The following is a 144,179-nucleotide window of genomic DNA, read 5'->3' as shown; positions in this document are numbered from 1 at the left end:
TCTTCAAGGTCTGATGCCACCTTTCTAAAGCTCCCTGGTATTCATGATGATATGCACTTGATTTCAAGTGCTGTACACCTAAGCTATCCATAACCTCCTTAAACAGCCTAAATTTGACCCTTGGTCGGACTGAATCTCTCTGGGTAGCCCATACTGCATGAAGAAAGCTACCAATTCCTCTCCAACCCTTTTTGCCTTGAGATTCCATAATGGAATTGTTTCGGGAAATCTAGAAGACATATCCATTACGGTTAACAAGTACAAGTTCCCACTTTTAGTTCTTGGGAGGGGACCTACACAATCAATTATAACCCAGGTGAAAGGTTCTCCATATGCAGGAATTAGCAACAAAGGTGCTGGTTTTATTACTGCCTGTGACTTATCTAACATTTGGCATGTATGACATGTATGGCAATAGTTAACCACATTCTTGAGCATTTCAGGCCAATAGAAATGTTTTTGTACCTTAGCCTGAGTCTTTCATACCCCTAGGTGACCTCCTACAGGTTGTTCATGTGCTACATAACACTTCCTGTCTGTATGCTACCGGCAACACAATCTGGTACATTTCTACCCATTTCTCCACTGCACTTACCTGCCATGGTCTCCCTTTTCATCTTAGAATTCTATCTTTTAGATAATAACTCTCAGGAATATTCTCTGCCTCCTTTCGGAGTACTCATCCACATTTTTATCTTTTATCGTCTTGTCTTTCTATTGTAAGTCCATTAGCCTTTCAGGATTAAACACCTCTGCCTGATCCTCTGCCTGTTCAGTTTTTCCTGCACCATTATGTCAAACAGGGTGTCCACTAACTGAAACTCAACTCCTTCATCTTTCTCTTTAGTTTTTGCTTCATGCTGTGAATTCTGATAGTGGGATTTTGTTACTACACAGTCTGGGAAAATACCAGGATATTTTTCTTTTAATTCCTAAGTTTCTTTGTCTTCCTTGGGCTCCTTCATAACAAGGGGTGTCACTCCCACCTTGGACCCTGCTGAATCATTCCCAAGAACAAACTGGATTCCTGGAACTGAAACTCTGTCAATCACTCCCACTGTTACTTCCCCAGTCTTGAGTTGGCACTCCAACCTGATCTTACATAGGGTAATGCTAAATTTCTGTCCATCTATTCCACAAATTATCACAGTCTCGGGTAACAGATCAGAAAGAGTGCAAACTTGCTCATCTCATTATTAGAGCTGAAAATGTGTTGCTGGAAAAGCGCAGCAGGTCAGGCAGCATCCAAGGAGCAGGAGAATCGACGTTTTGGGCATGAGCCCTTCTTCAGGAATGAGTCCTCATTCTCTCCTCTGATCTCCAGCATCTGCAGTCCTCACTTTCTCCTGCCTCCTTCCTGAAGAAGGGCTCATGCCCGAAATGTCGATTCTCCTGCTCCTTGGATGCTGCCTGACCTGCTGCGCTTTTCCAGCAACACATTTTCAGCTTTGATCTCCAGCATCTGCAGTCCTCACTTCCATCTCATTATTAGAGACTGGTTAGATCTTATACCTCTCAAAATTATAACTTCTTTCCTTTCTCCCTCTGTTCTTTCTGAGTAAACTTTACCCACAGAGGCAAATTCTTTGTGGAGATCAGGTACTAACTCCATACCCAGCCCCTGCCTATGCTGTGCACTCTCCAGTGGCTCCTTGACTTTTCTTGGGGTTTCCTTTACTACCTTCACTAATGCCACTGGCTTAGCTTCTTTTACCACATCTTTTCGCACAGTGCCTTTCTTTAATAACCAGCACTGTGACTTTACACATCCCACTTTACCACAGTGGAAACACCTGAGACATTTCATTTCCTTTCCACCCTCTTGGGATTCTTTTTTAACCTGTGGTAAACACTTACCGGTGTGCTCAACTCTTGGTTTTGTAGTGTAGGATCTCCCCGTCTCCGAACTTCTATCCCTGACAGGATGAAATTCTGGCCAGAAGCTTGTCTTATGCCCCAACATGTACTCATCTGCTTATACTGCTGCCCTTCTCACTTCCTGAACTTTCTGTTCATTCACATGAATTTTTACCATCTCTGGAAGTGAGTTTTTAAACTCTTCCAACAGAATCATCTCTTTTTCGAGCCTCATTGGTCTTATCTATTTTTAAGGCCCGCACTTATCTGTCAAAATTATTCTATTTAATTTTTTTGAAATTCAATATAAATCTGACCTGGTTCCTTCTTTATGTTTCTAAACTGCTGTCTATACGCTTCTGGTACCAAGGAACTTAAAATAGTCTGTTTAACCTCTTCATAATCTCTTGACCCCTTATCTGACAGCACGGCAAATGGCTCACTAGCTCTGCCTACTGGTTTCGTCTTAACTCGCAATACCCATAAATCTCGGACCACTTCATCTGCCCAGCCAATTTTTCAAATGAAATAAAGAAGGCTTCAACATCTTTCTCATCAAAATGTGGCAGAGTTTTGACATATTTTTATGTATCACTACCTTCTCTCTTCTGTTAACTTGACTTTACTGACTAAGTCACAACTTCTCAAGATCAAATTCTCTCTCTTTTTTCTCAGGTAAGAACCTTCTCTCTGTTTCTTGTTCCTCTCTCTCTCTTTCTTTCTCCCTTACTTCTCTCTCTCTTTCTCTTTCCCTCTCCCTTTCTTCTCTCTCTCTTTTTCCTCTCTCTCTTTCTCTCTGCCTTTGTTTATCTTCTAACTCCATTTTCCTCAATTATAATATTAGTTTTAACTCTACTGCACTTGTCTGTTTCTCTTACACACCTAACTGTTTGAGTAATTCCCTTACAATTTCAGCTTTGCTTTGTCCTTGGTTCAACCCAATTCTAACCTCTATGCTAATTCTAAGGATATGGTCTTTTCTTTTCTTTCTAAACTTTATTGGCAAATTTGGGGCTCACCTTCAAACCCCAGAACCACTTTAGCAACTTTAAGGGCCATTTCTCTCACTTTTAATTTAACCAACCACAAGTAACCGAAATTAAACAAACTATCTCCTATGTTTTATTTAAAGATCTAGGACATTAACTGGCAAGTGTTTAAATCAACTGGGCTTTTCTCGTACCACAAATCTATTCAAACCTGTTCAAATCTCAGACTGGATCTGTCTAAACCTGCCCAAATCACAAATCTGAGACCCAAACTGTTCAAATTCCAGCGACGAGCTCCCAAACTGCTACTACACAGGATAAACCCCTCTGCGAATATAAATCAGTCACACAGAAAAACTCACCTTGCGCCGTAATCTGTGAAATTTTGAATGGCAAAGAACTATCCCAAATATCACTATTTAAAGAAAAAGTTAACAATATTTTTCTTTAAGTCCAAAAGACAACATTAGATAACAACTACAGAGGAACCTCAATTATCCAGCATTCCATTATCCGAATATCAGATTATCCAGCAAGATTGCAGGGTCCCAATGCTTGGCTAAACTATGTTATCCGGCATTTGGTTATCTGGAATTCGATTAACCAAGCAAAATACTCCCTGTCCATGTCCTTTGGATAATCGAGGTTCCTCTGTATTTACAACTCATTTCTCTTAAACCTATCTTTTACCTCCTACTCTACGATACTGGTCTGATAAAATCCCAATTAAGATTTGCAAAAAAATCATGTTTCAAAACCAGTCAGCTGTGTCGATTCTCCTTTGTAGACTTTCGTTTGTAGATTTTTCTGGGTCGCCTTTTCTTTGGTCTTCTGCTGCACAAATCCTATGGACAGGTCCCTTTCAGAGAGCTATTTTGTTAGCAGTCTGTTGGTACTTGGCTGCTCTTTGCCATTCTCCCCTATTATTCAAAATACCTGATTTTATATACCACAAAATATTGGACCATCCCGTTGGTGTGATGTCAAAATAATAAAATTCAAATTCGACTGGATTTTGTCATCTTGGGGCATAATTTAAACTGATTGGCCGAATTCAAATTTGTTGTGTACCATGGCAACACAGCTCTCGCTATTTGTTTCACAACCAATTGTTACATTTTTAATTGTTCAGCATGCTCTGTGCTTTCAGTCAGTCCCTGCCAGCTTTCAATCTCTCTTAAAGGTACAGTACACACTTACACCTTCATAACACCTGGGATCAATCTTGGATACCTCCTCTGGAACCCTTCCAATGCCAGAACATTCTTCTTTAGATACAGGGCCCAAAACTGCTCACAATATTCCAAATGCAGTCTGACCAAAGCCTTATATGGTCTTACAGGACATCCTTGAACCTGCATGTTAACCTCAAAAGAATCCTCAACTAGAACTCCCAAGTCCCATTGTGTTTCAGATTTCTGAAGCCTTTCCCTATTTAGAAAACAGTCTGCACATCTATTTTTCTGACCAAAGTGCATAACCTCATACCTTCCCACATTTTATTACATCTGTCATTTCTTTGCCCACTCTCCTAGTCTGTCCAAGTCCATCTGAAGTTTTCTCCACTTCCTCAACACTACCCTTCTTTCCACCTATCTTTGTATCACCTACAATTTAACAACAATGCCCTCAGTTCCTTCTGGATCATTAAAGTCATAGAGGCATAGTGTCATGATACACAGTAACAGACCTTTCAGTCCAATTAGTCTATACCAACCAGAATTCCTAAACTGAACTAGTCCCATTTGTTTACATTGGGTCCATATCCCTCTAATATGTTCCTGTCTATAAACCTCTCCAACTGTCGTTTAAATGTTATAAATGCATTCACCTCTACCACTTCCTCTGGCAGCTCATTCTATATGCTTACCATCTCCTGTCTGAAAAAGATGCCCCTCAGGTCTCTTTTAAATCTTTCCCATCTTACTTTAAACCTATGCCCTCTGGATTTGAACACCCCAACCCTGGGAGAGAAAAAAACCTTAGCTATTTGTCATATCTACGCCCCTCATAACTTTTTAAACCTTTATAAGGTCACCCCCTCAGCTTCCTATGCCACAGGGAAACAAGTCCCAGCCAATCCAACCTCCCCTTATAACTCAAACCCTCCAGTGCCAGCAACATCCTTGTCAAATGTTTGGATGCTTTCCAGTTTAATGACATCCTTCCAACAGCAGGGCAACCAGAATTATATGCAGTACTCCAAATGTGGCTTTATCAATCTTTTGTACAGCTGTAACATGACATCCCAACTCCGTACTCAATGCTCTGACCGATGAAGGTAAGCATGCTGTAACATGAATAGTTGTAATACTGACCCCCGCAGAACTCTCTAGTCACTGGCTGCCATCCTGAAAAAGACACCATTATCCGTCCTGTCTGCCTTCTGCCCATCAGTCAATCCTCTATCCTTGCAAGTGCTTTGCCCCTAACAGCATGGGCTCTTGCCCTATTTAGCAGCTTCTCATGTGGCACCTTGTCAAAGGCCTTCTAGAAATCCAAATAGATCAGGCCCACTCGCTCTCCTTTGTCTAATTGGTTAAATACCTCCTCAAAGAATTCTAACAGATTTGTCAGCCATGACCTCCTTTTGATGAAGCTGTGCTGATTCAGCCCTATTTTACCATGCACATCTGAGAACACTCCATGTAATAGTGCAATAGAGACAGTTATCGTCCATGAGCCTAGAAACATGATGTTAGCAGTGGCAGAGTCAGAGTGATTAGTCCTTGCCCTGTGCATAAGATAGAAGAGAAAAAAAATGATTACGCTTAACTTTGCAGAGTATAGAAGAAAGTTATTAACAGCCGAGTGTCACATTTCACCTGGGACACTGCACTGACTGAGGCTGCTGTCCATGTCCTGGTTGGCTATGTCTGCGGACATTGCCAATTTGACAGTCTCGAGAAAACAGCACTGCCATCCCATCCATCATGGCTTCCATCTTCCCTTATTGCACTATTTTCTAGTTTCCAATGGTGCAAAGACCACAGTGTTAGAACAGTTCCTGGCTTTCCAGCTCTCAAATGCTGTGGAACTGGGTCTTAACCTATTTTTCTAATCAACCTGTTCAGAGATGTTATTACCCACTTATGGGATAGATGGGATGTGAACCCAGGTCTCTCCCGGTTCAGGGGTAAAGGCACCAACGTTGTGAATATCACAAAGTCCAGTAGTACCAAATGCTTCCACCTCTCCTTCTACATGATTCCATGAGCCAGGCACCGTTGAGGCCTGTTGCATAATTAATTAGCTAAAGAGTGAACAAAGGTGACTTGGACGAACACAGACCACCCACAATGAATCACGCCAAAAACAACTTTGCCAAAATAAATGCAAAATTCAACCCTTCTCATCTAAACCTTACAGGCCGGAATGCCGTGAATAACAGCAAGTTAAACAATTGCTTTTTCAAGTGAATTCAGGTGAACTGCAGCTATAAAATATCATACTTTCAATGTGTATACTGTATATTTTACACACTAATGGTTTTTAAGGCACAGTTTATACAAAGTGTTTTCTAATTATTTTTACTGGACTAGGAAATTGCATAAAAAGTAGTTGTATTGCCAATTTACCAGACATCTGAAACTCCTAAGTTGATGTTTTCCCATCCAGAGTTAATCACAACATTTTGGGTTACATTCCACTCCTACCTGCAGGTTAGCAGTGGAGAGGCATTACTACCTGCCCATGTGGATCTGATACTAACCCATTAATCTTAATTTCCATGGTCCTTATTTGCTACATAGACCAGGTTTGGAGCAGTAGCACTGCTGTTGATAGGATTACTACTGCTGGGAGGGAAGAAATTTCAATGCTGACACAGCCTTTAAAACACAATAGCCAAATAAAAGTGCCAATAACCTTTCAGCAGTATAAAGTGCAAGATATCAAAATGAAAAGGTCTCAATGAGGGAAACCGTGTTACAAATCATCTGATGTACCTCTGGATTGAATTCAATGCAGGAATAACTTGACCATTGGGCATTGAGGAGAGGCAACCTCGTGAGAAAACAATCAGATTGTTTGAAAGGATTTTGCAAAAGCTGACAATTCAACTTCAAGGAGAAAAAAGTGAGGACTGCAGATGCTGGGGATCAGAGCTTAAAAATGTGTTGCTGGAAAAGCGCAGCAGGTCAGGCAGCATCAAAGGAGAAGGAGAATCGACGTTTCAGGCATAAACCCTTCTTCAGGAATGAGGAGGGTGTGCCAAGCAGGCTAAGATAAAAGGTAGGGAGGAGGGACTTGGGGGGGGGGGGGGCGTTGGAAGGAGGTTAAGGTGAGGGTGATAGGCCGGAGAGGGGGTGGAAGTGGAGAGGTCGGGATGAAGATTGCAGGTCAAGAAGGCGGTGCTGAATCTGAGGGTTGGGACTGAGAAAAGGTGGGGGGAGGGGAAATGAGGAAGCTGGAGAAATCTGCATTCATCCCTTGTGGTTGGAGGGTTCCTAGGCGGAAGATGAATCGCTCTTCCTCCAGGCATCGTGTTGCCATGGTCTTGGCGATGGAGGAGGCCAAGGACCTGCATGCCTTTGGCGGAGTGGGAGGGGGAGTTAAAGTGTTCAGCCACGGGGCGGTTGGGTTGGTTGGTGCGGGTGTCCCAGAGGTGTTCTCTGAAACGTTCCGCAAGTAGGCGGCCTGTCTCCCCAATGTATAGGAGGCCGCATCGGGTGCAGCGGATGCAGTAAATGATGTGTGTGGAGGTGCAGGTGAATTCCCATCAGAAATTCACCTGCACCTCCACACACATCATTTACTGCATCCGCTGCACCCAATGTGGCCTCCTATATATTGGGGAGACAGGCTGCCTACTTGCGGAACATTTCAGAGAACACCTCTGGGACACCCGCACCAACCAACCCAACTGCCCCATGGCTGAACACTTTAACTCCCCCTCCCACTCCGCCAATGACATGCAGGTCCTTGGCCTCCTCCATCGCCAAGACCATGGCAACATGATGCCTGGAGGAAGAGCCATTCATCTTCCGTCTAGGAACCCTCCAACCAGAAGGGATGAATGCAGATTTCTCCAGCTTCCTCATTTCCCCTATTCCCACCTTTTCTCAGTCCCAACCCTCAGACTCAGCACCGCCTTCTTGACCTGCAATCTTCTTCCCGACCTCTCCGCCCCCACCCCCTCTCCGGCCTATCACCCTCACCTTAACCTCCTTCCACCTATCGCATTTCCAATGCCCCTCCCCCAAGTCCCTCCTCCCTACCTTTTATCTTAGCCTGCTTGGCACACCCTCCTCATTCCTGAAGAAGGGTTATGCCCGAAATGTCGATTCTCTTTCTCCTTTGATGCTGCCTGACGTGCTGCACTTTTCCAGCAACACATTTTAAAATCCAACCTCAAGCGCTTCTGAGCACAATCATCCAGTTCTGCAAGACATGGCAAGGCATTAGTGCGAAGCAACATCCTGCATGACAGGATGAAAAATTCACTCACTTCCTTGCCTCTTGTAATCTTTCCTTGTCAGAGACTCAGAGAGACTCACCAAGAAAATGGAAGCCTCTACCAGTATGCAAACACCACCAAGGGCAGAGAGCAGCTGTCTTCAGCTAAGGACCTAAGGGACTGAAGTTTCATGGACCCAATCTTTATGTCATGTGCAAGCTAAGGAGATGTTTTGCATGTATATTGCTGAGATAGTAAGGGAGTGGGATATGTCAATGACTCACATCTTGAAAAACATTACCGAGTTTCAATGAAATGTAGAACATCCTGGGAAGAGTGACCATCCAAGAGTTTTCTGCAGCAGTATATGCCAAGAGCACACATAATGTCACAGAGTCATAGAGATGTACAGCATGGAAACAGACCCTTCGGTCCAACCTGTCCATGCTGACCAGATATCCCGACCCAATCTAGTCCCACCTGCCAGCACCCGACCCATATCGTTCCAAATCCTTCCTATTCATATTCCCATCCAAATGCCTCTTAAATATTGCAATTGTACCAGCCTCCACCACTTCCTCTGGCAGCTTATTCCATACACGTACCACCCTTTGTATGAAAACGTTGCCCCGTAGGTCTCTTTTATCTCTTTCCCCTCTCACCCTAAACCTATGCCCTCTAGTTCTGGACTCCCTGACCCCAGGGAAAAGACTTTGCCTCTTTACCCTATTCATGCCCCTCATAATTTTGTAAACCTCTTTAAGGTCACCCCTCAGCCTCCGACACTCCAGGGAAAACAGCCCCAGCCTGTTCAGCCTCTCCCTATAGCTCAAATCCTCCAACCCTGGCAACATCCTTGTAAATCTTTTCTGAACCCTTTCAAGTTTCACAACACCTTTCCAATAGGAAGGAGACCAGAATTGCACACAATATTCCAACAGTGGCCTCACCAATGACTGTACAGCTGCAACATGACGTCCCAACTCCTGTACTCAATACTCTGACCAATAAAGGAAAGCATACCAAACGCCTTCTTCACTATCCTATCTACCTGCGACTCCACTTTCAAGGAGCTATGAACCTGCTCTCCAAGGTCTCTTTGTTTAGCAACACTCCCTAGGACCTTACCATTAAGTGTATAAGTCTTGCTAAGATTTGCTTTCCCAAAATGCAGCACCTTGCATTTATCTGAATTAAACTCCATCTGCCACTTCTCACCCCATTGGCCCATTTGGTCAAGGTCCTGTTGTAACCTGAGGTAACCCTCTTCGCTGTCCACTGCATCTCCAATTTTGGTGTCATCTGCAAACTTACTAAATGTACCTCTTATGCTCACATTCAAATCATTTATGTAAATGACAAAAAGTAGAGGACCCAGCACCGATCCTTGTGGCACTCCACTGGTCACAGGCCTCCAGTCTGAAAAACAACCCTCCACCACCACCCTCTGTCTTCTATCTTTGAGCCAGTTCTGTATTCAAATGGCTAGTACTCCCTGTCTTCCATGAGATCTAACCTTGCTAATCAGTCTCCCATGGGGAACCTTGTCGAACGCCTTACTGAAGTCCATATAGATCATATCTACTGCTGCCCTCATCAATCCTCTTTGTTACTTCCTCAAAAAACTCAATCAAATTTGTAAGACATGATTTCCCATGCACAAAGCCATGCTGACTATCCCTAATCAGTCCTTGCCTTTCCAAATACATGTACATTCCTGTCCCTCAGGATTCCCTCCAACAACTTGCCCACCACCGACGTCAGGCTCACTGGTCTATAGTTCCCTGGCTTGTCCTTACCACCCTTCTTAAACAGTAGCACCACGTTTGCCAACCTCCAGTCTTCCGGCACCTCACCTGTGACTATCGATGATATAAATATCTCAGCAAGAGGCCCAGCAATCACTTCTCTTAGCTTCCCACAGAGTTCTAGAGTACACCTGATCAGGTCCTGGGGATTTATCCACCTTTATGTGTTTCAAGACATCCAGCACTTCCTCTGGAATCTAAGCTGTCATTGCTTCAATAGGATACTGTCCGGAAGCTTCAAAAACCTCAATGGAATGAGACCAACCAGCAGCATGAGTAAACCCATTCACTACCTATTGGACTGCACTAGCTGTCACCTTTCTCACTTAGGTCTCCCACTAAGGAGCTAGAGTATAAGAGTATGGAAACTCTTACTGCGATTGTACAAGGTGCTGGTAAGACCACACCTGGACCTCTTATTCAATGAAAGTGAGCAGTTCTGGTTCTCTTATTCAATGAAAGTGAGCAGTTCTGGTCCTCTTATTCAATGAAAGCTACCATTGCATTGGAGACAAGCAGAGGGCTGGAAGAAAAAGCAAGCTGGGCAGTATCCGGAGGTGAAGAAATCAATGCATCGGGTATAATCCTTCTTCAGGAATGGAGGTGGGGGTAGGGGGAGCTACAGATATAGAGAGGGGGGAGTGATAGGTGAATAAAGGTGGTGGGTACACCCTGATTGATTGATGGGAGGCATGAATCCAGTTAGTAGCTGGAAGGAAGGGTTGGTTGGAGGGATGGAAGGGAAGAAGAGGAAATCTTTGAAATTCATGCCCTATCCATTATCAGAACATCCCACTTCCACACAAGTGATATTAACACCTGACACTCACTTCTTATTCTGGTCTCAAAACATGGTCTCTCCTCTGCATGCTGCTGAAGTCAAGCTCTTGTACGCTGCTACCCTGTCTCAAATCCAGATGCTCATATTCAATTACCCAATCGATAAGAGTCTTTTATTGACTTCCTCTCCTCATCCAAACAGGCAGATATTGCAAAGACTAAATTTGGAAGGCCTACACTCTAACAATGTGAATTTTGCATTGTTTTGCATCACTGCATCCATGTTCTTAAGTTCAGGAAATATTCAGCTGTTGCCTTATGCCTTGGAAGCTTTTTCTTCTCGAATCTCTGGCTTTCTGTCTCTCTGCCACTTTTTAACTACCTATTCAAATCATATTTTAGTCACACAGTGCCCTGGTTAGCAAGTGTACTCCAATTACTGCACCTTAGGAAGGAGAGAATGACCTTGCAGAAAATCCAGTGGCACAGTGGTAAGTGTCCTACCCTCTGGCCAAGAAGGTACAGGTTCAAATCTCACCTGTTCCACATATGTGTCATGACACATCTAAACAAATTGATTTGAAGCAAAATACCTACTCTGGCGTATGATCATGTGGTTAAGGTGACCTACTAATCTATAGTGCTCTGTATACAGGAAATTGAAAGCCATTCTTGTTGGTACATTGTTAATTATTTCTTGGGCAATTGTAGCACAGTGGTAGTGTCCCTACCTCTGAGAAAGCATATCAGCTTGGTCTTTTCATTAGACTTGAATGCAAATTGAATCGTGGAAATTTGATTCTCATCCCAAAAATCCTTTGAATGTTGACTTCTTTTTGTTGAAAAAAGGACATTTTTCTCTCTTTTTCTTTCATTAGATTTTGGTGCACCACATGTAGGTAAGAATGGTAGTTCCCTACCCTAAGTTTTTCGATATATAATTCCAGTTTTTTTTAATTGAAAACAGATGTCACCATTTGCCATGGTGGGATTACTAGTCCAAAATCAATAGGTTCCTCACCTTCACCTGATTTGTTGTAAAAGCCCTTTTTCCTTCTTCCCTAGGGTTGGGGATTTTGAAACAAGAGAAATTTTAAGATGAGAGGAAAAAGATTTAAAAGGGACCTGATGGGCATCTTTTCCACACACAGGGTGGTGTATATATGGAATGAACTGCCAAAGGAAGTGGTCGATGCAGATACAGGTACAACATTTAAAAGATAATTTGACATGTACATGATTAGGAAAGGTTTGGAATGATATGGGTCAAATGGAGGCAAATGGGACTAGTTAGCATGGGAAATTTGGTCAGCATGGATAAATTGGACCAAAGGGTCTGCTTTCGTGCTGTATGACTCCATGACTCTATTGTTCCCCCACACGGGAGAGACAAGGAGCAGGCAGTATGGTCTCAGGATAACGGGGTATCAATTCAAGGCTGAGATGAAGAGGAATTTCTTCTCTGGAGGGTTGTGAGTCTTTGGAACTCCTTGCCATGGAGAACTGTGGGGGCAGAGTTCTTGTTTATATTTAAAGCTGTGATCGGTAGATCCTTGATCAGTAGGGGAATCAAGGGTTTCGGGGAAGAGGCAGGAAAGTTGATGTTGGATCAGTCATTATCCAACTAAGTGACAAAAAAGGCTTGAGGGGTCAAATAGCCCACTGCTGTTCCTATTTCCCACACTCTTATGTTTTGGGAAAATGTCCATATGGCCCACTCTAAAAACTAATGTCAGGTATAGATCAGTGTCTCCTGATATTGGAAAAGAAAGGCTGTTGGAAACTGCTCCCTAAATAACAACTGCTTCCCTGAGATTGGGCATCACCCCAGGGCTGAAAGACTCCATTGGAAATTTCCTAACCACCGACCTTGAAACATGTATAATTCAGGGAATACTTCAGAAAAGTAGTAGATTCGCAGCTTCTGCTGCACAGTGGTGATCACATAGAATTATAAATGTACTTATGTGAAGGCTTGCAAACTGTTAGAAAATGTCAGAAAAAAAGTCTTCTGTACTTTGTGCTTTTTGGCCTCTTCCCAGAGCTACTCCTGAATCCCAAGCAAGCTATTTTAAATAAATTAAAAGGTGAGAGGCAGTCCCATTGGGACTAGTGTTTCCTGCATTATTATTCACACAGCACTGGAACTATGTTCAACTCAGAATTATAAAATATTCTTGTTACCAAGATCAGCTGAGGCAGACAGATTTGAAAGCCTGAAGAGCGTAGAGAACTTCAGTGTTTGAAGACATGAGTAAGTTTTTGTTGTTGATATTCTGACAACACAGTCCTGGATTTGTGTTGTGCTGTTTTTATAAGTGTGGGTTTACAGAGGAATGTTACCCGTCACTCCACACTCTTCACCAACAACGAGTGCATCTTAATAACAGGTATGGCACTTCTTATGCATGTAATACCCCTTGCACACAATTACCATGGAGAAGAAGGAATATTGGTGGAGCATGGAGCAAAGGCAAGTCAGACAGCTGATATAAACGATGAGTCCAACTAACCATTTTTACCACCACCAAGGAGAAGGCAGGAGAACTTATATGAGGTCCTCAATGGACAGGTACCTACTTTACAAAGACCCGCAACCATTATCACTTGCCCATGTAATCACTAGCAATGCACTGATACCCAACTTTTATTATACATTTCATGAGAAGTCACTTAAAGTCAGTCAGGCTGCAACACTGAAATGAAGTCATCAGGGAAATCATGTCAATTTTATGAATAATTTTACTCCTCCAGTCTTTCCCTCTGATTTTCTCTTTGCCCTTACTCTGCTCACAGTAGCCAGTTTAACAGGCATCACTATCTGTTATGTGTGTCAGCCTGAGCATTGACTTGCTCAGTGAGCTATTTAATCCAAAGAAAATCTAATTTTCCACAAACTTTATTCACTATCTTCCTCCCCGATTGGACTAAATTTCAGCAATTAAGGGGATTCCATTCTAAAAGCTGTGTCCTTACTCTCACAATGAAAAAGTCTCTTGGCAAAAATTCTATGTTCAAGGTTGCATTCAAAAGTATCCATGCAATTATATTTTTAAACAAAATAAATTGGGATTGAAGGAAACAATATGACAAAACATTGTCCTAATCCATGGAAAGTATTTCACATGAAAATTGATAACTTTATATGAAAAGAATTACATTGCAGTATTGATTGGAACCAAAATTGCAAGCGGGTACCATCTTGGACTCTTAATTTTAAAGTATTATCCAAACCAGCTGGAGAAAATGGTCAAGGCTCACAACTCGATATTCCTTGGTAGTCTTTTAACTGTTTATTGCACCACCGATAACTTGCAAACATCAATACTCTGCTTCATTCCAGTTTAATCAATACACACAAATAATAATGCTTCAATTTATGAACTGCAATCACTCAACCAATCCTTCAATTTACATTCTTGTGTGTATGAGACAGATTCCCTACAGTGTGGAAACAGGCCCTTCGGCCCAACAAATCCATACCGACTCTCCAAAGAGCAACCCACCCAGAGCCATTCCCCTATCCTATATTTACCCCTGGCTATTGTACCTAGCCTACACAACCCTGAACACTATGGGCAATTTAGCATGGCCAACTCATCTAACCTACATACCTTTGGATTGTGGGAGGAAACCCGAGCACCTTGAGGAACCCACACAGACACGGGGAGAATATACAGACTCCACACAGACACTTGCCCAAGGTTGGAATCGAACCTAGATCCCTGGCGCTGTGAGGCAGCAGCCCTAACCACTGAGCCACCATGGCACCCTTAATACCTTGCAGATCACTGCCATGTCCATAACAACAAGTTTCTTACAGTAGAAAGATTGCACTCACGACAACAATTGCCAAAAAAACCCTTCTGTTTTTGATTCTACATCTTTCACAATCCCACATCTTGGATTCTTAAATAATCCATTAAATATCATGATGTTTTGATGGAGAAGATTCTGGATTATTAGCTTCATCAATAGGTAACTGAATTTCACTTTAGTGAAACAGTTTTTCGGAAGGAATATTCCAAAGAATATGTTTGCACACCCAGACCATCTGGAACTCACACCTGGTTCACTTGTAAATACTATTTATAGTTCGACAATTTGGTCATGAAATTCAGTGGTTGAGCTAAGTTACTTAAATCTTGAATGGACACATATCATTGCATGGTCTGTTTGCCCCTCCATTTCTTGATGTATATATTTAAGAAATCACCTCACTATGTCTATGTTGCATTAGAAGGATTGTTTTTTAAATCTAATTTCAAAGTTCTGTCGAATATTGGGAGATGAAATTTTGTTAATTTCGGGTGACTGCCTTCAGAAATGACATTTTTCTCACAAATATCATAACTTAACTTTTAACTTTGGTTCCTTTGAAGTCAAATGTGTTTTTGCTGAAGGAATGGCCGCCATGTGTCTATTTAGTTCATTGCTAGGTTGATAAATTCCTCAGAACTGTTCCCACTGCTCCTGTGAGAAGTGAAGCAGAAAGCCTGGTTAAATCATAAATCAGAGTGGATACAACTCTGAGGAATTTTTGACCTTAGAGTTAAAATTTACAATTAACTTTTGTTTTTTTATAAAAATGTAGAATGTACAGCACATAAATATGCAATTTAGCCCAACAAATCTATTCTAGCTTTTACTTTCCACAAGCCTCCTTTCAACATTTTTCATAAACCCTGTCAATATAATCTTCTATTCATGTACTTATTTAAATGCTTCTATGCTATCCACCTTAACTACTCCTTGTGGCAGCAAGTTCCACATTCTAACCACACTGGATAAAGAGGTTTATCCTGAGTTCCCAATTGAATCTACTAGTAGTTGAGTTAATTCATTCTGAATACAAATGGTGAAGTAAGAATCCAGATGTCAATTTCTTTACTTATTTCTAGATTCCTTGACAGAATCCAACATTACAACTTTCTGCCTTTTCTCTAACCAACAATCAGGATCTCGAAAATCTCCCTTCATATGAGCTCAAGGCACTTAATCAATCAATGTCCTTCATCTGTGTGTCCTTAACCTTAATAATGCAATGAACAGACCATTAATGTTTATTTTGTATTTATAACCACTACTTTTGAATAGCACAGACCAACATTCCTGCTAATATCTTTTCTCCTGCATGATCTATACATGTAAGAATTTAAAGGGTGCAGACCCTTTAATTTTTTTTTAAATGGTCAAGCATAGGTGATTATTTAGGAAACCTGCATGAAACATTCTGAGTGGGTGCATAGTTACAGTTCTGTGGTTGTGTGTAGGAGACTACCATCCTACTTAGTCTGGATCGCAACCAAACCTAAGAAGGAAAGGTGAAGGCACAGTGTGCAATGCACGGCAGTTGCAAATCCCTTGGCAAAAGAGAGAGAACTCAGTCATTGAGAGCCTCCAGTCTTTTCCACCATTCAATTAGTTCTTGGCTGATCTGTATTTCACCTTCATTTGCCTGTTCCCTTTGGAGTACATAAAAGGGAATAAGTTTTAGTCAGGCACCTTGAGTCCTGATATCAATATCATGAAGCACTGAACTGTACAAATTCATACTTAATTTGAGATATAAATAAAATATGCAAGTGAAGTAATGGAATACAATGTATATTACATCTCTGTGAATTAAAGCTTATTTGCGATTCCAGTCATAGCTTTTGGGATATAAATACTATTCTACATCTCTTCATCATGTATTTTCAGGGTCAGTGTTGCGTACAATGAAAAGTAAAGTTAATGCATTGTAATGGCAGCTGTGGATGTCAAGCAAAATGCAAAATTACTTCACTGCTATCTGTAAAAATGTCTCTGGCTTCCAAACTACCGTAAGACAGAATAATTTATCGATGTGTGCTAATGTGTTTTACTTCCATTTTGCTTTCCACAAAATGCAATTGGGAATAATTGCTTGATGACCACAAGTGGTTTCTTCAGTAACATTATCAAGTTAATTATTGCCAGCAATTGCTGCATTCCAAAACAGAACGTAGCACTTGACCTAAATGAAATTAGCAGATGTTCTAGACTGAAATATATGTATCACTTGCATTATGGCTTGTGAATAATTTTATTTATTTTGTATATCGATCAACTTGACAATTGTAAAATCTGAATTTGGGCAGAAAGCCTGGAGATGGAGCTGGGTAATTTGCAATTGGAATGGATGATAAATAGTGTGGTAAGTGAGAAATAGGTGATGGTAGTCAGGAGGAACGGGGTCCCTTCAACCTAACTCAAAAGTAGTGAAACCGCAATACCTGAGGATTTTGCGATAATTATATAAAGTATGCAACTAGCCAATATTTAGTTTCTTTGCATTTAATGTATCTACAGTTCCTACCAAATTTAAGTAAACAATTAATCTTTGATAGTTTTCTTTAAGGAGGGACTAGAAAAGTAATAACTTACTTTAGACCTTGCTAACACCTATTACATAAATAATTAGCATATATCTCAGATTTTTTTTTAAATTTGTAACTATAATGGAGGAACATCTGTGTCCCATAGACAGCAATTTGCCAAGCAATGACAATCTCTAACAAGAGAGGATCTAATTATTGCCCCTTGACATTCAAAGATTTTACCAAAGACTATCAACATCCTCAGGTTACCATTGACCAGAAGCTCAACTAGACTAGCCATTTATATCCAAGTGTAGGTCAGAGCCTGGGAATTCTGTGGGAACTCATTTCCCAACTCTCCAATGACTGACCACTACTTACAAGGCATGAGTCAGGAGTGTGATGGAATATTTTCCACTTGCCTGGATGAGTGCAGCTCCAACAGCACTCAAGAAGCACAATACTATCTTGGACAATGCTGCCTACTTGATTGACACTCAATCTATCATTTTCAACATTCACTGCCTTTACCACTCATACACAGTGGCAGCAGTGTATACCATCTACAAGATGCACTGCAGTAACTCACCACGACTCCTTCAACAGGACCTTCCAAACCCGTGATCTCTGTCATTGAGAAAGACAGTATAGTAGGTACATGGGAACATCACCACTGCAAGTCCCCCTCCCAGTCATGCACATCTGGACTTGACAATAACTCACTATTCCTTCATCATCACTGGGTCAAATTCCTGTAACCCACATCCTAACAGCACTGTGGGTATACCTACAGCTGGTAGACTGCAACAGTTCAAGGAGGTATCTCAACCCCAGCTTCTCAAGGGCAGTTAGTGACAATCAATAAATGTTGTCCACAATTTGCAACTGAATAATAAAGAAAAAATATGCAGCTTCAAATAGGTACTTCAAGAAGCTTCAAGTGTCCCAGAAATGTGCAGGAAGTGCTTCCAACTGCTCAAATTCATGCTGAAGGCACCTCGGCTTGATTGGCAACTGAAGTCACTGCAGGTAGTACAGGTGACTGAATATCTCCTGACTGGATCAAGTTTCCTGGTGGTGGTCATCCAGCAGGCAGATCAGTTGAGAATAATAAGTGGGCAGCCAGTGGAAAGGCTAGAAAAAGGAAAACAGTGCAGGAATCCTCTCAGAGTGTAGGACTCTCAAACCAACAATCAGCTTTGAATATGTTAATTGTGGCAATGTCTTAAAGGAATGCAGTCTCAAGGGTGGCAAGGAAATGCACCAAAGGTTACAGCAAAGTGCACTGAGTGAGGAAGTAATGGTCAGAGGGCTAGGCAAGCAATTCTGCTGCTGTCAATGTGAAACCTTGATGATATGTCACTTCTCGAGATGCCAAGGCAAGGGAGATCATGAAGAAGGTTCAGAACAGTCTATGGGGTAAAAATAGAAGTACAAATGTGTCTCAACTTGGTTGCTGCTGATTTTTGTTTTTTATTCACTTGTGGGACATGGGTGTCACTGGCTGGAACAACATTTATTGCCCGTTCCTAGTTGCTCTTGAGAAGGTGGTGGTGAGCTGCCTTCTTGAACTACTGCAGTCCACATTGTATACATTCACCCTTATGGAGGGAATTACCATCAAGCATACATAGTCAAGTTGAGACAAAAGAACCCAGAACTGTTAGTACTCAATAGGATATTCCCTGTTTCCCTCTTCCATCCAGGTAAATCAGAACCTTTCCTGACTGGGTGAATATTTCTGCATATATTTACAAATTCTTATGAATGTGTTCAAACATTGACCTCCATGGTGGATAAAGAACAAAGTTAGGGTCTGTCAAGCCAGGTTTTACTCTCGGAAGTGACAAATCCAGAGTCAAAATCAGCTGGGATCATACACTTGGCATATACATCTTCCTGAATAGTTTATTTTTTATTCAGTTCATGTCAGTTGTCAGGCTGGGTGACTTGGTGAAGTGAAGGATTAGCCAACTGATGCATAATTTTTATGACACAGATGTAAAACAATGGAAAGTACACCATAATTCCAAATAGTATCGTTTCTGAATAGCATCAGCAAGCATAATTTTCTAACTGTGTGAGATCTGCTGTGCTTGCTGGTTCTGATCATTGCAATTTCCTATTACACTTCATTTGACAAAGTTGACCATGTCCAGCAGCTGGACTTTCAGTCCAATTGCTAGGGAGTTCCAAGATCAAAGTAAAAAGAGTTGCTTATTCACAGCAGCAGGTATTTTGTGAAAATCATGCTTCAGTTCTCTGGGACAAGGATTTGCATAAAGAAGTAATCCTTTGCACAGAGCAAGAGAAAATACATGTATTGAGTGCCAAAATTATAATAATGAACAAATCATAAGATTTGGGCTGTTATTCTATGACTGAGATGGAGGGGGATGCAGTGCCTATCTCTGTCTACTCCTTCGGACATTATTTTATTTAAACTTAACAGATCTATTGTTATGAACACCCCAATATGGATTACAGTCTTCATATTAGCCTAATTTTTTGTCTTCCCCATTGAGTATAAAGCAAATGGCATACAAAATTCACATAATCAGTGTGATGGGAATTTCTCCTTTCCTTACTGTCAGATCAAAGCATACCAGCAGTGATGACTGCAAACAGGTAGGCAGCCAGCCTAGCTAAACTTTTGACACATCAAAAGCAGTGTGTTAAATGCACTTGAATTCCTTCACTTTTAGATGAAATTTAGGTGACTAAATAAGTGCAGGCACAAAGAACTGGAGGGACTGACTTCCTTGATTGTGTATCCTATAGGATATAGCAGATAGGCTGAGGATGATTTTCCAATCCCAACTAGAGTCAGGCAAGGTACCAGAGGACCAGAGTTCTACAAATGGTGTACCATTATTCAACAATGTGCTATAGGTCAAATAATTGTAGGCCAGTCAGTTGACCTCAGTGGTCATCGAATTACTACAATCAATACTAAGAAACTGTTACTTAGAAAGGCATAGATTTATCAGTGAAATAACTGCACTGAAGCCAGTATCCCATCACCATTATTTACCTGTGCACAGTATACTGGGTGTGACCAGCCAGCTCTGAGTCAGTCCCCTGAACTGAGGAGAACCTAAATCCCCTGGTTATATTGTTTTTTCTTTATGCATTCACAGGATGAGGACATTACTGGTTAGATAGTAGTTATTGCCCAAAACTAATTGCCCAGAGGGCAGTTGAGTCAACTTTATTGTTGTGGGTCTGGAGTCACATGTAGGCCATACCAGGTAAGGATGACATGCAGGAGGCTGGAAGAACACAGCAAGGCAGGCAGCATCAGGAGGTGAAGAAGTCAACATTCCTGATATTGGCTGGCTTGCTGTGTTCTCCTCCCTCCTGCTCATCTACCTTGGATTCCAGCATCTGCTTTTTTTTGTCTCAGACCAGATAAAGATGTCAGTTTTCTTCCCTAAAGGACATTAGTGAACCAGATGGGTTTTTCCAATAATCGGCACATGGTTGTCAGTATGATTCTTAATTCCAGATATTTATTGAATTCAAATTTCACTATTTGCCACGGCAGGATTGAGCAGGTCCCCAGAACATTATCTGAATCTCTGGATTAACAGCCCAGTGATATCCCCTGTTTATTTTCTTTTTTCTGTTCAGAAGTTACTCTCCTCTCCTCTCTCCTATACAGAAAAATGAAGAGTCTTTCACTCACACTGATCCAGCTCCCTCAGAGCCAGCTCTCAGAGTGCACAGAACCTCTGACACTCCTGTTTTTCTTTTCTTCTCTACTCTACCATCAGAGTCCCCTGTTTATATTTTTTTTAATTTTTTTTTGTTAGTGCTTATTTTTTCCCCAGCACCCATGGTGTGTGTGTGAGTCCCCTGTTTATTTCTTATTTTTTCTTTTTTTTTTCTTTTTTTTATATATTTAACCCCCACACTACCGCCTAAGTGCGGTAGTGCTTATTTTTTTCCCCAGCACCCATGGTGTGTGTGTGAGTCCCCTGTTTATTTCTTTTTTTTTTCTTTTTTTTTCTTTCTTTTTCTTTTTTTCTTTTTTTTTCTATTTTTTTTTTATATTTAACCCCCACACTACCGCCTAAGTGCGGTAGTGCTTATTTTTTTCCCCAGCACCCATGGTGTGTGTGTGAGTCCCCTGTTTATATTGGTCAGGGAGGACTTTCTGATTGGCCCATGTTAACAACCCCAATTAAGGATCTCATAGTCACCAAGATCCACCTGGTTACAATCATTCCAATCAGGAATAGTTGGCATAGTTTTGATAAGAGGAGGTCATATCTCACTAACCTATTTGAAGTTTTTCAGAATGTAACTTGGAGGATTGTTGAGGGTAATAATTTGGATGTTGTCAACATGGATTTTAGTAAGACACTTGACAAGGTCTCACATGGCAGACTGGTCATAAAAAACTAAAGCTCTTGCGATATCAGGAATGTGCCAAATTTGATTCAAAATTGAATCAGTGACAGGAAGGAAAGGGCAATGATAAATTAACGTTTTTGCAACTGGAAATTAGTTTAAGTTCCACAGGGCTCAAGGTTGGGTCAATTTATGGTATATATTAATGATTTAGATTTAAACATAGAAGAAATGATTTGATAATTTGCAGATGGCACAAAGATTGGCTGGGTAGTTGTTAGTGAAGAGGATGGCTGCAAGATGATATCAAGACAATGCTTGAGTAGGCAGAAAAGCAGTGGATAAAAATGAATCCAAACAAGATTTACAAATAAGGTTTCACATCTGGGAGGACAACACACATTCAACTCTATCCAGTAGCAATTATACAGATGTATTAAGATGTCACTCAAAGATATGTTTAAGAAAGATATTCTTTGAAGGAGTACATGAATGAATTTCTATGGTGTTAAGTGTTGGGTTGTTTCAATGGTTGCATCTCTGTCACTGAGCTTCTCCCTGGTCTTAGTCCTATCCCTTCATATAACATATATTGAACACTTTCTGAAGTGCCAAAGTAGTACTTGCATGTTGGAAATATTGTTGTTTGGATGAGATGATAAAATGGAACTCCCATACATTTATTCAGGAAGACATATTAGATCCCTTACCATCACTTAAGGAGCAGAACATTTCTGATATCTGGGTCACCTATGCCTTTTGACCATCATCACAAAAACCCAGTGAGCTGGTTGATGATGCCATTTTTTTCTGGTACCTTGTCCTATTGTGGCTATTACATTTGCCTATTTAATTTGTGTACTACCTTTCAAAGCTAACCAATTGGCTGTGAAGCACTTTGACATCTTGACAATGTGAAAAACGGTCTATAAATGCAATCCTATAAATGCAATCACCCAATAGACAGTATTTAAACAGTCATGTCAAAATGACAAAGGCAATTTACTCTATTAATATGGGTTATTTCCAAAGTGATATAAGCTCCATTATTACATACAACAGATGACTACTTTGTTCTTGACCAGGTTTGGCTTGTTTCTACAACAATGACATGAAGAAATCCTAAGTTGCCACCCAGACTCCAGTAATTCAGATCAAGGTGTCTGGTTGGTTCCTTTGAAACAATGTGAATGCTTGTCTCCTGTGGTTTCCACATGCCTGCAACATCTGCAGTGGGGTGTTATGCTGGTGTCTATACTATAATGGAAAATATTTATGGAGCTATAACTAAAGGAACTTCTTCCTCCCTTTAGTTGAAACATTTCAGCAATACAGCTATTGTGAGCTCAATCCAATTGGTAGGAGATCCCTCCAGAGTCACAGAAACAATCCCAGGCAAGGAAAGTCCTTTAGGATATGGGGTGGGGCTATCAAAACAACAAAACTGTCCTTCTGAGACTAGGAAGAAGAAAAAGGATTTCCATTTTCATCACACTTTCCACCAGGTGTCAAAGCACTTTACAACCACAACATATTTTTGATTGTATTTACTTGTAAAATAGGAATTGCAGCTGTCAGTTTGTATAAATCCCTCAGAAAAAGCAACAAGATCATGACCAGATCGTACATTTGTCTGGTGTTGATTGAGGGGTATACATTGGACAGAGATAACTGCAATGCGTTTCTTTGAAGTAACAGCATAGGATCCTCTACATCACCTTTGAGGACAAATAATTTAAAACATGACCCTTCCAACAGCACAACACTTCTTCAATACTCCACTGGAGTGCCCTCAACCTTTGGGCTTGTGTCTTGGAGTGGAGTTTGAACCCAGACTAATTTAACTCAGAGGCGAGACTGCTCTGACCCTAAGCATGGTTAGCACTGACTTGCCTACAAAGCATCTTTAAAATGCAAAAAAGAAAATACCGATCACAGCACCTAACAAAGATTTGTGATAAAGATCAATAAGTGTTTCTGCTCTTGTCAATTTTACACTGGAACTGTGAGAGTTACAAACTTCTGGTGCTTACCTTAGCATAAACTGTTAAAATGAGAGAAAGATTCCATTGTCGTACATGCTATGCCTCTACCACCGCTGAATATTTGTTTTAGCTCACTCACTGGGAACTACTCAAAGACTCGCGCCAAACAGGAGACCATTTTGGTCAACTAGGCATTGATATTGGCAACTTTACCGAACACTCTGGTCACCCGCCTTCCAGTTTCCTGTAGTGTTGCCAACTTTTCCTTCTCTCATCCATCAAGTTCTTTTCAGTATGAAGTGCTTTGCCAGTTGTTGCAGTTCATTTACTGCAAAATGCGAACACTGAGGCTATTTGAAAATGTTGCTCCATGCGACTTGAATTACTAGAAAACCCTAAAACGATCTAGGCCTGCATTGTTTTCTTCAACTTTCCAGATCAAACAATACACCTGAAGGTAAGTGGAGCTAAATAAATGAGCAACAAAGAAATAAATAATTACTCAGAGAGAAGAAAAATGTTTCCACCCATTAAATTTGCTAAGCACAGATTGTAGCATTAGAGGATTTCAAATGTTTCATTATATGAAAATCAGACATATGGATAATAAAAGTTAGATAAAATATTTTAGTTAACATACCTATGACTTTAGCTAGATTTTAAAAATACTGAAAGTTAAATACATTCAAAATGCAAGCCTAGAACCCAGATGGAAGAGATCTTGAATGTTAGGGAGGGGGATTTAAAAACCACATCAAGTGATGTCAGCAGAATGAAGGAGTTGATTAATTAGCTACGGTTTCTGTTGATGCTTTATTCAAGTTTACTTCTGTTACATTAGTCAATAGTCTAATAAATGGAAGTACGGCAAAGCACCTCAATCAAGTGCAGTGCACATCCTGGACAACAAACTGTACAGAAAGTACCAACAGTTGGTGGATCTTGAACCCTGCATTTTGGAGCTGGAGAAGCTGTTGGTATCACGGTGGTGTATCTGAGAACTATGAGGATAATCTTCCATTTGCTCCGTTTTCAAAACACTTTAAAACTATGCCCTCTAATTCTCAACCCTTTTACGAGTGGAAGCAGTTTCTCCCTTTCTACTCACGGTTTTGAAACATCCATCAAATCTCCCATCAGCCTTCTCCCCTCGAAGAAAAACAGTGCTGAAAATTCTCTGATCTTTCCTCATTTCTGACATTTCTCATCCCTACAGCCACTCCTGGTAAATCTCTTCTGCACTTCTCCAATGCATTCACATCCTTCCCAGATAATGAAGTCCAGAACTGTCCAAAATTCACCAGCTGAGGCCTAACCAGTGCCCAAATAGATTCAGCCCAACCTCTTTGCCCTTTCACTCTATACCTGACTCATTGAGGTGTAGATTCTGTATGTTTTTTAAAAGTTCTCTTTACCTTTCCTGCCACCTTAAATGACTTATGTATATATATATATATATATATATATATGGACCAGGACTCTCTGCTCCTGCAGAACCGTTAGAATGGTACCCTTTCTTTTACACTGTCTCTCCATCTTCTCTGTACCAAGACGCAATATCTCACATTTCCATGCATTCAACTTCATCTGCCACCTAACTGCCCTCTCCACCAACTTTTCAATGTCTTTTTAAAAATCTACAAAGTCTTCCTTGCACTTTATGATTCTTCCAAGTTTTCTACCATCCACAAACTCTGAAATTGTCCCCTTCACACCAAGATCCAAATCATTTACACACATGAGGGAAAGAAAGAGTCCCAAAATCCACTGTACACATAGAACATAGAACATAGAAGAATACAGTGCAGTACAGGCCCTTTGGCCCTTGATGTTGCGCCGATCCAAGCCCACCTAACCTACACTAGCCCACTATCCTCCATATCCTTCCTCTAACCAAAAGAAAATTAACAATTATTCTCTGTTTAACATGTCTCAGCCAATTTTACATCCACATTGCCATTGTCCCTTTTATTCCATGACATATCACTTTCCTCATAAGTCTGTTATGTGTACTATATTGAACGCCTATGGTTCCAAATCTCATACGTCTAATGCACATTCCTCTCAACATGAACTGTATTTTGAATAACCTAAAAGGAAAGTTTCCAACTGGCAATAATGCTTGCATCAATTTCCAGCAAGTGCTAATTTGAGACAGGTGTTAGTATATTTTAATGTCATTGTAATTTCTGCTCGTATATTCTGTGACATCATAAAAATAAGAAAATTTCAGGATGTGAAAAAAATTTTGTCTATCAAAGTTCATTCTTGTAATATGTTACATCTTCATTGAGGCATTGACTTGTGCTTGAATAAAGCCAATGTTTTCACCTGGATTATCTTCTGTATGGCAAATATTTTTAATCTCTCAGGAACATCTCATTTGATATCAATTTTAAATTACATTTCAAGACTTGTTCTTCATGTTCTCTGGTCTTACTTTCTTGATATATTTTAAGATGATATAGCTTAGGTACTCTCATGATGTTTTCTTTAATCTCAATGGTATAATGGCAATTTTAAGGATGTGTAATCTACAGATCAGTTTGATCAAGATCCAAACATTCCCTCCTCCTTAGAAATATTGAATTTTGACATGATATGTAGTGTATTTTCCCAACATTTCAGATTTTTTTTTCATATATACTTAACTATTTTCTACTGTTGCATATGAGAGTTCACAATTATATTTGGTTGCTGCATTATGGAATAGGGCCTAAGGAAAATTGCAGGGATCTAATGGAAGCACAGTGTTAAGAGTATGTTAACTGGGTGAACTTTAAGCATCAACATATTATTGTAATAAATCATTCAATGAATGACTATTCATGCTTTGAAAGAGAACAATCACATGCAGGAATCACAATAGACTGAGAAAGGGAATTCCACACTGTCATGGCTTTATAAGAACAGCTAAATTGAAAATCTTTGCTTTTGCTGCATATGTTCACAATGAGGGATAGCTCATGTGCATTCAGCTGTTCATTGTGAACTCTGAGTGTATCTGACTGTAGCAGTAACACTATTCGAGGGAAGTTGAGTGTCAAAGTGAGATGCCTTCTATGGAGAAACATCGGCCATGATCATATTGAATGGTAGTGCAAAGGGCCAAATGGCCTACTCCTGCATCTATTTTCTACGTTTCTAAAAGCAAACAGCATTTACCCAAACACTACTGGTCAATCTTGATACCTGCAAAAATGTGCACTCATCAAATATTTTTGCATTCCCTCAAAGCAAAACAAAAAATGTTTTTGGTAATTCTGCCGTGAGGATAGTCTGCATTAATTAATATTCACACAAATGGGAACCTTCTGGCCCAGAGATCTTGCCATCCTACTTTTATCAAGTAATTCCACAACAACTTCAGAATGCTGGGGTCTTCCTCCATAAAGCCTTAACATATTTGGACCTTTATTAGGCTCAGAATGGATTCTCAATTCCAAATTGGCATTGGATCCATTGAATTAACAATGCTACCTCCTTTGTCAGTTTAACATTTATACATTTGATTCTGTATTTCTCTTTTTATTCCTTTATTCAACCATTTTCAATAATCTCTAATGTTAAAGTGCCAGCTGTTGGGAAAGTGGACAATCAGTTTGACACAGCATAGTTTTATTCCTGCTACTTGTTTACCACATGCATAAGAGGCTGTCAATGTAACTTAACAAAAGAACAACAAAATTATTATCCACAAAAATAAAAAAACATATAAACTATGTTACACTTTACCATAACTATTGATGATTTGGAAGTGCTAGTGTTGGACAAAGTTAAAAATCACACAACACCAGGTTATAGTCTAACAGGTTTATTTGGAAGCACTAGCTTTGAAATAGCTATTTGAAACAATCTTACAACAAATATCAGAAATAAAGATTCAACACATAACTCTCAGTGGCAAGCTTACAGGCATTCAAATCCTAGTGAAGGATCACCCTGCTTCCACTGTGAAATTTCTTGTTCGGTTGGCATGACTGTAATTGGTTACTGGACTTATTGACTTTAAAGCACACTCAGAGAAAATGTGTGAGATTTGTATACGTCTAGCTTCCAGCAGCTTTCTGCTTCTAGAGTTTTGTTCTAAGCCACTGAGGACTGTTTCCCCAGACTTGACTTCATTGGAGACAGTTGAATTATAGTATTTTTTTTCTTCAACTGAACCTGCAACACTGCCTGCCCTTCTGAACAATCTGTCTTTCTGTGAGACAGATCCTTGCTGCTCAGCAACAGCAGGATTTTTTCCCATAGCCCTGTTTCTAATGCACCGAACCATTCTCCTCAAGTTCCATTCCAAGATCATAAACCCTCTGTAAAAATGGTTGTATCATCAAACTTTCAGGCAATCACTTACTCAAGAATTAAACTAAAACTATGCCCCTCTCTTCTAAACACACACAAACACGCAAAGAATATAGATTTATAAAAGCAATTCATCATTTCTTCACTTTAGGACTCATCTCCCCAAAACATAATAAATTATGAACCATATTATAGAAGTTACCTTCTACATACTTTATTCAGATATGCACTTATATGGATGTTAGTTTGCTCGCTGAGCTGGAAGATTCATTTTCAGATGTTTTGTCACCATACTAGGTAATGTCTTCAATGAGCCTCCAGTGAAGCACTGGTGTTAGTGCCCACTTTCCATTTATTTGTTTAGGTTTCCTTGGGTTGGTGAAGTTATTTGCTGTGACGATATCATTTCCTGTTCTTTTTGTCAGAGGGTGGTAAATGGGGCCCAGTTGGTGTTTGTGAAAGAGTTTCAGTTGGAATGCCATGCTTCCAGGAATTCCCGTGTGTGTCTTTGTTAGGCTTGTCCTAGGATGGATGTGTTATCCCAGTCGAAGTGGTGTCCTTCCTCATCTGTATGTAAGGATACTAGTGAGAGTGGGTCATGTCATTTTGTGGCTAGTTGATGTTCATGTATCCTGGTGGCTAGTTTTCTGTCTGCTTGTCAAATGTAGTGTTTGTTACAGTTCTTGCAAGGTATTTTGTAAATGATATTAGTTTTGATTGTTGATGGTATGGGGTCTTTTAAGTTCATTAGCTGCTGTTTTAGTGTGTTGGTGTGTTTGTGGGTTACCATGATGCCAAGAGGTCTGAGTAGTCTGGCAGTCATTTCTGAGATGTCTTTGATGTAGGAGAGAGTGGCTAGGGTTTCTGGACATATTTTGAAATACATGACCCACTCTCACTAGTATCCTTACATATAGATGAGGAAGGACAAAACTTCCACACTAGGACAAGCCAAACAGAGACACACACCAGAATTCTGAGGAGCATGCAAACACATCAACTTGGACCCCATTTACCGTGCTCTAAGAGAACAACAGGAAATGGCATCACTACATCAAATGACATCGCCACAGGAAATGATATCACCAACCCAAGGAAACCTAAACACATAAATAGAAAACAGGTCACTAACACCAGTGTTTCACTGGAGGCTCACTGATGATGTTACCTAGTGTGTTGCCTAAACATCTGAAAATGAACCTTCCAGCTCAGTGAGCAAACTTACATCCAGAACCTCAACCTGAACTACAAATCTTCTCAAAACTTGCCATTCACTTACATATTTCACATGTTCAATATTATTGCTTAAAACTGTAAATGTCATACCTTCTAACCACAAAGATTCGCCATGGTGACAAAGGTAGACAAGCAATCTTTAAAATCTCATCAACTGACACTGACATAACTGAACCTAGGCCTCTTGACATTGCACATCTATATTCCTTTGTTCTGATAGTGATGTTTTTTCAATTGCTCAAGCAAACATTGTTAATTGGCTCCTTATTGCTCATGGTGAAACACAGTGGAAACAATGTTTTTAATTGAGGAAAGAAGTATAGCCTCATGCAAAAAGAACTCAATTTTTTACAGTGCCCAACCAAGGAGGTGAATAGCAGAAAACCAGTTAATTCTTCTCATTTGGTCATAATATTTTTTTGTCACCTATTGGTCACTAAAATTGTCTCTTATCTTTCAGATTCAACTTTTCTAATGCACAAAATTTAATTTTACTTCACTACCTTTCTGATACTCATTAAATATACGAGACAGAATTGTCACTGGCACTTCCATTTGACATTAGAACTATGAGCTATGGTAATGCAAGAACAAAATCATTTGTCTCATTGTTGCCACTAGATGGAAGTCTATAACTTTATGTGAAATTATAGCAAAACTAATATATTTTAGGTAAATAACAATTGCTGTGTTAAAATTCAGTCCTGGGAATGCTATGTTTTTTGTAGGTTATTAGACTTTGCATTACCTATGCTCTTCCAGGTCATTAATTTCCACCATGCATTCTCAGTCATACATTTTCTTTTTTTCTTTATAATATGTTCAAACATTGACTTTCAACACCTCTTCTTCCAAGACCAAGCCTTCTGACTTGATCTATTAAACTAAACATTGCCATATTTTGATAAAAGCAAGATTCGTTTATTATCCTTCTGTTTGATTCCAAAAACAAGAGTCCTTTGTCACTCATAAACATCAAACCATTGAAAATAATGAGGGGCTTTCTTTCAGTAAAAGAACAGTGACATTCAGAGATTTCTATGTTTCATGAGACAAATGAAACATAGAAAGTTTCACCAAATGATGACGTGGAATCAGAGCAGGACTTATACACTTAATGGTAAGGTCCTAGGGAGTTTGGGGAACAAAGACATCTTGGAGTGTAGGTTCATAGCTCCTTGAAAGTAGTCGCAGGTAGATAGGATAGTGAAGGCGGCGTTTGGTTTGCTTTCCTTATTGGTCAGAGCATTGAGCATAAGAGTTGGGAGGCCGTGTTGGAGCTGTACAGGACATTGGTTGGGCCACTTTTGGAATATTTCGTGTAATTCTGGTCTCTTTTCTATTGGAAGGATGTTGTGAAACTTGAAAGGGTTCAGAAAAGATTTACAAGGATATTGCCAGAGTTGGAGGATTTGAGCTATAGGGAGAGGCTGAATAGGCTAAAACTGTTTTCCCTGGAGCATCGAGGCTGAGGGGTGATCTTATAGAGGTTTATAAAATCACGAGGGACAACCTTTTCATGCAGAGGGCCATACGTGTATGGAATGAACTACAAATGGAAGTGATAGAAGCCGGTACAATTACAGCATTTAAAAGGCATCTGGATGGGTATATGAATAGGAAGGGTTTAGGGGGACATGGGCCTAGAGCTGGCAAATGGGACTAGATCAGGTTGGGATATCTGGTCGGCATGGATGAGTTAGACCGAAGGATCTGTTTCCGTTCTGTTCATCTCTATGGCTATGACTCTATGTATGACTGCATGTTGGGAAGGGGAAACATAGGAACAGAAAACCATTCAGCCCTTCGAGCCTGCTCTGCCATAAATAATATCATGGATGAACTGTGACATAACTCCTGTCTTGGGCCTATATCCCTTGATACCCTTGCTTAAATTAAAAAAGTCTATCCCAGATTTAAATTTCCCAACTAAATTAGCATCCACCACTCTCTTAGGAAGTGTGTCAAACCTTCATAAATCCTTTGTGGGTAGAAGTGCTTTCTAACATCTCTCCTGAATGGCCTGGCTCTAATTTTGAGACTTAATTCTAGAATCTTCATCCAGTGGATTTAGTTTATCTTTATCTAATCTGTCTTTCCCTGTTTATCCCCTGAAAACCTCGAATAGATCACTCCTTAACCTTCCAAATGCTGGCAAACAACAGTCACTAATTAAATCAGGCTCTAGATCCAATATTGCTTGTTGCATCCAAAATATATTACCCTAGGAAACTATCCCAAACACATTCTAGAAACAAACGTTTCTGGCAGTATTTGTATGTGTTAAGATTAACTCTTAATCCATACTACTCTACCTTTACCCCATCATTGTCTTATACAATATAGCATTTCTGAGCTGCTACTATCTCTCCATCCTTCAGGCACTCTGCCTGTATTCCTGATGAAGGGCTTTTGCCCGAAACATCGATTTCACCGTTCCTCGGATGCTGCCTGAACTGCTGTGCTTTTCCAGCATCACTAATCCAGAATCTGGTCTATATATGACACCTATTGTGGTTTTAGATTCTTTGTGGTTCCTCAATTCCACCCATAAGGTTTCCACTGGGTGCTTTCTTTACATTGTATCCTCCCTCACCTTCGAAGTGATTGTGTTTTTTTTATCAGTAATGCTACTCCACCTCTCTGTTGCTTTTGTCTACCCCTGCTATTAACCTTATAACATGGTACCTTTCGTTCCCAACCCTGCACATCCTGTAGCCATGTCTCTGTAATGGTTACCATATCACAGTTTCCAATTTGAATCTGTCCGTGCAGCTCATTTAATGTGTTCCTTCCACTCGGTGCACTGATAGAAAGAATACTAATTTTGGCTATACACCTCATCCTGTCCTTCAACATTTTTTTTAATTATTTCAGTCAGTTGCACAGTTACCCAGGGGTTAGACATAACTTTTGTTTCCCCAAGTCTCCAACTCCGGCGAGAGTCGGAGACATATGCCCAGTGAATTGCCCATTGGAAGTTTAAACTGACTATTCGTAGGAACGGACCTTTGAGGGGTCCGGATGCATGTGTTTGGCGGTACGTGCGGACACCGGATATTTATTTATCTGTTTGTTTTTTAAAAATTCATTGCTTGCCTTAGACACGTGAGCAAAACTTTTCCCGGAGTAAATGCCCACACGCTGTGCTCATATTCCGTGTTGTTTTTGGCTCCCGAAGTCTATGAACAGCGCAAACTGAGGCCGTTAGCAGAGCTGCATGCCTGCCCGGACTCTCTTACAACGTCTTGAAAACTTGTCCAGTCACTGTAGCATCATTGTATTATTCTAGGAAGTAATTATAAGGCGCATGTTTGTATGCTCAGTAAACTGCCTTGTGAGTTTATCTTTTCATGTATTCTAGTTTGAATCAAAGTTTTTTTTTAAAAAAACCCACACATTGCAATTTTTTGCTGTTTGTTTCATAGTAACTGTGCATGATGAAATCTTCAGATCTGAAGGAATATTTTACTTCGCAATCAGCTGATCCTTTCCTGAACAACCCGCTCGTATGTAACTGTTAGATACAATCTTACTTGGCTGTCGCATGACTGAGTCCCGCCTGTAGGACTGCAGAGCAACTATACAACCTGGCAGTGCTGCAGTTGTGGTGACACCCCTCTGCACTGGTCTTCAAGTTGTTTGTTATTTGCTCTTCCTCTATTAAGTCGGGGCTGGTGATTAGCCTGTGAGCCTGTAGAGGGAGCAACACAACTGCCGCTGAACCTCCTCACAACTTCTTCACAATTACTACAACTCACACACTCAACACTGCTCTTCCAGCAAGTGATATAAAAAAAAGTCAAAGTTGACCAGGAGATTTGTGAAGACCTATTTTCTTTAAAGGTAACGTCATTTTATTTATGTACATGCCGCTTCTATAAAGAAAGAGATAAACAAATATTGAATTCTGAGTTACAATTTTGTACCTCATCATTTAAAACTGCTTTATTCATGTTCATTGTAGGATATTTACCAGCCTCTCATTTATGACGTACTTGAACTGTTGCAATGGCTTTTTATACATATAGGGTTAAGTGAATAAGGTAACAAAGATAGGTGGGAATTTAAATGTTCAGAGATGGAGAGAATTTCCTTTTAGGTGAAGTAGCCATCAAGTCATTAAGTATTTTCAGAGTCAATGTAATGTAAATTAATAGATTTAATTGAAAACATGTGTAGAAGAATCTATAACTGCATAAATACTTTATTTCTCCTCATAATGCACTGTTGCCTGTCAAGACTTGTAAAAATGTTTTACTTTAAACTTGAACTCATTCCAGTACACCAGTGCAAAACACCTCTTTATGTTCAGTTGTTGAATGATAAATGTAAATGAATTGAAAAGCACATTAGAACTTGCTTTTATTAACAATAATAGATATTGCATATTATTATTGTCCAGATACAAGATGTTGCAATGGTGCCTGCTGGTTGCATTTATTTTCCATACCATAAGGTCACAGGAGATCGATGAAACCATCACCTATACGGTAAGATGCCACCAAGAACTGAGCAGGCTGATAGTTCAGCACTGCATAAGATTCCATTATAATTTGGTTTATGAGCATTCATTATTAACAATAATAAATTCAACCCTAAATACTGTTGTTTTAGTGTGTTAATCTACAATGATATTTATTTAGTTGCTTGTAATTGAAGAAACAACATCATTTTTAATGATAGCAGTTGCTTCTTACTGAATTAGATGGTGGCAGTCACTTATGTTTTTCTACTCTGTTGCACAATATTATTTTCCTCTTAATAAAGAAACTATGCTGCACTTTGAAATCCCTCCTTGTCCTTATGTTCTTACAGCAGTGTACAGATGGTTATCAATGGGATCCTGAAAGACAGCAGTGCAGAGGTGAGACCATGAACTTGGAAATTGGGTATATATATTTCTGTCTACACTTGGTAAATTATGACAAATAAATAACCATGTATTTTCTTCAGGATGTTCTATGTTTATTTTGATAGTAACAACTTCAGAATGGTTTCAACATTCTCTGACATAAAATGTCGATTAGATTTCAGTACTAGCAGTTGTAACCCATTTTAATAAATGCACAGAATAGAGCAATAATTGGAGCAGTATATTCAGTATACTTTTTGAAAATAATCATTGTTCTCAAGCAGAAATGACAATGGGTCAGATTTTGTTGAAATAATAGCACAATCTGAATGGAGCATTTTATGATTAATGCATAAATTAGCCAGCAATTTAAAGTAAGATATACAGGAATTGCAAATTGTCAGAAATTGCTAGCCAATGTAAGTCACTCTGCTGTTAGTTCCATGTTTACAAGAGTTTGCAACTAACATCTGGACAACTCTCATGAAGTCACTGTAGTTGCTTATAAGTTGTCCACTTAACAGTGCAACAGAAAGTCAAGTTGGTGTGCAACAACATAAATATCCTTTTAGTGACTTCATGATTGCTAATTAACTTCTCTTACCCAGAATGAAAATAATTGTATGGAGTCTCATCCCTTTTCAGGTGGAAATTGCATTATAAGATTTTAAAAGTACCACTTTTTCAAATTAATAAAAAGATAGAAATAGACACATACCCTCACTATTCCAGACACCAGGAATGTTGAGCTTTCATTCCTACATTTCTTTAAAGTAAGAAAGATATTTGCATTTGTATAGCAATTTTCCTGACCATGAGATGTATCAAAGCTCTCTAAAGAAAACAATGCACTGAAATCAAAAGTTCCCAACAATTTGTCGCCAGTTCATAGTCAGTTCAACAGAGAAGTAGCATTGCAAAATCAATATTAAGAAATGAAACTGTTAGGTGAGTATATCTGTAGGAATGCACTTTAGTGGCAAGAGTTAATAATTCCACTATATTGAGTATTATAGAAAGTAGCAAAGATAAGTCAAGAACTTGACTTTTAAATCAGGGAAACTGCAATTTTACCAAGCTGGATGTACTTTTGACAAATGTGTGGAAGCAGTTACCTGAAAGTAAATCAGCGCCAAACCAGTGGAAAGCATTTGAGTCGGAGGTAGATACAAATCTGAACAAATATGTTTCTACAAAGAAAATGGTTGGACATTGGGACCAGAATTGTGAGATATGAGAACTGTATATGTCAAACAGGTTGTAGCTAAGCTGAGCCAGGACCAATTTCCTAGTGCATTTTGCTAGTGCTTTTGAGGAGGATTTAAATTAACTTGACCATAGCATGAGAATCAGGAAATAATATTAGAGGAGTCCCAAGCTGCATAGAATATTGGGAGAAACAGTGGAGTAGCAAACAGTAAAGTATTAGTGATTACAGCATAAAGAGAATGTAATAATTTCTAAAGTAGTAATATTGTACAGGTTCTTGAATGCGTAGTGTGGTGAATTGCAGGTGTAGATAATCTTGTGGGAATATGGTGTTGAGTGATAATGGAAATCTAGTTCAAGAAATGGTAGACTGTATATTAAAAATACCTTGTACTCAGGAACGATGGGGAAGGAATGCCAGAGAATGTTTTATCTCTGGGAAAAGTAGATATCCTAGTGGGATTAAAGACAGAAATTACTTGGCTAGAACTAGGGAGCACTAAAGTTCCGATTACATTGCTCTCTGTATAGGCCACCAACAAATTGGAAAGATGTAAGAGAACAAAAAGAAAGAGATTTTCAAAGAAATTAGGGAGAGTACAGGGCAAATATGTTCCCAGACAGACAAGGAATGGGACCAAGATTAGAGTGCCTTGGATGGCAAGGGGTATAAAGTTTAGAATGAAGAAAATAAGAGAAGCTTAAGGGAGTTACTGAGGGTAGAATAACGCAGGCCCCATAAAAGTTTAAAAAATGTATGTGGAAACTTAAAAAAGAAAATTTAGAAAAATAGAGAGAGTGCACTAGAAAGCAATGTTTCTAAATATGTAAAGAGATATGAATAAATTGGGAAGGGGTAGGACTCATTAGAGTCCATAGAGCTAATCTTTGTGTAAATTTGGAAGACACAGCCACAGTCCTGACTGAATACTTTGCATCAGTCTTCCGAATGGAAATGGAGATGCAGGTACAGATGTTAGGGTGGAGGTCTATGAAATATTTGAATAATTTAGCAGAGAGAGAGAGACGATTTTACCATGTTTAGTAGTCTTAAAAGTGGATAAAACTGCAGAGCCAGATTAGATGTAATCCAGACTGTTGAGGGAGGCAAGGGAGAAGACATTAAGGACCCTGGCAGTAATTTTCAGATCATCTCAGGCTATAGATGAGTTGTCAGAGGACTCTATCACTGCTAACATTGCCCAATTGTTAGACAAGGGAGAAGGGGATTGACCAGAAAATTACAGGCCAGTCAGTTTAATCTTAGTACTGGGGAAGCTTTCAGAAATAATTCTTAAAGTACAGAATATGTCAGCACTTGGAGAGGGACAGATTAATCATCATGGATAGCCAGCGTGGAGTTGTTAAGTGAGGATCATGTTTGAAAAATTTGATTGACTATTTTGAGACGGCAACCAAGAATGATGATGAAGGTAATACATTTGATGTGGCCAACGTGGACTTTAACAAGGCAGTTGGTAAGGTAGTTCATGCCAGGCTTGTCACACATTAAGATGTATCATTGGATCCAAATTGACTGACAGGCAGGAAGGAAGGGATGTTTCTGTGAGTATTCACAGCACTGCAGCCCTTGCTGTTTGTGGTGTATATTCATGGCTTAGACTTAAATGTAGGGGGTATGATGAAGAGTTTCATAGATGACACAAAAAATAGGTAGGATGGTAAATAGAGAGAAGGCTAGCTGTAATCTCTTGAAGGATATCAACAGACTGGGCAGAGGAATGGCAAGTTGAAATCAACCCAAGAAAGTGTGAGGTAATGAACTCGGAAGGGCTACAGCCAGGTATTACTCAAAAATGGTGTAAAATACTGAAGATCAGGGACCGGTGTATGCATTTTCGCAGATCCCTGAAGGCAACACAGCAGACATATAAGGTGGTCAAGAGGACTGATGGGATACTTGTCTTTATTAGCTGAGGTGTAGAATAAAAGAGTAGGGAGGTTATGATGGAACCATATAAAATACTAATTAGGCCACAACTGGAATACTGCTTGCACTTCTGGTTATCGCATTATAGAAAGGATATGATTGCACTGGAGAGGATGCAGAGATTTGCCAGGATGCTGCTTGGGCTGGAGGATCTGAGCTATGAGGAAAGATCAGCTAGGCTAGGGTTGTTTTACTTGGAGCAGCAAAGGTTGAGAGAGGATCTGATAGAAATGCACAAGATTATGAGGGGCATACATAGGATGCATAGGAAGGCAAGCTTTCCAATAGTAAATAAAGGAGGAATCAAGATGTAAACAGGTATTAAAGAGAGAAAATGGGTCTGCCTTGTTGAAAACAAGCCAAAATGAAGGACAGCAATCATGCTGTGAAGTTGCTGAATTCAATCTTGAGCTGTAGGGGCTGTAAAGTATTTACATGGAAATGAGTTGTTCCTCCTGATGGTACTGAACTTCATTGAAACACCACTGGAGGCCTAGGATGGAAATGTTAGCGTGAGAGCAGGATGGTTTATTGAAATGTCAAGTAACTGGAAAGCTGGGGTCATTGTTATGACAGAGCAGAGATGTTTCACAGAACAGTCATCAGTCTGTGCTTAGCCTCGCCAGTGTAAGCAAGGCCACATTGTGAGTGGCAAATGCTGTAGACTAAATTAGAAAAAATATAAGTAAAATGCTTTTTCACCTGGAAGGTATGTTCCGGCCTTGGGCATAGAGGAGGGAGAAAATAAAAGAGCAAGTGTTACATCCTCTGTGATTGCATTCAAAGGTGCATAGGGAGTGAGGAAATGTTAGGAGTGGAAAAAGGTGTCACAGAGGGATCAGTTCCTGTGGAATATTGACAGTGGAGTGGAGGGGATGATGTGGTTGGTAATGATATCCTGATGGGGGTATCAGAAATGGCAGAGGACGATCCTTTGAATGCGGATGCAGCTGGGGTTGAAAGTGAGGATAAGGGGATCCCTATCATTGTTCTAGTGGAGTGGAAGGGATGAAGCAGAAGACTGGAAGGTGAGGGCCCTGTGAAGCACAGTGAGGGGAATCCTTGGTTGGAGAAAAAGGATGACTTGTTGGAGGCACCAGAGTAGAATGTGATATCTAAACAGTTCAAAATTGATGAGTTGTTGTTGGATGGTCCATCTCTGCTTCAAGTTGATAAAGTGACAGAGACCGCATGAGACGCATCCAAAGATATTAAAAGAAACAAGAGTATAAAATTGCAAAGCCACAAGCCATCATTTTTCAATCTTCCTTAGGTACCAGCATGATGCCAGAGTTCTGCAGTATTACAAATGTTTGCACTCTTCTTCAGAAAATAATTTTATATATTTTATATATATTTTATATATATTATATATATTATGTATATGTGTATATATAAGCCCAGAAACTGCAGGTCACTCAGTTTAAACTTGGAGTTAGGGAAACTTTTTGAAATGAAAATTTGGGACACAATTAATGGTCACTTGGACAAAAACAGGCTAATTAAATAAAACCAGCATTGACAAATCATATTTAACCAATATGCTTGAGATTTTTGAGGTAGTAGAGAGGGAGGGCAGATGAGGGAAAATGCTGCTGATGTGGTGAACATAGACTTCCAGAAGGCATTTTAAAAAGTGCACAGACTGGTGGGCCAAGTTAGAGCTTATGGAATAACAGAGGTCGTGACAACATTGTTATAAAATTGGCTGTGAGACAGGAAATTGAGAACAGTGGTTAAAGGTGTAGTGCGCATAATTTCAAAATTCGTGGATCATGTAAAATGTGGAAGCATTGTGAACTGTGGGGTGCTTTTGTAGAACTTCCAAAGAACTTGGCTTAGTGGAATGGTGAAGAAGTGGCAATGAAATTTAATGCAAAGAAGTGTGAAATAGTTCATATGGATAGGAAGAAGGCAGAGAGATAATATGAACAAAGGGTAAAGTTCTAAAGGAGGTGCAGGAGCAGAAGGATATGGGTCTATATGTACAGAAATTATTAAACATGGCAGGACAAGTTGAGGGTATGGTTAATAGAGCTACAGCCTCGCTTCCACCTATCTCCCAATAAAACCATTCATGTCTCTTTGACTAATCCCCCATGTATGGACCTGGTGTCTGCCCATTTAAGTCCAAACGGACAGATTTGAAAGGCAAGCAGGTGGGTAAGCCATTCATTGAGAGATCTGGCTGGACACTTAAACACTACCTGGTCTTGCTGTCACATGTTAAACTGCTCAGTGTTCCACCTCCCGTTTCTTTTTGTGACTGCTAGCTGTCTTCTTAAACCCTTCTCCCCTGTCCTTCGCTCTCACCTTAAAAGATATATGTGAGGAGCTCACGGATCTCCTTGCTGCTAAGATTAAGACCATCCGATCTTGGCCAGGTCCCTTCATCCCACAGCTAACTTGACAAATCTCTTGGCAAAATGCAGTCATTTCTTTGCTATTTTAGCCCTGAACTTGCATCTTTCTTTAGATTCTTTCCTCTGTCCTCCTTCTTTGAGTTTATCTTGAGCATGAGATCTACTTCCTTCCACTGAACTGATATCCACCTAATATATGCCCTCCTGAATCCCATGTTAGCTGCTCCCATTCACGCTTTTCTCTCTCTCTCTCAAATGTTGTCCATCTTTTCAAATTTAACATTGTCAAATACTGTCCACAAAACCAAACCAACACAGGGTCCCCAATCCAAAGAGAGAAAATGCTGGAAAATCTCAGAAGGTCTGGCAGCATCTGTAAGGAGAGAAAAGAGCTGACGTTTTGAGTCTAACTGACCCTTTGTCAAAGCTTTGACAAAGAGTCAGTTAGACTCAAAACGTCAGTTCTTTTCTTTCCTTACAGATGCTGCCAGACCTGCTGAGATTTTGGAACATTTTCTCTTTTGGTTTCAGATATCCAGCATCTGCAGAAATTTGCTTTTATTTCAGCACAGGGTCCCACTATCCTTGCAAACTACTGCCCTATTTCCAATCTCCCTTTCCTCAGAAGTCCTTGAGCATGTTGTCTGAAATTTGTCCCAAGTCCTCCCAAATCTTAACCATCTTTCCCATGTCAGTATCCTTTTATATAGGCTTTGGCCACAGTACTGAATCAGCGCTGATCAAAATCACAAATGATGTACTGAGTAAGTGTAGAGTAACAGAAGGATCTTAGAATGTAGGCCCACAGATTGCTGATGATAACTGAGCAGGTTAAATTGGATAAAATAGTTGAAAAAAAAAGTGTACTTCCAATTTTTACTTATGGCATAGAATATATGAATAGGGAGGCTATGCTGTAGGACACTATTTATGTTACTGCCAGCGAATTGTGTATAGCTCTGGTCACCATGGATATTGCCAGGACTGGAGAATCTTAGCTATGAAGTGAGGTTGGATAGTTTGAATTTGTTCTCTTTTGAACAAAGGAGGCTAAAGGAAAATAGAGTTGAAGTTATGAGGGGCCTAGGAGCTAGTTCCATAGCAGAGAGACCTATAACCAAGATGCCTAAGCTTAAAATAATGGGCAGAAGGATTAGAGTGGATGTGAGGAAAAAAATTCACCGGACGCTAGGATGGCCTGGAACTCTCTGCTTGAAAGCCACATCATGTAGGAACTCTTAATACATAAAACAATCTTGGATGTGCAGTCGGAACTCTGTACTGTTCTGGGATACAGATCAAAAGTGGCAAAGTGGGACTGCGCTGGTTACTTTTCTTTTCAGACAGAACAGACCCCCTTGGTTGAATGGCCTCCTTCTCTATTGTACATTTTTCATGTTGCAATAGTTCTTGTACTCTTTCTGTACCCAATTTGATGGAACAGCAAACCTCTTTCTGAGTCCTTCCTCTGTTTCTTCCTTAATTGTCTGATCCCATTGGCTATGGAGACACATTGTTAGTCCTGTTACACACTCAGGCCCGAGATGACCTGTTGGTTCTGCTATACTGTCATCAGCTCATATTTCAAACAAATTTGTAGGGTAAAATACGACTAAAGTCTAATCTTGATGAAACAAATCTGTTGAACAGGACATGCCAACAAAATCTGACCCATTAGTGACTGCTCTGTCCACTTCTCTCTGTTAAGTAAACATTTTGTTGGTTATCAGATATTGATGAATGTGAGACCATCCCAGATGCTTGCAAGGGAGAAATGAAATGTATAAATCATTATGGAGGATACTTGTGCCTGCCTAAAACAGCTGTTGTTTTCCTGAACAATGTGACGACGGCTCCTCCTGCTGTTCCTGGTCGTGCTCCTGTTCCCACTCAACAGTCGTATGCAATTTTCCCTCACTTCCAGCCGCGTCGATGTCCATATGGGTTTGCACTTAATGAACAAAATCAATGTAAAGGTAAGACAGCAGCTCAGTAACTTGATCTTAATTGTTCCTGGGATACAAACATTAACAGTGGTATTTGCATTTTCTTGCATAATACTCAGTGGACATGTATAATTATTTATATGTTTTCCCTCTGTTGCAAAAACAAAAGATTTGTAATTAGAGTACAAACTGGTTTATTTGTATTCCAGTCAGTAGACTGATTTATTTTTACTGAGGTTTATCTTTTTGTTCTGTTTCACACTGGTTTGGAAGCTCTTTTAATGCTTCATGTTCTCTCGCCACTTGGAAAACTCAGAGTACTTGATCCGTGAGTCTCCAGCAGAATATAGAGTTCAAGCAGGGAAGTCAGCCAGTGTCACGTCTGATGTCTTTCTCAATGTTCCCTGTGTTTTCCAAACAATATTGTACATGTTAATACAGTGAAGAGTTCTATGCAAGTAAAAATAGTGCAGTGGATCAGTAAGAAATGTCAGATGATGGTTATGTACTGGAATATGGTTTGAACTCATAGCCTCTCTCAAACTAATTTCCAATCCTGTGAATGCCGCTGTTGCAAAGAGTTCAGCCAGAGTTGTAAGGGAGGAGAATCATTTGAGAGAACCACTCAGTTCCAAAACAGCTCATCACATGCTGCATTGAAGGAGGCCTGGAAGCTGGTCACTCATACTCTTGGCTACAATAGTTCCTTGGCCTGAATCATGAAAAAGAGAGGGGAGATCACTTTTATGAATAGACTGGACCTGACAGAAAATCTACCTTAACGAGATGAGTTGCTTTGAAATTTTCTGAATCATAATTGACTTTACCTTTTGCTGATCATGAAAAAAAATCAGAGGCAAAAAAAAGGGAAGTAAAGAGATAAAAAGTACTTTTGAAAAGCAGAAACATGAGAGAAATGAAGTGCCAAAAAACTGAAGGAGGACTTTTTTTTCCCCAAAAGAATGCTGAAGCAGTGTTGAACCATGTGCACTGTACATCAGGATTTAGTTGCACTGGCATAATTACTTGAAAGTACAAAATACTCTGTTTCTATATAATTAGGTGCAAAAGTCTTAGAAGGTAGCAAGACAGTTTGAGAGGACTGTTAAAGCATATGGAATTCTTGGTTTTATAAATAGTGTCAGAGTAAAATGCAAAGAGGTTGAATATAATCTTTACAGGAACGGATCAGATTCCAACTGGATTAGTGTCTGGAGTGACCGTCCAAAATATCAAATGGCTTCTGTGCATGTGCAGATGTGCGCCTGACATCAGCTAGCTGTAGATGTTAGTGAGTGTGCACATTGACATCCGCATTCCAGGATGCATCTGTACATGCACATCAGATGACCACATGTTCCTTGCTCAGTGACCTCCGGAGCAGCGTATTCAAGGACAGTCCCAATGGGGCCATCGGGATTGCACATGAGCTGCTAATGTTGCTCCCTTTTACATTGGTTAAAGTTGAGGAGGAGGCTGGGAGTGATGGGGAAGAAGAGGCTGTGACTGAGGTGGACGTTGGGGCTCACTAACAGGGACTTCCCTTCCTCGGTAGTATCTGCTCATTGCACAGCTGTCCCTAGTCACTATGATGTTCAGGGAGGGGGCTTTCCCCAAACCAGGAGGGCTGTGCTTGGATACTGGAACTGGACAAGAGGGTTGTGAGAGAGTTCAGGAGGAACAGGGGAACCAGAGCATTTATAGTACCAGCTCCTGTCCACATTCTCTCAGCTCCAGAAAAGGCTCTTACTCAGGCAGGGAGACCATTGACCATTGTAAGGCATGTGTAACAAATGGCCAGCAGCCAAGGAAGCTTTTCGTCACTAACTCCTGTATGACACTTCCAATGGACATTTCCAGCAGATTTCAGAGACTGGCTCAGTTGCCTAACCCTAGCATTAAACCATCACTTCGTAATTAAGTTGAAGGTCACTTCGTGCATGCATGCTCTTTGTGCCAACTAGAACTGGCATTCATTGCATTTGCAACCTCTTCTGTCCAGCTCTGGGCACCACACTGTCGGAAAATTATAAAGGCCTTCAGCAAAAATGACTTTCATTTGTATGACACCTTTTCACATACACAAGATATTCCAAAGTGCTTTACAACCAATGAAACATTTTCACAGCATTGGGAGTACAGTCAACAAATCAAAGCCAGATCTTTCCAGAGTGAAATTTGGAAATATTTCTTCATGTAAAGGGTGGGAGAAGCTTGGAACTCTCTTCAACAAATGTCAACTGATGCTGGATTGGTCATTAATTAGTTTTTTTTAATAAAAGGTACAGGTTGTTCCTCTTTAACACATTTATCATTAACACAAATTCACTGTAACGTGATTGACAAAGTGGGGACATTGTTTCTAAAATGTAAAAACTTAAAATGTGTGCCAATACTTTAAGTGCTATTTCTAAACCGTGATTTTTCTGTTACGTGGTGTTGCACAAGAACACAACCACTGTGTTAAAGTGACTGTATGGAATATTGACAAAGGCAGGTATGTGGAATTATAGCATAGGTGAGTATTGATCTCACTGAATGCAAAAACAGGTTCAAGGGACTGAACAGCTTTTTGAAAATATTTCCATGGGGTGTAAGCATCACTTCAAAGCCAGCATTTATTGCTCGGCTCTAATTTTCCTTGAGTTAGTGAGCCACAATCTTGTATTGCTGCTGTTTTCTCTGATATAGACCACCCACAGTGCTGTTAGGAAGTTCTAAGCTTTGACCCAGTATCAGTGAAGAAACCATGATGTCGTTCCAAGGAAGGGTGGTTTGCGACTTGGAGGGGAACTGGGTGGTAGTGTTCCCATTGTCCTTCTAGATGGTAGTAATTATGTTTTTGGAAGGTGCTGTAGTGAGATGCTGCAGTGCATATTATAGATGGTAGATCATACTGCCAATGTGCATTGGTGATGGAGAGAGTGAATTTTGAAGGTGTTGGATGGGGTGCTGATCAAGTGGATTGCCTTGACTTAGATGGTGTCAAGCCTCTTGGGTTTTGTGGATCAGCACTCGTCCAGTCAAATGAAGAGTACCCTATCACATTCCTAACTTTTGTAAGTGGTGAGGCATTGGAGAATCAGATGGATTATACCCCACAGAATTCCCAGTCTCTGAATTACTCTAGTAGCCACAGGGTTTATATTGTGTATCTGGTCAATGCTAATACTTGGAATGTTGATGGTGACTCTGTTCAATGTCAAGGGGAGTTGATTAGATTCTCTCACAGCTTCCAGTAATTAGTTGGTCACTTCAGACTGAATAATTGCTGCAGCTAAATTGCATTCACTAGCATGAACTCCTCCCAAACAGAAACAACTCCCACTTCAATAGAAACATGAGCCTGGCCACAACATTCAGACCATTAATACTGTGGCTATGAGTTGCTGGGAATTCTGGAGACAGCAACTCCACTCCTGTCTCCCCAAAGCCAATCCAATATTAATAAGGCACAAGGCAAGAGTGTGATGGAAAACTCTCCATTTCCCTAAAAAAAACCCAATAACATTCAAAAAACTCTGACACCATCCAGGACAAAGAAGCCCACTTGATGGCCGCATACCCACCATGTGATACACTCCCTCAATATCCAGCACATGGTGGTAGCAGCGTGTGCCATTACAAGATCCACTGCGGCAACTCAACAACAGTTTTTCATAGCGCCTTCTGAACTTACAAACACTACCACTTAGAAGGACAAAGGTAAAGGAATAGACACAAGACAACACATTACCTGCACGTTCTTCTCCAAGACGTATACCATACTAACGTGGCTATTCCTTTGTCAAAATTCTGGAACTTGGTCCCAAACCACACTATGGCTGTACCTTCACCATGTAGGTTGCCATGGTTCCAAAAGGTAACTCTATCAAGTTGGCAAAGGAGGTTGTTCCTGCTGGGAGTACCATTTAATGGCAATGGATATAAAAATTAAAGTGTAACAGCAGAATGTCCGTAATGAATTTTTCACTTTCTCGTTTTAACTTCAGTGGAAGAGGAAAAATTGCAGCACATTCAAACCTTTGTTCCTGTGTCTGTGATACAACTGTGTTGAAGTCAATAGAGAAAACAAATTGAGCAGTATGCAAAAGAGTCTGTCGCTTTCAATACCACTTTCTTTGCGAGTGCATAAGACCAATTACATTAACAGTTTGAATCTGCAGATCTTGCTATTCTTATTCCACTGCCATTGGGATAAACTGGAAAGATTTGCAGGTTCCATCTTTTTGGCCACATTATGGACACCTTTCTTGGCCAGCAAATTCTAGGGTAAGCCTTGAATCCACAGTTCTAACTCAGAAACAGGAACAGTAGGACAAGACCTCACAGATAGTATATTACAGCTTCTCTTCCGAAATATCTTGCCAATCCTCCTCAAAATTCCCTTTTTAGCTCTGAAAACCCCTTAACTAATTCTCCATATCACTGTTCAACTCTCTAAAGGCCTTACAGTGGATAACTGCAGAAATAAGATGTTTATTTCCACAGTTCTGAGTCATGAGCCCTGTAAGTATTACAGAGCACCTTTCGCTGAACTGGAAGTTGTAGAATGGAATAACTTCACAAAATTGTACTAAGTGAAATTTAGTTTACCTGTTGTGAGTGCTGTTTAAAAATTATTTTATGGGAAGTTGTAGGAAATGTTCTATGATTGCCTGATGTGCATTTCTAGTGAATGTATTTGTCATTATAAATTCATCCCCATGTTTTTATTCATTGTTTCTTTGTACTGGATTCAATGCAGAACAACCTTTTGTCTGTTTGGAAGACACTTGTGAAGTATCTTTGAATGTTACATGAATACCATCCCAAATTTACTCCAAAATGTCAAAAATAGGGTTGAGATCAGCTAAAGTACATAATGCAGGTACGCCTGGATGAACAGTTTGAGAGAAAAAGTGCACACTACATGTAGTGATAAACGGCTCCGTTTCGGAATGGCAGGTAGTGACCAATGGGGTACCGCAGGGATCAGTGCTGGGACCGCAGCTTTTTACAATATATATTAATGATATAGAAGATGGTATTCGTAATAACATTAGCAAATTTGCTGATGATACTAAGCTGGGTGGCAGGGTGAAATGTGAGGAGGATGTTAGGAGATTACAGGGTGATTTGGACAGGTTAGGTGAGTGGTCAGATGCATGGCAGATGCAGTTTAATGTGGATAAATGTATGGTTATCCACTTTGGTGGCAAGAACAGGAATGCAGATTACTACCTCAATGGACTCAATTTAGGTAAAAGGGCAGTGCAAAGAGATCTGGGTGTTCTTGTACACCAGTCAATGAACGTAAGCATGCAGGTACAGCAGGTAGTGAAGAAGACTAATAGCATACTGGCCTTCATAACAAGAGGAATTGAGTATAAAAGCAAAGAGGTTCTTCTGCAGCTGTACAGGGCCCTGGTGAGACCACACCTGGAGTATTGTGTGCAGTTCTGGTCTCCAAATTTGAGGAAAGACATTCTAGCTATGGAGGGAGTGCAGCGTAGGTTCACGAGGTCAATTCCTGGAATAGCAGGACTACCTTACACTGAAAGACTGGAGTGACTGGGCTTGTATACCCTTGAGTTTAGAAGACTGAGAGGGGATATGATTGAGACATATAAGATTATTAAAGGATTGGACACTCTGGAGGCAGGAAACATGTTTCCACTGATGGGTGAGTGCCAAAACAGAGGACACAGCTTAAAAATATGGGGTAGACCATTTAGGACAGAGATGAGGAGAAATTTCTTCATCCAGAGAGTGGTGGCTGTGTGGAATGCTCTGCCCCAGAGGGCAGTGGAGGCCCAGTCTCTGGATTCATTTAAGAAAGAGTTGGATAGAGCTCTCAAGGATAGTGGAAGCAAGGGTTCTAGAGATAAGGCAGGAACAGGATACTGATTAAGAATGATCAGCCATGATCATATTGAATGGTGGTGCAGGCTCGAAGGGCAGAATGGCCTACTCCTGCACCTATTGTCTATTGTCTACTGTTATTAATGATACCTGTATTACATGAAATAGCATAACCAAAGGTGCAAAGTTGTGTAAGTAGATAAAAGGTAATATCAACTTTATATATAGTAATACATTCTGAAACAGTATAGGAGTAACTTATGTCACAAAATCAAGGTGTTTACAATAGACATGAATTTGTAACAAATAAGAATATTTAGAAACAGAGGACAATGGGAAGGGCAGGGCAACTGGTTTCAAAACAGACAACTCTAGCTCAAGAGCTAGCACTAACATTAGTTTGATAGCTTAAATTCCCTTATTCTGAACTGTATTTTCAATGATTCTATATATAGGATTAAAATGGGATTGGAGCACTAGGGGATCCTTGTATTAATGGAAAAAAATAGTCATAGAATCAGCTGTCAACCCACCTCAAATAGAGTGAATTGGAAAAAATTTGGCTTGTCATCGTTCTTCTGTTGGAAGCCATTTACTGGCAACTTGTTTCAAAGAGTCCAGTTCCAGATCCAGTCAAATACATTGAAGCAATGCCAAACAACTCACCAAAATGTGGAAAATGCAAACTCTGGAACTACTTCACAAAGTGAACAGAATCCCCAAATGCAAATAGCCAGGCCAAAACCATATAGGTGATAATAGGATTATACGAGAGTATTTTGGGCATAAATAATTTGTAGTTAATATTAACTTTCTGAAGATATTATATACTAAAATACCCTTGTTTTTAAACCGAGTACAAGTCCAAACTTTTAGTGGGAGCTTCACTTCAATTAACCATACTCTGTGAAACCCTCACTATTGGTTACTAACTCCCCATGATTGTTTACCTAATTCACACATACTTAACCTTTAATATTAATTCCATTTGATTTCAGGTATCCCTTCAAACCATATTAGATGATTATGTTAGTTAAAAGGATAAAAGTGATAGGGTGAACTTGAATGAGTAGCTGAGATCGAAATTTCAAAGAGCTAAATTGTCTTCAGTACAAATTCATTTATTAATCTGGATGCTTTAGTATCAACTTGTTGTGCTAACTCAGTGCTTTCCCATGGCCAAGTTGAACAGCTTTTCATCTTGTGGATGTTAGCGGTGTGCACCAATTGAACAAAAGTATGTTCATACTTCACTTGAATGAATATCAAAAAAAACCTCAAAATTATTCTTAATTATTTGTAACTGCTTGATTTTAATAGTGGTTTTTACTGGTGAGACTTACACTTTAGTGCACCACAAAATAGCTGATGTTCAGACAATGTTACACTGTGTGGAATAAAATTATCATTGTTAATGTTCTAATAGGCATGCAAGACAATGGAAATCATTTGAAATAGGTATTGAAGTTTCAAAATATAATAATATATATTGTTAAAGTATTTTATGTTCCTGACAATAATTGTTCATGGCAGGGTAGATCAATGGACTGGAAATTGAACTTCTGTTCATATTAAATTAAAACGGTCAGGTTAAAACTAACTAAAATGTATAGATTTCCATTTGTTTTCTAAATTTATAAAATGACAATCAGTTAATTAATAATTTCCTGCAGATGCTTGCTGTTTCTTTTCTAATCTAGAGCTTGGATTCTTTAGCTTGATGTTTTTGAAATTTTTTTATGCAAGAATTGTAGTTGAAGAACAATTGCGTGATCAACATTGGGCCCTAAGGACACTTTAATGCTGACATCATTGAGAAATCTGGAGATATTTTATACAGAGATTAATGGAAGCTCCCATGTGTATTACACAGTCAGAACTTGTTTGTATGACCACATTAATCACAGTCAAATTAGCCAGATAAATAGGGTCACTGGAGTATGAGTCACATATACAATAATTATTATATGTTTCAACATCACACTTGTTAAAATAATTAGAATCCTTATGGAACAGGACTAGATTTTGGCACATGACTGTGTACATAACCACCTCAGTTATCCAAATGTCGATTATCCAAATTTCGGATTATCCAAACAAGATCTCAAGGTCCCATAAGAGCATTATCCTTATCCGAACAATCAGTTATCCAGATGAAATACTCCCCACCCTTCTGGTTTGGATAATCAAGGTTGTTCTGTACTCAGTTTTCTTACCTTTTTGAGACATTATCACAGGTAAGTTATTTGATTTTCTTCAAGGATGAACAGATATTTATTTTAATATTTAACTTTCATTCTCCATATATTTCATCTGCTAAAGGAGAGCAGCAATGTGCATTCTTAAAACATTCTGAGATAATATGTTACAAATGTATTTTATGAAACCCTTTCTATCCCTTTCTGATTCCCACAGGTATATACACAAGGTCATAGTGCACAAACTGTCAAATCAAATCTATATATTCTTCATCTGTATTCATATCTTCTATATACTGAAGAATAGATTTGCTGTCTTAACTTACTAGGACAAAACACAAGATTAGATGCAATAATACTCTTTCACTTTCAGTATGAACCTTGTAAAATAGGTGTTGCATAAATGGATTGTCCCAGAAAACAAGAGTGTCAATCTGACAAAAATCTATTTAATTAGTCAACAGTAAAATTAAAGACCGTGAAACATCCATTCTTGAGGTAACTCATATGAACACAAAGACTAACTGCGGACACCAGCAGGCAAAGGTGAAATTTGAAATAGATTCACAATGTTCTCTGGTGTCTACATTGAATTTATGAACAGCTGTCTACTAAATCTGGATGGTGATCTGGTGCTAAATAACATGGTAATAATTTAAATTGACATTCATTAAAAAAAATGATTGTGGTGCAAGGTTTTGCGTCTGTACATTTAGCCCCACAAGGATACGAGTGATGGTGGCACAATACTAACGTCCCTGGATGAGTGCTTTAGTGACATTGGTTCAAATCCGCCTATGTAAAATTGTGAAACTTAAATTCTTTGAAAGAAAATCCAAAATTGAAATGATCATTAATTGCTGTAAACTCCCATTGGGAAGGAAATCTGCCATCTTTAAGTTCTACCTGTTAAAGATAGGAAACATCCCATGAAAAAATGTGAAACAAAATTATTGAATAGTACAAAATATAGCAGAAGAAAATACAGTCAATGTAATGCTGTTATATAGGGAAATGAAGCATTTCAAAATGAATAAACAAGATTGAACCAAATACTTCAATAAATAATTATGAAAGAAGATAAGAAACATGGCAGCAGGTGAGTAGAGAATTTCGGGAGGCTAGTCTTTCTGTCAGCTCTCTGCCAAGAGCAACATTTTGCTGTAAATGCCCAGCACATTCAATCTTTGAGTCAGTGTGGGCAGTAAGATTGGAATGCAAATTACAGAAATATGTCAGATCTTGTTTTCATATTGTCTGTACCTTAACAGCACTGCACAACATTCCTGGAGAATAACACTGCTATGGAATAAATACTAGAATTTGAATTTTAAAAACCCAAGCAAGTGTACGTTTGTAAAGACTTTTAAATTTTTAAAAAATGTCTTCAGCCTATGAAGCATGCTATGCTATTGATTGCTATGGTCCCCAATGTAGTAATTTTCTTCTTTATATCAAGACTGCTGCTTGACAGAATTATTACAGGGTTCCAACCTGCACATGAGGCTTGAATTTACTCAAAGCCTCAGCCAATGTATTGGTTCATCTACAGTGTACGCTGTTATTAAAGTACAGTAATTTCAGGAAATTATGATTTGAGTTATGCTATTACCTGACCCATGCATAATTGCTGCTAATTTCTGCTACTTAGTGGAGATCCTCACCAAAAATACTGAACAGCTAAGTATCGTAGCTCACCTCCCTTCAGTTAAAACAGTGGTGAAATAACATTTGCTGAAATTAATGCCAATTTGCCTCCATAGTAATATTGACCATTGCACAATGGCACTGCGGGGCTCAGAATCGAAAAAAAAAATGTCAATCACAAATTTTCAGCTCATATGCTAAGCATGGGTTACAACCAGTTAAATATGACCAGGGAGCATAGAAATGCATATGACTTGACTTTTATATTTCAGCTATAGTTTCAATACAAATTCAAAATCTAGTTCTGACCAACATGACAATTCTGCAATCTTAGAATCACTACAGTGTGGAAGCAGGCTACTCAGCCTATTGAGTCCACATCGACCCTCCGAAGAGCATCCCATCCAGATCCATTCCCCCATCCTATCTCTGTAAGCCTGCATTCCACCTAGCCTGCACATCCCATGACACCCTGGGAAATTTAGCATGGCCAATCCATCTAACTTGTACATCTTTGGGCTGTGGGAGAAAACTGGAGCACCCAGACAAGACCCATGCAGCCAGGGGGAGAATGTGCAAACTGCACACAGTCACCTGAGGCTGGAATGGAATTCTGGTGCTGTGAGGCAGCAGTGCTAATCACTGAGCCACTGCCCCACTCATTCATGTGTTATCTAACTAAGAGTGGGAGCTCTACCGCTAACCTAATGGTTGCAGCACCCCATTGAGTATCTTCCTAGGGATCATGTCAGCATTTAAAGAAGCAATGAGTACTTGGGATTTTGTCTTCATACATCACATTAAGTGCGCATCACAGATCTCTGGCAACTATTTATAGAACTGAAATTCACGTTTCTGATGCTATGCATATCTTGGGATTTCTCTACATATGAAGAAGCTGTGATCAGAATGGATCTTTAAACCCTCATTTGCAATAACTGACTACTTCCACATCTATAATATCAGCTGCCTCTCTGTTTCTTCCCCTATCCAGCTGAAAACATCATGCATGTCTACCATTCACAACCCTCTGTAAAACCTCAACTCGGACAGAGCACTGTTATCTGAATCCTGTCTTATAGTACCTTTACCCTTGACCCCTTTGTTGACCCATATTAGTTCCTGTCTTTCAGTGACTCCAATTTAAAATGGTCTTCATTATATTTAACTCTCCTCATTGTTTTACACCTCCTCTGACTCTTTCCTCTTGTGTATTCTCTCTGACTTTATACCATCATGTTTTCAACTACCTGGGCTTTAGGATCTGGAATTCCCATCCTAGATTTCTTCATCTCTGTAGTTTTCTCTCTTTTAATACAATGCTTAAAATTCAATTTTTTGACCAAGGTATTAGTCACTCTCCCGTATATGTCCTTCTTCAGCTGATATCTATTTTTTATGAATAAAATTCTGTGAAGTAATCTATTAAATGTATTATTTCAAGTAAATCAGTGTTTACAAACTTGCAGATGCATAAAATTCAATAATGATAAATGGCTGGACAAGAAATATAAATATTAAATAATTGACAATGACACAAGAGCCAGATTTTCACAGCACATATTGGCTCTAGACTAGATCTTGGATACCCCTGGGCGCAGCAATAGCACATTCAGAAGTTGCCAAATAATAAGTTATGCAGAAACTGGAAGTATAAAGTATCCACAGAGCTTCTGCGGCCACACTGGATACATGTTAAAGTCATTTATATAAAAAGCAGGAAATTAATGATGCTTTGATATTTTGCAGAGCTCCTCAAAAACTGGAGTAGTACCTGAAAATTAGAGAAAGCAAAGGTAGTCCTTGTATTTAATAAGCAGCAAAACATGGATACAAAACATTAATTCTGCTTTCTCTGCACAGATACTGCCAGATCTGGTTTTCACTGTTTTTCCAGTGATTTTTGTATTTGCGTCTGATTTCCAGCATCTGCAGTTCTTTGGTTCTTTTTTTAAACTTAACATCTACATGGAAAATGTTTAGGGCATTTATGGCTGCTATACATTATTAGCTAAAGTACACAATGTATTTTTATAACTCTTTTCACAACTTGAGGACTTTACAGCCATTTCATACTTTTCAAGTGTAATCACTGTTGTAATGTAAATAATAGAATCGTTAACTTCTTCCAAACTCCAGCCCTAATCATTTACAGAATAACATGGGACACAGCATCATCTGGGTAGTAATGTGGTGTAGAAAACTCCCACCACCTTATCAAATCACTCCGTTGTTATCCAAATAACTTACTGCTCAGGCATCAAAGTTGGAAATTGACACTAATTTAATTACAAATGGAGAGAATGGCCTGAATTTGACTAAATACTGGCAAAGTGACAACTTCAGGGATTTTAATTAAGGGTGTCTCTCCGTGACCTCTGGCAAGTTACTTCACACAACCCTCTGTTGCTCACCGCATTATGTGTGCATCACACCTGTATCACCCAGGCACTCAGTAAATTGTCAATGGTAGACATATTTGTCGTTGCCGTGACATTGAGATTCCTGCCACTGGCTCGTATTTAAAACCCAGTTCTGAACCAAGTTAATTGCTGCCAACTGTGAATAGTCCTTCACAATACTTGCAATTGGAGAGAAACAAGAAGGAAACTGCATCTGAGGGCATATAGGTGGCTCAGTATTGGAAACAGAATCTCATTTCATAAATATCTGCTGCTTTAATAAATGCAGCTACAAGAAATAAAAATACACAGACTACTCCAACTTTGTACCATACCATGTTAAAACCCTGTTACAGGAACTACTACTCTTTTCCCTAATGCCCATCTCAGCATAAACATCTCCTGTATTGTGGGAGATCAGATATTGGAAAGCCTTCAAAATAGTTTTAAACATTAAGTTTCATTGATCAACAAGTAAAGCAAAGAAGAAACAAACAAAAATAAAACTGTACTTCCTTCTGGGAATAAATAGGAGCTTTCATGTAACAAAACATTTATAGTCAAAAAAACAACAAACTCACCAAATCTTTGTCCTTTGGAACTGGCTGACAATTAAGTCCTCGGACTCCTTCCAATCGCTCTTACTGCCTAAAGGTGTTGTTCCTCTTGCTCCAAGTCCTCGTCTTCCTCTTCAGTTTGCTGCCATGCTCTCAGTTCTTCAGTATCCATCACATCCCCTCTTTGGCTGCTAAAGCGTGCAGAGCACAACCTGCATGGGTTATGTGTCATATTGTGACAGAGCTGTACTGTAAGACCACCTCAGACAGATCCAAGTGTAAGAACCTCATCTCCATGAGGCCTGTTGTCTGCTGCACCATGGCCCTGGTGGAAGAACGGATTCTGCTGTATCTGTGCTCAGCCTCCGTCAGGGGATTGTGCAATGGAGTCATCAGCCATGGTTACAAAGGGTAGCCCTCTTCATCAGCAGCTTTCCTCATAGGCATCCAGGTCTTGAAAGGAAAAAGGAGTTTGAGAGTTATCAAGGACATAGACATCAAGGTAGATTCCAGGGTATTCCACAAGGCAGGCGTAGCATGGGTTCATGAAAAGCAGGTCTTGCTTAACTAATTTACTGGAATTCTTTGAGGACATGGTGAGTGTGGTGGACAGTGGGGAACCAGAGGAACAGGTGTACCTGGATTATCAGAAGGAACTTAACAAGGTGCCGTGCAAAAGATTTACTGTATAAGATAAAGATGGACATCATTATAGATAATGTATTAGCATGAATAGAGGATTGGTTAACTAACAGAAAGCAGAGTGGAGAGAAACGGGTGTTTTTCTGGTTGGCGATCAGTGGGTAGTGGTGTGCCTCAGGGATCAGTATTGGGACCACAACTGTTTACAATTTACATAGATGATTTGGAGTTGGGGACCAAGTGAATGTGTCAAAGTTTGCAGATGACCGTAAAATAAGTGGTAGAGCAAAGTGTGCAGAGGACACTGAAAGTCTACGGAGGGATATAGTTAAGTGAGTGGGCAAGCATCTGGCAGATAGAGTACAATGTTGATAAATGTGAGGTCATCCATTTTGGCAGGAATAACATCATAATGGGCCATTATTTAAATAGTGAAAAATTGCACCAAGCTGCTATGCTTGGTGTTCTTGTGCATGAATCACTAAAAGTTGGTTTGCAGGTGCAGTAGGTAATTAAAGGAGATGGAATATTATCTTTCATTACTAAAGGGATGGCGTTTAAAAACAGGGAAGTTACACTACAGCTGTATAAGGTGATTGGGAGACCGCACATAGAGTACTGTGTACAGTTTTGGCCTCCTTACTTGAGAAAGGATGTACTGGCCCTGGAGAGGGTGCAGAGGAGGGTCACTAGGTTGATTTGAGAATTGAGAAGGTTGCCTTATCAGGAAAGATTAAGTACACTGGGACTGTACTCACTGAAATTTAGAATGGCAAGGATGGGTGCGGGGGTGTCATTTTGGAAGAGAATAAATGGGATAGAAGCAGGGAGATTGTTTCCACTGGCGGGTGAAACTAGAAGTAGGGGGCATGGCTTCAAAGTAAGAGGAAGCAGGTTTAGGACTGAGTTGAGGAGGAATCTCTTCAGGATTGTGAATCTGTGAAATTCCCTGCCCAATGAAGTAGTTGAGGCTATCTCATTGAATGTTTTTAAGGCAAAGATAGATTTTTGAACAGGAAAGGAATCAAGGGTAAGGGTGAGCAAGTGGGTAAGTGGAGCTGAGTCCAAGAAAAGATCAGCCATGATCTTATTGAATGGCGGAGCAGGCTCAATGGGCCAGCTGGCCTACTCCTGCTCTGAGTTCTTATGTTCTTATTTGGTGCAACCCTCTAATATGATCAGAAATGACTTGTGCATTTACTGGATGAAGCCTTTTCTATTGATAAATTCTGCCAAGTTATGATACGATGCTCTCAACTCAATGTGTGTACAAGGTATAGCACCTGGTGAAAGCTTTCCCTGTTCGGAAGGCTTACTGTCTGAGCTGTAGCACTGACCTCATCATGGGAAGACTAGATGAAGTGGTGTAATCTGACACAAATTGCTTCAATAAAAGCCTTGATACATTTGTGGTTTGATAGATCCCAAATAGTATTGCCAGTTGGAATCCTTGTAAATGGTCAGTTGCATAAAAATGGAGCGCACTCTCACCTTGGCCATGAGGGCAAGATAGCTGCCATTCCCTTCAGTCTGACAGTCCTGCTCCAGCAGGTAACATAGTTTGCTGACAGTGTCACAGGGGATTCTCAGTCTGTAGTAGTAAGGTGTCTGTCATTTGAAAGAAATGGCATTGAGATGCCTTTGAGATGGGGGGAGCCTTCAGCTGCAACACCTTCGTGTGGAGCCTCTTTGGCAATCTCTCGTCTTGGACTTGTGCATTTCTTGCCCCTCCGTTTCTCTGCACCTTTGTTGTGCTGTGACCACAGTAACAATAGCCCCTGCTGTGGATAGATATTGAATCTGTGTGGGGAATATCAGAAATGGAGCAGGTTCTTAGTAATGTTAGTAATCAGTATTCACATCACCACAAATGACAACTTTATCATCATCCTTGAAACAGTGAGACATGGAGGACTCTGACAAGGAGAACTACGGAATGCTTCTATATAGATATTTGACATAGTGGACCTTATTATGATGAATGCAACTTTATCATGTCACATTGGTATGGTAGGAGATTCTAAGTGCAGTAGGATTACTGAAACATGGTCGTCCAACATCAACCAAGAACGAACCATTACAAATAAAAGTACATTGTTAAATACTTACAGTTCACAGTAAGAGGAAATCAGCTCCAATTCCTTGTGCAGTGTCATACCTTGGATTGTCTTTGTGAATTGTGGCCCACAAATGACACTTTAAATGTTGCCTGTGATTATTTCCTCACAGAGATGAATGTGATCAATCTGTAATGTTCAGGGTTGTTTGTGACCAGGATTTACATTCAACATAGTTATTAACTGCATATGTTTCCATAAGACCAGGGAGTGGAAGTAAGGCCATTCGACCCATCGAGTCCACTCCACCATTCAATCATGGCTGATGGGCATTTCAACTCCACTTATCCACATTCTCCCCGTAGCCCTTAATTCCTTGTGACATCAAGAATTTATCAATCTCTGCCTTGAAGACATTTGGCATCCCGGCCCCCACTGCACTCTGCGGCAATGAATTCCACAGGCCCACCACTCTCTGGCTGAAGAAATGTCTCCACATTTCTGTTCTGAATTTACCCCCTCTAACTCTAAGGCTGTGTCCACGGGTGCTAGTCTCCTCGCCTAACGGAAACAATTTCCTAGCGTCCACCCTTTCCAAGCCATGTATTATCTTGTAAGTTTCTATTAGATCTCCCTTTAATCTTCTAAACTCCAATGAATACAATCCCAGGTCCTCAGCCGTTCCTCGTATATTAGAGCTACCATTCCAAGGATCATCCGTGTGAATCTCCGCTGGACACGCTCCAGTGCCAGTATGTCCTTCCTGAGGTGTGGGGACCAAAACTGGACACAGTACTCCAAATGGGGCCTAACCAGAGCTTTATAAAGTCTCAGTAGCACAACGATGCTTTTATATTCCAACCCCCTTGAGATAAATGACAACATTGCATTTGCTTTCTTAATCACAGACTCAACCTGCATGTTTACCTTTAGAGAATCCTTGATTAGCACTCCCAGATCCCTTTGTACTTCGGCTTTATGAATTTTCTCACCATTTAGAAAGTAGTCCATGCTTGTATTCTTTTTTCCAAAGTGCAAGACCTCGCATTTGCTCATATTGAATTCCATCAGCCATCTCCTGGACCACTCTCCCAAACTGTCTAGATCCTTCAGCAGCCTCCCCACTTCCTCAGTACTACCTGCCTGTCCACCTAACTTCGTATCATCGGCAAACTTCACTAGAATGCTCCCAATCCCTTCATCCAGATCATTAATATTTAACGTGAACAGCTGTGGCCCCAACACTGAACCCTGCAGGACACCGCTTTTCACCGGTGGCCATTCCGAAAAAGAACCTCTTATCCCAACTCTCTGCCTTCTGTCAGACAGCCAATCCTCAATCCATACCAGTAGCTCACCTCGAACACCATGGGCCCTCACCTTGCTCAGCAGCCTCCTGTGTGGCAGGTAATCAAAGGCCTTATGGAAGTCTAGATAGACCACATCCACTGGGTTTCCCTGGTCTAACCTACTTGTCACCTCTTCAAAGAATTCCAACAGGTTTGTCAGGCATGACCTCCCCTTACTAAATCCATGTTGACTTGTTCTAATCCGATCCTGCTCTTGCAAGAATTTAGAAACCTCATCCTTAACGATGGATTCTAGAATTTTACCAACAACCGAGGTTAGGCTCATTGGCCTATAATTTTCCATCTTTTGTCTTGATCCTTTCTTGAACAAGGGGGTTACAACATCGATCTTCCAATCATCCAGGACTTTCCCTGACTCCAGTGACTTTTGAAGGATCTCAACCAATGCCTCCGCTATTTCCTCAGCCACCTCCCTCAGAATTCTAGAATGTAGCCCTTCGGGGCCAGGAGATTTATCAATTTTCAGACCTTTTAGCTTTTCTAGCACTTTCTCTTTTGTAATCGCAACCATACTCAACTCAGCCCCCTGACTCCCTTTAATTGTTGGGATATTACTCATATCTTCCACTGTGAAAACTGACGCAAAGTACTTATTAAGTTCTCCAGCTATTTCCTTATCTCCCATCACTAGGCTTCCAGCATCAGTTTGAAGTGGCCCAATGTCTACTTTTGCCTGTCGTTTGTTTCTTATGTATTGAAAGAAACTTTTACTATCATTTCTAATATTACTGGCTAGCCTACCTTCATATTTGATCATCTCCTTCCTTATTTCTCTCTTTCTTATCCTCTGTTTGTTTTTGTAGCCTTCCCAATCTTCTGATTTCCTAGTGCTCTTGGCCACTTTATAGGATCTCTCTTTTTCTTTAATACATTTCCTGACTTCCTTTGTCAGCCATGGCTGTCTAATCCCTCCCTGGATAATCTTTCTTTTCTTGGGGATGAACCTCTGTACAGTGTCCTCAATTTTACCCACAAACTCCTGCCATTTTTGCTCTACTGTCTTCCCTGCTAGGCTCTGCTTCCAGTCTATTTTCGTCAGTTCCTCTCTCATGCCCTCGTAATTACCTTTATTTAACTGTAACACCATTACATCCGATTTTGCCTTCTCTCTTTCAAACTGCAGACTGAACTTTACCATATTATGATCGCTGTTTCCTAAGTGTTCCCTTACTTTAAGATTTTTTATAAAGTCTGGTTCATTACATAGCACATTTCATGTGCAGAATTCTATGATTACGGATGCCTTAAACCTGTGACATGCAATTGTTTGATTAATGCAATTGCCACTTTAAGGACCTCACATCTCTCACAAGTGCAGTCACCATCCTTAGGCATTAATAAAAGCATTACTCCACCCATTCCAGTTGTGGATGCAACCACTTCTCCATTTCCATTGTGCAGTGTGATTTCAGTTGAAGATGCAACATAGGTCACACTTCAGTTGCTCACTCAAAGCTCCCTACCCCCACTTCCTGTACCTTTATGTTTCTGTCTTCCTTCCCCTCCCTGTTGACCCCATCAGTTTTGAGCTTCTATACATTTTCACTTAACTCTTTCACTTAAGTCTTGATCTCCCGACATTAATTCCAGTTTAACATTGGCAAACACTGTTAAAGCCAAGGTAGTGGGCACCATCACTAATCCCCTCTGTAGTCATCCATTTTCTGTAATGCAATATCATCTCCACCTAATTGCATGTTGAGTTGCCCCTCCCCATCACAGTGTTGTCCTTCCGCATTCTCGCATTGCACCTCTAATCCCCACAATTGCCTTCACTAACTTGCCCACTACAGCCCTTGCCCTTGATAACCCACCTTGAAATTCAATGCACAAATTCCTAGGATTGACTGGATATAATGGTTAAGAAATGAATTTTGTGGAAGGATCCAAAGATATAGAGTCTTCCCAATATTTAATCAATTAAACAAAGCTAATCAAAGCAAAAATTGCACTCTGCAGTCACTGGTACAACCATCTGCCATGTCATATTATTGATCTGCTTATTCCTATTCCACAGTTGGCAGATGAAATAATAAAATAATGAAATTGAGCCATTTTCAAATAGGTTAGTGGGAATTGTGGAATCAGGATGAACAGTCCCTCACTGAGACTAACAAGTATGCCTCCTTAAAGAATAAATCATTTGAATGATGACTATCCATCAAGAGGTCTTTTCCCTGGGGTAAGGGAATACAGAACTCGATGACACAGGTTTAGGGTGAGAGAGAAATATATAAAAGAGGCAACTTTTTCATGCAGAGGGTGGTGCATGTATGGAATGAGCTGCCTGAGGAAGCGGTGGAGGCAGGTACAATTACAACATGTAAAAGGCATCTGGATGGATATATGAATAGGAAGGGTTTAGAGGGATATGGGCCAAGTGCTGGCAAATGGAACTAGATTAAGTTAGTATATCTAGTCGGCATGGATGAGTTGGACTGAATGGTCTGTTTTCGTGCTGTACATCTCTATGATTCTAAGACTAGCTGTAAAAATTACGAAGGTGAATGAAAAGAAGAAAATAAATTCACAAGCGTGAAATCATGGCTTTCACATTTCAACATCATTGGAACACATTGACAAAAGTGATTAAAACAATAGAGAAATGTGAATTATTATATTTTTGGAATGAAGAATAAGGACAGGCAATAGGAATTAAGTTATGCAGTTTTAATGAGTGCAGGGGTAGAGAAGCCAAGAGTGGGGTTAACATACAAAATATTAACTCAAAAGAATAATTGCAAATAGTTCTCTCCTGTCATAGGAGGCATCCAGGAAAGCATTGAAATAGTTTGGTCTAGGGTTGTTAAAAGCATGGATGAAGATTTCAGCAGCCAAAGAGTGGATGTAGGGGTACAGTCAGACATGTTGTGGAGTTGGAGTTTAGCAATCTTAAATCAGGATTGTGTACAATGCCAAGGCTGTATACTTCAGCCCTGGACTGTAGCCAGCGAAGGACTTGGAATCAGTGGCAAAGTTACAGTGTGTGGCAGAAGCCAAAGAACATATCTGGAGGATATTGTCACTCATCCAAAGCTGGATGTCAAGCGAGCAGTTAAACAGGAAAGGGTGCATGTGAATTCCATGGGGAAAATGAGCAGAGTGAAACAAGGGAAACATACTGTTTCAAGTCTAGAACTTGGGGTAATAGGATTAATAGGGCCAAGGAAGGGAAGTAATGGAGGTAGCTAAATAGATGGTCTAAGTTAATATTAGCAACAATGAAAATCAGAAGTTCCAGGCTCTTGATGGACATTAATCGCTGATGAATATAATATTTCACAGATTACCAGCTCAGTGATTAAAAAGCACAGCCCCACCCTCTTAAACCCAGAATCACAACTACGCCTAAAATAATATTGAATCACTTTGATCCAGGATTTTCTTTGGGTCTGTATACCTCTTGGTGTCGGGTTTGCAAACTAGTTTCGGAATACCTATCAGTTTGAGGGGTGTGAACTGAAATCTAATCTAGCTGGAATTATTAAGTCGAGATAAAGATTATGATGCACAGATAATACACAAACTGCTATAGAAAGGTCTTGTGATGTTGCAGATTTGAGCTGAATTGATGCAAGCAGCTGATGTACAAGTTGTTGGATGTCAGATGTTGCTCAGGTTTCTTGGTGGTGTTGACATATTATTTATCCTGGTTATGTCGATTTGATTCTTTTCCAATTAACTTCTCACAACTCATCTGTATAAAAGATCTGAGAACCTTTGGGAGGTGAATAGAGACAGCTACCCAATCTGCTGGGAGCATTCTTACTAACTCATCAACCCACCCCATCCTCAATAGCTCATATATAAAAAAGAACAAATACCACGCAAGTTCATGCAGGATATTAGTCAATAGAATATCTGATAGATTTTGGATCAGTCTCAAGATTCTACATACAAGGCTAATTTACTGTGAAGTTAGCAGCAAAAGGTAAACCTGTACAGACTAATTAAAAATAGAATAAGCTATCCTTGATTTATATTCTGTCAACAAATATTAATTTCAAGGTGAAATTAAGTAAAGCTTCCTAACTGCAGCCTACATTTGTTTGTAATGCATTCCAGGTGATCATTGTACTAGTTTTTAATCTTCCTCATCAGGAATTAAATAAGCATGTTTTGTGAACGTGAACTTTAATTTACGTGATATGGAACAGACTTGGTAGTTTTTTTTTCCCCTCTATTCCTTCTGTTTGTTATATTCTATTTAGTATTCAGGTTCACCTCCATGAGGTAATCCACATTATACCCACAGGCTTCATTACTAAACAAAAGCTAAAGAACTGCAGATGCCAGAAATCTGAAACAAAAACAGAAATTGCTGGAGAAATTCAGCAGGTCTGGCAGCATCCATGGGGAGAAAACAGAATTAACGTTTCAGATCCACTGACCCTTCTTCAGAACTAATTCGTGGCTAGGAAAAGATTGGTATATAAGCTGAAGATTGGATTGGGTGAAAGAGGAGGAGTAAATGATAGGTGGAGTTGGAGCCCAACGAGAGAAAGAACAGCAGTTAGGCAGATGAAGGAATGGGTAAAATTCATCCTGCGAGAATCAATAGCTGACAATGGGTTGGTTGTGGTAACAGCCCATGTGCTGACAAGGCCTGGCATCCAGATAGTGGGAGAAGGTGTTCAGGACCTAAAATGATTGAACTCAACATTGAGGCCAGAAACCTGTAGGATCTCCAAGTGAAAAATGAGGTGCTGTACATCCAGCTTGCCCTGAGCATTGTTGGAGCACTACAGCAAACCCAATACAGCAATGTTGGTCAGGGAACAGGGTGGTGTGTGAAAGTGACAAGTAGTCAGAAACACTGGATCATTTTTGCCAATAGAACACAAGTTCATCTCTTCATTCTGGGAGAGATGGCATTGTGACCAGCAAATGCAATAGACTAGACTGAGAGATTGCAGGTAAATAGCTGCTTCACCTGGAAAGTGTGCCTGGAGCCTTGGATGGTGAGGAGGGAGAAGGTATACAGGCAGGTGTTATACCACCTGAGATTGCTGGGGTCAGTGCTGTGGGATTGTGAGGAGGCATGAGAAGTGGAGGAGGAGGGGACCACCATTACATCTTCACATCCTGCTTCCTAAAAATTCCATTACATTCTCTCAGTTTCTCCATTGCATCTGTTCTGATGGTGCCAGCTTCCACAAGGGGGCCTCTGAAATGTCTACCTGTCTCCTTAAACCGAGGATTCCTGCCACCATGATTGACAGGGACCTCAGCCATGCCCAACCCATCTCCCACACTTCAGCCCTCACATCTTCTGTACCCACCCACAACACCAGTAGGGTCTCATTTTCCATCCCACAGCATCCACATCGAAAGGAATCATAAGCCACCATTTCCACCACCTCCTGTAGTATGCTACTACCAGACACACATTTCTTTCCCCTCCCTTGTCAGTATTCCTCAGCGACCGGTCCTTCAGGGACATGCTGGCCCACTCCTCCTGATCTGATTCATGTCAATGAAAATAGCCTTTTGTGTAAGTATGTTGTTTATGGCCAACAGTAGATCACAAGCACTGTACATGAGTCTGTTTTTGAGGAGGTTGCAGTGTTGGGGATTTGAGGAAGAGAATGAAACTGAAGTGTAAATAAGTAATTCTATATAATATATTGAAGCATATTTGAAGAGATAGGTGTTACAAAAGCTTTTGAAGATCTGGATAAAGTCAGTTAGCAGAATGAGTAAAAGACAATTCTGGAGATAAAAGTGCTGAAAGACGGTGGAAAAGACTACTCTACACCAAGCACTCTGCATATGTAAGAATAAAAAGCATTGGCTAGGAAAGATTACCAAAGAGTACAGAACTGGAGATCATTGAAATCAAGAATAGCTTTGGCTCCCTACACCATAGATTCTCACTCAAAATATACAGAATCGAGTGATAGGGATGTGATTTTGTGCCAGAATGGTCTTGGCTCATTAATATTTGAACAAACAGAAATTTATGAATGATGGGAGTAGAAAGGCAGCTGTCAAAGCATTTTAGAAATAAAAGTTTGATATGATAAAAGCAAAGACAAGGATATCAGAAATGGATGTCAGGGCTATAGGATGAAGCAAGCTATTGTTAGAGATGTGGCAGTGTTGCTATTGAAGTAAAATTGTCTCATCATAGCATAAAATGATCACTCTGGTAGTCAGGTTGAGGAAGTAACCATGGAGGTTGGTGAAAGTATGAAGAAAGACTGACTTGAGATTTTCTATTGTTGAGCAAAAGGAATTTCTAAGTCATCCAGGTTCTACTGGCAGTTTTATGGTTTGATATGGTTTGAGGGCGGCATGGTGGGTCAGTGGTTAGCACTGCTGCCTCACAGCACCGGGGTCCCAGGTTTGATTCCAGCCTTGGGCGACTGTCTGTGTGGAGTTTGCACATTCTCCCCATATCTGCGTGGGTTTCCTTTGGGTGCTCCGGTCTCCTCCCACAATCCAAAGATGTGCAGGTCAGGTGAATTGGCCATGCTAAATTGCCCATAGTGTCAGGTGCATTAGCCAGATGGAAATGGGTCTGGGTGGGTTACTCTTCGGAGGGTCAATGTGGACTGGTTGGGCCGAAGGGCCTGTTTCCGCACTGAAGGGACTCTAATCTAATCTAATCATAACTCAACAACAATATGCAGTACTGGTAGAAGGCAGTCATGTCACAATTGGAATAATCATAGTTCACTAGCACTTAACACATCATGTGACTCATCACAAATTTTAAGGTTTTCTTAGTACTCTATAATAAAATGATCCCAAGGTGTGTAACCCAAATAGGGGTTTAAGAGAAATTTCTTCACTGGTTGGTGTCAAACCTGGTGGTAGTGCTGATAGAAGGCTGTTGGAACCCCAGTCTAAGGATACTGCTACAGGTGTTCTTCCATGTAGCTCCCTAGACCCAGCTATCTTTAGGTCCTTTATCTTCCTTCCATCATAGGGCAGAAATGACGATGCACAGTTGTCAGCAGACAATGTCCAATGTCACTTAGGACTCCTCAGGGAAAGAGGTAATCCATGTCTGTTTATATCAAAGCATGGACAACGTTGAGGCTTAGGCTGCTGAGCAAAAAGTAACATTCATGTTGCAAAAGTGGCATGTAATGATAACCTCCAATATGAGATCATCTAAAGTCTCCCCTTGACATTCAGCAACATTGCCATTTCTGAACCTACCACTTTCAATACCCTGAGGGTTACCATTAACGAGAAGCTGAACTTGAGCAGCCAGATAAATACAGTGATTACAAGAGCAGGTCAGAGGCTGAGAATTCTGCAACAAGCAACTGTCCTACTGACTGCTGGAAGCCTGTCAACCATCTACAAGTCAGGAGAACAATGGATACTGCGCTTACTTTGATAAGGACAGGTCCAACAATACTCAAAACTTGACATCATCTAGAACATAGCAACCTATTTGGGCCATCAACCTCCACTACAAGCAAACACTGACAACACTCGCTAATCCTCCTTCAACAGTGCTTTCCAAATTACAACCTCTACCACATAGAAAGAAAAAGGCACCAGATGCGTAAAAGCAGCAATGTGGAGCTTGCTTCCAAGTTTCTCACCATCTGATTCGGAACTATTTCATTGTTCCTTCAGTTTCACTGAATCAAAATGCCACAACTATCTTGCTTATCAGCTCTGTAGATGTACCCACACCACGTAGATTGCAGGGATTCAGGAAGGCAACTCATGCCCCATCATTCTCAAGGGACATTGGGCATGGGCAGCAAATACTGCCTTTACAGTGACTTCAACATCTCATGAACAAAGAAAGAAATGCAGGAATAGTGATATGTTCGTCAAAATGTCTGAGTGAACAGTGATATATTAACTAAGAGCTTACTGAAAATCCAAAAGAGGTTGCCTGATATAAAGATAAGGACAAAGATAATGCGTAAGTACTTCTAGAAATCAGAAATATAGACATGAATGTATCCAGAGTGATCGTTATTCCAAATTTGTAAGAAAAAACTCAACTGAAACAGGCCAATGCTCACTAGAATGTGGTAAATGATGTTTTGCAGTTATGCAAATTGCTTCATATACATAATAATGAGAAGGGATTCTCTGATAAAGGATAAGAAGAGTATAAGACTGAAGGAATTTTCATCGGCCAATTCCCACAGTTTTCATGCTTACAGGCATAAGTGAACTATAATTAATCTTTGCTGCATGACATGAAACCACTCATTCTATAACCTAGAAATTGCCTTTGATGTGCTATACAATGGATTTCTGAAGATTTTTCTCGCAAAATGTTATCTATATCCCATTTAAGCAAAGTTCTGCATATGAAAATGGTGGGCCATAATTTGTTAGTGCCCAACAAGAACTTGGTCAAGATCAAGGTAATTTCTGAGTGAACCTAATTTGTATAATTATGCCACTATCTTAATGCCCTCAATTATTGGGAATTTGCCACTTCTGGATGGAGCTAATATATTTCAGGGTGATGTAAAGGCCAGCAATAGTTTTAAGGAAGTTACAGTAGCTTGGACTGATTTGTATGTAATAATTTCTGAATCATTTTTAATGTAGATTATTGGTGAAATATTGTTTATCAGATCAGCGTTAAGTATACAGTGGTGTTCTTCTGGGATTGGAATGGCATCCTTGTTACTTTTGGTATATATTAACTTTCTGAAGTTGGGTGTAAAATGTCCAATTTCAAAGTAAGCCCTTCAGTTCATCAAACAACCATCTATTCTATTCCCATTTTCCAACACTTTCTTCATAGCCTTGTATGCATTGGCATTTCAAGTGCTCATTAAAATAGCTCTTCAATGTCTTGCAGGTTCTTGCATCTATCACCCTGTTAGGTGCTGAGTTCCAGAAACCCACAACCATCATGGTGAAAAAAATCTCCTGCTCCCTCCCTTAAAAAAACTGTATCCCCTTATTATTAACCACTCTATGAAGGGAAAATGTTTATCCCCCTCTACCCTGTTTGTGCCACTCAGACCTTTGTACACTTCAATCAGATCCCTGCCTCCGCCTTCCCTGCCTGAAGGAAAATAACCTCAGCCTATCTAGTCTCTCATCATAGCAGATAACAACCTGGTGAGTCTCCTCAACACTGTCTCTAGTGCAATCACATCTTTCCTATAGTGTGCTGACCAATGGCCTAATTCTATACACAGCTCCGCCATAACCTCCTTGTTCTGTATTCAGTGCCTTGACTACAAAAAGCAAGTATCCTATATGTTTTATGTACCTTTATCTTATCCTCTGCCTTCAAGAATCTATGAACAAGCACACTCAAGTCCTACTGATCCTCTGTGCTTCCTCAGGTTTTATTATTCAATGTATATTTCCTTGCTTTGTTGGTCCTCCCAAAATGCATCATTCCTCACTTTTCAGGATTAAAAGCCATTTGCCACTGTTCAGCCTATCTGACCAACTTGTCTGTATCATCCTGTTTCCTCTTCGCTAATACCGCACCATTGAAATTCATCTCATCTGTGAACTTACTGATTGCATGTCTTACCTTCAGTATCAGGATTACACATGCACACAACAAACAACAAGGGACCCAGCACCAAACTCTGTGGTTTTCTCTGTATACAGGTATCCAGTCTCAAAAACACTGCAAGTATCACCCTCTGCTTCCTGCCGCTACCAATTTTGGATTCAGTTTGCCAAATTGCCCTGGATTCCATGGGCTGGAACTTCTTAACCAGTCTGCCATGTGAAACCTTGTCAAAATCCTTACTGAATTACAGGAATATAGTGAAACAGAGGTAGCAGACTGTTCAAATGGGTACAACTATGGCAGCTGAAATTTCACAACGAGAAATGTGAATGATTACATTTTTGGAGGGAAAAATGTGGATAGGCAACAGAAATTAAATGATGCAATTTTAAAGAGGGTGCAGCAGCAGCAGAGAATCCAGGAGGAGGTTTAACATACAAAATACTTAACAATGACAGGACGAGTTGAAAAGGTTATCACAAAATATATTTTGTAAATGGAAGGACAGGTCAGAATATTACAGCCTTGTTAGGGGAGGGGCGGGGCAGCAAGTGGACCCTTGTAGAACCTTACTAATGGGTGCCTTTGCAGTGGCAGTGTCTCATGGCATATGCAGACTGCCCAACCTTCTGTCATTTTTATTAGTAGCAAGCAGCCTGCTCACACATTCAAAAAGTGTGGTGCTGGAAAAGCACAGCCAGTCAGGCAGCATCCAAGGTGCAGGAAGAGGAGCTTATGCCCGAAACATCAACTCTCCTGCTTCTCAGATGCTGCCTGACATACTAAGCTTTTCAAGTACCAGACTTTTTGACTCTGATCTCCAGCATCTGCAGTCCTCACTTTCTCCTCCCTGCTCACACATTGGTCAGTCAAGATTTTTAAATGACCAATTATTGATGATTTAAATGCCCTTCCCTGCCTTCACTAGTATTTTAATTTCAGAAAGTGTTTTCTTAGTATGTAATTATCTGAAAATGCTCATACTGAGGAATGCCTTAAGCACAATACAGTTATGGTGATATCATGTGGATTTTTGGGCAGAAGAGCTTAATACCTCAGCAGTAAGACCTCCTGGTCCTCCTCATAATCTCTGTAACAATGTCTTCTCAATGTAACCCTATCTGGTTGCTAGCCAGCAATAAACAGCTACTTGTTCAATACAATAGCAGCTTCTAGTTAGACCAGTAAGTACTTTTCTGCACCAAACTAAATGGAGCAGACTTTGTAGATCCCTACATATGAAGATGATGCTGGCAGCAAATCCATAACATAGTGAGCTGTAGACTTGCTTTAGCTGTTCATACAAAAGGGGATAGGCTAGACCCAAGTATCTAGATTGCCAGATGAAAGTTGGCAGACTGATGACCAGGCAAAGGGGGTGGATACTCAGTTTTGTTCCCTGGTATCCAAAGGTTCCCCTAAAGTATTTCCCCAGTTACACTACACTCTGCTCTCTCCATCTCAGCCCCTAACCTGGATCAGCCAGCCTGGCCACAGAGACATCCCAATTGCCTGTACTCTCTGTCTCTTCTGGAGATTGTCTGACAGCTTTGAATTTTCTCCCAGGTGGGCGCAGGAGAGTAGCTTCTTCATAGCTATAAGTTCATGCATGACACAAAGCTGACTGGAAACATGTGCTATGGAGAAGTGGCATCAAGAGAACTTGGACAGATGCAGAGTGAGCAAGAATATGGCACTTGGAATATAATGTGGAAAAATGTGATTGGAGGAAAGGATGTACAGGATATCTGTTAAATGGCAAGAGGTTAGAAAGTGTAAACATACAAAAGGACCTGGGTGTCTTTATCAATAAGCCACTAAAGGCTAACATGCAGATATAGCAGGTAATTAGGAAGGATAATGATATGTTGGCTTTTACCATTGTGGATTTGAGTACAGGAGTCATAATGTCTGTCTTCAATTGTATAAAATATTGGTTAGACTACATCTGAAGTACTCTGTCCAGTTTTACTCCCTTACCTTAGGAAGGATATTCCCATAGAGAGAGTGCAACAGGTTCACCATATCTATTCCAGGGATGATGGAACTATCCTATTAAGGGAGTTTAGGCAAACTCTGCCTGTGTTCTTGGGGGTTTTGAAGATTGTGAGGTTATCTCATTCAAAGCTGATCCAGTAATATCAATTTTATACACAATGTTATGATTAGTGTCAATGTGTCAGATCTGGTTGGACGTTGACTATTAATTTGAGACGATTTTAATATTCTTTCTTTTACAATAAATCCATCTTTTATCTTTGTTTCTTTTCTTAACTAATTTGTATTCATTGAAACTAATTCTTTTGTTGATATTTTATGCAAAATGTTGCATCTCTGCTTTCTAAACTCAAGAGTATATCCAGTGAGCTGAAATTCAGTTCTGCGGCCTACTAGTTACTTATGTATTGGTCAAGTATTATCCTATTTGTTCACAAGTGTGAATTTTAGTTATAAATCTAAGGAGAATATATGAAGTAAAGTTTTAAAAATGTATATTTTGCTAAATTCTCTCACATTCCTACGTTTTATATAGGGAAGAGTCCATAAAATTATCAGTATGTCTGAGATTTTCCACTTTACTTTGTGCTGAATATAATTGGTTAGAAACAAGAGGCCTGATTTTATGCTGTGTTCTGGGTCAACATGTGAAAGAGTTAAGGGTTTGAAGATTCCACATTCATTCTCTTACTAAGAACACAGTCATCCTTATTCTTACGGTCTATCTCACAGACAACAGTAATATATATTTTGTGTAAGGGCCATTGCAACAGATTCCAGGCTTACCCCTTACGGGAGCAGATACTAACCAGTCAATCCATAAGGTCTGATCTTTTTCATCCCAACTCATCACCTTTTCTTCTAAACCTCTTTGTACCTCATTTTCCGGTATCAATCTCCTAAATTTTCACATTTTCACCGAAATGTAGGAAAACTGCAGAAAGGCGCAGTACAAAGAGACTTGTGGATATTCTGCACCAAACAAGAACTCTAGAACATGGGTGTAGCAGACAATCAGGAAGGCTTATAGAATAAATGGCCCATATTTCAAGGAAGTTGGAGTATAAGAGTAGGGAGGCCTTAATGCAACTACACAAGGTACTGATGGGATCACAGAGTTATAAAGCACGGAACAGACCCTTCGTTCCAACCAGTCCATGCCAAACATAATCCCAAACTAAACTAGTCCCACCTGCCTGCTCCTGACCCATATCCCTCCAAACCTTTCCTAATCATGTATCTATCCAAATGTCTTTTAAATGTTGTAACTGTACCTGTATCCATCACCTTCTCAGGAAATTCATTCCACACATGAACCACCCTCTGTGTAAAACATTTGCCTCTTACGTCTTTTTTTTAAATTATGTCTCTTCTCACCTTAAAAATGTGTCCCCCTAGTGTGAAATCCCCCCCATCCCAGGGAAAAAACAACTACCATTAACTCTCTGTACCCCTCATTATTTTATAAACTTCTATCAAATCGTCTTTTAACCTCCTACACTCCAGTAAAAAAAAAGTCGCAACCTATCCAGCATTTCTTTGTAACTCAAGCCTTCCATACCCGGCAACATTTGGGTAGATCTCTTCTGAACCTGCTCTGGCTTAATAATATCTTTCCTATAACTGGGCGACCACAACAGACACAGTATTCCAGAAGAGACCTCACAAATGTCCTGTACAACCTCAACATGACTTCCCAACTCCTATACTCAAAGGACTGAGCAATGAAGGCAAGCGTGCCAAATGTCTTTTTAACCACCCTGTCTATATGTGACGCCAACTTATGTACTTGCACTCCTAAAACACTACCCAAGCCTCTACCATTAATTGTATAAGCCCTATCCTTGTTTGTTCTACCAACCTGCAATACCTCGCAAGTATCCAGATTGAACTCTATCTGTCATTTCTCAGCCATTCGATGAAGATGAAGATCCCTTTGTCATCTGAGAATACCTTCTTCATTGTTCACTATACCACCAATTTTAGTGTCATCTGCAAACTTACTAACCATGCCTTCTATATTCTCATCCAAATCATTTATATAAATAACAAACAAAAGAGGACATGGAACCAATCCTTGTGGAACACGGCTAGTCACAGGCCTCCAGTCGGTAAAGCAACCGTCCACCATCACTCTCTCTCCTGCCATTAAGTCAATTTCTGAAGCTCTGTGAGCAATTTTGGTTTTCTTATTTAGCAAAAGATATAATTTCATTGGCAGTTCACATTAGATTTACTGAGATGATCCCTGGTATGGAGGGATTGTCTTATGAGCAAAACTTAACCAGGTTGGGACTCTACTCATTGGAGTCTAGAAGAATGAGAAGTGATCTAATTGAAGCATACACGTTTCTGAAGGTCCTGGACAAGGTAAATACTGAAAGGATGTCTTATCTCTTGGGCGAGTTGAGGACCAGAAGTCATAGTCTCAAAATAAAGGGGTGCCAATTTAAGACTCAGGTGAGTGGAGTCTTTTGAACTCCTTGCAACAGACAGTTGTGGGGCAAGAGTCTTGTGTACATTTGGGGCTAAGGTAGATTCTTGATCAGTAGAGAGATCAAGAAAAATGCAGAACAGTGGGTATACAGAAAGCTGGATCAGCCACAATCCAATTAACTGGTGGAGCAGGCTCAGGGGGCCAAGTAGCCTACTCCTATTCCTACTGCTTATGGCCTTGTGGAGCCATCCATTAAACAACTCCCATTTTTGCTTAACATACACCACTGAGTTGTCTAAACAAAGTGAAATTTGAGATGTTTTATTTGGTTAAAGCCTCATTTCTCTGTGGGGAGGTAAAATCAACAAGAGATTCTAAATGGATTAATATCCAGCAATTCCTGCCAGAAGGTTTGTGTGTGTGGAATCAGATGAGTACAAAATTGAGCTTGAATATGATGCTTTCCATCGCCAAATAACTAGCCATCAACAGTAATGGAATAGCCAATCCAGGCTTCCACATTTACATTTCAATTAAAAACTGAATTTATTGTTATACCTTTTCTTACTATGCATGGAAAGCAATGATTAATGTTCTAAACTGCTGTGAATGGTTGGCATTCTCTCATAAGAAACCAGGTCAGCAGTTATAAGACATTACATGTGCATGATTGGATAACATTCCAATGTGCTGAGAGATAATAGACTTTTGTAAACATAAAACCTTGTGAAGTACTGTGGAAATATTTTCCTAATCCCAGATATGAATAAATGTATTTTTGATAGCAGCAAAAGTAGTTAATGAGCAAACCAGCTCTTATTTTAGAAATGACTTCAGCTATTTGCAATTTATCATTCCTTAATTCAACATTTGTAAGAAATGAATATCACCAAAACAAGAAATTATTTTAATTTTTTTTTCCAGGACATTCTACAAAAAAAAATTGAAGTGATCCAGAAAATTTATAAGCTTCTACAGTTGTTACTTGTTCTAATTTGATGCAGGAACCATACACTTTGCTAGATTTGGCTCTGAATATTTTGATGAATCATGCTTGGCTGGAAACTATATCAAATTGTTATTAAAAATGCTCAGATAATATCAAATGTAATTTATAATACAAAATCAGTGTTAGAGCACATTATCATTTGTCTAATTGATTTTGAAATATGTTTGCACCTGCCTTTAAATGTGGCTTGCAGAAAATATAAATTAATGCAAATCTCTCCACTATATTGCATTATCCACCTCACCAAAATCATATGCAGAAACATCAATTTCAAGTGATTAAAGATTATTATAGGTGGGCTATAAAGTGAAACATTAATCATCTCATGTTTTGTATTAAAGATTGGATGAATGTAATGCAAATAAATGAACAATAACAAATGATACGAGTAAACTGCACTATATTAATACTATATGAAGGATCCATTAGCCAGAACTTTAGTTTCTTGCAATTTTTGAAAACTTAGAAAACACCTTGGCATGAGTAATTATTTTTCAAAATATTGTTCCTGCTGTCACTCGTTCTATAATAGACAAAAACATAAGAATAATTTATTTTCTCGTTCACTTTGAATGTAGAGTTTTTGGCAGTCACAATTGTATCCAACATTTAACCAATGGACTGACTACAGCTCAGATATATATGATTTTACTTGTACCTTTTAACAATAAGCTGGTGGGGGAGAATATTGTCCATGGTATATTAGAAGTTATCAAAACAGTTCACAACTTATGAAACTAAATTCAGAAATAAACAAAGAAAAAAATTGAAGATAAATAAAAATTGTAATGATTCATTAGGAAATATGCCATCCTTATCAATCATGATTCCAGTTTGTATTATATAAATGACTCTTAACAACCCATAATCTACAACAGATGGACAATAAATGCTGTCTCTGTCACAACAAATGTGTTTGGAATTAGTCAGAGGATTGATTTCAATTTGCTTGGAAATCTGAATGCCAGCAGAAAGTCAAATTCCTTCTTAAGCGCTTAAACTGTGAAACAGGTATTATAATCAGGCTTACCATGTTTTTAAGTATGATGTACAGCAGGAGAATTAGTTTGAAAAGTGATCCTGAACGGTGGGTTATCAACACCACAAAGTTTAGTCGGTTATAACAACCTGTACATGCTTAGGTAATCATGTCAAGTCTATACATTCCAGCAGTAGAAAATCCTTTGAACTCTCCTGTCTTTTTCCATGAGTGCACACATCTGTTGATGTAACAGCAAACCAACTTCTAATGTTCCTTGTTCCTATTGTATGAACAGAGAATCCTTTGTTGCTTTAAATCTGTATTCTCTTCTCTTGCAGCTTGCTTGCCACTATAGATCTAAATCCATCCAGTGCAGAGGAACGTTTTGACTCTCAGTTGGCTTCATAATTGCAAGTGTCCCATTATTGGCTGATCCAGCTGTGATTAAAGCAGGGGACTGTGGGCTCTTGTGATGCAGTGGTAGTGTCCCTACTTCTGAACCTGGAGGCCGGGGTTCAAGTCCCACCTGTTCCAGAGGTGTGTAATAACATCTCTAAACAAGTTGATCAGAAAATATCTAAAGAAGGAGAGTAATAGATGATAGTTCTGCATTTTCACTTCAAATTGATTGACTATTATATAAGATTCCATTTAATCACCTGTCTGGGGGCTGATAAAACACATTTAACTGGAGGCAAGCAGGCTCAGGAGTAGTGGGGCAGCTTGGATAAATACATATGTGAATTTGTAAAGCATGATGAAAGGCATGTCACACTCATTTCTCGTTTCCTCAGCAATTTGGCTGTAAATTATTGTTCATCATACTTTTGACATAGCGCTACGTAGCAATGTAATGTACTTGAAACACAAAGGCTGGTTAACTGAAGGACCCAGAGAAAAAAAAATACAGGTATTGAGCTAGTTATATTTGTTTTCTATTTGCTGCATAATTGGGAACCTGTATTTCCACACTTGTTGCAGATAGAGGTTACTTGTGAATTTAAATGAACAGAATAGAATCAGTGTTTATGTTCTGTGTTTGTAATTAATTACAATTCACTTGTTTGAAATGATAAGCAATTTTTAAAATATTTGTTCATGGGATGGTGGGCATCAACATTTATTACCGAATGCTCACTGTCCAGTGGACTGTCAAGAGGCAACCACATTCTGAGAGTCTGGAGTCAGATGAAGTCCAGTCCAGGTAAAGTTGGCAGCTTTCCTGTCAATGAACTAGATCAGCAACCAACAGTGATTACAAGTGGCCATTAATCAAGTTTTTTAATACCAGATTTTTGTTGTTGAATTTAAATTTCACCACCTGCCAGAATGAAATTTGATCATGTGTCTCCAGACCATTAGGCTGGTGTTCTGGATTGTTAGCCTAGTGATATTACCAATACATTACTATCTCCCGACAATTATTTGTACTATAAGTTATTTTTTTTGGAGATCCAGGGCTGGAGTTTTGCTACTGAGGTGCTCTGGTTGAAGATCCCTATTATGACCAATTTTCAGTCCTGGGAAGTAGGGGCTATAGTTGGGTCTGCTGATCCTGAAAACAGACTATATGGGGCCACACAGGTCATGAATACAGAGGCTGGTTGACAGGGCCACCTTAGTTCTCCAAGACTTTATCATAGTTATTTCAGAACCTTTAGACACCCCAGCCCTCACTCCTTATGACTCCTCCATGACAACTCCATACCATCTCATACCTAATGCCATCCCCATAGCTACTCAACTCATTTAGCAAACCTAAGAAGTGTGTGTAAATGAAAAAAAATGTTTATTTTTAACATTCAAATAGAGTTGTTACTCTCATACATTTTGTGCAGAAAAATTCCATTTCATGGAATCTTTTCAAAGATTTTAAATTCCCTATCAAGAGTTTAATCTGTTAATTTAAAAAAATCAGGCAAATTTCTGTTACATAACTGTGTTAGCTAGTCATTTAATAACCACTTTAAGCTATCAATCAAAATGTGAACTCAGCAACCTGCTGAGGTCTGTGGTTTTAAAACGTTGACAACTCAACCAAGCATTCATAATGACCTCAGCTGTAATAACAGCCTTTGGAAATGCCAGCACTGAGCTCTACAGTACTTTAGCCTATTTTTGTTTGTTTTTATAGGTTAGGCATTTAAATCACTTCAGAGGATGACACTTGTACAGATGTATCTGCTTTAGAAAAGCACTTACATCTAGTCTACAAATGTTGAGTCCCAAAATATGGATTAAGGCCTTTGGAATAGCAAAATGAGGTCTGATTAAACTCAGTAATAATTTTAAATCATCCTGCTGAGTTTTGATTTGTAGTTCGTGAGATTCATGCCTCATCCCCTCATCCCTACCAGCAAAAATGGAATTGGTTGGACACAGATGCACGAGTTTCACATCAGAGTCCTGCTAGAAGATCTCTGGAATAGGTCCAATTCCACAAAAATGTAGTCTCAAGTCATAGGGTTTGGGGCAAGCATTTGTTTTCAACAATAAGGGAAGGAAAACTCTTTTTAATCAGAAAATAGAATACTATTATAAGTACAGCTGCAAATAAAGATATGTACAGTTTTATTTGAAGGAAATAGACATTAACTGCGAATGTGTACATTTCTGAAAAGCAATAAGAGTTTTTTAAAATAATTTTCTGGTATTGTGGTATAGTTTTGTGTTTCTGCGGTTAAGGATGTGAGTGTTGAGAAATTAAGCTGTAGATTTTTTCCATTTACAGCCTTACAATCCACTCAGTTATAACATGTACAATCGCTGGGGGGATGTTAAAGCCTTCCACAAATGAAAGTGCATTCCTATTCTACTGGTTTCACATTTCACATTCTCACATGAGTCATTTTTGCAGTTTTTGGAATAAATGGTCAGATTAAAGTAAATCAATACTTAATTATGGCCAATTTTATGCTGCAGACTCAACAACTATTATGAAGGTATCGACAGAGAACATTTCAAAACAAGTTAAAGTCTATACAAAAATCATCAAACCAGAGAACCCATAAAACAAAAGTTGCATGGATCATGGTCAAAGGTTGTACAAGCCCACAGATCCCAGATAAATTTGATAAATAAAACTTTCTACATATTTATAAACTTTAAATTCAAAAAAGTGGTGCTGTATGTTAATGTAGACTGACCATTAAATTTAATAACTTTCTCAAACCTTTTTGAATTTGATTAATGGCAGAATTAGACATCAGACTAGTGGTTCTACTTGAACCAATGCAGTCCTAAAATTCATATGTTCAACAAACAAAATAATGATTCCCAGTAGCACACATCAAGAAACGATTGCCACCATAATGCTGTCAATATTTCGTAACATTAACCTATTAAGGAATGAGGTATATTAAAACAAGTTATCATTCATACCTAGGCCGGCTGTAGTTCTTTTGAGTGTGAGACATCACATTTTCTCTCGATTGCCACCTCCAGCAGCTGCATGTTCATTGGCATTAAACAACCAAAAGACCACCAGGGATGAAGAAAACCTCTATTGGACCACTGAACACAAGAATGTAAATATTTAAAACATTTCAAAACAAGTAACTGTAATGGTCTGTGAGATGACAGAATGCAGAAAAGTGCATTTCACTTATCAATTGCCCTTTTTTAAGAGGTATTGGGCTTAATTAGTTAACTGTGAGCAAAACAAGAACTATTTTGAATTCAGTTTTAAATGGGTGTGGGAATAGAATGTTTAAATCAGCAGTCATAGGTGTGGGGGTGCGGTGAGGTAAGTGTGATGGAAACAGAGACACAAGTGAAAAAGAAAGATTTGAAGAAGACATTCATAATTGTTATAGCACTTTCGGAGCAGATGGATTTCATTTCATGTCTTTTTTCCCCCCCACTATTGATGGAGAAAAGGTCCAAGAGCTAAAAATCTAAATTCTTCAAGTAGCAAATCCTAGTATTTACAGGCCGGTGAGCGTGATGTCAGTGGTGGGGAAAGCTATTGGAGAAGATACTGAGGGACCGGATTTATTTACACCTGGAAGCAAATGGATGTGTTAGTGATAGGCAGTACAGGTTTGTGCAAGGAAGGTCATGTCTCACCAACTTGATTACATTTTTTGAGGAGGATACAGTGGGATATAGATAGATTGCAGATTTGGGCAGAGAAATGGCTGATGGAGATTAACCTGGACAAACGTGAGGTGATGCGTTTTGGAAGATCAAATTCAGATGTGAATAATACAATGAATGGCAGAACCCTTCAGAGCATTGACATAGAGGGATTCTGAAGAAGGGTTCTACCCAAAACGTTGACTCCTCCACCTCCTGATGCTGCCTGGCTTGCTGTGTTCTTCCAGCGTCCAGCTTGTCTACCTTGGCACCGAGCACCTGCAGTTTTGTTTTGTCTCATATGGAAGGATCTGGACTCCTGAAAGTGGCTACACAGGTGGATAAGGTGTTCAAGAAGCTATACAGCCCGCTTGCCTTCATCAGTCAGGGTATCGAGTATAAAAGTTGGCAAGTTATGTTACAGCTGTATGAAACTTTAGCTAGACCACTTTTGGAATAGTGCATGCCGTTCTGGTCACCACACTACCAGAAGGACATGGAATCTTTGGAGAGAGGGCAGAGAAGGATTCCCAGGATGTTGCCTGGGCTGGAGGGTTTTAGTTATAAAGAGGTTGGATAAACCCAGATTGTTTTTACTGGAAAGACAGAGGCTGAGGGATCTACAAAATTATGAATTGCATAGATAGGGTGGATAGTCAGAAGCTTTATCCCAGGATGATAAGGTCAACTATATGAAGGCACAGGTTCAAGATGAGAGGGGGCAAGTTTCAGGGAAATGTGCGAGGACGTTTTTCACACAGACAGTCATGGGTGCCTGGAACATGCTGCCAATGGAGGTGGTGAAAGCAGGCACATTAGCAATGTTTAAGATGTGTCTTGATAGACACATGAATGGAAGGCGAACAGAGGGAATAGAAACCACGTATGGGTCATATGTAATGGGTCCAAATAAGGATTAGGAATTGGCACAGGTTTGGTGGGCCAAGGCCTGTTCCTGTGCTGTTTTGTGTTATATTGAGGACATGTTGCTGACAAATATTTGAACTCTGGAGCCAGAGCTGCAGGAAAGTGATAATAAACTTAATGTGAGACGTCAAAAAATATCAGCTGTGAATAGAAAAGGTGAGAGATGATGCCAGAAATGAAAGATGTGTGTAGAATCCTCAATCTAATGGGAAAAATAAGTGGAAGAGATAGCAGTATCCTGGAAATTACAATGATGCAGCTGCACTATTACAGTGAGAGACATTGAATGGGGAATATGAATGTATTCCCAATGGGGAACTACACCAAAGTTTCTTTGACCACACATGTAAGAGAAATAGAGAGCAAAGCTGGATGGGAATGAGGGTGACCCCTCCTTCAAGCAAAACACACACACACACAGACACACACACACACAGACACAGACAGTCTGTTTGGAGATCCCTTGCCTCCCACATTTTATGCTGATAGGTTTACAGCAAGCTAATTCACAGCAGGCATAAGGGCTAGCAATCTTTGATTGGATGAAGAACTCCAGCAGATCTCACCCTGATTGGCCACCACATTTAATGGATGTTTCAGGGAAATGTTGGCGCTCTCTAGGCCGGAATTATTCCCAGCCTCTGGACAATTTGGGAGTTGGCACCTATGATCCCAAACAATGCCAGGCTCATGCCAAATTACCCTCATTCACCATTTCCTAGGGACAGTTTTGGGAATGAGTGGAAGATAATGTAACATAGAAAAGTTCTTGATTAATTGGTATGATCATCAAAATCTATCTGATTACATAAAGCCATCCCAAAAACCTTGTGCTTTCAATGCAGTACTTTGGTTTTGCTCTTACGTATGAGATTCTTTTACTTTTCCCTATAGGCCAGGTTTGCTATGATGGTACCCAATGGCTTCTATTGTTCAAGTTTGTAATTCTGTCACTTACAGTACATTTTATTTTGTGTTAACCCCCACAAATTCATATAATTTGTCTCTATATTGTCTCTATGTTGAAATTTTAAATAGCTTCCTGTTAAAAACACCAGAAAGTAAAAAAGCAGGGCAGAATTTTCCCAATTTCAATTGAAGACTCCTTTCGCAGGAGATTCATGATACCCAGTTCGCCATGGCATGGAGTGACTTCACTCTCTCTATCTTCTGCTTTTTTAATTATGCAGTTGGGCACTTGGGCATCATTTTTGGGGAATCATGAGGCCTGGCTGTGCCATTGGGACTAGATCAAGTGCTGCAAGCTTGGAACTGCCCCCCCCCCCCCCCCACCCCATACTGAGGTCCTTGGCTGGTCACCAACGGCATGATTCAAAGGATAGGAAAGTTCACTCCCCACTTTGCAAACAGGGACCTGGAGCTCTTAGTGGATGGTTCATGGAGACGAAGACAGTCCTCCTTAATGCAGATTGTCACAGGAGGCCATGGCACCAGACCAAGCTAGTCTGGGGACAAATTGCAGCCTGGATCAGTGTTGTGTTCCAGGTGAAGTGGGACACCCAATGTACAGGAAGAAGGCTAGTCATCCTCCATGCCCCACACAGGAATGTGCCACTATCTTCACTGCACTGCCTCATATTTACAAGTCCACCACTCACTCGAATTCTGCAACTACATGCTCCTCCCACCCATCTCATCCTCCCAAACTCTTGCTGACCTCTGCACTTCCTACCTGCTTACCAGGGACACCTCATTACTGCTGCTGCATCACTGTTAACTGCACTTTTATTCACTTATATCATATTCAATCCCTTCCTGTGTCACATCTTAGGAAAACATTGGCCTATATCCCAGACTGATATCTCCATTGCACCCTAACTGACCTGCCTAAATCCCCACACTGGCTGCAGTTGAGCTGCAAGACTGAACATGACAAAAATCCTGGATTTCAAGGGCATGCATCCACAGATTCCGTTAGGATTAAGTACCTGATTGATCACAGCCAAAACCTTGGACCTTAATCAGACAAGTCCTTTGGCTGACTGTGGGAGTACTCTCTGACAGTCTGTAATTCTCCTTCACTCTCCTAAGACTTGTTTCAGACATGACCATTTACTGGGAGCACATGCAGTCTGTTTGCTGTGGAAGCTGCTGTTACATGCTGCTGGTGTGGAGTAGATATTACATGGTGATGTACCTTAAAAGGCCCACCCCAATGAGTATTAAGTGTTCTTCACCAATGACAAGCAGCCTGTCTCTCTGTGATAAAAGCCACAGAGGGTGGAAAGCTGTAACTGAGCACTGAAGGCCCTGTGTGCTAAGAAAGCAAGATAAGACCATAAGACATAGGAGTGGAAGTAAGGCCATTCGGCCTATTGAGTCCACTCTGCCATTCAATCATGGCTGATGGGCATTTCAACTCCACTTACCCGCATTCTCCCCGTAGCCTTTAATTCCTTGTGACATCAAGAATTTATCAATCTCTGCCTTGAAGACATTTAGCGTCCCGGCCTCCACTGCACTCTGCGACAATGAATTCCACAGGCCCACCACTCTCTGGCTGAAGAAATGTCTCCACATTTCTGTTCTGAATTGACCCCCTCTAATTCTAAGGCTGTGTCCACGGGTCCTAGTCTCCTCGCCTAACGGAAACAATTTCCTAGCGTCCACCCTTTCAAAGCCATGTGGAAGAGCTGGTGTTAGATTGGGGTGGACCAAGTTAAAAATCTCTCAAACCAGGTTATATAACCTGTTGGGCTATAAACTGGCACTAAGAAAGCAATGGGGGACACACACACAGGCTGACAGCCTGTGAATCAGTGCTAAAGTCAGTGAGTGTACACTAAAGACAGACATGTGAAATAGACAGAGACTAGCAGCCTCCAGCTTAGCGCAGAGAGAGTGAGAAGAAACAAAGAATTCTCCGCCCTACGTTGCTTCCTATGTAGACACATGAAATGTTTATGTCCCTGTACCTAAGGCAACTTGATAAATGCATGTCAGGTCAGAAGCTCATGTCGTTGAGCTTCTAAGTGGTTGTTTAAGGGTTGAAGTGGTGTGGGAGTCACTGTAAGAACAGGTTTGATAATGTGGTGAGGCTGATGGTTTACGGATTTATGTGGATGAAGTGTCAAGGAGGGCAGTGGCTGTGAAGAAACATTTTCGGTGATGGTTGGGACAAGCCACAAGGTACCGGCTCTGACTTGCATGTCAGGAATTTGCATCATCTAGTTTCTCAGGGAGGAAGAGGAGAATTGGAAACGAGGACTAGGGGTTTTGATGAGATACAAATGCACTGAATGACAAGATTCTAAAGTCGCTAATATAGCTTGACGGGGATGTCACAAAAATACTTCTCAAAGTCAAAATTCTGAACCTTTCCATTCATTGTGTATTTTAAGGCCTTACTTGTCATTGTTTGTGACAGAGAGGGGAAAATTATGTGCCAAGAGATGGATGATGTGATTGATACCTTTGGCTTGAAACTGCATTGAAAATAAATAAAGCTATTGACAAGGCAATAGATTTATAACAAGTGGTAATGTGTATTTAGGCAAGTCCATAATAGCATTCAGTTATTGTTCATATGATAGAGTTCTTAATACTTAAGAAAAAATAACTGCAGTACAGCTTGGGATTACTGATATATTTAGAATTTTGTTTGTGGGATTTTGCCAACCATAACTTATGCTTCTGAGCTTACAGTTTTGTGATGACTTAGCAAAAAGGAATTTGGCAGTAACTAGCATGTAGTAAAATAATAATCTTGTTTGGGCAGAGAGCAGTAACCCTTGCCAACTGCACCGGGACAACAATGTCTTACTTTTCATTTCTATAGCAAAATTGAGATGAATCCCTGATAAAATTAGGAGCCTATATATTCCATACCATTTAACAATCTTTAGAAATGTGACCAAAGTCATGTCTCTGAAGGCAAAAAAATCAGATTTTTTTTTATTTGCAAGGCTTAATTCTATTGAGCATGCATTGGTTAAAATTTAATCCTTTAAAGAAATAGTTTGATTAAGCAATCCTACAGTGCCTTATCATGTTGGCAAAATTCAATAAGACTTCAAAATGGGTGCAGACAGCACACTATGATTAACCACACCTATTGCTTCCAATGCACACAGTGTTTGCCTTTTTGAGCTGCATGCAAATTTTAATAATTCGAGTTGTACAACCCTATTCTGAAAATACAGTTGAAAGGCTGCATGCTCAGCAAGGTGCCCTGGGATCATGTGAAACTGCCATAAACTCAAGCTGCACAGGAATACTTAACGTCACCCTAAACAGGGAAGAGCGACAGGAGGTTGTTGCAAAAGATTTTTTTGTGTGAGGCAGACACCAGAATGGTATAAAGTTGCAGAAATGGGCTTCAAATTGGCAGCATTGGTGACTTGGTCAGGGAAATGCAGAGAAGACGAGATGTCCTCCAGGTAAACTCTCAGAAAGTAGTGAAACCAGCTAGCTGTGGTGTCAATGCCAGGAACCCAGCTCCTTGACCTGGATGCAGCATCGTAAAAAACTCAAGCCTCTCCAAGCATCTATTGGTTTTTATCCTTCAGTGTTCTTTCGAAATCCTTACCTGTCAGAGGTGTTAATCAACCAACCTGTACTTACTGGGAGTGTCTAGCAGTTTTACTAGGAGTGAGCAACTCCGTGACAACAAATGCAGACCAATGTCTCGCTTCTATTGCTTCAGAAGCAAAACCTCTTCAACATCTGAATGCTACAGCAGAAACTCGGACTGCAATCATGCTAGATCAACTTTTATCATACTGCGAGAAAGTGAGGACTGCAGATGCTGGAGAGTCAAAGTTGAAATGTGTAGCACAGCAGGTCAGGCAGCATCTGAGGAGCAGGTGAGACGACATTTTGGGCATATGTCCTGTTGAAGGGATTATGCCCGAAATGTCGACTCCCCTGCTTCTTGAATGCTGCCTGATCTGCTATGCCCTTCTAGTGCCACACTTTTCGACTTTGCATTACCCACCTCAGACAGCTACCATCTTTGCTGTGAATATCAACATTCAAAGAGGCTTTTGATGTGTGCTGACAGTCCAGCAATCTGTCCTTCTTTACTGAGATTTGAGTGGCCTGGGCAAGTCGCCCGAGTTTCATGGAGAATCAAACTGCTCTGTTCTGTCAAGATGACAACTTTCGTCCACCCACACTGCCACTCTGTTAGTATCCCTGCTTGTGCCTGCCAGCCAGAAAGCCCTCACTGGTTCTGTCTGTACTGCTGTGATGCAGTATAAAGACAGGCTCTTGAGTCCCAGTACTGCTCAAAGACAGCCTCGTGGATAGACAGTAACCTGTATCATCCATGTTGCAAGGGGTAGCATTTAGACAGTTAAGGCAAGAGAAGGAAGGCATCAAAGAAAGGTACAAGGATGATGATGTATGGAATATTGGATGATTTGACATACAAATTTCACTTGGAATTTTGTGATGCCCTTTAGCAGTGTGGCACAGTGGTTTTCGATAACAGGATGATAAGGTGTAGGATTGTTGGTAAACGTGGAATTGAAGTTGAGCTGATTGGTACAGCAGGTAGATGAGATGATCGCAGTGTTGGTAGTCTCCTCCTTTCCTGCTACTCTGTTCATGTTTTCCCTCCTCCCCTTTAGCTGCGCACTGCATCCATCATGCCAACGGCTGAACTTTCGTAATGGTGAGGCTTTGCAGAGCGCAGCAGACTATTGTGAATCATGGCAGAAACTCTGGGGAGAGCTGCTGGGCTCCTGCAGTGCTGTGTAAGCAATGGAAGTGTTACATAAGCACCACAATGATCTTTTCAGGGAGAGATGGTGTGGAAGCATACCTTTCATTTCATTCACACTTTCCATGTGGCTGTGGGTTCTGCACTAGAGTCATGAGCCAAGTGGTCAATAGATAACCTACATTGTCCAGTAGCCACTCTCTAGTTTCATGTGATGGTTGAAATTTAGATGGCACGGTGAACATGTGGTTACTGCTGGTTAACTAAGCAGTGTCTTGCATGACCTGTTGATTTCAGTCATACACCATCAGACATTGAGGCAGTGGATTCCCTTCCCATTCATGGCACATCCAAGAATTGACATATATGATCTGCAAGGTAAAAACAAGGACTGCAGATGCTGGAAACCAGATTCTGGATTAGAGTGGTGCTGGAAAAGCACAGCAGTTCAGGCAGCATCCGAGGAGCAGGGAAATCGACGTTTCGGGCAAAAGCCCTTCATCAGGAAAGAGGCAGAGTGCCTGAAGGGTGGACAGATTGCAAAATGAAATGAGTATGGTCAGTGAAATATAGCTTCAGGATCAGAAGTTGCCCCAGGTGTCATGTGCTCACTCCACCTATGCAGCTCTGACAAGGAAGAATGAAATGTACTCACCTCTCTTGGAATACAAATAGTGGACTAGGTTTGATGAGCTGATTTGCCTACTTATGTTTTTATTTTATGTGTTCATATTTTCACATTTTAATGTTTGTATTGTGGTAATTCACAAAGGTAATCTACCACAAGCAGTTGATATACCCTTCCAGTCACTTCATGGAATCTTGTGTATTTCCTATTACCTGTCCTTTCTTCAGGAATTGCCTCCATGGTCACTCCTGCTAATGGACAGGAGTCTTTCATTGGTAGCCAGCCACCATAATCTTGAGCTTCACTGACTGGAACTGCCTAGCTGGATGGAGGTCCTAGAACCTGCTTCTTAGTTGGCTGCCTCCAAGAAAAGCACATTTGATATCCCTCCACAACAACTTATGGTTTTCCAACCTGGAGTTCATTCCAATGTTGGGACCAGCACGGGAACAGCAAATTCACTTTCTTTAGCTGAGTGCTGAGAGGATTCTGAAGTTAGACAGTTTCCATGGTTGATTGCCAACACATGGAAGCACATATCAGGAAATCAGGCTCACACTGATGAGGAATAATCACTGTGTGATAAAATAAAAAATTCCAAGGCTTAAAATATCCCTCCAACATTATTAGTTTAATGGAGGTGCTATTCTATTTAAGATGTAATAAATATGTTAGATTAAAAAATGGTTTACACTGTAAGTCACTTGACCCAAATGCTCAATATTTATACTCCCAAACCAATTACTGCTACTCACCTGATTCCTGTGTTTTCTTGCTTCCTTCACCCTCAAGTGTGTAACAAATCTCCCCTTAAATGCATGTCATGTTAATCATAATTATGAATTGCTTACCCAAAGCATTAATGTATATTGTACAGTGAAATATTTTGCAAGCTAGGAAGCAGACATTGTAGCAACCCTTCTTTTCTGTGTTTTGTATACGTATCTGCAGTTTTCATGCCTACAGCAAATGGACTATCAGACAGCCATAACATTGCATACACACTGCACCCGAAGTCCTTAGGGTGAACTCTCTTGAAGTCAAGATGTGCAACAAAAGAAACTTTTAACTATTTACAATAACAATTCAGCCTATGATTCTTTATAATGTATAGGTAATTTGCCAACATGTCCAGCTCTTGTAGTTGTGATGTTTTCTGGAGATGTTCTTGATTACCCCCAGTCATCATCGATATTATCTGTCATTCCTGTTTATGTTTGGGATTTTGTACAAAATGCAACAGGACCAGGAGGCAGTTCAGGAACTGGGACAGACGTGATCTGTCCTCTGTTCTTTTACACTGTTGTGCCCATGTGTGCATCGACCTCATAAGATTGCAACTCAGAGCACGTTACTGTCATCTTGGCTGGTTGTAATGCAAGCTCTGAGTGACCCTGAAAGGAACTTCTGGTCCCACTTGTAATTTTGAGAATTCTGTATTCACATTTTTATCACGCATGTTTGTCATCTTCTCTTACAGATTTATAAACTGCTCTCACGTCAAAAAAGAATACTTTAGGTATGAGTCAGTAGATGGTATGCATTGATCTGCCAAACATGAGCTCTGCCAATGATGAAATGATTGCACTCAGAGGTGATATTCCCAAGTGTAACATTGCAATGTGTAGACCTTGCTTGGTTTGTCTGCATTTGAGGATCAGATTTGTGACCATGCATTCGTCTAGACCATTGGACCTGGAATAATGTGAAGAAAATGTAGTGTGATCATTACTCCATTTCCCATTCAGGCCCTGGAATGGCTCACCACTAGGTTTCAGACCATTGTCCTTAATGATTCCCCCTGAATAAATATAGAGATGAGTGTGTGTATGAGACACTTGTACTTGATTAACGCGGAATTGATGAACGACTGGGCACTTTAATCATAGATGTAATCATTCCATGGACATGAAAAAGGTCAAATACAATTTTGAACCAAGGATGGGCAAGGATTTCATGTGCTATCAATGATTCTTTGTACTAACTTGATAGATGTCCTTGAAAACTTAACAGGGACTTTGATGTTGCTACTAGTGATACCCAGCCAATGTACTGATTTTCTTGCAGGTTGTCTTGTCCAGTCTATGCCTGTTTGTGAGTGATGAAGTTGTTGAGAATATCATCTCACAAAGATTCTAGTCTGATGACATCTTCCTTTAAAAATGACTCTTAGGGAGATACTTCGTTCATTCCAAAAGGGCCAATATACTCTCATGTTGGTGGACTTGCTGAATTGAATCTGACTATTCTTCAATGATATTTTTCCATCATTACTGTAGTGTGGAATCCCTTGCTGTATCTTCCCATGGATGTTGGCATTGTTGTGTAAAATGCACAAGCTCAATTTGGAAAACTTCTTCAAGTTTGACGTCAATGAAGTCAAATTGCAGATCCAAGGAGATATCTTCTGTTTTCACCAGGATAGCTGGCTGCTAAGTGTATCCAATGTGACTATGAAGTTTGTGCCTAATCTCACGCTCATAGACTTGGATCTTTATCAGGAGGCACTGCAATGTTGATCATGCATTGTCAATGGCTTTCACCAAAGTCATCTCCAGTGACTTGTGGTTGATCTCTGGCATAAATTTCTTGCTGAATAGATGGGCGTGAAAATGCATGATTCCAGAAAATGAAACTAATGTTTCCTGCTCAGTGTTTGATTAGTTAAATTGTGCTGCATACAGAAGCAAAAGCAAGGTGTTTGGCCTTTGTAGTATCTGAACTCCCAGACCTTTCTGTGAAGCATCTATCTCTGGGTAGTTGTCTTCCTAGGGTCATAAAATTGCAATCTTATGCAACGTTAGAGAATGTTTCAGTGCTTTGAAGAACTAAATATTGGGAAGGTGGAAGCCAACAGCTTAAATTCTCCCCTGTTCCTTAGCCAGTGACTGCATTCCTGGTTCTATCGGAAAGGTAAATCTCTAACAATTAGGAATGAAGACTTTTAGGCGTAATTGGGAATTTACAATGGCAAGAAATTAAAGAGACCTAGATATCTTCAAAAATCATTCTCGTCTTGATTTGGCATGACTTTCACGTTCCTTATTTTATTTGGATCTGAGCATATACTTATTGAGTGCAATGGAGTCAAAAAAATCATCTGTGACCTCCATAATAGTTCTGGCTGTTTAGACACAGTTCCCTTGTCCTTCATGTAGTCCCTCATCATCCTTCTGTCCAAAAACCAACCCTTAAGCTTTTTGTCCCTGCAGCCTCCATTTTGTCTCTCAAGTCCGTAAGTTTGCTGTCACTTCCAAAGTTCATGCGTATCTTTCCTCGAGCAAATTTGAATTCTTATTCCCATGCAGTACCAAACGTTTTATAAAAATCACAAGTTGACATCCTTTGTAACTGTGAGAAAAATAAGTTATCCCTCCTCTTGCTTCTTTATCTGTCTTGAACCTTAAGTATGGTTAACCATATTTTCCTAACCCAACAGCTCTCCAGATTGCTGGGACTACACTTACCATTACACTTACAATTATTATCCACCTACGATAAAGACTTTTTTACCAATCCATTAATAATTGAAGAATCACTAACAATGAATACTCTTCCCACTCTCAAATCATTAATTCTGGATCTACCCTTTACCTCTCCAATTTCTTGTCTGCACGCTGGCCTTGGCAACATCGTGTAAGAACACAGTATGGGATTCAATGTGTGTACTGACTACTTTCAGCTTTATCTCACAAACACCTCACTCAGCCCCTCCTCCCTCTAACTCATCAGATTGCTTGTGTGCCATCCAGTACTGGATAAACTGAAATTTCCTCCAACTAAATAAAGATAGAAGCCTGCACTTAAGTTCTCCTCTATTCCTTAACCAGTGACTCTATCCATTTCCTTGGCAATTGACAGAGGCTGAACAATAATGTTCACATATTTGATATAAGCATGTAACTACACCTTCTTCCAATAACTAAGATAACCTAGTTTCGGTCTGTAATATTGCCCAACTGTACACCTGCCTCTGCTGATGAAGCATTACCTTGCCTCTGTAACACCTAAACTGAATTATTTTAGATTAGATTAGATTACTTACAGTGTGGAAACAGGCCCTTCGGCCCAACAAGTCCACACCGCCCCGCCGAAGCATAACCCACCCATACCCCTACATCTACATTTACCCCTTACCTAACACTATGGGCAATTTAGCATGGCCAATTCACCTGGCCTGCACATCTTTGGACTGTGGGAGGAAACCGGAGCACCCGGAGGAAACCCACGCAGACACGGGGAGAACGTGCACACTCCACACAGTCAGTCGCCTGAGGCGGGAATTGAACCCGGGTCTCAGGCGCTGTGAGGCAGCAGTGCTTACCACTGTGCCACCGTGCCGCCCACCATCCTTTTACATTCCTGAACAAATTCCCATGTTCCACACTTTGTAAATCTAAGGAATTGTGATGACTCCTGGGGTAGTGAAATGCTATTTCCAGAATCACAAAAGTTAAAGATTGTAAAAAGTATTCAAAATCCCCCTATTTACCTGTTCTTTGAATCCAGGTTGATAAAGTATAGACCAGGTTTCTGTACGTAACAACATGACTGTTTATTATAAACAATTAGACTCTAGCTATAAATTAGCTACTTACGAACTGTGGCTAGTAAGTCTACTAATTAAAGCTCCCCCTTACACAAAGGCAAACAAACAAACAAACACATTAAACAAAATCAAACAGGTTAGGAAAAGAGAGGTAAAGCAGTTCACTGGTTCTTGGATTGCTAAAATGACTCCAACAATTCTTGTGCTGGTCAGTTTGCTTCTCAGTCCTTCCCTGGATGCTCCGACTGGTTTACAAGAGACACAGTGTGGCTGTTTCACCTATAAAATATCTCTGACATATCAATTAAATGTCACAGCTTATAGCAACTGTTGAAGAAAAGAAAAACACCAATTTACTTCAGGCTTAATGTACCTTTTTTATTACAGAGAGAGCTCCTAAGCTGGTGTAGTCTAAAGGCTTCTCTGTGTCTTGCTCATTTAAGAAATGCAAGATAAATAATTGCACTTGTACAGTGTTGATACTGATCACCAGTGATGTTTTACAGACAGTTAAGTACTTTTTAAAGTGTACTAACCCTAATTCCTACATACAGCAAGATGATAATGACCAGATTATCTACTTTTTGTGATGCTGATTGAGGGACAAATATTGGCCAAGAAACTGAGGATAACTGCCCTGCTTTTCTTCAAAATTGTGCCACTGGATCTTTTATAGATGGAAGCAGCCAGAAGGGACCCCAATTTAAAAGACCCATTGCATATCAGACGAGGCAATTCTCCATAGTTCTGTGCTAGAACGTCAACCTTGATTTTTGTTCTTAAAACCCTTCAATGGAACTTCAGCCTGCAACTTCATATACATTTTCTACTGAACTAGTACAGAGATTATACACTCCTGGAGCAGGTGGGACATGAATCTGGGCCTCCTGGTGCAAAGGCACGGACATGACCATGGCCTACAAAAGCCCTTCTGGAACTTTTTATATAATTCAGAGGCAAATCTGTAACCAACTGAGCCACCTGGTTATAATTGAAAATACTCAATGAAAAAGCATGGAATTAACCAATTATTATCCACCTACGATAAAGACTGAAATAAATTTATAAATAAAAATGACAGATTGTTAATGAATGAATGATATTGTCACATGCATTTTATAGTCAGAATACAATAAAATATAGTGAAAAGCTTTCATTTGTTGCCACAATTTCATGCCATTTTGAATAATTTAAGAATAAGGAGAAGCAGATGTAGCTTATAGATTAGTTTATGACCTTATAATGTGACCTTTTTTCTTTCTTTATTTATCGGTATCCTAGTATTTGTGAAGCTAACTGCACAAATCTCATGTTAATTGAAAATTCAAAAACTGCAGCTAACTTAAAATTTAAATCATCTTTCTAAAGGAAGAGGAATTGTGAGTTTTAACTATCTTGTGGAAAATGTTACATCAGGTTACACATGAAGTGCTGGAGGCAACTATTCCATAAAAGATTCTGTTCCGAATGTAGCATCATACCATGGAGACATGGTGACAATGAGTTGATTAAAAGCATACACCAAACTTATCCTTAAGCTAACCTTGAAAACAATAATTATATAAATTTAATCGAGTATGTAATTCATTCCTCATGAATACGAACATCTCATCTGTGTTTTATTGAAAACCTAAACCTTTGCATTTTCCATTTTTTGTAAATTAGTGTTCAAGGTGAAGTGGATTAGAATGACTCCTCCAGTGTCTGTGGGATATTAGGTTGATGGGGTTTATCCACAAATGTAGTCAACCAGATGTTCACTCCTGAGTCAGATACTGCAAGTTGGGAAAATCTCTGTCTTGCTACTCCATCTTCCGGCAATTCTCAGCCAAATGTCAAATGTGAGGATCTTTATTTTTGGGGGTTGGAGGGAAGGATGGTGTAGGATAGAATTGGGCGTGCCCCCCCGCCCCTCCACAGAAGCAGATCAGAGGAGGCCACAGGGACTGCTGGCTACTGAGGGTGGTCTGTTAAAAAGGCCCATTTGCTTTGTTGAATATTAGTCCATGTAGTCTCATCACTGACATGCCTTCAGAAAACTCGTTAGCTCGTCTAGCTGTTGTGCCAGCTTAATGCCAACACTTGCCCCCATCCACCCCATGGTCCCTTATACCTCCATTTCAAGTTGGAAATTCATATTTGCCCTCATTTCTTCTGTCAATTTGCTTAATGTTCACTATAAGTCAAACCTCAGGAACCTTGTTGAGATGAAATAAATTATAGGCTTAAACGTCCATTACAGCCCACATTACATTAAAACACTCTCATTCATTAAAGAACAAATGAAAGATCCTCAAACACCAAACCTCTAATAAAATCAAGTGACAGGTACAAAACAAATGTAACTAATCTTTTAATAGTTTCTTGGAGCTGTCCATCAAAATGTGAAACAGTACCCTAACTGAAATATTGATAGGTTGTGAAAGCAACCAAGCATTAATAATAATTGGGATTATATCATCAACAGCAATTGTACCTTTTGGGCATTTTATTTTGACTCTCACATTTAAAGGGTTGCATATTTAAATAACCAGACAACTTGATTGATCAAGAAATACTATCCATCCTTTCACTACTTCTCTGAATGTTTGTTTACTTCATGCGAAAGGTTGAGGCCCTTGCCGTAGCAAAAATGGGGTACCTTTAAACTTAGCACTGAGTTCAAATGACCAAGCTAAGTTGGGTCTCCACCATGTTAATCAGATATCAACACCCGTCATCCACTCACCCACACCTACCTGACCTTCCCTCCTGGTAAAATTGGGATTTTCCAGGGCTTCCAGATCCGGGGTCCAGCCACCATTTTGGAATCTCTGTGGCTTCCATTAAAATCCAGGCCAATGTCTCCATTCTGTCATCTGAGAACTCCATTCCAATGCAGTGGCTTTACTCCAATTTACAGAATACTGTTCTAATGTAAAGCAAAATAACTAAGCAAGGCAAACAAACAAATGCGTAACCCTATTCGAATCTGAGTGTACAGATGATTCTTGCCCAATTTGTTTACCAGACCCATCAAATGTTGCGGGCTCAGCTCTCATATTTTACTCAGTACACATTCTCAACATTAAACCCACCACTGACAAGGAGCTTGCTGTTTTGGTGTAACCTCTTAACATTCTTCAATAACAGTTTAATGAGGAGTGCATCTCTGGTCCAAAAATGTTTTGCAACACTTGTTTGGTGTTGCATAGTATGGAGAAATAAGTAGTGCTCTATTTCCTGATACCAAAGTGGAAATGCCCATGAAAGAGGAACAGGAGTGCTCTCCATTTAAAACGTCAGAGCCTAATCTTCACAGAAAACAAATCCAAGATACTTTCAAATTCAAACAGAAACTCAGCAGGTCTGACAGCATCTGTGGAGAGAAAAACAGAGTTACCTTAGAGTCCTGCATGACTCTTCAGAACTCAGAATACTGTGGCCACTTAGTGCTGCCTCCTTCAGATAATTGTAGAGTACTACTAGCTCTAAGATGAGTGGTTGCATAACTCCACCAGGGTCGTAAAATCTAGAGAAATCAACATGAGTTCAAGATAGCCTGCACTCCTGAAAACTAGGCTGCACTTTTTAAAGGGAAGCTTTAATCTGACTGGTGTTATTGCTGGAAATGATTATAGAAGACAGTATAAACAAAAAGAAGAGTGAATTATGGCATAACATGGCAGTGTGCGAGCTCCCAACATATCCCAAAAGTGTACTGGAAACCTAGGTTGTTGGGGAGCTGAAAGAAGAGATGTTACATCTACTGCAGGGGCCCACCAAAAACTCTTAGAAGGCAATAAGACCAGCAGCTATCATGGGTAATGCCAGGGGTCAAGCCATAAGGACCTCGAATCAGAGCCGCACTAAGTTCACTGGCATCGCATGCGTGAATATGGAAGTGAAGAACATACAATGAAGAAGGTTATCTAAAGTTACTTGATCGATTGGGTCAGTGGACCGAAGAGTGGCAGGTGGAGTTTAGGATCCAGGATGATGCCAGGAATGGAGGGTTTAAGTTATAAGGAGAGGCTGGACAAGCTGGGACCTTTTTCACTGAGGTTTAGGAAATTGACCTTATAGGAGGTTTGTAATAATAAAGGACATAGATAAGGTGAATGCTGAAAATGTGTTGCTGGAAAAGCACAGCAGGTCAGGCAGCATCCAAGGAACAGGAGAATCGACGTTTCGGGCATAAGCCCTTCTCCTGATCCTTGGATGCTGCCTGACCTGCTGCGCTTTTCCAGCAAAACATTTTCAGCTCTGATCTCCAGCATCTGCAGTCCTCACTTTCTCCTCATAGATAAGGTGAATGGCAAGTGTCTTTTTCCTACAGTGGGAGGTTTCAAGAATGGGGCCCATTTTTAAGGTGAGAGGAGCAAAATCTTTTAAAAAAGACATCAGAGGCAAGTTTTTTACACAGAGTGTTTCATGTGCAGAATGAACTTCCAGAGGATGTGGTGTTTGCTGGCACAGTTACAATATTTATAAGACATTTGAACAAGTACATGAATATGAAACATTTGGAAGGCTATGGGCCAAGTGCAAGCAGGTGAGACTAGTTTAGTTTAGGATTATGGTCAGCATGGACTAGTTGGACCAAGGGGTCTGTTTCTGTGCTGTATGACTCTAACTCTGCCTCTGTGAATCAGCTTCATACGCCACAGGCTACAAGCCAGGTGGAAGGTAGTGTACTCAATGACTCAATGTAACCGAGGCAGTCATTAGGATTATAATGGATATTGTTGATAGCTGAATTCCAGAAAAAGCACGAGAGAAAGGAAAAGCAAGAAAGAGTCTGAAATTCACAATATGACTGTGTGGGAGAGTTTGAAATAGGATGAAATGTTGATGATGTTTTCCAGTTTATCAGTCAGCAGGTCTCAATACCATTAGAGTCACCAATATTCCAGAGAAAGAGCAGAGGGAGACCATCCTGAGTAGGAACAGAACAAAGAATGTTCCACAGATCTTATGAAAAGGTATATGTAGCTAGCACCAATACAGATTTCACTAACGGCAGCTTTTATTTGGAGGAAGAGAGTGAAGTCAAAGGAAAAGTTGTTCATGTATAAACAAATTCAACCAAGTGGAGGAGGTGGCAGTGGATGGCCACTGGTCAGATCTTATTCATTAAAGAGGCAGGGACTCCTTAGATGTCCCTGGTGGGGAGTGGACGTCTCAGTAGAATGGACCTTCAGGGGAAGAAGGAAACAGTTAGAGCTAGCAGGCTGGAAACTGTGAAAATATTAGAAGAGCCATGGATGTAGGTGGGAAAAGACTGGAGAAGAGAGGAAGAGATAGTCAAAATAGGAAGAAATTAGTTCCATAGAATACAACCAAACTGAAACAATAAATCTACCAGGGCAAGCCTGTTTGTGGTTCCTAGGAAGGAGATAGAAATGTATTGTTGTGTTGCAGGATTATGATATTGTAGACAATACAATGGGATGGGAATATTTCCAGAAGAGAGGGGTCAGTAATAATATGGGAAACAATCCTTCCAACATTCTACCCTTGACTTCAGAACATCCAAACTCTGTTTTAGGTTACTATAAAATTTGTTCAGCCATTACTCCTGTGTCATTGATCTCAGGTGACTTGGGAACTGACTCTTCAACTCTATACCATGCTTTCCTCTTTAAGAACAAAACCCTTAATACTTACCTCTTTGGCCAAGCATTAACCATCTACCCTAATATGTGACTGAATGTTAATTTTTGTTTGACACCCTCCTGGAAAGAGTCTGGGCACATATACAGTGTTAAAAGTGCTATATAAACATAATATGTTGTTGACATTCAGTGATGAAGTTGTGGTTGAAGGGAGATAAGGGAGGATGTCTGAGAGTTGTGATTCAACCTCTGCAAGATGGTGGCCAGTTCACAAACAACTGCATCACCTCTTTAAACAGGTTTTATGATGATCTCAGGGGGATGAGCTCAGCATCATTCCCAACGCTGAATTCATTAAGCTGCGGTTCTAAGTAGATGATGCTGCAAAATTTGCTGACACAAGTTTAAGGAAAATTCCTCTGCCACACCACTAGTCAACTAACAGCAGATCCCAGACAATGCTCTGCTAGTTCTTCATCGCCCTGTTACTCCTCCTGGATGGCTTTTTATTGATGTCTTCCAAATAAGCATTTGTTAACTACCATGTCTTTGTTATGAAGCATAAACTATTTCAAATTCTGCAAAAAGCTTCTACACTTTTAGGTATAATTCAACTGTTCAAACTGTCAAATTCTCAGGTCAAGAAACTGTTACGCAATGTTTGAAGGAAAATAATTATTTTGACAACATTGCTTTTTAATTCCTCAGACTCCTGTTTCAGAACTAAAACACATAGACCTTACAAATCTGGGTATTGTTTCTGGTACACTAGGTCTTTTTTTCTTGACAGTATGTGTTGTCGACCTATGCTCACGAAAACATTTGATGAGGATTAATGAGTGCTTACGTTTAAGAAAAGTTGTATCTGAGAGATTTGCTGGATTTTCCTTTCCCTAAATTGCCCCGTGTTTGCTGTTGATGACATTCAGAGCTCACCCTGTCAAATACTATCTATTGAAGTTCAAACTTGGTTTGTTAACTGGAAGTTACACTTGCCCATTATCCAGAGGATTTGTTTACCCAGACTGCAGGCTCCAGCTATGGCACTCTTCCAACATTACATAATTCTTGCTTTGTGCGTGTTGCTCCAGGAAACGAAGAATAATTTTATAATATATATGAGGAATTCTATATAGATGGAATTTTCAGATCACTATTTATTTCCTACCTTGTGTACACACAGACATATAGGCATATATACATATAAATGTTTCTATATGATATACAGTAATTAAAAAGTTTTTTTTTCATTATTTGTAACATTTCCTTTTTATCTTAAATTAATCTCAACTCACATTACAGTGTGCCAACATGCTGCACAGTGAGGTAGCAAAGTTTACCTTAGTGGTTAACGTTGCCATGCTACCAAGGTGCTGAGTTTAACAGAGCAATCTTAAAGGGTAAATAATTTGAAGTCAAATATTTCTCTGCAAAGAAGATAATTAAAGGTAAGTTGTTCTCTTATACCTCCAAGTGTTTGTTGAAAGTGCAGCATCTGCATTGGAGACATGATGGAGCATTCTTTGTCATTGCAAGCATTTAAAAGAAGAGTGAAAAAACTTCACTTTGGTACATGCATCACAATGCACTCTCACCCCATACCCAGTTCCACTTAAACAAGCTGCATGTCCATGCTGTCTCTCATCTTCATTTCACAGGTCATGCTGCTGACTAACTGTATACTCAACAAGAGACCCAGCAGCATGTGTAATTAAGGACACATAGAATCCCTATGCCCATCAAGCCCATACTGACCCTCCTAAGAGTATCCAACCCAAAGCCCTTCTTCCCTATAATCCCACAATCCCCATAGCAAATCCACCTAGTACACATTCCTGGACCATATGGGGCATTTTAACATGGCCAATCCACCTAAACTGTTATGAAGCATAAACTTTGGACTGTGGGAAGAAACTAAAGCACCCAAAGGAAACCCACACAGTCATGGGGAGAATATGCAAACTTTCCAAAGAGTCGCCCATGATTGAAATCGAACCCAGGTCCCTGGCACGGTGAGGCAGCTGTGCTAACCTCAAAGCCTTTGTGCCATCCAGCGTATTGACAGCCTGAATCTCAAGGACAACCTACTAGAGCTGCTGCAGACTGGGCATGCCTTGTACAGAAGCAGAAGTGCAGAATATAAAGCAACAGACAAAAGAGAGTAATCATGGGATTTCTGATATGACTCCAGAATTATTAGTCAGGAATTTGAAAGGATTTGAGATGCAATGTTCCTACAGGAGAAGGAAGGCCTTTAGGATGCATGCTTAGAAGGGAATGGAGCGGGTGGCCAGCCAGGTTTGTTTTGGAGAGTCTGGGTCTGGGCCCGAGGATCCAGCAGCAGTGCCAAAAAAAGATCACTCAGGAATGCAGCTTAAAAAACATTTATATCCACTACATCAGCAATATCTCATGCAACACATTGTACCAAACACTCATCACTCACTGGTCAGCAAGACTCAACCTGTCATTCAACTATTCCACATCACCCGGTGCCAATGGTTTTGGGATATATTAACCCGCTGTCCTTCCTCAGTGCAATACTAGCATGCCAATCCCTCCTCTTGCTGTTGTCTCTCTTGCAGTCATCATGCTGTTCTCATCTGGACAGGCAGAGTATTGTGCCAGGAGGAGAACAGCATCCAGCCTCTTGTTCTTCCTGATGGGTACATCACAGAATGAAAGTGTTAAGGCTCCTGCCAGGCTATTGGGCATTCACCAAGAGGCTCTTCTAGAGAATCTCACCATTAGCGGCTCCCACAGCTACCTGCTTGTAATGGATTGCGCACTGTGCCATGGGGAATCCCATTAATCTCTCAGAGGCATGAAATCTCCTCTTGCTTCTCTCTGGTCAATGAGAAGTTAGCACAGACCCTCGACATTCATATAAGCATCTCTCACTTCCCTGGGAAGGCAATGGCCTCGTGGTATTATGGCTATACTATTAATCTATGATGCTGCAACATTAATCTGGAGACCCAGGTTTGAATCCCGCCACAGCAGGTGATGGAATTGAATTTTTAAAAAAACATAAACCTGCAATTACATATCTAAAGATGACCATGCAGTCATTATTGATTGTCAGAAAATCCCATCTGGCTCACTAATGTCCTTCAGGGACAGAAATCTGTCATCCTCACCTGGTCTGGCCTACATGGAATTCCACGCCCACAGAAATGTGGTTGGTTCTCAGTTGCCCTCAGAAATGGCCTAGCAAGCCATTCAGTTGTACCACTTGCTACAAAATCTCAAAGAAATTAAACTGGAAGGATCATCTGGCATCGACCTGGGGACCGGAAAAGACAACAGCAGAAACAGCCCTGACAACCCTGTAAAGTCCTCCTGACTAACGTCTGGGGGCTAGTGCCAAAATTGGGAGAGCTGTCTCACAGACTAATCAAGCAACAATCTGACATAGCTACACTCATGAAATCATACCTTACAGACAATGTCCCAGATACCACCATCACCATCCCTGGATATATCCTGTCCCACCAGCAGGATGAACCTAGCGGAGGTGGCAGCACAGTGATATACAGCCAGGAGGGAGTTGCTCTGGGAGTCAACATTGACTCTGGACCCCAAGAAGTCTCATGGCTTCAGGTGAAACAAAGGCATGGAAACCTCCTGCTGCTTCCCACCATCCTCCCTCAGCTGATGAATCGGTACTCCTCCATGTTGAACAACATTTAGAGGAAGCACTGTAGATGGCAAGGGCATAAAATGTACTCTGGGTGGGGGAATCTCAATATCCACCACCAAGAGTGGCTAGGCAGCAGTACTACTGTCTGAGCTGGTCGGGTCCTAAAGATATAGCTGCTAGACTGAGTCTGCGGCAAGTGGTGAATGAACCAAGAAGAGGGAAAAACATACTTTTCCTCATCCTTCATAATCTGCCAGTTGTAAATGTATCTGTCTATGACAGTATTGGTAAGACTGACCACCATACTGTCCTTGTGGAGCCAAAGACCCACCTTCACATTGAGAATATATTGTGTTGTGTGGCACTATCACTGCACTGAATGGGATAGACTTCAAAGAGATCTAGCAACTCAAGACTGGGTATCCATGAGGCGCTGTGGGCCATCAACAGCAGCAGAATTATACTCCAGCACAATCTGCAACCTCATGGCCTGGCATATCCCCCACTCAACCATCAAGCTAGGGGATCAACCCTGGTTCAATGGAGAGTGCAAGATGGCATGCCAGGAGCAGCACGAGGTATTCCTGAAATGAGGTGTCAAATTGGTGAAGTCACCAAACAGGACTACCTGCACATCAAACCGCATAAGCAGCAAGTGATAGAGCTAATCGATCCCACAACCAATGGATCAGATCTAAGCTCTGCAGTCCTACATAATCTAGTCAGGAAGGGTGGTGGACATTTAAACAACTCACTGGAGGAGGACGCGGCTCCACAAATAGGTAAGACTGAAACTTTTGCAGCAATCTTCAGCCAGAAGTGCCGGGTGGATGATCCATCTCAGCCTTCTTCAGTCGTCCCCAGCATTACAGATACCAGTCTTTAGCCAATTCGATTCACTCTACATGATATCAAGAAACAGTTGACAACATTCCAGCAATAGTACTGAAGCCTTGTGCTCCAGAACTTGCCACTCCCCTAACCAAGCTGTTCCAGACAGTTACAACACTGGCAGCTGCTTGACAATGTGGAAAATTGACCAGGTATGCCCTGTGCAAAAAAAGCAGGACAAATCCAACCTGGCCAACTCCCACCCCACCAGGCTTTTCTTGATCATCAGGAAAGTGATGGAAGGTGTCATTAACAGTGCTGTCAAGCAGCACCTGCTCAGCAATAACCTGCTCAGTGAAGCCCAGTTTAGGTTCTGCCAGGGCCGCTCAGCTCCTGATCTGATTACAGCCTTGGTTCAAACATGGACAAAGGAGCTGAACTCCAAAGAAGAGGTGAGAGTGATAGCCCTTGACATCAAGGCTGCATTCGATGGAGTGTGGTATCAAGGAGCCCTAGCAAAACTGGAATCAATGGGAATCGGAGCAAACTCTCCGCTGGTTAGAGTCATACTTGACATAGCAAGATGATCGTGGTTGTTGGAGGTCAGTCAAGTCAGGTCCAAGGAATCTCTGCAGGAGTTCCTCAGGTAGTATTTACAGCCCAACTACCTTCAACTGCTTCATCAAAGGCCTTCCCTCCATCATAAGGTCAGAAGTGGGGATAGTCCCTGATTGTGAAATATTCAGCACCATTCATGACTCCTCAGGCACTGAACCAGTCTATGTACAAATGAAGCAAGATCTGGATAATATCCAGGCCTGGGCTGACAAGTGGCAAGTGACATTCATGCCACACAAATGCCAGGCTACGACCATCACAAATAAGAGATCATCTAACACCATCCCTTGGCATTCAACAGTGTTACCACCAAAGAATCCCTCACTATTAACATTCTGGGAGTTATCATTGATCAGAAACTCGACTGGACTCACCACATAACCGCAGTGACTACAAGAGAAGGTCAGAAGCTATGAATACTGTGGTGAGTAAGTTACCTCCTGACTCCTGAAAGCCTGTCCATCATCTACAAGGTACAAGTCAGGTGTGTGATGGAATGCTCCCCATTTGCCTGGATGAGTGCTGCTTCAACAATACTCAAGAAGCTTGACACCATCCAGGACAAAGCAGCCTGCTTGATTAGCACTGCATCCATAAGCATCCACTCCCTCCTCCACCGACACTCAGTAGCAGCAGTGTGTACCATTTACAAGATACACTGCAGAAAATCACCAAAGATCCTCAGACCACACCATCCAAACCCATGACCACTTCCACCTGGAAGGACAAAGGCAGCAGATGTATGGGAACACCACCACCTTCAAGTTCTCCTCCAAGCCACTTGCCATCCTGACTTGGAAATATATCACCATTTTTTCACTGCCGCTGGGTCAATATCCTGGAATTCTCACCCTAGTAGCATTGTGGGTCAACCCACAGCAGGTGGACTACAGTGGTTCAAGAAGGCAGCCCATCACCACCTTCTCAAGGGCAACTAGGGCCAAGCAATAATTGTTAGCTAGCCAATGATGCCCACATCCCACAAAATGAATAAGTAAAGGAAAATGAAAGAAGTTGCTGAAATGACCTGCTCTGAAGGATCTACTGATGTAGAAATGATGTATATCACGACAGCCTCCTCTGTCCGGTTCTGTGGCCTCAGATTGCAAAGATCACTCGCAGCCTCCTTGGTGAACTTGAGGTCCTTCCAATTCTGCTTCTGGCTGTGATGGAGGTAGGAGAAGTATTGCTTCATGATTCTTAGAGCGTAGGATCTTCTGTTCAGGTTCCCTCTGCTCACTTTTTGCTCTCTTTGCAGTCTGTTCCATTTTCAAGCCTTACTGCCGTCCAAGAAGAATGCAGGAGTAGAACCTATAACTGAAGAAACAAGCCAACTGATTCTTTTGAACTCTTCAAGACAAGAACAAATTACTGCAGATAGTAGAAATCTCAAATTTGAATGGGAAATACTCAGCAAATCTGACACCATCTGTGGCGAGGGAAATGGGGTTAGCAGGCTGCATTTTCTGATGTGGAGATGGAGGAACTAGGAAATTGGGATGAGTGTGGAATACAATGTCAGGATGGCAGCCAGATGCTGCCTTGCCAATGGGAAAGTTCCCAGGGATAGGCGAGGAACAAAGTTTGTCAGTCTACAGTATGGAGGCAAGCATCCAGTTGGAACAATTATGGTTTAACTTGGGAACTACTTTCCAAAAATGGTGTCAGAGTGAACCAGCCAGCTCTTTGTATGTGGCCTGTCACCTGGAGGTTGGCAGGTAAACACTAGCTGTGATAACTGCCAGCAACAGGGGCCACAATACTCTCAGGGTCCAGGGGCGACACAGGCTGACAGGCCCCAGGGCGACTACATACAGACAGGGCCCAGGGTGACTACAGGCTCACAGGGCCCAGGGTGACTACAGGCTCACAGGGCCCAGGGTGACTACAGGCTCACAGGGCCTGAGGAGACTACAGGCTGACAGGGCCCAGGGTGACTACCGGCTGACAGGGCCCAGGGTGACTACCGGCTGACAGGGCCCAGGGTGACTACCGGCTGACAGGGCCCAGGGTGACTACAGGCTCACAGGGCCCAGGGTGACTACAGGCTCACAGGGCCCAGGGTGACTACAGGCTCACAGGGCCCAGGGTGACTACAGGCTCACAGGGCCCAGGGTGACTACCGGCTGACAGGGCCCAGGGTGACTACAGGCTCACAGGGCCCAGGGTGACTACAGGCTCACAGGGCCCAGGGTGACTACCGGCTGACAGGGCCCAGGGTGACTACAGGCTCACAGGGCCCAGGGTGACTACCGGCTGACAGGGCCCAGGGTGACTACAGGCTCACAGGACCTGAGGAGACTACAGGCTGACAGGGTCTGGGGGCTGGCACAGGTTCACAGGGTCCAGGGTGACTACAAGCTGATGGATTCCGGGGTGACTACAGGCTGACAGGGCCTGGGGGTGACTACAGGCTGACAGGGCCCAGAGTGACTACAGGGTCCAGGGGCTGCCACAGGCTCACAGGGCCCAGGGATGACCTTGGGCTCACAGGGTCAAGGAGCGACAAAGGTGCATAGGGCCCAGAGTGACCACAGGCTCACAGGGTCCAGAGGCTGCCACAGGCTCACAGGTCTCAGGGAGGACAACACACTTTTCTGGAGGGCTCCTCTATATAGTTTTGGTCTCTAAATCAATTTACTCAACAAGGCGATCAAAATCATAACTGATTTTAAAGCAGTTAACTAACCATAATTTAGATATGATGCATGAAGTACATACATTGAGGAGACATTCGACCCTGTAATAGGTGAAAACTGTTTCGTGATTCCCACAGGAGGATGCTGATCTCCTGCTTGCTTCAGTTTGCTCGTCTTGGATTAGTCAAACAGATGGCTGATGTCGAAATTTATAGCTGGAGATTGCGATTTCTCCTGTTCTCAGTCTTCTTGAAACTACAAAAGTTTTCGGCCAATGTCAGCATTGATCCTTTTTTAAAAAAATCCTCCTTTATCGTCTTCTGCTTGGTTAAGGCACTTCTATGGCCATTGACCCACTACACACAATATACAACCAATGAACTCTATGGTGAGTAGTTTGTGTGAGAAAAAAACGCTTGATTAGAATTCATGGAAAACGTACCACCGTGTTGAAATTAACTCTCTTCTGCTACGGGTAATCATTTTGTTAATTATCCAAATCCTTTGAAGTTTCAAGACTGCAACTGCAGGTATTTGAAATCTATTAATCTTGTGAAAATAAGTATGAAATTGACAGAGATCAGACAGTCAGAGCTGTCAATCAAGTGGAGGCTCTGATGTTTCAAGAGAGTAATGGATGTCTGGGCTCTCAGCCAAGACTCCCCACTTACTTGGCTATCCCCAAAAATGGAAACAAAGAAGTCTAAGAAGGAAAGGCAAGTCAGAGATGGATCAGAGAAGAGTGGTAATTGGAAGCAAAGTTAATTAAATTTTCCAGTTCAGTTCAAGAGCAGGAAGTAATGCCTAAATAATACTGGAACAAAGAATGATTCACATTTCCCACAAGAAGTCAGAAACTGCTAGGAAACTTAAAGGTTTTATTCCATTTATTTGGAGAAAGTGAATAGGAGTTAAAGAGGAATTTGTTCAATATGAGAACAAGTTCAGTCAAGTGGTGGAGCGTGATTGTGGATGAGAACTGGTTCGGTCCCCATTCAAGAAAAAAAACCAGCAAGCTCTAGAACTCTAGAATGTTTTGCTGATGATTGGAGATGTAGAAGGATTGGATGGTCCCAGTGGAAAAAAAAAACACTTAGGGCCAGAAAGATTGTGGGCGGCACGGTGGCACAGTGGTTAGCCCTGCTGCCTCACAGCGCCAGTGACCCAGGTTCAATTCCCGCCTCAGGCGACTGACTGTGTGGGGTTTGCACGTTCTCCCTGTGTCTGCGTGGGTTTCCTCCGGGTGCTCCGGTTTCCTCCCATAGTCTAAAGATGTGCAGGTCAGGTGAATTGGCCATGCTAAATTGCCCGTAGTGTTAGGTAAGGGGTAAATGTAGGGGTATGGGTGGGTTACGCTTCGGCAGGTCGTGTGGACTTGTTGGGCCGAAGGGCCTGTTTCCACACTGTAATGTAATCTAATCTAATCTAAAACTGGAAACTATTGAAGTGACAGAGGATATTGGAAGAGTCATGAATGTAGATAGGAAGAGATTGGACAATGGGGGATAATGTGTGATGCTGGAAAAGCACAGCCAGTCAAGCAGTATCCGAGGAGCAGGAGAGTTGAAGTTTCGAGCAAAAGCTCATCAGGGTGAAGAGCTGATCTGATGAAGAGCTTATGCTCAAAAGGTCAACTCTCCTGCTCCTCAGATGCTGCCTGACTGGCTGTGCTTTTCCAGCGCCACACTTTTTGACTCTGATCTCCAGCATTTGCAGTACTCACTTTCTCCTAATGGGAGATAAAACAGAATTTGATCAGAACATAAGAATTGGAGTAAGAGAAGGCCATCCAGCTCCTCAAGGCAGCCTGGTCTTCAACAGATTGTGGCTGATAAGCCCCAGGCCCTAAAACCTGTTTCATGACATATCTTTGAACTCACTGATGTTTCAAAAATCTATTTTCCTCTTTTTTTTTTTAAATACCTTCAATGATCTACCCTCTCTACCGTTCTGTTATAGAGAATTTCAGACATTCATTACTCTTTGACAGAAGAAATCCTTTCACAGCTTGGTTTGAAATGAGTGTTCCCTTATTCTGTAACCATCTCCCTGTTCAAGATTCCCCCACTAGAGGGAAACACCTTCTCAACATGTATTCTGTCAAGTCCCCCAGAATCTGGTATGTTTCAATAAAATCACCCCACATTCTTTTCAACTCTAATGAATAAAGGTCCAACCTGTTGAATTGTTTTTGATAAGTCAACCCCTTCATTCCATGAAACAGCTTGAGGATCTCTTTTAAACTGCCTCCAATGCCAGTGCATCCTGTCTCAAATATGGAGACCAAAAGGTGCATACAGTATCCCAGGTACAGCCACACCAACATCTTGTACAGTTGGAATAAGATTTCCCTATTTTTAAATTCCAACCCCTTAGCAATAAAGGTCAAAATGCCATTTGCTTTCTTAATTACTTGCTGTACTTGTATGCTAACTTTCTGTAACGCATGTACAACGACTCCCAGATTCTATGCACTACACATTCTTGGAGTTACTCTCCATTTAAATAATACTATGTTTTTTATTCTTCTTACCAAAGTGCATGACCTCACAGAAAGTATTAATGAACAGAGACTTCTTTGTCAGTATCCTGCAGCACTCATTGAAATTCCAAAAGGTTAGGAACCCACCTCCATAAATACAAAACAATATTTCCAATAATTTGCAGAGGTGGTCTACTGAGCCCAAATTCCCAGCCATTGTTTTCTGACACAACATGGAAAGTACAAATAGTTATGCAATTGGAAAGCTCAGCGCCAAGTTCTGAACTGTTACTGATGCTTTCCCAGAAAGTGATATATTCAGTAAGAATAATTTGTTTTGTCCATTGATCTTCTCATCTAAGGAACATCTTAGAAATAAACACTGTTCTTGTTACAAAGTTTGATCCTTCATAATTGAATGTTCAATTTGGCATGGCACTAGGAATCGGAAAATGCATCTGAACTGTGCTGCAGAATGTTCTATGTTGGCCCAATAACCTTGCCCTGAAACCTAAATTTATTTTCTTTCATACTCACTTGTGGTCTCAGAAATAACTTCTTATTTCCTTATGGAAACTACAATCATTGTCCAACACAGCTTGCTGCTTCTCTTACACAGATGTGCTTTCATCACATCTCAGACTACTACATTTGAGTAAACCTTTAACTTGTCACCCAACTAATCCGCTGGGATTGTGAATTAACTGGTTTCTACAGTGGGCAACCAGTGGACAATACTAGTTTTAAACCCAGCAGTAATTTGAAAATTGAATTCATCAATTTAGAATCCAGTTGTCTGAGGTAAAAGTGTATTATACTATTTGTTTTTTCTCCCATGTGTTCTTTGATTCAAGCAAGTTTAGAAGTTTTAAAATGTCTCCAGATAATAATAGATAAACAAGAACATTTGCAGGTAAACCATTTCAGGTGTGTTCGTTCATTCTTTAGAAGGAGAGATAAATGATTATCTGTTTAGGATGGTCTTTATGCTTTTCCAAGTCTAAATGAAACATAAATGTTTGTGTCCTATTGGGATAATAAAAACGTTAGCTGTGTATTGAGTTGAGCTAAATTTCAGAATGTCAGGAGGTCAAGTAAATGTTTCATGTAGATTTATCATCTTAGGCTTTTATTTGTGATTTTAGTGACTTCCTCAGAAGTTTGAGTATATACTCTGGATAGTGTCCATGGTGAGGAAAGTAAATTAGGAGATAGCGAGGACTGCAGATGCTGGAGATCAGTGTCAAGAGTGTGGTGCTGGAAAAGCACAGCAGGTCAGGCAGCATCTGAGGAGCAGGAGAATCGACATTTCAGGCATAAGCCCTTCATCGGGAATCAGTTTCTCCCTCTCCTTGGCTGCTGCCTGACCTGCTGTGCTTTTCCAACCACGTCCTCAACTGAGGAAGATAAATGACCTATATGAAGAAAGAAGCTCAGAGTTCTTTAATTCTTAATGTTTGTAATTTGGAGCCATTGTTTCACATCTTTCCTTAAAGCCTCAGTTCAGATCATTTGTAAAATCTGAAATGAGCAAAACAAAAGCCTGTTGACTTATGTTCAATACATCTAATATATATAGTTCTAAAGTAATCATGATGAAGTGATTTCTTGGCAGGATAACTGGAATTATAGAATGATTGAGTCAGCAGTTTTGTTTTCAGGAATTCACAAAGCTCACATAGTGTATTTCTAATCTAACTTGAGGGCTAAAATTACATTGTAGTTAAGGACTTTCTGCCACTTTGCTGGGGCAGAGCATGCAAGTGATACAGTATCATGACAGCCTGAAATTTCCGATCCAATTTATTTGAATAATTCTCAGTTTCTCATGAACAAAGAAAAAGTTGCATTGTGGAAAGAAACTACTGTTGTATCACACAATTCTATAATACACAATAATATAATGCAGCCTTACATTAAGATCTTTATGTCTCATTCATTCTCATAATTCAGCACAGTATCTCTTCAACATGTAAAGTTATAAATCTTTCTTCAGATAAGGGGAACAATGGGTCTTGGGTGGTGGTGTAACATGGGCAGCAGCAAATTAATAGCCAATGTTACAGTGCACCTAACTTTTCAAACTGATATAACGCAGGTTGCTTCCTACCTATTCTCAATCCTGCCTTCCTACATACACCTGATTTCATCCCTATAATTTTTACTCCTAGTGGCTTAAGTTATTATAGCTCAATCTGACTGCACAATGCACAATCGCAGGCACTGGTATTAGCATGCAGGTATACACACATGTATTGCAGTGTCCTTTCATTTTCCAACCTTGCAAAACTATATTTTGTCAGCTAGAACCAAATGTCAACATTGAGGCTCAATCACAATCTCGGTCACATCTCTTCTAGCACCTTAGGTGTTTTGTGCACCAGCCACCCCAGCTATGGCATCCCTTGTCACCTTCTTCACACCCAGCAAGTGACCCCTTAGTGTCTACACCGGAAACACTCCCTGACCTCCAGCTATCATATCCAAGCAAGACAAATCCCAAAGAAATATTAACCCTTGCAGCAGGCTGCCACACATTCTGGTGAAACACATCTGATTAGCCTACTCTATGATTTGATTTGATTTATTGCTGTCAATGTACCTAAGTACGGTGAAAACTTTTGCTTTGCAAGCAGTATAGAGAGATCATAACATACAAGGACATACAGATCATAAGATGTTTCAGCAGAGCGAGGCATATAAGATGCATAAAAGCAAGATCAATATTAGGTTAGAAATTAGAAAGTTCTATTCAGCAGTCTAATAACAGATGGGAAGAAGCTGCTCTTGAGCCTGTTGGTATGTGTGTTTAAGCTTCTGTATCTTCTGCCTGCTGGAAAAGGTTGGAACACAGTACTACCGGGTGGGAGGGGTCTTTGATGATGTTGGCAGCCTTTCCACAGCTGCAAGAAGTATAGATGATGTCCATGGATGGAAGGTTGGCTTGCTTGATGGTGTGGGCTGTGTACACAATTCTCTGTAGTTTCTTACATCCTCGGCATAACAGATGTCAAACCAAGTCATTATGCATCCATATAGAATGCTTTCTATGGTGCATCTGTAAAGGTTGGTGATGATCCAAATGGACATGCCGAATTTCCTCAGCCTCCTGAGGAAGAAAGGTTGTTGTTGTGATTTCTTGACCATCACACTGACGTGGGAGACCCAGGACAGATTGTTGATTATTGGCACTCCTCAGAACTTGATGCTTTCGACCATATCCACCTCACCTCTATTGATGTCGATAGGGGCATGTCCCCTCCCTTGCCTCCTGAAGTCAATGATCAGTTCTTTTGTTTTGCTGGCATTGAGAGAAAGATTGGTATTATTGCACCATGACACCAAGCCCTGTATTCTGACTGATCACTGTTTGATATCCAGCCTACAATGCGGTGTCATCAGCAAATATGGCGCCACAGCCGTAGTGTACAGGAAGTACAGTATGGGACTGAGTACACATCCTTGCAGGGTGCCAGTGTTGAGGATTATCATGGAGGAGATGTTGTCTATCTTCACTGATTGCAGTGGTCCAGGAAGCTGTGGAATCAATTACAGAGGGCAGAGCCAAGACCTAAGTCTTGGAGTTTTGACTATGCGGTACCAAATAAGAAAAATACAAAATAAGACTGTGTATTTGAAGAAAAAAATTGACTGACAACAAAAAATAGTTTGATTGGAATAGGCTGTAAGTCAGAACTTGTGCCTTTTGGGGGCAGGAATTTTAGGTGCAGCCTAGATCCATTTGCATTTCCTAAACCAAATGTGGAGTTAGGGCAGAATGGCATCAAGCTAACTTCTGTGTCTGCTGCCTTCCCCTCTTTCCTTCTGATCGTCCGTTACAATGGTTAGAATCTAGTGAAGCAGCGGATAAGCAGTGAAAAAGGCAGCCACAGATACTTAATTGTGTGGGAGTCAAAGTGGCTGTTCCCTGACAGTGAGCTGCAAGTCGTGAAGTAGTTTAGCAGTGGATTAAAGACTGCTAAATTCGATTTTCCTGCTCCTCGGATGCTGCCTGACCCACTGTGCTTTTCCAGCAACACAATCTCAACAACAATGTCAACTAAGTTCAAGAGCTAACTGCGATGTTATAACTGGCAATAGCCTAGTCAGACAGTACATGTGGTTGAATTGACATATCATATGAACACTATCAGAAAAATCTAAGCCTTTAACTACATCCAAGCAATACACCCTAAAGCAAATGGACGACATACATTCTATGCTAAATTGAATATTTATTAACACAAATTAAAATCTTTGCCCAGCTAGGTTTGATCTTATCAGCAACCTGAAAGATTGATGACCAACCCAGCCTAGGCCTTCCTTGTAAATGCAGTATCCAGATTCAAGGCAAACCCAGCCTGGAACTGGATTCCATAGTATAAAGCAACATTGTCTACAAAGTCACGTATCATACTGACTTGTGACACTCCATTACTAAAGAAAAACCAAAAGAACTATGGATGCTGTCAATCAGAAATTGCTGGAAAAGCGCAGCGGGTCTAGCAGCATCTGTGAAGAGAAATCAGCATTAATGTTTCATGTCTGGTGATCCTTCCTCAGAACTCAAGGAAGGGTCGCTGGACCTGAAATGTTAATTCTGATTTCTCTTCATAGATACTGCCAGACATGCTGAGCTTTGTCAACAGCTTCAGTTTTTGACACTCTATTAGAGTCATAGAGATGTACAGCATAGAAACAGACCCTTCGGTCCAACCCGTCCATTTTGTTTAGAAGAAAAGTGACACTGTACATGTGTGTTTTGATCCAAGTCAGCTACATATCACAACAAAGAGATGCCCGTACAAAATTTATACACTGGATGAGCTTCCCAGGAGCCAAGTATATTTCTAAAGCTCAATGCCAAGTATGGATTATGGTTAGTAAGCTTGCTCTGGAGTCACAGAAACACCATTCAGTGAAATTTTATTTCCTCGGACTATTATTTGGATCAGCCAAAATAATATTCAAACATCACATGGATCATATCGTAAAGAATCTACCAAGGTTTCTCTCTATCCAAGATGACATTACAGCCCTCAGAAGAAATAAACATGAGTGTGCCCTGAACCTCCATTGGCTCACGACAGTGGCACAAAAACATGGTTTTGTTTCCAACAGTAAATAAATGTCATATTAACATTCGTCAAAACAATTTCTTTCAAAGACAGATGACAGCAGGAGTCTCTCCCATCCGACCAAGGTAGGCTGGATGGAGCTCGCAGTGGAAGTGAGCAGTCACCAAGGCCACAAGCACAACTGGGTTCAATGTCGTAAAAAGCTCAATGCCTCGCCGCGCTCTGCAAGGATGTGTGTGCAAAGTGGCACGCAATACAGCAATAAGCAATGTAAAAATTCACATGGAAAGGTATAGGAGGCGAATGTTTGGGTTCCAGGTTTTAAGGTCAGTCGGAATATGTAGAAAGAATGTCTCGCAGCCAGTTGTACTGGTGTCAGGAGAATGCTTGCGGATCATTGTGTGAGGTAATATTAGCTGCTGTAGGTCTGCGTGCTTTTAAAGGTCAATCTTTATATCTGCGTGCAGGACAAAAGAGCATGAAACATCAGAGAGTACTCGAGGGTGGGTGTCATGTCCTCTAAACATTCATGCTTACAAGGAGGCAGCAGTCGAACTGGCTGCACAGCAAGATGGACACTCAGTTATGAGCAGCGAGGCTGAAGTATCAACAGAACAAAACACAATTGTTTCTAACCTGGTGTCAAGAAGTAGGCATAGAGAAGATACGTACATGTAATGGAAAATGGGGTAATATGTAACAGAAAGCTAATTCTTATATTTCTTAGAGTCTGCAACAAGCTGGAACACCATATTTGAAGAAGAAGAACATTCATAGGATACATCATCCCTCCATGGTGACAATATATTAGTGATTAGACTTATATTCTCAATCTGGGGAACACATCACTGATAATGTCACAGCAATTGGTGGAGAATGTGATAGCGGAGATCCCTGGCACTGAGAGGGCACCTGGAGAAAAGGCTGTGCCAATGGTAGGCTGCTACGTACAACGAGAAGAAACCTACTGTGGATGGCAGGAGAAGATCTGGCTGAGGTGCCTACGGTTATATACTGTCTTCAGCAAAGAGCTGTGGAGCCCATCTAAGCCAAGGGTTCTGTCGTGGCTTCCTCCATGGAGAGGGTGGTGATTGGCACAGGAAGCCAGGTCTAGCAGAACATTCAGTGGCTGCCTGAATATGCCTTGGATACATATCCCAACTTGCGGAACGTTTCAGAGAACGTCCCACCAAACAACCCCACTACCCTGTGGCCAATCACTTCAGCTCACTCTCCCACTTCGCCAACGACATGCAAGTCCTAGGCCACCTCCACCACCAAATCCTAGCTTCCCGATGACTGGAGGAAAACATCTCATCTTCCGCCTTGGGACCCTCCAACCACATGGGACTCAATGTCGATTTCACCAGTTTCCCTCATCTCCCCTCCCCCATCTCCCCTCCCCCCACCTTATCCCAGATCAAACCCTCCAACCCAGCACCACACTCTTGAACTGTCCTACCTGTCCATCTTCCTTCCCACCTATCTGCTCCATCCTCCATTCTAACCTATCACCATCACCCCCCACCTCCAATCACCTATTGCATTCTCAGCTACCTACTCCCCCAGCCCTATCCCCCTCTCATTTATCTCTCAGCCCCCTTGGGCCCACTCCACATTCCTGATGAAGATTTTATGCTCAAAACGTTGATTCTCCTACTCCTTGGATGCTGCCTGACCAGCTGTGCTTTTCTAGCACCATACTTTTTGACTCTGATGTCCAACATCTGCATTCCTCATTTTCGTCTACACATCCCATTGTTCTGGCTTTGGGTTTTATATTGGATAGGCAGGAAAGGCTTAGCTATCTAGACCACCCTCCAGTGTCCTTGCTTCTGCTGTGGTCAGAGAGGAGCCATTGCACATTGAGAGGACGAAGCGTACCAGCATCTGCCTCAGAGCTGTTTGTGCTCCGTTATGTATGGTGCAGGAGACCAAGTGATCTTGGAGGTCTGTGTAGCACTATGCTGTTCTGTCTGAGCAGACTAGAAAGCAGAATCTCACCTTCTGCAGCCCAATGGTTTTGTTTTGATGTTGCTTTTGTTGTGGCATGGGAAGTTGGAGTCTGTGCTGGAAAAGCACAGCAGATCAGGCAGCATCCAAGGAGCAGGAGATTCGAAATTTTGGGCATAAGCCCTTCATCAGGAATGAGGCGTGTGGGTCGGGGCTGAGAGATAAATGGGAGGGGATCAGGTTTGGGGAAAGGTAGCTGAGAAAGCAGTAGGTGGATGAAGGTGAGGGAGAAGGTGATAGGTCAGAGCGGGGAGTGATGGACAGGTCCAGAGGGCGGTGCTGAGTTGAAGGATTGGGACTGGAATAATGTGGGGGGAGGGGAAATGAGGAAGCTGTTCAACAGGTCTTGATTCTGATCTCCAGCAGTCCTCACTTTCTCCTTGTGGCATGGGAAGCATTATATGACTTCTCCAGTGGGATCTGAAGAGATATCATCAGCCAGTTCTTTTGGAGGATATCACCTGTCACCCAGGAGCCATCCTTGAAGTTCTACCTCAGAGTGACTGATAATGCATAAATCACAAGTGATCCTGAGAAGTAACACTTTTGGGATTTATTTTCAATGAAAGATGATGGCTGTTCTCAAGGAGCTATCAATTCCAGCTATGGAACCAAATCTGACTGTCTGGCTGCCTGGCTCTTAGGGCCCTCTGTGAATGGCACAATATCATTGGTGTATTTAAGCACTGCATTGATGAAGTTCCTAATGCATGTGTGTGTGTAGTAAACTGAGAGATTCCAAATATGTTCCCCATGGTGCCCTGGTTGAGTTCAATCTGGTGACTAAGTTTTAATGAGTATGTTAATATTTTTGTTAGATTAGATTAGATTAGATTCTCTACAGTGTGGGAACAGGCCCTTCGGCCCAACAAGTCCACACCGACACTCCGAAGAGCAATCCACCCCCCTGACTAATGCACCTAACACTATGGGCAATTTAGCACGGCCAATTCACCTGGCCTGCACATTTTTGGACTGTGGGAGAAAACTGGAGCACCCGGAGGAAACCCACGTAGACACGGGGAGAATGTGCAAACTCCACACAGTCACCCGAGGATGGAATTGAACCTAGGACCCTGGTGCTGTGAGGCAGCAGTGCTAACCACTGAGCCACGTGCCACCCCTATTAAATGTATTAAAAATAGATTCCCATTGCTTGCCATTGGGAACTACAGACTGTCTTTAATGTTGATTTTCCTGCTTCTCAGATGCTGCCTGACCTGCTATGCTTTTCCAGCAAAACTTTGATCTCCAGCATCTGCAGACCTCACTGTCTCCTGACATTGTTGTGTGTCATGGATGGAACTTTGGAAACATTCTTGACATTGATCCTCGATTGGCTCATCTTCAGACACCACTGTGGAACATTGTGCTTAACCATGGATTCCTCTGGGAACATTGAAGCACATTTTAACCCAATATCTCGACTAGATCACAGCTTGCATAGGCCACAAAAAGTGGATACGGTTTGGTGGGTGAGACAACTGCACCTCATACAATAATTGGAAGTCAATGACAGTTGCAATAGTTATTACAGAGTCAGATATCTGAAGATGCTGAAGATCGGTGCTGGGTCCTCTACTTTTTGTCTTTTACATAAATGATTTGGATGCGAGCATAAGAGGTACAGTTAGTAAGTTTGCAGATGACACCAAAAGTTTGCAGTGGACAGCGAAGAGAGTTACCTCAGATTGCAACAGGATCTGGACCAGATGGGCCAATGGGCTGAGAAGTGGCAGATGGAGTTTAATTCGGATAAATGTAAGGTGCTGCATTTTGGGAAAGCAAATCTTAGCAGGACTTATACACTTAATGGTAAGGTCCTAGGGAGTGCTGCTGAACAAAGAGACCTTGGAGTGCAGGTTCATAGCTCTTTGAAAGTAGTCGCAGGTAGATAGGATAGTGAAGGCAGCGTTTGGTTTGCTTTCCTTTATTGGTCAGAGTATTGAGTGCAGGAGTTGGGAGGTCATGTTGCAACTGTACAGGACATTGGTTAGGCCACTGTTGGAATAATGTGTGCAATTCTGGTCTCCTTCCTATCAGAAAGAGTTGTGAAACTTGAAAGGGTTCAGAAAAGATTTACAAGGATGTCGCCAGGGTTGGAGGAGTTGAGCTATAGGGAGAGGCTGAACAGGCTGGGGCTGCTTTCCCTGGAGCGTCGGAGGCTGAGGGGTGACCTTATAGAAGTTTACAAAATTATGAGGGGCATGGATAGGGCAAATATGCAAGGTTTTCCCTGGGGTCAGGGAGTCCAGAACTAGAGGGCATAGGTTTAAGGTGAGAGGGGAAAGATATAAAAGAGACCTACGGGGCAACTTCTTCACAGAGAGGGTGGTATGTGTATGGAATGAGCTGACAAAGGAAGTGGTGGAGGCTGGTACAATTGCAACATTTAAGAGGCATTTGGATGGGTACATGAATAGGAAGGGTTGGGAGGGATATGGGCTGGGTGCTGGCATGTGAGACGAGATTGGGTTGGGATATCTGGTCGGCGTGGATGGGTTGGACCGAAGGGTCTATTTCCATGCTGTTCATCTCTATGACTCTATGCCATTGGCCTTAATAATAGCTTCATTGATGGTATATTCTCTGTGTTTATCTAGAAATATTTTTCTTTAGGGTTTAATGAGTTTAGAGGCAATGACTAATTTCATAAGGCTTTTAGAACTAAGTGAAATCACATTCCATTCCTTTGCATCAACAGCTGCATTTCAACTGATTGATTGTTTCATTTGATTGTTGCCAGTATGACATGAATACAAATCTCTGTATTGTGAATTTAACTCAGGCTTTCATTTGCTCTTCTAAAAGGTAGAAAGTTTTATCAGGATTTTTGGAGTCACCATCAGAAATACTTGAGGAACTGACTCTTCAGCCTTTGTTGTTTCCAAATCAAAAAGTTGTTTAATTACCTACCATTCCTTTATCAACAATTTGTTGATCAATGAAATAACTGAAACTTTGACAGGATTTCAATGGATTGCCACAAATTACAGTGTTTGTTTTTCATATTTCGTTGTATTTCTGCACTCTTTAAATTCTGCACCCTTAAATATAAAAAAAATCTGAATTGTAATTTGTGCTTTTTATTTGTTGTTGGCTTCTCTCCCTTTTTGCTGCTTAAGAAATGGTAGGCTTTTATGGGGCTCGTGCCAAAACAGAAGTTGAGATGATGTCACTTGGCTTTTTTAGTGGCTTTGATGCTGTTTCTTACAAAGCAAAATGGTGGAATTGACTAATGTCAGATGCGGAAAGAACTCCAACAGTTTAGAGATTGGGTTATTTTTGCAGTTCCGACTCTGCTTTTCCAGAGGAATTCTTCCAGAGTGGAACTTGCACCATGTGCAAAACTCCCAGTGGTCTAGCACTGAAGCTTATTGTTAATCTGCTGGGATTGTGCTTTCATTGGTGGATCAACAGATAGACAGTGCCCACTAATATTCCTTCTCAGCTGATGTTACTTCCCTTCAGAACAGATCAGATCACTTTGGTTCAGTTTGTTGGTTGTGAGCCTCAACTCTGAACTCACCTAAGTGATTCGTGATGAGTTTGAAAAATCTTCACGTCTGCCAAGGCTGTTCTTATCTTTTAGTAACAACTAGCTGCCACCAGCAGTTGTTATATGTATATGGAGTGTCGTATATCGTCATGTCACCCAACTGTGTTAAATGTATACTGCCAGTCTAGTCTGGAATTTATGCAATAATGCCACAGTGTGAGTTCAAGAATGTCATCTAAGACAGGTAGAATGATGCCACTGGCTTACTGGAGCAGGTGTCTGTATAAAATACAGGTTATAATTGGTCCAGACCTTCAACTCCATGAGATAACAGCATGGTGGGTAACTGCCCCCTAGGCGATTGGCCAACATACTCACCATCACTGGTACAAGATTCCTCCCTACATAACAGATCTAATATACAGGGTGTACTCATAATTTAAGTGAAGTTTATGAAAGAAAACTGCATGATTACATGCAAATTTAATGATCCTAATTTATTAAGGGTAATTAGGATCAACGTTCAAAGGCTACAAAAGAGCTATTAAGAGACCATAAAAGGAGACAGATTAATCAGGCGATATAAAGAAATGGCAAATCATCCTAGGATTAAAGATACAGCAAGATGTATAGACCCAGGCACAATTTGTCTCAGATGAGATGGATTTTTGGAGCTGGCAAGTCAGTAATGAAGCTGTGAAAGCCCGTAGTCAGTAGCATAGTACAACAGACAGCTTTGAACTTTGATGCAACAAGCTCCTTCCAAATAATCTCAAGGGATTTGTTTTCTCCCCAGGACAACCAAATAACTGTTCTTTCATATAGAAGGCAAGTCTGTCATGCACCCTTGCCAAAGCAGCTCAGTTTTGTTCCTCAACACAGGGCCTGCCTAGATGATAGACAGAGCAATAAGTGTTCACAGATTGATTGAATTCCCTATTAGGGTAGTGGAAGCTTTATGGACTTCAAATATTAACCCCATATTTATATCAGTAGAAAAGACTATTATTTGTGATGAGTCTCAGTTTTCAGAGGAAACCCCGCAGACATGGGGAGAATGTGCAAACTCTACACAGACAGTTGGCTGAGGGTGGAATCCGAGGGTGGGTCTCTGGCGCTGTGAGGGAGCAGTGCTAACCACTGAGCCACTGTGTTGCCCTGATTCATACAAACTAATTATAACACCACTGATGCTGAAGACAAGATCCATGATGGCCATGAAGCAGTACAGTGCAGCCAGTGCTGCTGCACCTCTGACAGTCACATTAAGTCAGGAAACATTCACAAGTATATGAAACATCATTTGATGGAGTCTAAGTCTATGAAAGAGCAGGGACTCACTTGCATGTCGGTTTGATACCCACCCACACCCCAAGACGGTTTGGCAAAATGATTCATAACACAGCTCTCAGCCAATGCTCAATTGTTCGCACACTTGCCTTTGAGTCAGAAGACTGTGGGTTCATGTTTTACGCCAGGACCTGAGTACAAAAATTAAGACTGGCACTCCAGTCTGAGGGAATGCTGCACTGTGGAGATGCTGGTTTTTGAATGAGCTATTAAAATGGCTTTTGCCCGAAACGTCAATTTCGAAGCTACTTGGATGCTGCCTGAACTGCTGTGCTCTTCCAGCACCACTAATCCAGATATTAAAATGAGGGCTTGACTATTCATCTCAGGTGCACATGAAATAACCCATAGCACTGCTTCAAGGGAGATGAGGGGACTGTCGGGCCAATACTTATTTAGACAAAAACAGCTTATCTGGTTATTATTCATTATTGTCTGTAGGGGGTTATTGTGTTCAAGTTGTTTCCTACAACAGTGACTACACTTTGAAAGTGCTAAATTAAGTATAAAACACTTTGTGAAGCCTGATGATCATAAAAAGTATGACAGAAATGCAAGCATTTGTGGTTTTTTTCACTTTATTGAAACAGATATTGACGAATGTGCATTAGGAAGTCATAATTGTGGGCCAGAACTAATCTGTGTAAACACAAGAGGTTCATTCATTTGTCGCTGCAAACCAGGCTATCAAAAGCGTGGAAATCAGTGTTTGGGTAAGTACAGTGTAAAACTACTTTTGGAACATACTTTGTTGTTACTTTGATTTATGAGTTTCTCGAGTAACCTAACTTTGTGTCATTTCACGAGTAATCCATCCTGGTGTGGACACATTGCATAATTTTCTGCTCATTCATTAAAATCAAATCAAATTGTAAAGTTGGAAAATTACTTCTAATAACAAGTTTAAAAGTTTTTTTTATTAAATACATGGTTTTTTTTCCAAAACTTTAACAGTAAATTGTCAGTGTAGGCAAACTCTAATATACACACTACTAGTTTGCCAAGAAATGTTCTGCTAGGATCAAGGGGGTAAAATTTAACTTCAAAGGGGGTATAATATTGGCAGTAGCTGATCAAATACTTGGTCTCCATAAAATGGGAGGCTCATTCACCACTGCCTGATTTCACATCCACCAAAGGTAACTTCACCCTTAGGATTTCTTTCAACTCCAAATTTATAAATAGCTACTATTGGAATGCAATGATCCCTTAAAGTAATAGAGAAACATCCTACATTATATTGTAAATTGTCACCATATGAAATATCCAAAAGTAAATCTGTAAATAATTAAGAGAAGTGCGTATGATTGTTTGCATAGAGCAATCTATAACTGTCAATTATTTCTCCAGTCAAACTTTGAGATTTTGCAATTCATTTGTCACCTATCTTTAAATACCAGCAGTTACATCTACTTGAACCATCTGGCACATTGCAACCAAAATCTAATCTAAACATGGATTTGATTAACTAGACTTCTAAAAGTTAATTAAGTAACTTCTCTGCTAACTAATATCGAGTGCTATTTTATCAAGCATATTGTCAATGGCAATTCTTATGATGAATCACGGGTTATGCAGTTGCCAGGAAAAGGCTGTACATGTAATGAAAGGTACATTGAAAGAAATTGGCAAGAGGCTTGTAAGAAATCTGCTTGGAGACACAGACTTCAGTGCTTTTGTTTTGACAGGAACCTAGGAAATAAATTAATGGGCAATTTTACACATAATGTTCGGAATTCATAGTTTGACGTGGTTAAGTGGTTTTACAAAAAAAAATTTCCTTTAATTTCTCCAAAATATAGAATATTATCACTGAACAAGTACTGATAAGCTGCTTGGGGGAGGGGAGAAACTGATATATCCTCTTTTGACACAAATAGGACATGAGGCTTCAATGAAGGAAAAGCAGGTAACAGAGAGAGTTAGCATTGGGCGAAATGTGACAAAGTTCAAAATCTTTTTCTATCGGCCTGCAATTATTCTTTAAGAAATACTGATCGATCCCCTAGGCTTTGAGTTTTATTTTCAGTTGAGGGCCAGACCTGCAGCTGATCCTAAGTGTGGCTCAAGAATTGAATTTGAATGTTGTAAATTGGCTTCTCCTTTACTTTCCTGTTACTGAAACCATTCCCAGATCATAGTGGAAAGAACTTCAGCAAGAATAGGGTGGTAAAGATGTTGCAGCTGGACTTTCAATTTACTACCCTCTTTACTAACCAACATTCAGGTCTAAAAAGTGGGACAAAGTAAAGTCCTTTTGTTGGAAATGTTCTTCTTGCTCTTAAGATTTTTATCATTCTTAAAACATAATCCTCAGAACTCATTTAAATAATTGTAGCAAGTTGCCAGTATCTTCCTAGCTTCTCAGCTATTTCACTGACAGGGCTGTTTTGATAAGTGTTGAGGGGAGAGAATAGCAGGAGGGAACCGATCAGCACATGTAAGGAGTGATGTGGTGTAAGGAGGAGGATCCTACTTTTTCTGGCTCTCCTTCAATCAAAACAAATTCCCCTCTTGGTGCAGCCTACAGGTGAACCCCATTTGTGTCAAGAAGACTGAGCAGACCAACCCTCTTTCCCAGAGGGGTCATAGAAAAGTAGCAAAACACTGTATTAACAGATGCTATACACCTAGAAAAGGGCCTGATTCAATTAGAAATGTTTCAGGCGTTTTTGGACCATGGTGGGGGGGGGTGCAGCAATGGTCAATTTCAATAGTCAATAGGCAAGCAAGATTGTCAATTCATGCCATTTCATACATAAAATGATTTGAAACCTTTATCGGCTGGAAACTAAATTGAGAAAATCTAAATCAGATGCAAGTAACAGACAAGAAAATGTAACTGCATCTGTTTATCTGGAATCAAATAAAGACTGAGAGGTGAAAAGGCATTACATTTTACTACAACTCTAATATATGACATTCTAATATTTGCAGCTTAGATCCTTACTGAAATCTAACTTTAACTGAATTATAACCAATTTATCAGTACTTGTCTGATTTTTCAATGCAGTTCATTTATATAAATTAGATTTCAATTAAATATATCCTTTAATTCACTTGAGTAAACTTTTGATTTGAAAGTAAATTATTTCAAGAATGTAAATTTAATGCGTATACATGCAGGTATGTATTTTAAATCCTTTAATATGTAGAATGGGAAGTAATCATCAAATTTAATACCTAGGATCAAATGAAATTCAATTGATCAAATAATTTTGTTACAATAAAGTTAACCTAATGGAATTAGTATTATCCACACCAGTAGCTGTGCATTGTATTGATGTTTCAATACAGTGTTTCCAAGTAAGTTGTAGCTGTCATTATATCATCTGGACAATCTATATACCTGGAAATGGATCGAATTTAACTGCTTAGCTCAAATCAAAAGAATTGCATTCAACATATTCCGTATGTCAAATGACAAACAAATGTTGCCAATGAAATGTTGTGATCAACAAAAGCAAAACAGATATCTATCCAGGAGTACAACTTTCCAAATACTAAATCATCCAGTTCTTTGAACTCCTATTTCAACACTTACTCTTTGACAGAGCATTTTGAATGTATAGAATAACAGTTGACCAACAGTGTGCTGTAAAGCTCAGTGGAGATTATGCTTAATAAATCAAACAGTTTATAAATAACTCCATTGGAGCTTTAAACTACAATCTCACATACCTTTATTCCATACCAGCTGACCGCCTTCGTTATTACACATGGAGATTTGGAATTTTTATTAGAGAACAGAGACTGGCTCTGATCTTAAAGGAAAGCATAGCTAGGTTTTCTTTTGCAGAAATACAGATTTCCCTTCTATTAAATTCTTTGGTAAGAACCAGGTGGCACAGTGGCTTAGTCGTGAGTACTGCTGCCTCACAGCAGCAGGGACCAGGTGTGATTCCACCTTTGGGTGACTGTTGGTGTTGAGTTTGCACATTCTCCCTGTTTCTCTGTGGGTTTCTTCCCACAGTCCAAAGATGTACAGGTTAGGTGGTTTGGCCATGCTAAATTGCCCATAGTGTTAGTCATGGGAAATACAGGGTTACAAGGATAGGGATTAGGTCTGGGTGGGATGCTCTTCGGAAGATTAGTATAGACTCGATGGGCTGAATGGCCTGCTTTCACACTGTAGGGATTCTGTGAATTATAATTACAGTTTTTACATTCTACTTTCTGGCTGCAGCTAGTCAGGTTGGGTGGCTGGTAGTATGTCAGATGCTAGGAAGTTAAGAGAAGGGAGTAAGAGATCAAGGAAGGTGTGGGTGCATCACTGGAAAAGTCACAAAGTTTAAGGGAGCGAGGGTCATGGTCAGATGGGCAGGCAAGATTGGGGGAGAAAGTGAGGAGATAGCAAGGGATCTGGGGAGGGCATAAAGGAAATAAACTGATGTATCATGGAGATCCTCTGGTGAGCTGAGGATCATAGTTGCAGGGCAGGGGGAAATCATTGAAGATGATGAGTCCTAGGGAAAAGAACACCTCCTCCTCAGCCGAAAAGTAGTGGCAAGAAGTACTTATCACTTACGTGCAGCAATCCTAACCTCCTTTCAGCTGTCAGGTTTCCTGAGGCTCGGAAAACATACAAATTCAAGAATATCGGAAACACAAGTAGGAGTAAGCTGTTTGGCGCATTGAGCATTGTCCACAATTCAATACTCTCATGGTTGATCTCGCTAGGAGTTGAGAAGTTGCATAGGGGAAGGTTGAAGGGGAGGCACAGATAGTAATCAGGTGGTTAGAGTTAGCTCTGATGAAAAGTCATCTAAACTTGTAACGTTAGCTTGCTCTGTCTCCATGGATATTGTCTGACCTGCTGTGATCTCCAGCATTTGTTGTGTTCAGTGTAGATTCCAGCATCTGCAGTAATTTGCTCCTACAAAGCTGTTAATGAACTTGATTTGTCACTCTGAGGTTTCCCCAGGTCTCTGAAACCTAACTGATCATAGTTACACCTTTAAACAGGTTAAGTCCGAGCTCAACAGACTTCTTATATATTGAATGATTTAAATTGCCAGCCAACCTAACTGCGGACTGCTTCTGTCACACATAATTAAACCAGGAATTGGGGAAGTAGATTGGAATCAGATTTTAGGTTGTTAAATTTTAACTTCTCATCCTCACAAATCTAACTGGATACAAAAATAGAACCTGTAGAGCCTCAGGCGACTGACTGTGTGGAGTTTGCACATTCTCCCCGTGTCTGCGTGGGTTTCCTCCGGGTGCTCCGGTTTCCTCCCACAGTCCAAAGATGTGCAGGTCAGGTGAATTGGCCTTGCTAAATTGCCCATAGTGTTAGGTAAGGGGTAGATGTAGGGGTATGGGTGGGTTGCGCTTCGGCGGGGCGGTGTGGACTTGTTGGGCCGAAGGGCCTGTTTCCACACTGTAAGTAATCTAATCTAATCTAATCTAATCTAACCTCATATCTTAATGTTGCTATGCCTGTTTGACAATGTGGGTATTTTTAGAAAATATTGAAAACAAAAGCTAGAAACAATAAATTCAGATATGTCCCTGCTGTCCTTTACTTAAGATAACTTTGCGACATTGCCCAACCTAGTCCCATACCATTTTGGTTGACTTATAACTATCTACTGAAGGAAGCAAATCTCTCAATGTAGCAAGCCACTACAAAATCACATCAGGAGATAACTACATTAAAAGCAGCCCAAGATGGTTCACTTGACTGATTCCTAAGACAAATGAGGAAATGTTGGATATTTGGATTTACATCTATTATAAATGAGAGGTGATCTTAATAAGACATTAAAAGGTCCTGAGGAGACTTGGCTGGTTGGATGAGGAGGCAGGAAAATGGAATTGAGACTACAATATATTACAATATTGAATGGTAAATCACATTTGGCTCCTAAGTTACATGTTCCTATGTTCATTAAAAAAAAGCACCACAGATATTACTGTAGTATAACAGAAAGGCCGATCAATAAAGTGAGTCAGTGTATATTGGCCTTACATATTCTGAAAATTGCCATGTCAACATTAAATGATAAACGCTGATGTAAAGTTTCAACATAGCTTGAGGAAGTGACTGATTTCATCTCAAAAATCTGGTAAAATGATTTTATCATATCTATAGTTAGCAATACAGCTGCTGCTGGGCTGACTAATCCAATGGCCTAATACCCCTGTTATAAATGTGTTTGTTCAGCACTAATATAGTTTGAAATGAAAGAGGAAATAACCAAATTCAAATTGCTGCCAGACTGCAGCTTTTGGGTTCTGCTGAAGATCAGTAGGTAACTTACTAAAGACAGAATGGATCCAAGTGTTAACAATAAAATATGACTTGAAACAGAGGGAGAAAAGCAATCTTACTGTGATAATATTACATCATTGGGCAATGGCCCTTGGCATTAATCATTTTGGGTGTCTGGCAATGATTTTCTTAAATATGAGCAGTTGTGTAATGTATTTTTCAATGATTATGCAGACATTGATGAATGTAACATAGCCACCTATTGCCATCATGGATGTGTCAACACACCCGGTTCCTATTACTGTCAGTGCAACACAGGTTTTCAGCTGGCAAGCAATAATCGCACATGTCGAGGTAAGCATCCACTGTTCCTACTCAAAGTGTCAGGATACCGTGCAGAAAATTATAAAAGAATCACCTACAGTGACTTCAGTATTAGTGTAAGGAAGCTTTTCCGTCTGTTTTCATTTACCGTAAGATTATTTTAAAAGTGTCTCTCTTACATTTAAAAACATAATTAAGGTTTTACAGAATATTTCATTTTAATTCTCCTAGGTCCTCCCTCCCCTTCACTCTGTAAAGATACACAGCCATTTATACTGTTGAATGGAATACACTGTCTATTGATTCACATGTAACCTAAAGTTAGGGCGAAGTTCTGATCTTTGAACGTTTATTCAGTCACTTCAACAATAAGGAATCTTTCAACCTCCATAGTGACATCACTAGAAACTGGCAGTCACTATACCAGAGTAATTTTGAACTGCTTTCTTACACTGTGAGCAATACCCCACGGAAATGCTTTCCTACTTGTGTTTGCCAGGTTGGCCTAAAGCCACAGGTCATAGTAATTCTTGGTGTTCCAGTAATTCCACTTAAAAAAAAAATTCTCATGTAGGCATATGAAACAAGCTGTATTTATGTTAAAAGTGTAATGTAATAAGAACTTCTAATTAGCTCCCCTGATGGCTTACTGAGTAATTGCATTGCCAGTCATGGCACTGAGCCATAAAGATCTGGAATACCAGGGGTTCAATCAGAAATCTGGATTCCAGTTAATTCATGCTGGATGACAATACGGCACTTTTAGTTAGCCTCAGGACCACTGGCCTGAGAATGGAATAAAACAGCTCGACTCCTCACTCCTGACTGTAGTTCAGTGCCGTCTGTTATACACATGTGCTAACAGGGCAGAATTTGGCAGACATACCACTGTGAACATGTTGTTCACCAAGGATCAATGGTCTAGAATTTCTTGGGAGCTGCTTCCACTCTGTCATCCTAACTCTACCAAATGCATAGTAGGGACTCCGGTTATCACATTGTCAGAGTCTGCATCGTACTTCCACAAGTGGTGGAGTAGGTGAGGCACCATGGAAAATCTGGGCCAGTGCCGACACTTTTAGCTGAAACATGGCCATTTGGGTAGGTCCTGGATGACTTTCAGGGCTTATGAGACTGAACCTTAGTGAGTCTAGAAGAGAATTTGGAAAGAGCAAACTTCTTCATAGAGCATTCTTAACAGATGCTTTATTGTTACTTGCCTCTGGCTGAGGGATGTCAAGTCAATCTTTAGATTTTGGCTTTTTCCTTTAGGAGTAAACACAGATTTGACCTTGATTACTGTATTGCATTCTGTATTTTACAGTAGATATTTTCATTGGACACCTATAAAAACTGTTTTCTTAAACTGACAATTCAGTGCTACTAAGGAAAAATCAAAATAAATGAAACAATATTTCAGGCAGAACCTGAGGGAATCTGGAGATTGTTACTGTGCCTTGTGGACTGTTCTTGGTAAATAGACTGGATAAATTAACACTTGGCTTTCTTTCTCTTTAGGGTATCCCAGTCTGAATGTACACTGTTATGAATGCTAATCTCTATTGAAAGTGGAGAGGTTTTGTGTGCCAAATGTAACAGTCAGTAATCCTTTGAAAAATGTAATAATTTCCTGCAATATTTAAAAAAGTGTCAGAACTTACTGAAAGTCTACTGTTTATGTAAAGTATTGACTGCTTTGAAGAAAAAGAAAGCCTCAGGGGAACATTAGATAAAAGTGTCCATGTTAACATTGGCTTAAAATCTCTGCACTGTTATCATGACCTCCACAAATCGTGTTCCCTCTCTGTTAGGATACTTCGTCACTTCAAGTGGCTCCATAAAAAAATGTACAATGGTTGCAACTTCATCCAGATCTGAAAGCCACTGTAGTCCATTACCATCCAAGGAAACTATGCTACTCAATGGGTAAACTGCATTGTTTGACTTTGATGTGCCATTTCCAAGTCAAGTTTTTCCAGAGTGACTTTCATCTTGGTCTGAAATTACATTTGCACTGGAAAGCTCCCCATCAGTCACACTGCCTCACCATCAAAGGAGGGTATAACGTCCACTCAGTACCTTCCATGTTCATAACTACACTGCCTTCTTAAATTATATGAACCAAATTATACTTGGATGGATATAAAGGTACTAGGAAAGAATTCCATGAAAGGCCTGAAAGTCAGTCGGTGTAAATGTGCCTTTAAAAATAGTATGCATATTCCTAATGAGAAAAGGGACATCACTATTAAAGATGGCTGCTGTGACCTGCCCAGTTGCACGTTTGAGGTGGGTGAGTAAAGAACAGTTTCATCGGCAAATGTCTGGTGAAGCAGTAAAGATAGAATTCAGACCATTGTGATATATGTTGTATATTTTACATGATACTGAAGCAATTTTGGCTTCAATGTAAGGCAAGGTATATTCTGGAACAGCACCTAGACGGATAGGAATTAACAATCAAACAAAGAAAATGCTGGCGAAACCCTGCAAGTCTGACAGCAACTATGGAGAAAGAAACAGAGTTAATGTTTTAAATATATTTCCATTTCCCCTTTAGATATTAATGAGTGTGAGACAAGTGCCCCGTGTGATCACCAATGCTTTAATATCGTCGGTTCATTCATCTGCCAGTGTGACCAAGGATATGAGTTAAATCCTGACAAAGTTACATGCAGAGGTAATTAGTGAATGCTCTTTCATTACTTAGGATAATTTGTAACAAATGTGCAACAGTTTGATTTCCTCCTGTTTTGTTAATATGTAAAAATGAGAAGGTTATCATTTTGGCCATTTAATAATGTTGATAATCAATAACAAAATTGCTTGTGCAATTTAGCATTACATGGAGTCCAATTTTGGCGCTACATATACAAGGACATTGGGTAGAATCTTCACTTGGAAGATTCTCAAGCATTGATACCATGTGCAACTATTTTTCAATGGAGGTGTCCCTCTATGGGTCAAAAAGGCCCTCAATTTAGGCCTGCCAGAAGCCCACTAGAGATCACCTGATATATTGTCCATGCAGTGGAGGGTCCACCAGTCACTTATAAAATGCTATCAACAATGATAGGAGGGCCTAAATTGGTCACATGAATAGCTCAATTGGGCTTTGGCAGGAGAGTAATCTGCCATTTTTCCCTCCAGTGACACAATGGTGCACTGGCAGGTAAACAGACTTCCCAGTCTAACCCTGGAGAGCTACTAAAATTCAACTGTATTTCCAATATTGCCAACAACTAAAGGAATTCACTTAATGCATCTGAAGGACACTACAGTTATTTTACGCGCCAGCTATGGGAAAGACCCATAAATAACCATGTAACCATATAAGCACTCAGGCATTGTATCTGCAAGTGGAACTTAGCAGAATTCAGCATGTTTGTGTTCATTAATGATTTTGTTATTCATTAAATATTTCATTGCTTTGATTAAACTTTACTAAAATGCCAAGATGTCATTGATGAAAGTTGGAATTTTCTACTTCGGTTATCCATTGCAAGACTACATCATGCCAGATGATGTACACTATAGTTAGGTACATAGTAACGATCTCACTACATCCAAATACAGAATATATTCCATGCCAGTTTGGTATGAATAAATTCAGTTCTCATTCTGGTCACACTGTATTTCTCAATGTTTCAAGAAATTTTGAAGAATTTACACATAATAAATTATTACATGTAAATTATTACAAGTAATAAATTCCAAAGACATTTTCTGCAAATGTTTGTGTCCAGACATCATTGGCAAGAAAATATTGCTGCAAATTGTATTTTTATTTTACAAGCTATAAAATTATCTTTTATAATGGCAGATGTTGATGAATGTGCCTACTCGAGCTACATGTGTCAGTACCAATGTATAAATGAACCAGGACGATACTCATGCCTCTGTCCTGAAGGATACAAACTCCTGGGTTCCAGGATGTGCCAAGGTATGGTAACCCAAGCAACAATTTCTCCTTTCTTATATTGAAAAAGCTACATCCTATTTGGATGTTGAAAATCTAAAATTGTGACTTGCATTAAGCTTGCTTCTAATAATTGCCTCAAAGCATTACACCTCAAAGACACCATAAATCCTTAAAAATGTCAAACATCAGGTTTGATAATTTATTACACATTAACTTATCAGGCTGGTAGATTCTAATGTTCAACCGACAAAGTACTAACGTCTCAAAAGTGATTGTATTCACTAGGTCAGCAATAAAAGCTGCTAATTATCACTGAGTAATCAACACAAAGCTGAACAGCCAAAATTGCTAAATTTTTCAAAGCCATACAAAATTATTTAATCAAATTAATCAGAATTACAGAAGCTATGCTCAATATTGGCTCAACTGTTCTATACCTGTGTTTATATTCCACTGTACTTCAAGTCATCCTACTAGCAATATGTTTTATTCTTTTCTTCCTATATATAACATTTGCCTCAATTGCTCCTTGCAATACCAAGTTTTTCATTCTAATTGATGTTTGAGTAAAGAAGTCTTTCCTGATTTCTAAAAAAAATTATTACTGATTATCATTCCGTATAGGATTACATCCTATTTCAATTATCACATCTCTTTCATAGCATTAAGTATATACACATCAGATTAATTTGTAAATGATATGTGTGGTATTTGTAGGTATGAGGACGAGATCACCAATCTTCTTTCCTTTGACTGGGACCAAAGGACTGATTGGTTTCTATTGTTGAGGATCAACCATAATTATGCCTGAACAAGAAGATGCTGTTGTCTTAACAGGATGTAGTTTATTGCATGATATCAGAGAAGCACAAGTTACATTAGTTCATTAGGTACTGTTATTAAGACTTTGAATGTAAGTCTGCAGTTCATAAGGTCCTAAGATTTTCTGTCGTCCCACCCAAGACAACATGGCAAAATTAGATTGTGTGTGGTTTCCAATATTAACCCTATCAGAATCATTATCGTGTACAAAAGTATAGAAATAAATTTTCAAAGAATTTGTTAAAAATAATTTGTAACAATATTAATTGGGCCAGATAGTGCATTGTGAAAATTTCTCAATCTGTCCCATGACTTAGACATTTTTATTTTGAAACATTTTGTCCAGATAGTTGCTGTGTGCGTGTGTGTGTGTGTGTGTTGGGGTCAGTGGGGAGGTCTGAGAATTGGTGACTAATCAAACCAACAGTGTGACTCATTATACAATAAAATTTCAGAATCAAAAAGTTTGAGGAGGAAGAGGGTGAATGAGGAGGGTTTATTCAACTAAATCAGATGCAGAAAGAGAACTAAGGGGAAAGAAAGATTGAAAACATGTCTTGTTCACATTTTAATTTCAGTTCTGATAGTCGAAATGATTCCAAACTACTCTTTCGTTTTTCTCTCTCCAGATGTTGGCTGTGTTAGTATGTAACTTTTAATTAATGTTTTCCTGTTCTTAGTTCAATGCTGTAGTATTTATCATGAACTAGTGTCATTACAATGGTCATTGACACATTATTACACCACATGCCATCAATCTGTGTGTTCCACATCTATATATTTCAGTAATGTAAAAACCCGTACAACTAAGGACTGAAATTGTTGAAATTAGTACATAGAAAGTATATAAAAATAAAAGATCATCAACTTGAAATACTATATTTGTTTCAGGCTCCACATAAGCTGCCAGTCCTCTGAGTGTTTTAGAGTACTATACATTTATAATTCAGGGTTCTTGCATTTGCTGAATTTTGCTCTTGTTTAATGTAAAAGTAATTTGTATTTGTAAAATTGAGCACAGCTTCACAAAGGATGCTACCTCCACTCCCAACATCCCAAACTAACCAGCAGTGATCTGCTTCTCTTCCTGTGGTCAGTGAACCCATCTCTGCAATTGACACCTCAGCCTAACCCTGTGGGTCAGGCTCTTCTACAGAAGTCAATCAGTCTCTCAGTCTGAATGGCTGTTGTGAAGAAAACTGAGTAAAGAAAGTCAAATGAAGTTGGATCATTAAAATCCTGGATCTCAGCCTTTCTTGTCAGATTGATAAATATTGAATTCTGAGGGGAAAATGGTGATATGCATCACTTGAAGTAATAAAAGACAACTTTAATTTTCGTATTGACTGGCAAAACCTAATCTATCATGTTGCTGTGGAGGATGGTTTCTGGAACAGCACTTTGAAGAACACCTCGGGTCAAGATTTCAAGTCAGTACAGAAAATCAATGATCCAAAATGTTAACGTTATCTTGTAATATGTAACTTGGGAAAGTATAATGACACTTAAGCTCCACTAAGCCTGCGGTGGTCACAAGAGTGAAAGATTTTAATCAAATTATTCAAAATCTCTCATTTTAATTGCTGTCAAATACCAATTCATAGAATACATCATTCAAGAAACTACTACTTATTACAAATAAATCAGATCTAACCACAGGTAAACAAAGTAAAATTTATCAACTTATAACACTTTAACTTAAATTCTGATCCTTCCTAAATGCTTATACATGGAGGCACATGGACACCGACAAACAAAAAAAAGCTCTGGTATTACGGATGGTGAGAAAAACAAAAAAGAGAACATGGCTCAATTGCACCAATCCACAGGGTTCAATGTGGTGTCCTTTTGCTTCTTCTGAGTCATTCTGATCTCACCTCTTTTTCTTTCCAAGTCTCTTAGGTATTTTACTGAAGGCAAAGGGCAGTTGATATATTAATCGTTCAGACTTTCACCGGTTAGAGGCAGTTCAAGGGCAAATCAAGAGTGAGAATAGCTAGCTATCTTCCAATTCTGCATTCCTTCTTCACAAGGAGAGAGAGTTACAGTCCTTTTGGAGTCTGGAGTCCTTTTGCACCTGTATTGTTCACATATTGACTTCTGGGCAGATAAACAGCCTCTCAGAGTTGTTGTCATGCTGATCACTCCTAACCCATTCCTGATTTCAGACACCAGACTATCTCTGAGCAAAACTGCCTGAAACACACAGGCATGGTGCTGATGAGCAATCCTCCCACACTGCTTGAGCAAGGCAACAGTGTAAATATAGAATAAAATAAAACAAAGAACTGCGGATGCTGGAAATCTGAAACAAAAACAGAAAGTGCTGGAGAAACTCAGCAGGTCTCACAGTATCTGTGGTGAGAAAAGTTATCATTTTGGGCCTAGTGACCCTTCTTTAGTACACCACAAATATAACAGGCAATGGGTTCAGTACTTGCATTAAAACTGCTACATCTCCTTCCACAGTTTTCTTGGTTTAAAGCAATATCCTTTTCCATGTGTTCTACAATAAAGAAAAATAGTAAAGATGAGATCATGTCAAATATGTAATAAGAAAGTGCCAATTGATAATCTTTCTGAAAGGAACATTTGGGAAAAAAGTGAACACAGTATGACAAAATTTTACATTGCAAGTGATGTAATTCATTCTGAAATGGGGTTCTTAATATCTGAACAAAGGAAACCATAAATCTAAGAGAGGCAAGTGGGTTCTGTGGATTGAAAAAGTACACAAAAAGATTTGCTGAGAGACAGACAATGGTTCATATTTAAGTAAGTATTACATGGACTGTAACATGTATATATGCATCTATAATTTTAAAAAGACATGCAACAGGAACATTGAACAAATGGCTAAGAAAAGAAGTCAACGGAGCACTGGATCAACGGAAGTGGCTTATTAGGTAACCAAAAACATCAATAAGCCTGAAGATTGGAGTAATTTAAAATCCCGCAAAGGATAACTAAGAAACTGATAAAGGTAAAAGAGGAAATGAATGCAAGACAAAAATGAGAAACAAAGGCGAACTGTAAAAGCTTCATTAGGTTTGTGGAAAGAGATTAACAAAGACAAATGTGGATCAAGATTAGAGTGGTGCTGGAAAAGCACAGCAGGTCAGGCAGCATCTGAGGAGAAGGAAAATTGACATTTCAGGCTAAAGCCTTTCATCAGGAATTCCTGATGAAGGGCTTTTGCCCGAAACGTCGATTTTCCTGCTCCTCAGATGCTGCCTGACCTGCTGTGCTTTTCCAGCACCACTTTAATCTTGACTCTAATCTCCAGCATCTGCAGTACCCACTTCTGTCAAAGACAAATGTGGGTCCATTGCAAGTGGAAGCAGGAGAATTTGTAATGGAGAATACATAAATGGCAGAGAAACAAAGCAAGTACTTTATGTCTGTCTTCATGAAAGAAGATACAGTAAACCTTCCAGAAACACCAAGGAATCAGAGGAGTTGTTAAAAATGAGTAGTCAAATGAAATCAATATCATTAAAGAAGTGTTACTCAAAATATAAAATTGATTGAAGGTTCATGGACTGGATGAGCCACATTCAAGTATGGTTAAGGAGATCGCTTTAGAGATAATGGATGTATTGATGGGTATCTTTTAAAATTCTATAGATTATGGGAAGATTCCTGCAGACTGGAATGTAGAAAATGTAACTCCATTATTTAGGAATGGAGGAAGAGAGAAAATAGAGAACTGCAGACCTGTTATTTTGACACTAGTATTGGAAAAAATATTAGAATTGGTGATAAAGGATGAGATAACTGAACACCAGAAAAAAAGATATGTTTTGACAAAGTCAACAAAGACTAATGAAAGAGAAATCGTGTTTGAAAAACCTACTGAAGTTCTTTGAGGATATTATTTGCAGTATAGATAATAGAGAACCAGCAATGTATTTTAATTTCCAGGTTTTTGATAAGGTTCTGCACTGAAGGTTAGTAAACAAAATTGGCACATAAGATTGGAGTAATATACAGGAATGGATTGAGAATTGGTTAACAGGTAGAAAACAGTGTAGGCTTAAATGGGCCATTCTAAGAATGGCAGGCTGTGACTAGTGGAGTACTACAAGGATCATTCTTTGGTCCACAGCTGTTAACATTCTATGTCAATGATGTCACTGAGAGGAATAAATATAATTTCCAAATTTGCTGAAGAGATGAAACTAGGTGGAAACATGCATTGTGTGGGGGATGCAAGGAGACTTCAATGGGACTTGGACAGGCTGTGTGAATGGGTAAGCATACACAGATGGAATATAATATGAAATATAGTGTATCTGAAGTTATCCGCTTAGATTAAAAATTAGAGCATACTTCGTAACTAACGAAAAGCTGAGAAACGTTGATATCCAAATGGACCTGGATGTCCTTTTTCTCAAGTCACTAAAAGCTAGCATGCAGGTGTAGCAAGCAATTCGGAAATCACCCAAAACATTTTGTACGGTTTTGAGCTCTTTATCTGAAGGAGAATATACTACCATAGAGGGAATGCAACAGACTAAGCCACAGGATCAGCAGATTATCTTATCAGGAGAGATTGAATAAATTGGCCCTGTATTCTCAACAGTTTCAAAGATTAAGAGGTGATCTCATTGATGCCTACAAAGTTTTTATAAGGCATGACAGGTTGGATATAGATAAGATAGTTCCCCTGGCTGATGAGTCTTGAACCAGAGAATATAGTCTCAGGTAAATTGTAGGGCATTTAAGACTGAGACAAGGAGGAATTTTATTCACTTAGAAGGTCATAAATCTTTGGAATTCTCAATCCTAGAGGGCTGCGAAAACTCAATCATTGAGGGTTGTTCAGGACAGAAATGGATTGTAATCACATCAAGGGACATGGAGATAATGCAGTACAGTGGTATTGAGGCAGCTGATGAGCCATGAGCCATGCTCAATGGATTGAATGGCCCACTCCTTCCTATGTGCTTCCTAGGGAATGAGTATAGAGCAAGATTTAAGTGTCAGAACTTCAATCTTTTTGGAGTTGCGTCATTGTGAAGCTGTGAAGGCCATACGAATCACTGGTAAAGAATAGCCCAGAGCATGAGAGAACATGTGAAGAAAATATTCTTTTTTGCTGACAAATCAGCACTATCAGTTCCATAGTTTCCAAATTGGTTGCTCCTGTCTTTATTATATTCAGTCATTGCAGTAATTATCTTTACAACAATTGCTAATTCACAATTGACCCATGGTCACTGCCACTACAGCATTTCAAGGATTTATTGGAATTCAGGAATAAAAATTCAACCACAGGCTGAGACTTTCAGTTTTCAATTTTCTTTTTCCCTTAAACAGATATAAATGAATGTGAAACAGAAAATGCTTGTCTGGAACAAGAGAAGTGTTGGAACTATCATGGTGGATATAGATGTTATCCTCGAAATCCATGCCATGAGCCTTACAATCAGATGTCTGAAAAGTGAGTATTTAAAGATTTCAATTCTCTTGACACTGTCTTGATTTCATGATACAAGAGAAAAACAAATTAAGATGAAAGTGAACATCCAACATTTGAAAATCAGTTGAGTTATAAACTTTCTTAGAAATAGTGTAAGTGTCACAAACAAGTGATAATGATTACTTCATCCCAAAACATATCTTCAAGTGAGCATTTATTCTTTTGAAGTGCACATCTTATCTAAATCAAAATGGACATAGCTAATCCCAACCAATTTTCAACTTTCCTAACTGCATATAGTATCTTATATCTATTATATAAAATAATTTTGTTTTTCTACCGAGTTTATAGGAGGTCCCCGAAAGCATTTTAATATTTGACTAAGAACATTACATTCTGATTAATGTTTAGCACTTTCTTTCACAATTAATAAATTCTTAATTTAATAAACATGAATAAATTGATGGGTAGGTTTTTGAGAGATCAGTGAGACCTGAAAATGATGCCAACAATCCCTCACTTATCCTAATTCAGTTTGCAGTCTAGTCAATCACCATTTGAGCAGGACCTCCGATTCTCCTCCAGTGTTCCCACTTTATATTTGCCCTTTCTCCCCTCTAAGCAATTCACAGTGATTACTTTCACGTTTCAAGCTGGCCCTCTTCTACTGCCCATTCCAAGCGAATGCTGAGTTACATAGAAACATAGAAGCAGGTGCATGAGTAGATCATTCAGCCCTTTGAATCTGCACCACCTTTCAATATGATCATGGCTGATCATGAAACTTCAGTATCCCACTCCTCCTCTCCACACCCCTTGATCGCTTTAGCTGCAAGGGCCATGCCCAGCTCCCTCTTGAATATATCTAATGAACTGATCTCACCATCTTTCTGTGGGAGAGAATTCCACAGGTTCACAACTCTGAGTGAAGAAATTCTTTTTAAGTGATCCCTAGTTCTGGACATTCCCAACATCAGGAACATTCTTCACGTATCTAGCCTGTCTAGTCCCATCAGGGTTTAGTATGTTTCTCTGAGATCCCTCCTTGTTCTTCTAAATTCCTGAAAAGTGCAAGCCGAGTCGATACAGTCTTTCTTCATCCGTCAGTTCTGCCATTCTGGAAAACAATCTGTTTTCCCTCTCTCAGGTAGCATTGGTACCTTGTTCCCTATCTGTGGCTTCAGACCCCAAACCATGCCCCCTTTCAAATTCACCCTCTTTTACTCTCCTTACCATGGATCACTCCCTACTTCTGTTTCCTTCCATCCCTTTCATATATCCTTCCCTCCACCTTTAAATTTAATTGCCATCCTTTCCCTTTCCTTTGCGGCTTCATTACAATCCAATCTTCCTCTTCACTGGTCACCCATTTGCCCTCCTGCAATGCTATCTTACTTCATTATCAGCCATTCCACCATCTTCATTAGCATCCACTTTCCCCTTCATCTTTTCCTTAATTCCAATTTAGCACAATCAATAATGAACCATGATTACACTGCTACCAATTTGTAGAAGGGTATAGTTACTTCACACTACAGCTAGAAATATCAGTCCTTGCAAAGATTCCCAGTCACTGTATCTAGTCTAAAGAATCACTTGCATTAGCAGCAGAAGCAGCATCTCAGGAGCAAAATTTGGTCTGGTCCAGTGGTGCTGGACTTAAACAGAAGCAGAACTGAGGAGAGGGAGCTGACCTGTACTAATTATTGTCAGCAAATACCATGAAATGCAACTTATAAGTGAGTACCTTTATTTCTCGTGATATTGGGAAGCATGTATTTCTGGCACTTAGAAGAACTATATAGCTTTCTTCAGCAACAACTTACATACATAAGGTATATGTAGCATAAAAACATGTCCCAAGGAACTTAATGAAAACCACCAAATCAAGATATATTTTACACCAAGCCACAGAGGGAGAAAGCAAGCAGCACGGCAGATAACCAAAAGCTTGTTCAACAGCAGACCTTGAAAGGAGAGGAGTAGCAAGGGTTACAGAGGGTAATTCTGGAGATTAGGATCAAACTGCAGAACACAATCAGAAGCAGGGCTGCAATTAAAATCAGGATATGGGGATAGCCAGGATGAAACCAGCTTGTCAAGCTGGAGAAGGCTACAGAGCAAAGATAACAAGGATAAGGTGTTAAAATTGAGGTATAGTCCGATGGGGAGCCAGTGAAGGCTCAGTGAATGTGATTTGGAGTGGAATAAAATACCAACATCAGATTTTAGATAAGCATGCTATTTCCCAGGTGGAAGGTGAGGTGACAACCAACAAAGCATCCAATTACCAAGTCTTGAGATGATTAAGGTGTGGGTGAGGGTTTCAGCAGCAGGTGAGCTGAGGCAGGATTCAAGTCGCGTGATATTGTGGTGCTGAAAGTAGGTGATCTTCGTCATGCAGTTATGTGATCCAAAACTCAGCTCAGGGTCAAGCACAGCAACCCAGTTGCAAATGGACTTCCTCAGAATAAAGAACTTGCCAGGGGTATTAATGCTGGGCAATGAACAGAGTTATGTGGTGGTGAACAAAGACAATGATTTCAGTTTCTTTAATATAACACAGATGAGAGTTCTATTTTTCCAAATTAGATGTCGGACAGTTTGTCTGACAAATCAGCTAATGGTGAGGTCTGAAGACATGCTGGTGCCATTGGCCTGTATGTGGAAACTGATTTATCTTCAGATACAACCATCAAGGGTCTGTGTGTAGGTCAGAACTGAAATAATGGCAAGATCCTTAGTGCATTTCTGGAGTAAAAGTATAAGAGGGTTAGAAGAAGCCTTCTCAGGGGCTCTCTGGCAACCTTTAAATATAAGAATGAAATCAGGCTAGAGTAGGGCCACCGAGCTAGACCAAAGAGGAGCGGTGCTGGAGCAGGATGGTATGTGCTGAAAGGTACAGAAAGATTGAAAAGGACAAAAGGGACAGTTTATCATGATCGCTGTTACAAAGAATGTTTTTTGTTTGTGAATTTCACAGCAGTAGTTCCAGTACTGCAACCTAATTGGATGTATTCCAACATAGAATTAGGGAAAAACTGGGCATAGATTTGGTAAGTGACAATATGTTCAAAGATTTTAGAGAGCGAAGGAATTTTAGAAATGGGACTACGGTTTACTATAGATATTTGATTTAATTTGTATGGACATACTGCACCATAACCCAATTCCACAATAGGTAACAATTAATCGTATAGCAGTATTCCTAGAAAACTGCAGAATATGCTGAGCATTTGCACGCTTAATGATGTCTGTTTTGCTTCCTTTTTTAAAATTCAGTCGCTGTGTCTGCCCAGCAGCAAATGCAGCTTGTCGTGACCAGCCTTATTCCTATGTGTATAAATACATGAATGTTCGATCAGACAGATCTGTCCCCTCTGATATCTTCCAAATTCAAGCAACAAGTGTTTACCCCAATACATTCAACACCTTCCAGATCATCTCTGGAAATGAAGGCGAGTTCTATCTGAGGGTGAGTCATACTTATATTTCCCTATCAACTACTTTTTCTTTTGATGCCGGAAGTTAACATATCACTATCTGGTCCTAGATTAAAGAAGGGAGAGAGGATGGAGTGTGGAAAATTGGGGGTATGTGTCTCCCTAGAAAAAAATATTTGTTCTCCTCTCATTCCCTGTTCTGGAGAGAACAGTTTTAAAATTTAGTAAAAAATATGCAACTTTCCTTTGAGGTTCCACACAACACAGTCATAGAGTTCCTCCTGATCTGACCAAGTGTATCTTTAGCAGTACTCTCTGGGGCCCAGTAAAAACCTTGGATCCAGAACAGAGTCCATCCCTTCCTGTACCAGCTCCCAGGTTTGGGGCTCATCGAGGTTCCATTCACTGTGAGGTTTAGGGCAAACCAAGGCAGAAGAGTGGGGTTTTTTTCAGTTCCATGGTGTTTGATTGAAATTGTTGAAAATCAGAGTGTTTTTTTTCTAATCAAATTACCATCAAAAACAATGTACTAAAGTGCTATCTTTATTTTCATTCAGAAGGCGAAACAAATAGTGTATTTTCCATCTGCTGCCCGAATCCAATAACTTTCTTCTCTAAGTTCACAACAATGCCACTCCCTTACTTTTGGTCCTCACATAGTTGCCTGTAACAATTGCCTTGTCTCTATTTTATCCACGTATCTAGCTCAGACCATCACCCACCCCTGTTTGCTCAGTGATTACTCCCACATCACAGCCACCAGTTCCCTCCAGCATGGACACCAGTCAATCTGAGGTCTCCATGCCATAAAGGTACAACTCTGCTGTCCATTTACTCAGCCAGAAATTCTGATACCAGTGGAATCAGGGGCCAAACCCAAGTCCCACCAAGGTCTTGTTTGCCCCTCTGTCTCTGGCTGGCATTTCATTAACAATAAGGCTGTAACCTTTCCTTTGCAATGCAAGCCTCTTGCTACAACTAAACCCTCTGAGTCCACCATCTGGAAGTGATCTGGTATCTTCTAAGAAGCAAGAGTAAAATCAGCAAAGCAAACCCCTGGCCCGGGCTGTTCTCAATATCCATGGCCTTGGAATACTTTCTGTACTTTGTGGCAGAAACTGGGTCTCTAGCCTTCTGCCTTATTCCTATTCCACAGTGCTACAGTGGGAGTCTGCCAGAATTCTTGAATGCATTTTGGCTCAAGTATGTCTTAAAAGTATCAAGTTAAAATACTGCCATATAAATCCCTCAGGTTTTTCCTCCATGAAGTTTATTTGGGGCCAGAGTTCACCACCCGTCACTGTAACCTAATGGACGTTCTGCCCTGACTCTTGCCAATATAAAATAAATACATTGGCCCTCAGTTGTCACAGGGATTGTACCAATTTTCCATGTTATATTAAAACTGTATTACCAATTGTTATTGGCTTTTTAAATTGGGCATCGTTGGCAGGGCCAACATTCATTGCCCGTTCCTAGTGACCTTTGAAAAGATGATGGTGAGCCACCTAGTTGAATCACAAAAGTCTCTGTAGTCTACATTCAACCATCAGCCTACTGGGAAGTTGTTCAAATGTGCTTGTATGTGGCTTTCAAGCAAACTATTTCCCCATAGGATCTGTTAGTCTCCCACCAAAGACATGACGGCAACCGGTGCGGAAATTAAGGCCATAAGGATTAATTTTTTTTAATTTAAACCACAAACTAGGAAAGTCTATTATGTCTGAGCCAAGAAGCAGTGAGGATTTTGAAGGTGTACCTTTTTTACATTGGCCCTGCAATGTCTGGGGCATAAATTGGATATTTGATGCCATTTACTAGATTGAGGTATCTCAATATTAGGTCTCTCCAGCTGCCAAAAAGGAGAGCATAGCAAAGGATAAGCAATTGCTGAGGGTAAGGATCCAAAGCAGTGGTGGCCCAGAGCCCAGAGGTGGAACCTTTCTACACCGAGCCCCACAAAATTAATACTTAACTCGGTTGAACTTTGTGTTTGCATCACTCATGGAATAGGAGCAAATGTAAGGCACATAATGCAACAGTTCTGACTTTAAAAGATAGTTGAAATTCCAGATTTGCATACTAAAAAGCATTTACTGCATTAAATAGGTTGGCACTTAGGCTGGGAGACCCGGGTGACACTGGCCTCTACATCATTGTTATCAGACAGTAATAGCTCATTAAAATGTTGGTTAAGTAATGGTATGTAGTACCCTGCAGTGGTGGGATATAATTTGCATGCCAGTACTTCTGTCACTGTTGACTGTTGAGTAGCCAATCTCTGATATTTCCATTAAGCTGGGAATACAGTGACATTGAATTGAAATTTTACAGGTTGCATGTGCCATAGATTTCTGTGATCCAAAATTATACCACTGATACTTCCTCGTGGGTCTGCTCCTGGGCCTGGCCAGGATGGCCATAAACAGGTCCAGGCAACAGGCCATGGCGGGTGTCATTATGGCCGATTGTCTGCCGCTCTTCCATGGTTACGTTCGGGCCCAGGTGTCCCTGGAGAAGGAACATGCGCTGTCTACCAATACCCTTTAGGCTTTCAGGGAAGGGTGGGGGCCACAAGGTCTGGAGTGCTTTATTTCCCCCTCCGATTCTATTTTGATTTATTCACTAGCCTCCCCTCACATTTTGATCACATAGGCATTGCCCCTAAAGAAGGGCACTGCTTGTCACTGGCAACTCGAGTGTTTCTTTTCTTCCTGGTGGTGGAATATGAATGAAGTTTTCTTCACTGAGTCGAACATGACATAAGCACTACTGCTGTTTGACGGTAGTGAGGGGGTTTAAAAAAAAGATACAACTGATTTCTGGCTGATTCCTCTTAATTCAAATGCAAATTAATCTCCTTGGATTCAAATGTAATTTTACTTCTACTTAGTGGTATCCACTAAGTTGCATCACTTCATGTGACATATGGCTGCAGCTCCACACATAAATACCATTGGTAATTCTAGAGTATTATCTAATGATTATCCAGAAAGCCCTCCTCCGCACCCCATACACCACCTTGCAGGAATGCCTCTGGAGGGGGAAGAGCAGATAGAAGTGCTGAATCCCATATTCAGAGATTTACAAGATAACCAGCTGGAGAGATGTTCTACCTCATTTAACGCTCCCATTTCAGATGCTGCTTCCTCAAAGATGAAGTTTTTTTAATAATCTCTATTGTTTGCTTATTTCCCATTTTTGTATTCCTGCAGCAAACAAGCAATGTGAGTGCAATGCTGGTCTTAGTGAAGCCTTTAACAGGACCAAAGGAGTACATCGTGGATTTGGAGATGTTAACAGTCAATGCCGTAATGAACTACCGGACTTCCTCTGTGTTGCGGTTGACAATAGTAGTGGGACCTTATTCATTTTAGTTAATATAACACTGACAAGAATAGCCAAAGTAAAGCATTGATTACCACAGCAATTAACATTTTGGTGTGTTTACGTAATTTGCTTTATGATTCAGTTTAACTTTCACATTTGTATTTTTTGTCTTTTTGTACAAAGTGCCTTCAATATTGTGTGTAGAGATAACTTACTGAAATGAATATACATTACAAATTAATATTTAAAGCTACATAAAGTTCTATAATGTCTGCTATCCAGCCCAAAATTACCTAATGTCATGATGTACAAAGTTGTTTTCTAATCAAATAAAATGTAGTTCATATATTAATTTGTTGTCACAGAGTCATAGAGACCTACAGCACAGAAATGGCCCCTTCCACCCATTGTGTTCTTCTCTTTGAAATAATTTTACTACCACTAAATAAAATTACAGTATTATGATAATAAAGCATTTGCCTTTATCATTAAAACTTCATAAACAGGACTAATTTTGAATTAAATTGATTCTTGCATTAACATTCATTCCTGTAAGGGTTAATATATTGACTGTCTTCAATCAACTTCAAGTTGAAGTTTCACTATTTTATTAATAATAGACTTTTTGTTAACAATGATCATGGGGTCATTGTACAACTTCTAAAATTTCTAAACTTCTAAATTTGATAGCTATAAATGGTAGTAGTTTGGCAATTGAATACCTTTGTCATGTGAGCCCTCAGAATCCTTGGTACTGCTGTGCTGGTGTAACTAGCAAAACAAGAACCAGAACCCCATTCAATGTCCATTGCTACTGGACCAAATGGAGTATCTGGATCAGGGTCAATGCATTACCAAATCACAGCGAGCTTCTATGCCAGTATTGGCACAAAGTGAAAAATCACTAGAGACTGGAGAAGTGGAACTGACAAGCCACTCTTTGGGGATGCCAGCATCAAAGATCCAGAGAAGAAACTTACGTGAGTCTGAGCAACATGGACTATTGCACAGAATCGATCAAAGTATTCGGCAAAGGATACCTTTGCATTGAGATCATCTCACTGTATCTTTCATGCCTTTTTCAAGTGGTGTGGTGCGATTCTCAATAGGCAGTGGTGAAAACCCAATTCACACTCATTGTTTGTTATATTGTCTTAAGAGCCCAACTATTCATATTCCTGTTGCTATTTTACTAAACCTACCAAACAAACTCTTGGGGAAACTCAGCGTGGAAACCTGAGCAGCTTCTTGACCATGTCAACTCATCGTCCCCTCCAAATGCCCTCCATCTTACCCATGATTAAACTGCAGAGCAGAGCATAATCCACCAGCTACATGTACCCTTCAGTCACTGCCATTAGTACTCCACTGACTTCATTGCCACCATTCTAGTATCCACCGGTGCACTGGCAGTGTGCCCTGCAAGGTCATTCATGGCATACTGACAACTAGGCATTTAGAACCGCACAGAGAAAGGTACCTAGTTCACAGTTTGGATCAGAGTACATACCAGCAGCATACATGCCTTGCTTTGCCCTGCTTTGCTTTGCCCTGCTTTACTTTGCCTTGAGCAGCCATGCCTCGCTGTGACAATTGGTGCAGTCACACAACCAGGGGAGATGGTGACCTAGTGGTATTATCCAGAAACCCCAGTAATGATCTGGGCACCCAAGTTCAAATCCTGCCATGGAAGATGGAGTCTAATGGTGACCATGAAACCATTGTCAATTATCAGAAAAATCCATCTAATTCACTAATGTCCTTCAGGGAAGGAAATCTGCTGTTCTCACCTGGTTTGGCCTACATGTGACTCCACACCCACAGCATGTGGTTGACTCTCAACTGCCCTCTGACATAGCCTAGCAAGCCACTCAGTTGTAACAATCACTATGAAGTCTCAGTAAATAAATGGAACCAAGCGGACCACCTGGCATTTACCTAGGCACTGAAAAAGACAGTTTTAGAAACAGCCCTGTCAATCTTGAGAAGTCCTCCTTACTAACGTCTGAGGATTGTGCCAAAATTAGGAGAGCTGTCTCACAGGCAACTCAAGCAACAGTCTGACAATAGTCATACTCATGGAAATGTCCCAGATAATCACCATCGCTGGATAAGTTCCAGCACTGTGGTATACAGTCAGGAGCGAGTTGTCCTCAAAGTCCTCAACACTGACTCTGGATGCTGTGAAATCTCATGGCTTCAAGTTATAGGCAAGGAAAACCTCCTGCTGAATACTACCGTCCCACAGCTGATGAGTCAGTACGCCTCCATTTGAGCAACACATATAGAGAAGCATTGAGGATGGAAATGGCATAAAATGTACTCTGGGGAATTCCAACATCTACCACAAAGAGTGGCTCAGCAGCAACACTACTAACAGAACTGGTCAGATCCTAAAGGACATAGCTGCTAGACTGGGTCAGCAGCAGGTGGTGAGCCAACACTAGGGAAAAACATATTTGACCTCATTCTAACCAATCTGTCAGCTGGAGATGCATCTGTCCATGACAGTATCAGTAAGAGTTCTCGTGAACACAAAGTCCCACCTTCACATTGAGAATACCCTCCATGTGTTTTGTGGCACTATCACCGTGCCAAATAGGATAGATTTCCAACAGACATAGTAACTCAAGACTGAGCATCCATGAGGTACTGTGTGCCATCAACAGCAGCAGAATTGTACTCCAGTGCAATCTGTAACCTCATGGCCTGGCATATCCTCCACTCATCCAATACCATCAACCCAGGGGATCAATCATGGTTCAATGGAGACTGCAGAAGGGCATGCCTGGAGCCGCACCAGGCAAACCTAAAAGTGAAGTGTCAACGTGGTTGAGCTATCAAACAGGGCCACTTGTGTGCCAAACAATATAAGTAGCAAGTGATAGGCAGAGTTAAGCAATCCCAGAACCAAGAGACCAGATCTAAGCCCTGCAGTCCCACCACATCGTCACAAATAGTGAAGGACAATCAAACAACTCACTGGAAGAAGAGGGTCCACATTCTGAATGATAGGAAAGCCCAACACATCAGTGCAAAAGATAAGCTTGAAGCATTCATAGAAATCTTCAGTCAGAAGTAC

General features: G+C 40.4%; 1 protein-coding gene across 3 annotated transcripts; it reads left to right on the top strand.

The window, feature by feature from the left end:
- Positions 1 to 32,303: 32,303 nt before the first annotated feature.
- On the top strand, positions 32,304 to 141,449 carry LOC140483055 (EGF-containing fibulin-like extracellular matrix protein 1). 3 transcript variants are annotated; one of them, XM_072580965.1, is made up of 11 exons: positions 32,304 to 32,901; positions 33,461 to 33,548; positions 33,874 to 33,922; positions 41,164 to 41,409; positions 118,205 to 118,327; positions 124,066 to 124,185; positions 126,716 to 126,835; positions 127,979 to 128,098; positions 134,222 to 134,345; positions 137,607 to 137,799; positions 140,983 to 141,449. In XM_072580965.1, the coding sequence occupies exons 2-11, from the start codon at positions 33,468 to 33,470 to the stop codon at positions 141,142 to 141,144; spliced, it is 1,338 nt and encodes a 445-aa protein (XP_072437066.1). In that variant the 5' UTR covers positions 32,304 to 32,901; positions 33,461 to 33,467; the 3' UTR covers positions 141,145 to 141,449. The 3 variants fall into 3 exon arrangements, with proteins under 3 accessions (XP_072437066.1, XP_072437067.1, XP_072437068.1); XM_072580966.1 differs by lacking the exon at positions 124,066 to 124,185; XM_072580967.1 differs by lacking the exons at positions 118,205 to 118,327; positions 124,066 to 124,185 and having other exon boundaries at positions 32,306 to 32,901.
- The last annotated feature ends 2,730 nt before the right edge of the window (positions 141,450 to 144,179 follow it).

Source organism: Chiloscyllium punctatum, chromosome 11 (assembly GCF_047496795.1).
Source record: "Chiloscyllium punctatum isolate Juve2018m chromosome 11, sChiPun1.3, whole genome shotgun sequence".
Classification (NCBI taxonomy): domain Eukaryota; kingdom Metazoa; phylum Chordata; class Chondrichthyes; order Orectolobiformes; family Hemiscylliidae; genus Chiloscyllium; species Chiloscyllium punctatum.
This window is presented reverse-complemented; position numbering and strand designations above follow the sequence as displayed.

Excerpts from the sequence above, each read along its gene's own strand:
- LOC140483055 (XM_072580965.1), top strand. The coding sequence starts at position 33,468 with ATGTTGCAATGGTGCCTGCTGGTTGCATTTATTTTCCATACCATAAGG. Across the intron at positions 126,836-127,978 it reads TGACAAAGTTACATGCAGAG|ATGTTGATGAATGTGCCTAC; the intron begins GTAATTAGTGAA and ends TTATAATGGCAG. Across the intron at positions 137,800-140,982 it reads AAGGCGAGTTCTATCTGAGG|CAAACAAGCAATGTGAGTGC; the intron begins GTGAGTCATACT and ends GTATTCCTGCAG.